Source organism: Podarcis melisellensis (assembly GCF_964234715.1).
Source record: "Podarcis melisellensis genome assembly, chromosome: 2".
In the NCBI taxonomy this organism is placed as follows: Eukaryota; Metazoa; Chordata; class Lepidosauria; order Squamata; family Lacertidae; genus Podarcis; species Podarcis melisellensis.
The window spans coordinates 38,974,631-39,103,281 of NC_138529.1; the positions used below are offsets into that span (position 1 = coordinate 38,974,631).

A 128,651-nucleotide genomic window follows, 5' to 3' on the forward strand; every position below is an offset into this window, starting at 1 on the left:
TTAGATCCTAACGGAGGAACTACGCATATGGCATGTGTGCTGCAAAGAGAGGCTACTACGTCTTGTCCTTTATCCAGAAGAAATTGGCCAGGGCGAACTTCCTTTCTTCCCCTTATGCCAAACACAGCTTTTAAAGTGAGAAATATGCAAAACCTAAACACAAGTTCAGCGTAGCCTGGGGCTAAGGAAAACTCTTCTGGCACAATCTTATAGATTAGGAAATGAGAAGGAAATGCATACATGAGATCCCATCCCACCCGCTAGCCTGTCTCAGACAAAAGGTTTTTCTCTCTTTTTCTGCCTTGAAAAGCAAAGTGATCCAAGCAGACTGGGGCCCCTGGACATATTTATTACGCATGTGGTTTCCATTATAGCTCCAGGGATTTTAATACTGTGCTGCCTCCAAATATTTTTAATCATGTGAACAAGCCACAAGGAAAGCTATTCTGCCTGCCTTCAGCAATGAGAATGCATTAGGGGGCATGGCTGTTCCGATTTTACACTGGCAACAGAGACATGCTTACATACCCAGACACGTGGAAGAACCAATTTCTCTAGAATATGCATGCACTTTTCTAGAGGTTTCCCTTTTCCTTTGCTTTTCATTGTGCCCGCATAAAGGAATTGGCATCAAAATCCCAGCCCATATATGTCGCAGATGGGAGTTTGCTGGGGAAGCAGTCCTGGTTGTGCACACAGGTTTTTCACAGGATCCACAAGACATCATTGGCATCACAATGTCAGTCTGTACTTTCTCTTTGCATTTCATCCACATTTCCCCTCAGTGCAGAAAAATAACCTGTTACATAGTCACAGTTGCTGCCAGTGCAGAACCTGGTGAAAGGTTGCATGTATGTTTTTGGTGGGCAGTATGCCATGTGTATGGTGACGTTTTTGGTGGGTGGCAGATGCACTCACCAGCAACTAGGCATGGAGGAACTTTCTCCACACAGTCCACCAGAGGGATTATCCCAAAGACTGCAATTGCGGTACATATATTGATCCTTAAAAAGGTAAAGGGACCCCTGACCATTAGGTCCAGTCGTGACCGACTCTGGGGTTGCGGTGCTCATCTCGCTTTATTGGCTGAGGGAGCCAGCGTACCACTTCCGGGTCATGTGGCCAGCATGACTAAGCTGTTTCTGGCGAACCAGAGCAGCACACGGAAACGCCGTTTACCTTCCCGCTGGAGTGGAACCTATTTCTCTGCTTGCACTTTGACATGCTTTGGAACTGCTAGGTTGGCAGGAGCAGGGACTGAGCAACGGGAGCTCACCCCGTCATGGGGATTCAAACCGGGGACCTTCTGAACGCCAAGTCCTAGGCTCTGCAGTTTAACCCACAGTGCCACCCACGCCCCTATATTTATCCTTAGGAATAAATAAATGAATATATGCAGAGGCCTAGGACAAAACTGCTTTACCACTCTTGCAAAGGGACATGGGTGGCACTGTGGTTTGCCGATTGGAAGGTTGACAGTTTGAATCCCCGCAACAGGGTGAGCTCCTGTTGCTCTGTTCCAGCTCCTGCCAACCTAGCAGTTCAAAAGCATGCCAGCGCAAGTTGATAAATAGGTACCACTGCAGCAGGAAGGTAAACAGCGTTTCCATGAGCTCTGGTTTCCGTCAAGGTTGCACCAGAAGCAGTTTAGTCATGCTGGCCACATGACCTGGAAAGCTGTCTGTGGACAAACACTGGCTCACTCAGCCTGAAAGTGAGATGAGCACCACAATCCCATAGTCACCTTTGACTGGACTTAACCATCCAGGGGTCCTTTACCTTTTTACATCACTCTTGCACAAACCTTATACAAGTCAGACAAACATCTCCCTTGCACAATACCTCAGTTTATTTTTGATTTTTTAAAAAACCAAATGGAAATAAATTTCGCCTCTCTCTCTCTCTCTCTCTCTCTCTCTCTCTCTCTCTCTCACTCTCTCTCACTCTCTCACACACACACACAAAATCAGGAGCCTCAATTTTGCCCATTGAGAATATGATAGCTATCCAATGAAATTGCCATATAATGGTTAGTGCAAGGGCTTCCATCTGTGCAATGGGGCTTTTGCTCTGTCTCCTCTGCCTGGGTGCCCACTTCCATCTGCTCCAGAAGGTTGGGGAAATCCCCAAAACAGATGTGGGGGACACAGAGAAAAAGGAGACAGAGATGAAGTCTCATTGTACAAGTGGAAGTTTCTGCACTAACGGGACAATTTTGTTGGACACAACCCAAGGTTTGTTCTTGTACTCTTGCACATTTCCTGTGTGCCCCTGTGATCTATTCATAGACCCAGTTTAAGGACACCTGAATGACCTGAACTTGTGCAGATCCTTCAAGGATCTATCTCTACAGACAGAATGCAATGGCAGAAGAAGACTTAGCACAGGCCAGGGGCTGTCCTTTTAATCTAAAAGCAGGGTCCTTCCCATCCTACACCCCACCTTCATTAAGAAATATTATGTGTAGGGTGGTTTACCCCATAGGGTTTTCTTTCTGCTTACATGAAGAGTCCTGGCCATCCTTCAGTAAATGCCAAGAAGGAAGAATGCAATGTGGGAAGTGATCACCGATTGCTGCCTCTGTTATTCTAGTTGCTGCTATCCAGGGAATTGCCATAGGCTCTGTAATCTTACCCAGCTCACATGCCATTCTTCTCTGAATGGCAGAGCTTGTGCACCAAGAAGGTTGGGGCTTGTATACACTATATAAAGACGGAAACATTATCTCATGAAAACCCAGCTTGGATGCAAGGAAGGTGCTGGCCGAGGGCTATGGGAACATCCCGCACAGAAGCACTTGCACACATCTTCAAGGTGTGTGGAATGAATGCATCTGACCCCTAAATGTAGCCCAGAGGATTGGGTTTCATGCGTTCTGTGGAAAAATAAGTTTTAATGTAACAGCCTTGTTCAGCCACCAGAAACTTTGGAATGGTTTTCTCATTTCCTCTGCTGAGGATTAAAACCATGCAAAGCAGGGGGATGGGGAGGGGGATGGAATGTGCTTGAGGAAGGGGGGAGGGGGGGAGGCAGAAGTCTAGATTGAGGTCAGAAAACATGGAATTCATAAAGGGCTTGGAAAATGGGTGGATGTGAGTGGAGATGGAGAGCCTGCGGAAGTAGCTTTTGTTTAGATAGCTGGAAAGGCAGAAATGTACCGTATATTGCTGTACTGTGTTTTTGGATGTGAAATCCAAATGTTGATTAGCCTGTACTCTGGATTGTTGCAAAGTCTGTTTGGGAACTGACTCAATATCCCTGCGAGAGCTCCCCTCCCCTCTGTCTGAGATGGGATGCCTCCTCAGTCTCACCAGAGCAGAGGTGAGTCATTTGCTCAGCACCGGAGAGGTTCATAAAGTTTGCATATTGTTACGGAGATTTAGAAACTGTTAACACAATTCACTTTTTTTTTTGTTATTGGGCAGCATAGAAATGCAGTCTATCAATCAATATGAAAAGAAAAGCATTAATGTCCGACTGAGAAATTGTATACCCCCTCCTCCCCGCAAAGAAAACTAGAATCCTGCGTTAGGATAATTCACTTCTTATGCAAGCCTCATAAATTAGTACATGTGTTGTTGATTTTACATCTTTGAAATGTAAAGACAACTAAGAAGTTCTGCAAAGCTATGGCCATCATTGTCTGCTATCTAGTTGCTGAAAGAAAACTGGAGCTTGAGAAGATGGAAATAAGATCGTATGAATATTTAAACAAGGATCCCAAAAAGATTCATAAAATGGGACAGTAAGACATTCATTTGAAATGGTTTCGATATCTAAAGGTCTTGGAAAAGCAGTTTCCTCAATAGCTAAGTACAGTGGTACCTCAGGTTACAGACGCTTCAGGTTACAGATTCCACTAACCCAGAAATAGTGCATTGGGTTAAGAACTTTGCTTCAGGATGAGAACAGAAATCGTGTGGTGGCAGTGGGAGGCCCCATTAGCTAAAGTGGTGCTTCAGGTTAAGAACAGTTTCAGGTTAAGAATGGACCTCCAGAATGAATTAAGTTCTTAACCAGAGGTACCCCTGTAACAGATTTACTGAAGAGGAAATTCATTCCAGTCACTGACCTAATCTTAGCTTGGTGCCCACAAAGTAAGGACAGCCCCAAATGATGCTATTTATCGTTTGATTGAAAAGTCTCCCAGGTTCTGCCCTTTCCTTGAAGGGTGAAAACTCTGGTTGGAATCCTAGCAGTCCTCCTCCTCCTCTCTGACAAGCCCTTGCAGGCGAGTTGCCAGGCCAACACAGAGATGTGGGTCCCTTGTCAGGTTTTTTGGGGGTGGTGCAGGCTCTGAGGGCATGAATTTGTGAGGCCCTGATTCCCAGGTCTTCTGTTCAAGAACCCCCAAACTGATGGGCTTGGGCTCAAAGTTTGATCATGATTCTGCAGTCTGGGTTGGTTAGCAGTTACTTTGCCACTGGTACTGTTCTGATTGGCTCCTTTCAGACAGAGACAGAGACCAAGCTGCTGCTCAGTTTGGGGTGCCTGAAAACCACCTTGCACCTTGTTATATCTCATGCTTGACCAGCACAAAACTAATCATGATCTATTGAGTATTCTGCTGAAACACCAGTGAAGTAAACTGGATAGCTCAGTCAGTACATACCCTGCAACGTTTTTCTGATGAAAATTGGGATGTCGTATTCCATCATCATCATCATCATTACCTTCTCCATCTGACTGAGTTGCCCCAGCCACTTTGTGTGGCTTCCAACTTACATGAAAACACAATAAAACATTAAACATTAAATCTTCCCTATACAGGGCTGCCTTCAGATGTCTTCTAAAGGTTGTATAGTTACTTATCTCCTTATCTCAGGGGTCGCAGAACTCTATACCCTCCAACATTTCTCCGATGAAAATAGGGATCTCCTACGGAAATGCAGGGCATTCCAGGATCAAATCAGAAAGTGGGATGGCTTCTGCAAATCTGGGACTGTCCCTGGAAAATAGGGACACCTGGAGGTCTGTCAGTAGAGCATGAGAATCTTAATATCATAGTTGCGGGTTTGAACCCACGTTGGGCAAAAGACCCTCACAACCCCTTCTATAATTCTATGATTCTAAGGGAGATCACTGGCTCATTCTCTCCCTCCTCTGACATCTTGGATGCGCTGTTTGAGTTTTACAAGTGGTTTGGAATTGTTTGAGTCAAACAGGAAATTCTGTGCAATTTGGAAGGCCATGGAAATATACTGTGGCAAGATTATCTATTGTTGGTATGAAAGTGGGCTGGGTATTTTGGTTGCAGCTAGGATAATGAGGGTGATAATGACTCAGAATAATTTCTAATGTGGGTAGTCTTGCTATATATAGATATGGCAGGCTGCTGTACAAAGTGGGATTGCAGCAGCAGGAGTGGATATCCTTCAGTCTTGTGGGTTTTTTTTAAAATACCAAATTCAAGGGATGGAGATGGAATTCATTCAGTCTGCTTTCTGCAGCGGACTGTCCCAATCTGTCGCTCTCAGACTCGCTTGGGGATGTAAACACAACCAGGTCACCTGATGCTCTAGATTTTGTGATTTAGAACTTTGAGATTAAAATCATAGAATCATACAATTGTAAAGAGGAAAGGGAACATGAGAGTCATCTAATCCAGCCTTTTGCAATGCAGGAATCTTTTACCCAACATGGGGCTCGAACTCACAAGCCTGAGGTTAAGAGTCTCTTACTCTACTGACTGAGCTATCTTTTGACTTTGGCATACAGAAAGTGTGCATAAAACTGCACATTTTATAAACGAGAACAGAATGTATATTTTGTTGAAAATAGTGTACTTTATAGAAAAAATGCCTACAAAAATGTGCGCAAAATGCATGTGCATTTAAAATGCAGCAAAAAAAACAAACCCCTGCACAAAACAAGATAGAATGGACCTATGACTGATTGCCATCAAAACTGAAACATGACAGAATCAGGCTGCTCAGTTCATCCCCACCAGAATTGCCCATGGTCCTCTGTTGTGTTTTAAAGTTATAAATACACCGTGATCAACTCCCACATGGGAACCAATGTCCCCACTGTGGAAGAACGTGTGGGTCCAGAATTGGCCTCCACAGTCACTTACGGACTCATTGTTAAAATCCCTGTTTATGGAACACAGTCTTACTCGGCTATGAGTGATCGCCAAAGAAGAAGAAGAAAGTTATAAAGGAAAGTTATAAATCAGGATGATGATGATGATGATGATTTTTAAAACCTTCAATTTACAATGGTTTTGTGGCTTTGGGATTCTAGCCTGATAATGCTTATGCACAAGTCTGACAACTTTCAAATAGTTCCATTATCACAGGAATTTTCTTTACTCAAGTTACTATAATAACAAAAAAGAAAACAGCACAAGAATATACCCAAATGACAGACAAAATAAGCCAGCAGGAAGGGTGGGGATATGGTTCTGGGATAAAAGGGAATTTCCACAAACTAATTATATCAGCCTGGCTGGCTGTTGAGAAAGTTTGCTGTCCTGGTGGCAATAAAAACAGCCTGGGAATTCCAGGAATTGTGACAAGAAGCAGAACAGGAAAGCTTAAAGAAAGGAATTCTGAATGGAGAGGGAATGCAGAAGATTTGGAAAACTGAGCTAGATGTGCACAAGGATTTTTTTAAAAAGAGTTATTTGGGAACTAATCACAATAAGGAAATGCTGGCCAAAGAAACATGGCAGTAACTACTGAGAGGCTGGCACGGCTAGGCCCCCTGAGTGATAGGCTATAAGATCCCCATCTTTCCCCATTGTCCACTCTTTCTTTATTCATTTATTTCACTTATAGTCCATATTGTCCCTCCAAGGAGCTCAAGGCAGCATACATGATTCTCCCCCTCTTCACTTCATCCCCACAACGCCCTTGGGAGTTAGGCTGCTGTAAGGTATCTACCACACCTAGACAACTTTATTCCCCCCCCCCCCTTTTTATAAAATGAATTACCGGTAATCCCCTGTAATAAACATAATTTAAATTACAATAAACACCAACAATATCAGCTAGTCTGTCATTTCTTGGAAAAAGGATTTACAACAGCCTAACAACTCTTAATAGTGCAGGAGCCCCTGTCCTTTATTTCAACTTAGCTAACCTACTTTGGCCACCTCATGAGAAGAGAAGGCTCCCTGGGAAAGACCCTGATGTTGGGAAGATGGAGGGCACAAGGAGAAGGGGACGACAGAGGATGAGATGGTTGGACAGTGTTCTCGAAGCTACCAGCATGAGTTTGACCAAACTGTGGGAGGCAGTGGAAGACAGGAGTGCCTGGTCCATGGGGTCACGAAGAGTCAGACACGACTAAACGACTAAACAACACAAACCTACAGCATAGATTAATCAAATTTAGCTGGTTTCTTGGAAAGTGGGCTGCTGTTGCTTACTGAGAGGTAGAGGGGCGAGGTGATAGAGAGGCTGGTGTGGTGCAAACTCACTGGCAGGAGCACTGGATATTTGTTGTGTTCCCAACCTCCATCAGCCCCAGACAGCATGGTCAGTGGTCAGGGATGATGGGAGTTGGAGCTGAGCACTTTCTGGAGAACCCATCCCTGTTTTGCAGCACCATAGCTTTGAGCGGGCAGATGGTTATGTACATATTGACAACAACTTCTTGAGGGGTGGCTATGTTATTATGGTCTTAGAATCATATAATCATAGAGTTGTAGAGCTGGAAGGAACTCCACAGTTGTCTAATCAAATCCCATCCAATGCAGCAATCTCAGATAAAGTATTCATGACTGACGACTGTCCAACTTCTGCTTAAGAACCTCCCAAGAAGGAGGGCCCACCACCTTCTAAGGGAGTTCGTTCCACTGTTGGACAGCTCTTATCATCAGAAAGTTCTTCCTGATATTTATTTGGAATCTCCTTTTTTGTAACTTGAATCCATTGGCTCAGGTCCCACTCTCTAGGACAGGAGAAAACAATCTTTCTCCATCTTCCACGTGACCGCCCTTAAGATACTTGAAGATGGCTATCATATCTCCTCTCAGTCTCCTCTTTTCAAGGCTAAACATACTCAACTCCCTCAACCTCTTCTCATAAGGCTTGGCTTCCTTTATCATCTTGGTTGCTGAAATATACTTGAGGTCCTGTAGTGATTTCATGCTCTTTGTTGCAGCTTGTAAAACAGTGATTGAATTGCCCCCCAAACCTCAGGCTTTTATATACATTATTTACACAAAGAGTCCTGTTTGATTGGCTGATTCTGCTTCCCTCCTGGAGCCTTATTGGTCTTTTCCTGCAAGCTAGTCAGTTGTTGCATTCTAGGATCCTACTTGCCTATTGTTCTAGGATCCAACCTTAGTACATAACAGTTGCCCTCCTCTGCACATCTTTCAGCTTATCAATATCCTTCTTAAATTGTGGTGCCCAGAACTGGACACAGTCCTTGAGTTTTAGGAACAGGGGCAGGGGACCAGAAGAGTGACCCAGGAGATGGGACCTGTGATTTGTGGGATGCGACAACACCTGCAAGGCAAGAGCCAGAGGGATAGAAAAAGTCAGAGCAGTCTGAGGCATAGGAAGGCATGCAGGACGTGATGGAAGATGAAGGGAAAGTTCAGCCAGGGGAGGAGTTCATAGATTCCCCACTTTGCCCTGCCCCACTGTCTCCTAAACCAGGAGGGGCTTGAAGTGGGAAGTGTATATAAGATGACAGAGGGGTGGGGTCTCCCAGCTGCTGTAACTGTTTCAAAGGGTCTATACCTGTGGACAGCAGCCTAGAGGCTGTAAGTGTGCATGTGTGCGTGTGTGTATCTGGAGCACCATGGAAGCTGCTGTGTTTCTCTTGACTATAGTTAACTATCAGACGTGTGCCTTCCTTATCTGGGATGTGACTGCTGGTGTCAAAAATATGCTAGTGGCTTGGGTTCAAAATTCCCATTAGTAGAAAATCCCCACTGAAAACTCAGTTTCCTCCTTCCCCCAGAAGCCTGTTGTGCCCATAAAAAACCTCCTCAGGAGTGTTGTAGGGGAGCCTTCAAAACAATGTGGAAGATATCCCTGGGGGTTGTGGTGGGAGGACTGCCTTAGAAGGCGGCAGAGGACTTTCCATTGGATCCGAATTACCGTACTTCCACTGTACTTCCACGAATGGAAGGAGCACTCTTGCTCACAGAAGGTCAACTCAGGAGCCTAGCCTGGAAATCAACTGATCATTCACAATGTGGACTGTAGTCGGTTGCTCCTGCAATCATGCCACTGTTTGGTCACACAACCCACTTGAAACTTTACAGTAATTCAGGGGTGACAAACTGAAATTGCAGAGTTTTGAGAAACTAAAAGATAAAGTGCGAGATTGGTTTCATTATTATCAAATAGGGGAGGCTTACAACTTGGACAAAAAAATTGGTTTCCAGGTGGAAAAATCAAAATTGGAAACAGAACTGTTAGATCCCAAAACTAAGATATTATCAAGAATGTATAACTTGTTGTTGAAATGGAATACTGAGGATGAAACGGTTAAATCTGCTATGATAAAATGGGCACAAGATGTTGGACATAACATAATGTTTGCTGACTGGGAACAGTTGTGGACCACAGGTATGAAATTCACGGCATGTAATGCCTTAAGAGAGAATATTATGAAAATGATATACAGGTGGTACATGACACCAGTCAAGCTTTCTTTATGTATGGAACAACAGCAGCAAGAATTCTCATCGCAAAGTATTGGAAGACACAAGATCTACCCACCTTGGAAGAATGGCAGATGAAAGTGATAGACTATATGGAATTGGTGGAAATGACTGGCAGAATCCGAGACCAGGGAGAAGAGTTGGTGGGAGAAGATTGGAAGAAATTTAAAAACTATCTACAGAAACATTATAAAATTAATGAATGTTAAAATGATGTTGGATTGAAATGAAATGGCTTTAGCAACAAAGCTAAAAAGAATATGTAAAAATGGATTGATAATCAGATGAAGATACGAAGTTTTAATATGTTACGATATAGAATTAAGATAAAAACAAAGAGGGAAAGGATTTGCTGAATTAACTATGTGAACTGGAATACAAAAAAGGGAGGTGCGAGGAGGTCAGGAAACAAGTAATTGAAATATAAGACACGAAAAGATTGATCTGTTTTTAATTGTTTTTTTATTTTTCATGTATTTTGTATTTTTCTTTGTATTTTTGTATCTTTTTTCTTTTTCTTTTCTTATTCTGTAACTTTCTTTTGTCTGTAAAATTTCAATAAATATCATTTTTTAAAAAAGAAACTTTACAGTAATTCAGTAAATGGGCATGACATGTTGAAGCAAGACTGACGCCAGCTTACAGCAAGGTCAGCATGAAGTTTCACTGAAAGTATGAATGCAAGGAAAAAGTAAAAACTAGACGGTTATGGTTTATTCTTTAAGGGAATGGCTAGTGATAGAGGAAGAGACTCTGGTTGGAAAGAATGTGGAATTCCCCAAGGAATAGGTGGATTTTTATAATGGATGAAGCATCTGCTGGAGAAAGGAGGCAGGGCATACTTTGCTGAAGCATCGGAGAGGTTGCCAAAAAAGAAAAGAAAAAAGCAGAAGTGAATTTGAAAACAGTTGTTTAAACAAGCATGGTGGACAAATGCTGCCATATTGAAAATGCCAAACAGGCTGACATTCCAAGTTGAGAACAGGGACAGGGCATTCTGGTAGTAGTACCATCAAATTTTTATCTACCTCTCCATCCTATCCCCATGCTACAATCAGTGTTTTGTTTTTTCCAGGGGGCACTTGTTATGTACTAAGCTTGGATCCTAGAATGCAACAACTGATTGGCCTGCAGGAAAAAACCAATCAGGCTCCAGGAGGGAAGCAGAATCAGCCAATCAGATGGGACTCATTGTGTAAATAATGTATATATTAGCCTGAGGTTTGGGGGCAATTCATTCAGTTTTACAAGCTGCAATAAGGAGCATGAAATCACTACAGGACTCCGAGTATATTTGGGTACTCCAGAGTACACAGCACCGGAACCTCTTTTTCTTTTTGTTAAAAAGCTTTGCTACTTACTGTAACAACTTCATGGTGAGTCCCAGAACCTATTTTTCTAGAAAAAAGCACTGGCTACCATGAATGCCTAGCAGCTCTCCTTCATATTAAACAGGAGCCATACCAAGCTGTACCCAGAGAGTTCAGGGAATGAACCTGGGAACTTCTGCCTTCTGAGCATGTGTCTTACTACTGAGCTATGGCTCTCCCTTGAACATGTTTTCCAGAGAAAGAGATCTTGCTGTTGTTGTGCACCCCCTTTCCAGAGTGCTGGTGAGACTTGTAGGGTCAGTTTCCTTTGAAGATGTAGGGCTTTGCGAAACAAGATGGTTCTCCACAGATTTAAAATTGATACAGATAAATTAAGATATGAGAGATTAGGAACCGCATAGGGTTGGAAGGAAGTCATCAAATAAATCAAGGCAACAAACCAGAAATCAGTTACAGAAAAGGAAGTGAGAGTACTGAGGATAAAAAAGATAAGAAGACAAAATGAGTTCTTACTGGAAGTAAGTGTTTATAAAATTATCGATAATGGTTTGTATTCCTTAAATAACTGTATGTACTGGAGAAGATTGTTCATGTATTTTTCTTTTTTTTTCTTTTTTCTTTTTGTTATGGCTTTTCTTTTTTTGGCTCTTTTTTCTTGTATTAAGAACAATGTGGTTTTTTTATGTGTATTCTTCAATTTGCAAATAAATAAATAAATAAATAAATAAATAAATAAATAAATAATAAACTAGTCCCAGAGAAATTCAGCGAAGATCTTCAAATAAAAATGATGGTCTTTGCCATCTGTTTGTGTTTACAGCTGCTCAGTCAGATTGAGCAGCAGTTCTCAGCCCTGACATCCTCCTCTCACCTTGTGAGGAACTGCTTGCTTCTTAAACTGCAATTGTCCCTAGAAATTAGAACAAGCTGGGGAACCTTTTGCTTCGTTTCCTTATGGGTAAGTACTGGAGTGGGAGGTATGCTGGATGAAGGCAGGGCCAGAGCCACCACTCCTTCTCTCTCTCTCTCTCTCTCTCTCCTGATTCATTCCTTCCTTCCCTCCTTCCCTCTCTCTTTCTCAAATTTCCTTTCTTGTTCTCTCACTCCTCCCCAAGTCTTTAAGATAGCCAGAAGCAAATGAGGACAAGTTTTCTGTGCCATTTATAGCTGAATAATAACAGCACTTCCAGGCTGTCACTGTTTTCAGGTGGGATTCAATCACACACCAGCAAGTTCAGGTTGCACAACTGCAGTTGACTGGGAGGCTTTGGGCAACAAACCTGAATCCCCAAACTATCAGGCTGTTCTGATAAGGGAATCAATAGAAAGAATGCAGTAGAAAAGTGTGGGACAACACTTGCTTTGACCTAAGTTCTGTCTAGCCTCCTTGTCAGAATGAATGCTCATTAAATAGCCAACATCACCCAAACCCTCTGAAATCAAATAGGATGAATACTCAATAAACAAGTCATCTGGAACTGCCCTAAGAGGGAATTTCATCCGATTATACCTGCTGATGTTCCCTCTTCTAAATAATTACAGGAGCCCCATCCTTCTTTTCAGATGGCTTTCTTACATATCTTTCTGCTGCCCACAAGAATGGAAACATTTAGCAACTTGGCCCATGCTAAATTTGGGAGCCCTAGTCCCCAAAGCAGTAGCAATGCCTGAAATTCCTGGGCTTAGGAAATGTCAATTAAAAAAACACATCCCTGTCCGAAACAAACAAACAAAAAGGAACACTGCCACATATTGCTTCCATAATATCAGTTACCAGGAAAGTTAAAGGTCTAAATGGATTAGAGTGGTCTTAGATTTATTTCTGTGTAGGCAAGAGATTCTAAAAGGACAAGCAAAGGCTGAATACACACCATACATTTAAAGCACATCCCTTCAAAAAAACAAAAAATAATAATCCTGGGTACTGAAGTTTACCTGTCATGGGACCACAATTCCTAGCGCCCTTAAACACCACAGTTTCCCAGGATTCATTGTGGGTGAGGGGAGAGAGGCGCACTTTAAATGTGTTTTAAATGTATGGTGTGTGTGTAGACAAAGAGATAGTAGGAAGATCTTAATCCAAAGAAGGACATGGAATATTGGGCCAGACAGCCTTAAAGAGAAAAATCTGCCTTCAATATGAACAAGCCCTGAAGTTATGTATAAAACAGAGGGAGGCTATATTTAGTCAACAGGAGATCCAACTGCTGGTGCAAAAGGTCGCCAAGAATAATTACTTCCTGTTTGGACCTGCTGTCCCGATAGGATACTCTGCCAAAATGCAAAAATTGTGGGACAGGATCTTGCCAAGGGCAGTGCTTTGGCATGGCGCCAGAGGGACAACAAGAGGCAATAAACAACAGAGGCGTCTTCAGACTAGACAACTAAATAAACATTTGTGGCTGTTCTAGGGTTTGAGCTTGGTAATCCCATTGAAAAGGAAAACCACCTGAGATTTCAGCCAAGAAGTGGAAATGCAGAAATGTGTTTACTCAATGTAGTGGGCAATGGAAACCCAACTGCTCCATCCTTGGCCCCAAGTCACTTATAGATAGCTAAGACAGATACAGGACTTTTTATTCCAGTCAGAACTCATTGGAACTCAGTTCCAGCACCTCTCAGGTAGTCATCATGGTCATTATAAGAGAACATGGGAGGCATTCATAGTGAGCTCTGGCACCCCTTTTTCTAGAAAAATAACACTAGATAGACATGTTGTTGGACATATTGTGGCAAGTGGTGCTCACAGAATAGAGCCCAGTATATGCAGGTGTAACAACATGTGAGCTGTTTGAATTGTCTCAGCAAGGAAGAACCGACTTATTGAGAACCCAACAGAACCTAGCTACTTTGCATGACAGCAGTCTTCAGAATGCTATACTCATTATAGGCCCATTTGGGAATCGAGGGATTTGTTGGCGATTTCTAATTACAGAGGGTGGATTTATAAGTGTAAGCCTTTAAGTTTCAAATGTATCTATCCAAATCCACCAAAATAACTCTGGCTGCACTCTCCAAACGAGCTGGGCTTGTAAGCTCATATGGAAAGGGCTTACTGTTTTTAAAATAGGACCGGCCAGTCTGTTATATCTTCAGCTCCCTTCTGAGATGCCTCATTGTTTATGCCAACATAGTAAGTGCAAAATGTTTCCATGAGGAACCAAGCTGATGTTTTGCTAAATTTACCTTGGTGCCCATGCTGATGAGCTGCCAGGTATCATCAGCCACTGAAGCACATGCTTCTGCTGTGTGGTGGTGCACAGACAGTGTTATAACAATACTACGCCACACATGCAGAAATTTCCTTAGAGTGAGGAAAATGATGAAGATAAACATAGACATAAAAGTCTGATAGCTTAGGACGGTATATATTGGGAAGTTTCTTTATTTGATGCCACATCATTCATGTTTATTGTTCCATGTACCTAAAAATACAAAATGAATATCAGCACCTAATGACACTAATTGCTAAAAAATTTCAGACAGCTTTGTGCCATCCACCCCATTCAAATAAAACAAAGGAATGTTGCAATTTGAGATGCCTAAAAATTTAGGCTGAGATGACAAGAATAAGATCTGGCTCTGTGTGGTCCAGGAGCTTGAGCTGCACAAACACAAAAAATAATCAGATAATCAGTATTCAGAATCCATCATTTGCTTGGGTGGAGGGAAGGGGGCACATAAGGCTGGATTCAGTCTCCCTTCCTCAGTCCATTCCATGAACAGACAATTGGCAGTCCTGAATACTAACAGACTAGCTTCAGGATCAAGCTCTCAACTCAAGGAAAAAGGCACACAGTTGCCCTTCTGCACACACTTTTCTTTGTATTCGATCAGGGCATTAGACACAATCCTATGCTCAAGCTTCACTGAACTCATTGGGACTTACTTCCAAGTAAAAACATGCATTGGATTGAACTGCATGACATAGGCTGCCCACAATAAACATTGTGTGCATGCAGATCCCATAAAGGAGAGAATATCAGTATAAAAAACAGGGAAGACACATCAAATAGAAGATAGCTAAATTCATGTGCAGAGCATGCTTTAATAAATGAAAATATAGTCATATCTTCAAAAATAAACACCTCAAAATTTCATAAAAGTGCAACAGAGCAAACCTCCCCTAGGCATACTTCTTTAGTAATTCCCCATCCCCCCACGCAATGTCTTGAGGGTTAGCTCCAGCCTATGTATATCCCACCAGCCTCAGTGTGTTGGGGAAGGTCTTCCTCATCCCCATGCATTTCTCCTGGTCAATGAAGAGCGTATTTGCTTTGACAGCCAGGTCATGTTCTAGAGTGGCTTTGGTGTGAACCAGTGCCTGGAGCGTATCTTCTGCATCTCTTAGCCTCTGCTGAAGGTCCTGGATGGTGTCATCAATTTCATACACTTCGTTCACAAGGCTGCATGGAACATAAGAAAGAATGTTAGCAAGTTCTCCACTTTCCATTTTTCTAGGGAGTCCTCCTTCCATGTTTCTAGCCACACTGGTACCCTCCAGATGTTGTTGGACTCCAAATCCCCAGTCAGCATGGCCAGTGGTCAGGGGTGATGGGAGCTGTAATTCAACAACCCCTGGAGGGGTTGGCTAGTGAATCTTCCACCTGCTTCTTGGTGGCATTCAATACAAAATAAAATAGTTGTGATCTCCTTGCTCAGGATAGTGCTCAGCAGGCTCTCTTTCCATTAGGGAGCGAGCACAGTACTTTTTAGCAAAGTCGTAAATAGTCCTTTCCCCCATGAAATGAGCAAGACAAAACTTTAGAGTGAATTACGGAATAAGTCCATGCGACAGGCTGTACCACTTAGGGGGGAAAGAGAAAAAAAAGAAAGAATGGAAAGCTGTGGTTTCCTGTTCTCATTTTGGCATTCTGGTTTGTCAGTGTGTGTGTGTTTTTTTTATGGGGTTCACATTCCTCTGACAACTAATGTGAGTAGGCAAAACCCAGCAGAATTCACAAATTAAAGAGTGGTGAATAAATGAAAGGTAAATAAAAGCACTCAATGTGCCAAGGGGGCACTCTAAGGTGAGGCCCATTTGTTTCCAGTTAGTGAACCTTAGAATACCAATGTTGGTTTAGACGAACAATCCATTTAGCCCTGTTTCCTGTCTCCAGCTGTGGCCGGTCCAAGGAGGTCAGAGGAAATGTGCAAGAAGAAACAGTCGTTCTTTGTTACTGCTATATAAGATGGAACCAGCTGATCTAGAATTCATTCACAATACCTAACCAGTCAGAAAGTCAGGATAACCTGAATATGCGCTTGCATCTTCTGGCTCTGGGTTAGATCCAGAATAAGTTAGATGCTCACAGGCCTCACTTAAATCAACTAAGGAAGTTAACATAAATCTTTGTAACTAGAAGAGCAACTCTAGGAAGGGTTAGGGAAGTGCAGAAATGTTAAGGTGGGGCGCCCCCCCTTTTTGCTGCATCAGCTCCAACAGTGTTGTTCCATTTGGAGCTGTGCTTTTATCCAGCTGGTAGAGGGGTAACTGCACTGCATCCTAACCACCACTACCTAGCCATCAAAATAGGGGAAAGAAGGTGGAATTGCAGCCTTAGACAGGATCTAACCCTACGTGTCTCCCTACATCAATTGCAGAGTATGGGTCCGATTAATGTCTTCCTGGTCTGTGCATGCACACACACACAAATGTGATGAAATAGACCAGGCATAGGCAAACTCGGCCCTCCAGACGTTTTGGGAATACAAGTCCCATCATCCCTGACCACTGGTCCTGTTAGCTAGGGGTCGTGGGAGTTGTAGCCCCAAAACATCTGGAGGGCCAAGTTTGCCTATGCCTGAAATAGACAAGTAAGTTCAGAGGACTAGTCGTCTTTGCTGGCTGAATTAATGGCAAGTGAAGATATAAGGGTTACTTTAGAGACATACAAGTGCATATAACAAAAAGGAAAGTTGCAAAATCACTGGTTTGGAAAAGCGTAAGCACCCCTCTCAGTCTCTTACCACTGATCCAGTCCAATCATGTCTCTCCCCAGAAGCAGCATTTACTGTTTAAAGCAAGTGTTGTTGGGGTAACACTGCATGAAATTACGTGCATTACATCTTGTTTGGCCCAGGACCAAACTGGACTTCTGCAGGAAAATATGCTGGCTTTCACAGATGATGTGAGTAAATATACTCCTTCATCATCTGTCCAAGAGGATTCGTTGTTTCCAGAAAACAAACACAAAACAATCTAGCATTTTAATTCTTAGCAATAGGACCCATCTCATGCGAAGAGATGTGTGATTGAAGTTCCTGTGGATATTGGTGAGCATTGATGATACCTTCAACATTGCACAGCAGGGGACAGTCATAATGGCCCAAGACCACACCAGAGCAGATGGAGAATTTGTTTCACTGCTTTGTTTCCAGCAGAGGAAGAAGGAAACTATTCCAACAAGTTTCCTGAGAAGGTACAAAGGCCTTGTGGAAGGTCATTGCACTATTAACATAAGCCCAGGGAGCTAATTCATCTACAGATGATTTATGAATGCGCTTCATCCAAATGTGTGGCTGGACCCTTGATGCCTCTAGGTGTAAAAGACTGTAGACATCAAAGGAGAGCTGGTAGGGCTGGTTACTTAAGGGAGGGACTGCAGCTCAGTGGCAGAGCACATGTTCTGCATGCAGGATTGCCACAAGTTTAGTCTCTGGTGCCTGCAGTTAAAAGGATGAAGTGATGGGAAAGATCTCTTGGAGTGCCACTGTCTGTCAGAAGATATAATACTGGGTAAGATGAACAATTTTCCTGTACTGTAGTATGTGGCCGATTCCTATGTTCCTATTTTCAAAGGGTATGGAAGGCTGTAGCAATTTATGAGACTCATCAAACAGCATCACATTCCTGCCTTCCCCACAAGGAAGCAAGATGGCTGCCTTTGCTTACCGTAATTGGGCAGAGTCCCGGCAGAGTTCTATGTTGGGTCTACGCAAGCGCTCATCCAGACGTGTTTGGGCAACCTTCAAGGAACACCCTTTGTCCTTGATGGCCTTACGAAGTGCTTCTATGGTCATCTCTGTCTCAAAGATTTCTTGTAGAGTCTGCAAGTTGGAGGAATAAGGGGGTTGAAAACCCAACAACAAATGTCTTCCTGTCTTAAATACAGAATGCACATTAGTAGAGATTTCCCCCACTGCATGTTTTATTATTATTGCACTTCTGTAATAAAACCTGAATCCATCCAGAAGCTGGTGTGTTGACTCAATAGAGTTGCCAGACTTAGTGCAGTGACTCATTGACTCAATGGTCTTCCATCTGAAAGCCCCTTGAATAACTCTCTAAAAGCAGTGGATCCCCAAGAATAATGAGGATACTCATCTCAAGAAAGATACAGCATGGAACAGTCTGCCCCAATCTGTTTTCTCAATACAAATCTGAGGTTCTGCACCCACTAACAAAAATCCTGGCTATGCCCATAGCTTGGAGAAGAGTTCTTTTGAGGACCGAGTGAAAGAATATGGCATGTTTAGCTGACCAGAAAGAAGACTGGGGAACAAGAAAAAACAAATATTGTGCTTCTCAGGAAAGGATGAAAGAGAAGATTTATGTTGAACATTCAAGAAGAACTTTTTAATTGCAATAACAGATTTACTATGGAAAAAGTTGCCTGGAGAGACTATGGATTCTTCAACATTGGAGGTTTAAAAATATGTGGGGTTTTTTTCTTCTTCCACTCTCCCACAACCCCCATGTTGTGGGGGAGGAGTCCTTCTTCAAGGCATGAACTCTCTATGGACTCTTTCCAGCTCTATGTTTCTGAGATTAAACAATGTAATTACTGTAGAAAAGCCACATCAATTCATTATCTCACTTTGCTCACTCAGGGGAAAAAGGGAGGACCTTCACCAAGTGTTGCTGTCTCCCTTTAAATATATTTTCAGCATGTAGCTGTCAAAGTCCGTCTGGATCAGGCCAATGGCCCATCTAGTCCAGCATCCTGTTCTTACAGTAGCCAAAAACATGCATGTGGGAAGCCCACAAGCAAGACTCCTGCTGTTGTTAATCAGCAACTGGGATACTGCTTCCAACAGTGGAGATAAACCATAGACATAGTGACGATCAGCCATTGATAGCCTTATCCTCCTGCAATTTGTCCGAGGCCCTTTCAAAGCCATTTAAGTTGGTGGTCATCCCTATTTATTGTGGGAGCAAGATCCATAATTTAACAAGAAGAATGTACCATTTGGCTGCCCCTGCTAATACAGAGAACCAGAAGATTACAGAACCCCTCAACAGACTGGACAGTACTCCTTTCTATTCCGGAAAAAGGTTGTTTTTTATAGTGAAATTCAAGTAATAAAAAATGCAATCCTGTGCATGTCTAAGCCCCACTGAGTTTAATGGGACTTGCTCCCAGGTAAGTGTACCATACATTTAACCAAGCAGCACATATCCCCCCCTCTCCGGACAACAATTTTATTCCCAGCACAACCCTGTGAGATATGTTAGTCTGACAACTAGGGAATGACTAAACAGCACCCATTGAGTTTCGTGGCTGAGTTGGAATTTTAACCCAGATCTTCCCAATTCTACACTCTAACGACAACGCCACACTCAAATGCTGCCTTAATCCATAAAATAGGACACAAAACATAAATCCATTTGAAAAGTGCCTTGTAAAATAAGCAGGAATCATGTTGATATTTTGGAGGAGTAGTGGAGGAAAGGCTGGATTTAGTCTTCTTACTCCCCACCCAAAATTGCTCAGTACAATGATAGCTTATTGTTCAGGGCTATGCATCTGCAGCCCTAGCTGCTGTGTGTATACACTTTTGCACAGGTGTGGGGGATGCCTTGTGAAGGCATCATGCAATTCCTATGCAATTTATTGTGCTTTCAGTGCTGGGCACATAGAATCAAGGATTTGTAGCAGATCTGCAGGAGGTTGGAGAAGGCTGTGGTGTGTGCTACAAGCAACAGTAGCCAATCAGGTGCAGTCTTGGTGTCGGATTTGGACTCCCACCAACCCCAGCCAGCCTGGCCGACAGTTTTGGATGTCTTGAGTTGTAGTCCAGCCACATCTGGGGGCGCAACATTGGCTTAAAGGCAAAGGTAAAGGGACCCCTGACCATTAGGTCCAGTCGTGACCCACTCTGGGGTTGCACGCTCATCTCGTTCTACAGGCCGAGGGAGCCGGCGTACAGTCATGTGGCCAGCATGACTAAGCCGCTTCTGGCAAACCAGAGCAGCACATGGAAACGCCGCTTACCCTCCCGCAGGAGCGGTCCCTATTTGTCTACTTGCACTTTGACGTGCTTTCGAACTGCTAGGTTGGCAGGAGCAGGGAACTCACCCCGTCGTGGGGATTCGAACCGCTGACCTTCTGATCGGCAAGTCCTAGGCTCTGTGGTTTAACCCACAGTGCCACCCGCATCCCTAACATTGGCTTAGCTCCAGGCAATTCATGCAAGCAGGCAGGGGAAGGCAGTTAACCCCAAACCGAAAGTTTGGAAATGAATCCCACCTTAGCCAGATGGGCCTGGATCTTGTTTTTGGCATCAGCCGTTTCAGAGATGCGGTTGGTAAAGGCGACATTCACTTTGTTGAATTGGTTCCACATCTCATTGGCAGTCGTCACGAGCAGCGTTTCAATATCATCCCTGAGTTTGCCGGAGGCAGCCCGCTCGCTCTGGGAGCGCATAATGTTATCATCAGTAAACTTGGCCCAGGATTCTGGCACAGAAATCCTGGGAAAGCACAAAAAGAGACAAACAAAAGAGTTTGTACACATCGTTTGCATGGGACTTCCTGAAATAATAAAGCCTGGAGGATGCAGAAGGAATACCAGCTACATTGGCAATATATTGCATGTTTTAACATTTCCACGAGTACTAGTTGGACTTTTGGTGTGTTTTTTAAACAAGTGTAACTGCTTTTAAATAGATTTTCTGGATGCTAATTCTGGAGCATCTTTTTAGATTACTTCTGGAATTCGGGATGGGAAATAGGGAGGGAAAGGGGTTTAAATGAAAAAGAAGCAGAAGCCAGAAACACTAACGTTGCATTTGTGTCTCCATTCCATTTCCCCTCCCACCCACTATTTGCCTCCACACCCGCAACAGCCAGCCAGCATTCTGTGGCTACTGAGCAGGCTCAGTTTTTACTGGGCTGCTTGAGGTTTTCTTCACCTCACCTTAGCTTCCACCCCACCCTTCTGCAAACCTGGGGCTATCCCAAGCCTACTGATACCTCCCCTCTTGTGCATGGATTGTGCCATATGCAACAGCACTTACAGCCTAATCTTTGGAAATAGAGTGAATAACAGATGATTGCTTAAGACAGCTCAGTTGGTTAGAGCATGGTTGCTGATAACACCAAGGTTGCAGGTTCAATCCCTGTAAGGGACAGCTGCATATTCCTGGGTCGAACCAGATCATCCTCAGGGTCCCTTCCAACTCTACAGTTCTATGCTCCCAAACTAGTTTGGGGCTCAAACACACATGTGTTATCATCTGTATCAGGTGATGGTCTTCATGGATGAGGCATCAGAGGAAACCTGACATCGCCCAATGTCAGCTGTAGCACAATCCTTGTTTCTGTTGGCATGCCTTCTGCGGCTAGATCTGGTGCTTGTACGCCAAGCTCCAGGTGATACTTACGTGGCATCAACTCGCTCGACGCCTCGATAAAAGGAAATGCCATCCGATGTGTTCCTGAGATGGTGGCACTTGTCATCGATTCGTTGAGCTGCCTGCTTGTCACTCAGGTCTTTCTCCAGTTCATGCTGGGCTGCTCTATTGGCTCTGTAATAAAATGGGTCAAAAGATGCTCAAGGGAAAAGAACCTGAGTATTTACAACATAAATAGCCACACACCCACACCCCGAGACCACCTTCTCAACCTTCTATTTCACTTTCATGACAATGGTAAGATGTTCAGTTTTAAATCCTTACTTCATGTTTATGGCATTCCTATGATAAAGAACTCCAGTATTGTATTGGCAGAACTGACTGCGTACATCATCAACATGTGTACTAGGGCAGAAGCCAGAGGTTATAATCCTGGCCTTATACCATGCATTCATCTCCTGTAGAGACAGCACATTTTGCACTTGGAACATAGACATGGTTTCTCTATAGACAGTAAATCTTCTGTAAAGAAGTTAACATCTCATGCAGTGTCTGAATGGTCACTGACACTGACCATTCAGGAAGAAGAACTGAAGACGATTCCATACATTATTACTAGGGCTGAGCCAAAGAAGCTCGCTTTGAAGTGGCTTTATGGCAAGGGTGTGGAACGTTCTTGAGACTGAGGACCACTTTCCCTTCGGGGGGCCACATGCCCATGGGTGGGTGGGGCCAAAGGTTGAGAGAGCAATGAGTGTAAATGTTAGCTTTGTGCAGTAGGCTGGTATCTTTACACTCGGCCTTATCTGTCCTCCATCCAGGGAAGCATTATCAGAGAGCAAGGATACATACAAGCCAGGAAGAAGTGCTCCAGGTGGGTGCAGTAGGGGTGGGCGGCTGAGGAGTGGGGGGGGGGACTGGGGGGGGACTCCAGAAGGCAAGATAGAGAGGCTTGGAGGTCTGCATTCACCCTCATAGACCCAAGGCTCCCCTCTCCCCCCTTTTACATCATCATAAAGCCAAACATTTCAATTCCACCGAAGTGCCAGTTTCATACCAAAGTTGCATGTGGGTGGATATTTGGCACAGATGAAATTGCAAATGCTGCAGCAAGCACAAGCACACATGTGATGCGCATACACACATGTACCCACTGTGTACGCACATCTAGCAACCCTGGCCTAATCAGCTTTTCAGCATAAGTGTGTGTGGTGTCTGCATAATATGTGTTTGTTGTGAAAACCACTAATCCAACACTCCAGAATGTGAATTTTTGAATTAGAAAATGTTGTACTTTGTAGGGTAGATACAGTGGATAGTTAAAACTTGTTGACTAATTTTATGGTATCTATATCATTTTTAAAAAATATGGGCCTGATGAAGGAGAACATCAGCTGCTTTATATTGAACTAAAACAAGCTTCAGTAATCTGGATGGGAGACCACTGGGAGTCCCATCTAGGAGCAGGATATGAATATTTTAAAAAATCTGTATTTTTGCACTTCACTTTTTTCAACAGTAACCATGATTGGGAATGTTGAAAAGCAGTTCACTTTAGCAACGAGAGGCAGATGTCTCTTGTAAAACTTAACAAGTTCAGTATATGTGCAGAGACATCTGGATCAAATCTGTGCGCTGCTATCGGGGTAGCTCTTTGGGCTGTTGGAGATTATTTATTGTCCTGATTTCCCTTGCCTTTCTCTCTGCTATATCTATCCCTTCTGACTGGCTGGATTCAGACATCATGCAAAACTAAGCTTAGTGTGATGAGTACAAGCCCGTGAGCCCTGGGTTTGTGCAACCCCTCTGGCACAGCTACATGGAAGAGATGAAAAGCTTCTGCTTCCATTAAACAGTTAAGTGTTATGTCTGAACCCTAAAACTGTGGTTAATCTTCACTATGGTTAATGGAACCAAGCCAGCTTTGTAAACCATAGTTTCACATTCTTTTAGGTCCCTGTTTCTATAAGGTGGCATGCACACTGGATTTGGCAAGCTGTTGTCCCATAGGGAATTTCCATTATCCCCCTAGGTAAAAAGCTAACTTCCAGGGTCATCTTTAATCTTGCACATCTGCCTTTTAGTATGTATGTTTAGAAGGCAATTTTGTAACTCTCCTAGACATTTGGTTTCTTTCTGGTCTTGTTGAATGAAAAGGCCAAGAAGCATATTGGAGACTTTTCTCCCCCTCGAGTTGCACTACAGGGAAAATGGATGAGGCGCTTGCATCAAAATTTGTTTTTAAAGATCTTTTGAGAAAGGTGGAGATTAAAATTTTCCTTACGCAAGTTGGGCCGCTGTCTTACCCAGGTATCTTCTCATTCTCTCTTGGCATGATAGGATGACGTCAACCTCCTGATCAAGTTACAATAGCAAAAAATCCTGTCAATATTTCCCTTGATTAATGAAGGATAATGTGAATTACAGTTTTAAAATCCACTCCTTTATGGCCTCCTCAAGCATCGGAAGAAAATGCAATACAAGATGGTTAGTAGTTTGCCATTCTATTAGCACAGGAGTAATCAATGTTGTGCCCTCCAGGTGTTGCTGGAATACAAAACTGTATCATCACTGACCATTGGACATACTAGCTGAGCAACTGGGAGCTGAAGTCCAGCAACATCTGCAGGGCATCACATTGGCTATCCCTGTTCCAGTAAAAGAGTAAGTGTCCTCTCTTTTAAGATTGTTTGGAAAGGACCAACGAAAATTCCTTTCTATTTGTTGGGTCAGATTGGTAGGTGGGCACTGCAGGGATTCATATTTTCGAATTCCCTTCCGCAAAAGCCTCAATTTGCAGACTGGCAATACAAGGCCTTCTTAAGACCACTGCACGCTCAGAATAACTTGAGTCATCAGAAGTATTCTTTTGGACTGGAGAGCCGTTCCCCCCTTGATATTTGCAATAACTGACTAGGTAAAGGTAAAGGGACCCCTGACAGTTAAGTCCAGTTGTGAACAACTCTGGGGTTGCGGCGCTCATCTCGCTTTACAGGCCAAGGGAGCCGGCGTTTGTCTGCTCCGCAGTTTTCCCGGCTCATGTGGCCAGCATGACAAAGCCGCTTCTGGTGAAACTAGAGCAGCACACAGAAATGCAGTTTACCTTCCCGCCGGAGTGGTACCTATTAATTTACTTGCACTTTTTGGCATGCTTTCAAACTGCTAGTTTGGCAGGATCAGGGACCAAGCAATGGGAGCTCACTCCATCGTGGGGATTTGAACTGCTGACCTTTTGATCGGCAAGCCCAAGGCTCAATGGGTTAGACCACAATACCACCCGCGTCCCTTATAATAACTGACTAGAGCTTTCTAATTTTAACTCTTGCCATGTTTAATTTCTTTTCACCCTTTACATTGTATAATAATTGCATTTCATGATATTTTATATCCCTGAGCATACATGTTGTAAGTTGCTTTGAGAAGCTTGCCAGAAATTCAACATATAAATTAAGGCTAGTAATTTTAACGCTAATGTGACAAGACAGATGGGCCATTTGCTATCTGTTCATACAGAAGGCTTGGTCCCCAAAACAGGAGTGATGAAAGTGATTCTGCTTCTCATTTTTAATTCATTGGGCATGGCCAATTTCTTGACTGTGCAAAGAAATCCAAACTTTAACCAATCCAGGGTTTGTTACAAAAGGTGAATGAGCAAACTAGCCTATAGATCTGTCCTGAGCAGTGGTGGTTAGTACAGGGTAGAGAACCTTGCACACATGCTTCTTCCTTTTCTATCCACTTAAGAACATAAGAACAGTCCTTATGTAGGATCAGGCTATTGGTCCATCTAGTCCAGCATCCTATTTTTACAGCAGTCAACCAGATGCTCCCAGGAAACCTGCAAGCAGGACCTGAGTGCAGCAGTACTCTCCCCTTCTGTGGTTTCTAGCACCTGGTATTTAGAAGCATACTGCTTGCAACATTGGGAATAGAACCATCATCATGGTTAGTAGCCTTTGGCAGCCTTATTGTCTATGAATTTGTCTAATTGTCTGTGATACATTCTCAGCAAACCAGAGTCAATTTTGCTTGACTTTGGTTTCCAGAAACACATTTAATGTCTGAAGCTCTCCTGATACCCACATGCCTTGGCTCTGGCAAATGAAGAAACAGGCAGCTCCCAAGGACTGGATTTTTCCATGTGGCGCTCCCTATTGGAAACTCCTTATTTCCTTTGGATGACAGCATCCTCCAGATAGCTTGTGGCATCCAGCTGTGCTGTAGGTTGCTTGCTTTCATGAGCTAATAAGCACCTTGGAACAAATGACAGTAGGGCTTGGCCGGTGCTATTTCTAAGGGAACAAAATTTGTGCTCTGGACAGAGTGGCAGGAACATTGATGGCTTGGAAATGGACATTGGAATGGGCTGGTGCTGCTGTTATTGACGTCAGTGTGAAATCTTCCATTGATGATCATGGGAGGTGACGCAGGATTTTAAAATAACATTGTGAGAAGGGACTCTGCATTGCCCAATTACCTTTCTTGCAGGGAAATGTTGTGATGAAGCGAACACCATGCAGAAGACCTGAAGCACCTCAATAGTCAGCAGGGGTGGGCCAGAACTGAGCTACATTGAGAAGTTCCTGATCCAGAATCTGAGCTCAGTGGGACGCGGGTGGCGCTGTGGGTTAAAGCCTCAGCGCCTAGGGCTTGCCGATCGAAAGGTCAGTGGTTCGAATCCCCGCGGCGGGGTGCGCTCCCGTTGCTCGGTCCCAGCGCCTGCCAACCTAGCAGTTCGAAAGCACCCCCAGGTGCAAGTAGATAAATAGGGACCGCTTACTGGCGGGAAGGTAAACGGCGTTTCCGTGTGCTGCGCTGGCTCACCAGATGCAGCTTTGTCACACTGGCCACATGACCCGGAAGTGTCTCCGGACAGCGCTGGCCCCTGGCCTATAGAGTGAGATGGGCGCACAACCCCAGAGTCTGTCAAGACTGGCCCGTACGGGCAGGGGTACCTTTACCTTTACCTTACCTCAATAGTCAGCAGGGGTGGGCCAGAACTGAGCTACATTGAGAAGTTCCTGATCCAGAATCTGAGCTCAGTGCTCTTAAGCAGGGCTAGCACTGTATGCATGTATGTTTGAGGGGAATCAGTAATTATAGGACAAATCACAGGGGAAACATGTCACAGTCTTTACATATGAGGAAGAAAATGCAAGATAAGCAGACAGTTCATGTGGCAAGGAACACTAGTGGTAGTGGATGAAGAAGCAAACACTGGAGAGAAGGCAGCGCAAATACAGGAAGACAAAGAGGCAGGATGTACCATGGAAAGCAAGGCTGGGAGGCACATCCAGGTTAGCATTGATAAATACAAAACTGTTCTTGGGAAACTTCCTGCCTGATATGGCTCCAGCGAGGTTCCTAAATACTATCCAGGAACTAATGGAAGAACAAAAATAAATCACAGGCAGGCTGCTGCTGAACTGATTCAGATGGTGGACTGCCAAGGCAGTACTTTGCTGTCCTCCATTTCCAGACTAGTTGCCTTTCTACTAAAAATATATTTCAACATGCAGCACTATAGCAATATACTCGCTGTGCATTTATTCCTTGTAATAGGATGTTACACTTATTTCTCATATGCCCCCACTTCTCAACTTTCAATGGCTGAGGTCAATGTGTATCAGTTTGAAGTTACCTCTGTGTAGCCAGCAAAGGCTTGATGTGGATATTCCTGGATTTTTTATTCTGTACCTGCTCCTGACCCTGAAGACAAGCACTTACGTGAAGTACACTGAAATGCTCCTCCTCTCTGCCACAGTATTGTTTACAGCTGCAGAAAGAGATGACAAGGACAGCACCGTGCAGACCCAGTGCCGGATTTACGTATAAGCTAAACAAGCTATAGCTTAGGGCCCCACTCTCTTGGGGCCCCCAAAAGAATTTAAAGGAAAAAAATCTAGATGTACATTTCCAAAATATAAGATAAAAACAAATAAAATGGATTTAGATACCTATTAGGTCCATAAATTACCATATAGCATATATTCAACACAAAAAACAGTGACAATTTGTTGTTGACGAAGGACAGCTGGACATTTAAAAGGGCACCATTACCTTCAATAGCTTAGGGCCTCATCAAACCTAAATCTGGCCTTGTGCAGACCACATTTAAGACTCCGAGACCTCCCCTGTTTTAAAGGTCAGGGTACAAACTGGGAGTGGGGAACCTGCAGTTCTCTAGAGATGCTGCTGGACCACAACTCTCATCATATGTGACCACTAGCCATGGTGGCCGGAGCTGATGGGAATTGGAGGTCCAATGGCATCTCACAGAACAAAGGCTTCCCAACCCTGCTATAAACAAACACTTGCATATATGTTCAAAGCTACTTACTATACAACATACCACTAGCCCACAGTTAAAAACTACAAATTTCATGTTATGTACTAAACGGGCAACTCACTGTCATTAGTTGTTTTTCCACATCATCATGAACAAGGTCAATGCCCATCCTCTTCTCTCGGTGAAGCAGACATTCCTGGGCTACCTGTTTGACATTACAGGGAAAAATGGTGAAAGTTATCTTTCTCTGTTTTTAACATGTAAAGTGGTATAAAGTAGTATATTATGGAATAAAACAAGAACAGTAACTTATCACTGTTACAAGAACACCTTGCCCATCTGGCTAGGTTGCCCCAGCCTCTCTGGACGGCTTCCAACAAAATATAAAGGAAAAATACATAAAACATTAAAAGCTTCCAGAAACAGGGCTGCCTTCAGATGTCTATGAAATGCACGGCTTGAACTTCAGCCGCGAAGCCCAGCCATAGATGCAGTAGGAGTACCGGTGTTTGAAAGGCAGGCTTCTTAAGCTCTGGTGTGCTCATTTGCCAAAAGAGAGAGCATATACTGATGATTTGGATCGTTGCCTAATAACCTCAAATGGGTTCAGGTGAACCCTAAGCAGAGTTTTGCATGGCTGTGTTTACATGGCCCCTAGTAGTCTGAAAGTAAAGGTAAAGGGACCCCTGACCATTAGGTTCAGTCATGGATGACTCTGGGGTTGTGGCGCTCATCTCGCTTTACTGGCCGAGGAAGCAGGCATACAGCTTCCAGGTCATGTGGCTAGCATGACTAAGCCACTTCTGGTGAACCAGAGCAGCGCACAGAAACGCCTGCTGGAAGGTATTTATCTACTTGCACTTTGAAGTGCTTTCAAACTGCTAGGTTGGCAGGAGCAGGGACTGAGCAATGGGAGCTCACCCTGTTGTGGGGATTTGAACCGCCGACCTTCTGATCGGCAAGCCCTAGGCTCTGTGGTTTAACCCACAGCACCACCTGCACATTACTGCAACCCAGCCAGGTGGGTGGGGTATTAATATAATAATCATCACCATCTGCCTGTTTACCTGGAGTTGCCCTTCTGTTTCTAATATGGCTCTTTCAAGTCGTTTCTTCATATCTGAAAGAGCATTTGTCTCCCCAATCATTCCATCAATCTCGTGGTTGAGCTCTGATTTCCAAAATATGATGTCATTGACTCGTTCTCCTAGATTTCTTGTTGATTCCGTTTGGGTTTTCCTTATCTGCTGGTCCTTGTCTTGAATCATCCGGGAAGTGTCCACCCTCAATCTCTCGGCATTGTGGCGTGATGCCTCTGATTCCTTGAAATTTGTTAGGTTAGCTCTATACCAGTCTTCGGGAGTGTACCTAGTGAAGAGTGCTGTTCTGTTGGAAACATAGGGGAGCATGTTGCATGGCGTGAGCCCTTGAGAACTCTTGGAGAAGGGGGCCAAAGTTGGAGTGATAGCAGCGACTTTGTAATAGGCACTAGGTCTCCAAGGAAGGCTCAAGCTGTGGGTCAGGGCATAGTGAGGGAATCTGTTCTTATAGCTCGATGCCATGGTGCTGATGGCCGGCAGAAAATTTGAGGGCGTTGGTCTTGGATGGGCATATGTTGCCGTCAAGGTAGAGCCTACAAGCTCCATGATTGAAAATGTCTATCCAATCAAGTTTCCTATATCAAAGAAGAGCTAGAAAAATAAAACACATTTAATGAACACTTGTGCAGGTAGTCTAGAGAGGGTTCATGTCTATGAGTGTCTAAGCAACCATGACCCCCATATATTGCTTTTCTTACCACTATGCACCCAACTATAGCAGCATTTTGCTTGGTATAACAGAAAGTGGTACATTTCATACAAACAACTTCTCCAAAGAGGACAATCACACCTCTGGTCCAGTTCCATTGCAACAAGGTGGTCAGTCCCATGATGAACCCAATTTTAATGCAAATTCATAGGAAATGAATGGGTTAATCTGGAGAGAGAGAGAGCACCTCTTTTGCTTTTGGACACTGAATTAACAAGCCTATTCTACTAGTCTCATTAGTGGGGTTTACACCTGCCATCTTACAGACCCCACTGTAGCATGTTATTAGACTTGTTTGTGGGAAACCCAGGTTCAAATCCCCGTTCAGCTATGAAGTTCACAAGGTGTTATTGAATGAGTCACTTTCTTACCTAGTTATCTCACTGCATCAATGGCAATGACAATAGATGCAGCAATGACAAAGCGTAAGTATTGCAGATGAGGGAATTGTGGGCAATGGGGTGGGATAAGAGAGTGCAGTTGTCAGGGACTAGGCAGAGAAGGAATGGTGGAGACCACCTCCCCATCCTGACCCTTTCAGGGAGGAGGAAGAGGAAGACATTATAGATTTACAAGAGGGGCTTAAGGGAGGTCGCAGCTCAGAGACAGATGAGAGGGGAGGTTGGGAAATCATGGGAGAGCCAGAGCAACACCTGGCTGACACGTTGTCATTAGAAAGCATTCCAGATCCTCCATCTTCCAGAACCCGGAGAGCCTTAAAAGTAGGAGAGCAGAGAGCTCAAAGACAGAGGGCACTTAGCAGCACCCATAGAGGAGATGATGAGGATGACGAATGAGGAAATGGGAGAGATGGTAGGTGGGGATTCACTCATGCCAACACCATTATCCAAGAGGCTGGGTTCTATAGCCTCTCTCTGTAAAGATTGAAATAAAAAAGGACTGTAAGAAACTTTTCCTTGTCTTTATACTTTCCTGGGCAACCAGCTGGGAGCTGCTGACAGCATCCTGACAGCAATATAAGTAAGGGGAGATGGGGAAGTTTCAGGCATGTGGGATTTTCTTTATTTCCCACCCTGGAATGCTGAGGTGCAGCAACTGGAGCCAGAGCTGCTTCTCAATTCAGAATGCTGAAGGAGATGGGCCTTGTTCTTAAGGATGTCCACACATAGTTTGCTGTATTTTGGGCTAATTCCAAGGGCTAATTGGTACAAAATGTATTCTCTCTCCCACATCTACTATGCACAATCCATGTCCTAGAATCATAATAGAAGAGAAGAGTTGGAAGGAATCCTGAGGGTCATCTGGTCCCACCACCTGCAATGAAGGAATCCAGCCCACAGCCATCCCTGGGTGAGCTCAAACCACCAACCTTCCAGTTAACAGCCAGTTGCACTGGCCCATTGTGTCAAAGTGCATGTGCAGTTGTTTTCACAATCCAATAAGTGAGACGTTTGCAAGCAAATCCCAATACAGGCGCTCTTTCTGAGTAGTCTGCCTATATATCTAGCAGGGGAAACCCACTATTTATATACATATAAATCATATGTACACCACAAATATAAATCAAGCTCTGCAATGTTGGCCCTGACTGATGGTGATGACATAGTAAAGGAAAGTCAACATAGCATAGCCAACTGTAATCTTGACCAGGTGGATATATATATATATATATATATATATGCGGGTTTTGGTGTCCTCGGGTGTCTTCCCGTGTAAAAGTTGGGGTGTCTATGCGACGTTTCGACGAGGTCTCACTCGTCATCTTCAGGCAGGTGCTTTCGGCTTCTTGTTACTGGAACAGAGCAGGATCTCAGTGTTTTAGTTCCTATAAATACTGTTGAGGGGGTGTGGTGTATAGCCTCCAATGTTCTGGGCAGAGAGGAAGTTCCCAGGCTAGTGTGCCTTTTCTTCTTTTGTTCCTTAATTACTTGAGGGATATCTTGAGTGATTTCTTGAGTGATATCCTGAGTACCACTTAGGTGGGTCATTAGGTGTGGATTAGTTGCTAAAGTCTTTGTGTCTTGACCTCTTGAACTTTGTGAAGAGTTTTTCTGAGAAGATGGCTGTACTGCACAAAATTAATTTCGGTCTATGAAATACCCTGCAAAGTCTGCCCAGCCACGTACATTGGACAAACAAACAGACGAATAAATGCACGTATCGCAGAACACAAGAATGCCGTCAAAAAAGAAGAAAAAACTTCCTCTCTTTTCCAACACATGAAAGAAACAGGACACGAAATTAATTTTGCAGATTCCAAATTGCTCTTTAACATGGAACATCACCACAAGAGAATAATCATGGAAGCCATCGAGATAGAGAAACACCCTCACAACATGAACAAGCGTGACGACACATCCCGCTTGCCAGACATCTGGAAATTAGCCCTCCCCACAAAAACTGACACCAGATCCAGAGGCACACAGAACGCCATCACCAATCAACCACACCAGACCCAAACCCAGACCCTCTCCACAGATAAATTACAGACACCATCCAGTAGCCAAACCATGGAGGCACCTCCGGATGCTGCACCCCCCTGCAATCCCTACACAGATCTGGCTGACACAAGCCACAAAACCACAGCTCGCCCCTATACACGAAGCCAAGCCAGAGCACAACTAAGTGCAGTACAGCCATCTTCTCAGAAAAACTCTTCACAAAGTTCAAGAGGTCAAGACACAAAGACTTTAGCAACTAATCCACACCTAATGACCCACCTAAGTGGTACTCAGGATATCACTCAAGAAATCACTCAGGATATCCCTCAAGTAATTAAGGAACAAAAGAAGAAAAGGCACACTAGCCTGGGAACTTCCTCTCTGCCCAGAACATTGGAGGCTATACACCACACCCCCTCAACAGTATTTATAGGAACTCAAACACTGAGATCCTGCTCTGTTCCAGTAACAAGAAGCCGAAAGCACCAGCCTGAAGATGACGAGTGAGACCTCGTCGAAACGTCGCCTAGACACCCCAACTTTTACACGGGAAGACACCCGAGGACACCAAAACCTGCATATATATATATATATATATATATATATGAAATTATATGGAAGTCACTGGTTTGCAACAAATATACTTAGCAAAAGAGATCACCCAAGGAGAGCTTTCTGACAGTGTCTTTTGAAAAAAGCATAATAACATTTCTGAAGTTATCTTCAAAGCTCACCTTGGAGAATGTAACCACACAGAGAGATTATTGGCTCAAGTGACCGCAAGCTGACTTGCAGTCTATTGTCCTTTTCACTTACCTAATTGTATGCTAGTGGAAATCTAATATGCATTGCTATCTAATGTAAATACTTCAGCGTACATAATACACAATCCAGTAACAAACACAGAATAATCCATTCAGCGGAGGTAACCTTCACTTTGGTTACAAGAGTGGATTGTGGATATAGCAATGCCTCTCTAAGTTCATCAGGCAGGGTGATGGTTATTTAAAAACACCTTCATTTTCAACCTAAATATTTCCTTCATCAGCTTTTTCTTGGTTGTCTTCCAAGCCCATAGAGGACAAATGGTTCTAACATACTCATAGTGGATGAGTTCTTTATGAGAACTCTTATCACATTCCATTCTGTGCTGGCTCCTTACTGCTTCACAAAACTTATTGTGCAGTTGTGGCCCCTTTGCATTTTTCTCACGTTTACTTGAGGGCTTTCCACCACACAGTTCCCTCTGCAATAGCCCTCTCATACCACCTGCTAATAAGCTAACTCCATCCTTTAAACTGGGAATGTGGAACCTGTGGCCCTTCAGTTGCTGCTGGACTCCAACACGCATCAGCCTCAGCCAACATGACCAATGGTCAGAAATGATGAAAACTGGAGACTCTCCCAATACATTTCATCCACTGTAATTTTCCTGTTGTACCTGTTCTGTGTTATCTGCTGCCCTTTAACCTTCATTAATATTACTTCTCTTTCTCCAACATGCATTTTTTCCCCACTGGGCACGGACTGAGGATGTGTTCTTACACTGATAAAGAGTTTGTCTTTTATTTTTTACATTATTATTTTATTACAGTATTTGGGAACAGAATGGGCTTAAGACATCTAAATAACAATAACTATACTGCTACAACTACAACTATTATTACTAAGCATGAGAGCACAATGCTACCCACTGTGCAATGGATTAATGTCTGCACTTATATTGTGCTTTTGCTGAGGTGTGATTCTTCTTTAAAAAATGAACTCTGCTACTCTATTCCAGGCAAACCACTAAGATCTATTCATTGTCACATCCAGCGCATATTCAGGTCTTGGAAACAGAATAACGTGGAGAAAGTGGTGAAGATGTTCACATAGCAGCAAATCCTCCTCCCACCTAAGCAAATTATATTCCTTCTGTTACTTAAATCCCACACCTCTACATTTATTCATGACCTAAACTTGACAATAAAGGTAATGAAAAGCTGTTTCCCAGCACTCCCTGTTCCCAATTAATATTACATATGTCTATATCCTATTTTCCCTCCCATTACTTTCCACACCTCTGCCCTCCCCTTTTCACAGCATCCTTACCACCTATTGACACTAAGTGGCTCTTTTGTGGTCTGTGCAGTGGATTATTATTAATTTTGGGGTGGCTCAAGAATACATTCTTTTGACTGCTTCTCCTGACCAGCTTCTCCATCCCTTTCCCTCATTTCCCACAGGCAGATGCAACCCCCTGTCTCCAAGGAAGCCATCCTTCCTTGGAGGATAACTGGCCCTGCACCTAAAGTGAGGTAAGCATCTTCGGACTACAGGTACTTCTTTGCTCAGTGTGCAACAGCCAGGGAGCAGTGGGGCAAAGTGTCCTGCCCAGGCAGTTTGTGTGTTCTGGGAAGCTGGTGGCTCCTTAGTAGACTTCTTCTTCTTCTTTGCCCTACTGCTTCCAGACCTGCTACTCACCTGTCTGCAGGTTAGCTCTGAGGAAGAGAAGAGGACGGGCTGGAGGGGAGGGAGCCTCCAGTATACCCAGGCTGCTGCTCCCCAATGCCCAGGAGAAACATCTTCCTGCTCTTCCCTCCCACACAAGGCTTCTATCCCGCCTTCGCCCTTTGTGACACGCATCCTTCCAACACTTCCCATTGGTCCAAACGAGGGTGGAAGGGAAAGGAGGGGGAGAAGCGGGGACGGGCGTCGCTAAGGACTCAATAGCTGCCTAGTAACTCTATTCCCTCTCGGGGCGGGGCGGGGCAGGGGGGCAAGGTGGAAAGGGAAGAGAGAAAGGAAGGAGGGAGGGTTTCTCTTGAACCTGCAGCTCTTGTCACCCGCGCATGGGGACTCGTCTCGTCCCGCAGCAACGAGGCTTTGTGAACAACTGTCGCGCCCCAATGGCCATCCCTACTGCCCATTTTAAATGGAGAAAGAAAAGATCGTGTGTCACCTATGCCAACAGTGTCGTCCTCCAGATATGATAGAGATCTGAGGATATACAGTGGGGGCGGGGCAGAGGTTAGAACATCGGCAAGTTAAAAGCGCCTGTTGTATCTTGCTGTGTTCTGCCACGGTGTATACCCGCAAAGTACTAAAAGTGTGCAGAAGGACGCCCTCGCAAGCGTGTATTGTGAGTGCCTGTTGTTGTTGTTTTATGCGCTGTCTTTACGCTAACAGCGACTCAAAGCAGTTTACAGATAAAATAACAGCTAAAAACATGTGCGCCGGGGAGGGGGGGAACCAATCATTAAACAATCAATTGGACATCAGAATTAAAACTAAATCTATATAAGATCTATTGAAAATGTGCAGACAATCACAACAAAAACAGCACGGCACTAGCCCCCTCATTGAAAACAGTTAGTTCAGCAAAGCTGAAGTTCAGCAAAGCAGGTTGGAACCTGCCAGCAGAAGAACAATAAGGAGAGAGGCCAGTCTAACTTCTCTAGGGAAGGAGTTCCAAAATGTGGGAGCAGCAGCCACCAAGTTTGAGCTGGTCCATCACTTTAACACTAAAAAATAATAATAGTTGTTTCCTGTGACTGCTCTGATTTTATTGTGTTTTGATTCTGTTTGTAAGCTTTAAGCCTTTACAAAAACAGAGCTATTGATTCCTGTCCAAAGTTCCAATACCTTGGAGAAGGAGCATAATTTCATATGCAGGGCTGGGGAAAAGCTCCTTCCTCCTTTAAATGCACAACCAATAATCCATCCATTTTAATGTCCTGATCCTATGCATGTTTAGGGAAAGGGGAAAAGATACATTGCAATCCCAGAGAGGCTAGTCCAGGGGTCAGCAAACTTTTTCAACAGGGGGCTGGTCCACTGTCCCTCAGACTTTGTGGGGGGCCGGACTATATATTTTTTTTGGGGGGGGGGGATGAACAAATTCCTATGCCCCACAAATAACCCAGAAATGCATTTTAAATAAAAGCACACATTCTACCCATGTGAAAACATCAGGCAGGCCTCATAAATAACCCAGAGATGCATTTTAAATAAAAGGACACAGTATACTCATGTAAAAACATGCTGATTTCCGGACCATCCGTGGGCCGGATTTAGAAGGTGATTGGGCCAGATCCGGTCCATGGGCCTTATTTTGCCTACCCATGGGCTAGTCCATTAGGGCAAATGGGGCAGCGCCCCACCAACCTCAACCTGCCCTCAGCCAGCCCCCACTTGCTTGCCTTCTTAGTTAGAACCACAGCAGGGGCTGTTGCTGCCTGCCAGTTTCCTCCTCTAGTCTTGCTGTTGCCCCTTGGGAAACTCAGCAGGGAAGGGGCATAACATAGAATTAGCCAGCTCTGCCTGCCATTGGCATTGACTCCACTTGCCGTTGGTTTCTCTGCCTTACACCCTACCAGCCCAAACTGTCACCAGTTGCCACCGAGGTAATTGAAGTGACCACCCATACCTCTGGGTTTGGTCAGTGCTCAGATGGGGGACCACACGTACACTACTTTGGGTCCCATGATGGCGGGATCTAAATATAAGAAAAGCAATAAAATCAATTTATTTATCGGTCTCCCTCGGGAGGTGGTGGACTCTCCTTCGTTGGAGGTGTTTAAGCAGAGGTTAGATGGCCATCTGTCATGGATGCTTTAGCTGAGATTCCTGCATTGCAGGGTGTTGGACTAGATGACCCTTGGGGTCCCCTCCAACTCTACAATTCTATGATTCCTTGAAGGCTTACTAAAAAGTAAGCCCCGTTGCATTCAGTAGGACTTACTCCCTAGCAAGCAAGTTTAGGATTGCATCCTAAATGTATCCATGTGGTACCCCAGGAATATAAGAGAGGCAGTGTGGTGTAGTGGTCAGAGTGTCCAACCAGAGAGACCAGGGTTCAAATCCCCACTTGGCCATGAAGCACACTGGGTGAGCTTAGACTAGTAAGTGCCTAACCTACCTCACAGGGCTCTTGTGGGGATTAAATGAGGAAGGGGAGAACCAGGTACATCACCTTGAGAAAAATGGTGGGGTATAATAGTGTGTTTTTAATATTCGATTGAGAACTGCTCAGAGTGGCTGGGGAAACCCAGCCAGATGGGCAGGGTATAAATATTATTATTATTATTATTGTTGTTGTTGTTGTTGTTGTTGTTGTTGTTGTTGTTGTTCTTCTTCTTCTTCTTCTTCTTCTTCTTCTTCTTCTTCTTCTTCTTCTTCTTCTTCTTCTTCTTATGTGATACAGATTTGGGGCTTTGCTCATAAGCGCTGAATGTATGGGGTATACATTTAAAACATATCAAGGTTATTTCATCCCCAAAGTGCAAACAGAAACTAAACTAAACAAAAAATGTCACCCAAATTTGAGGCCAAACTTCAAAGCGTTGCCAGGCAGCATTCCTTCTCGCTCGAGGCCTACCTCTGTGGTCTTGGTACACAAACAGATGGGAGCAACAGCATTTTGAACTCCTGCTGCTGCTGCTGCTGCTGCTGTGCAAGAACTTTGAGAGAGCAGAGATGTGCAGCTCCTTGTTTCAGGACTGCTCTATTATTAATAATGAGCTTCAGGGTTTTTATTTATTTATGTTATTCAGGGATGAAATCAAAGCTAACGTTCAGGGACGAGCCAGACGTGCAGCCCCAGCACACAGAGAGTGTCCCAGACAAGGCTTTGACTGGCAAATCTACGAGACTTTTCCTAAGGTTTACTTTGCTTAAGTGAGATTTTATTGAGAGATTATAAAACTTCTATGGCTGGGCCTCTTAAACATGTGTGCTTGGGGAGACACTTGCTCTGATATGAGACTTCCGGGTACAGGGAGGTGCATAAATAATAATAATAATAATAATAATAATAATAATAATAATAATAGACTTGAGAGCTGATTTGCCCACTGCTACCCATGCATCCACTGTCATTAGAATCCCCTTGCAAATTTTGTGTACAACATTGTAATGGGTAGGTAGCCGTGTTGGTCTGTCGTAGTCGAAACAAAATAAAAAAATTCCTTCCAGACAAAGTCTCTAAGGTGCTACTGGAAGGAATTTTTAAAAAATTGTTTCAGCATTGTAATGGTGTGTTAATAGGGCTTCAGATTCAGCAGAGAGCTGCTCTGCCACATGGTAGGATCCGTTATCTTCACTGGACCACCACTGCACTAAAGCAATGGATACAGCTGTAGATAACTCATCAGGATAACTTTTTGGTATATAGATCAACCTACCAGTGACTAAGCATCTTCTCTGAAGTCTGGTCCAGAAGCCAAAGGGTCAAAGGACTATTCTGTAGTCTCTGACTGACTAGAGTACACACCTGAGTGCATTGAGGGAGATGGGAGTAAAGTAACTTGCACATCCTTTGCTAGTTTTATTCATTTACATTACATCCCACCTTTTCTCCAAAGAGCTCAAAGAGGCTTACTGGGTTTTGCTCCTCCCCGTTTTTATCCTCACAACAACCATGTGAAGTAGGTTGGCTAAAAGTTAGTAGGTTGGCTGGAAGGTCACACAGTGGAGATTCAAACCCTGGTCTCCCAGGTCTTTTTTTTAAATAAATTTTTATTAATTTTCATCCAGTTATACATTTTATACATTTTAACCCAAATACAACAAATTGTGTCTGTTTTGAACTTCCTTCAGCGTCTCTGAAAGTCATCCATTTTTGTATCTTTAATACGCATTCCCTTAGTCCAGTACTCTAACCACGACACCATACTGGCTATGTTCAGCTTGTGAAATCAGTTTGGACACAGGTGTAGGTCAGTCTCAGACACAGCTCCCTGTTATTGGCAACTTTCCAGAGAACCAGATAGCAGCCTCCTTTCTATACCACCCTGCAGAGCCTCTCCTGTCTCCGGCATAGCAGCAGCACAGCAGCAAATCTCACTGTGCTGCATCTGAACATTAAAAACCATCATTTCCTCACATTAATTCACCACTGGATAAAAACCAGCAAGCTGCTCAGTTTCATCCGCAATACAGAAACCACCCAGGCAGCTGCTGCAGGAGACAAAGCAAATACCTTTGTCTCATTATTGCACTCAGTGTAACTCTGCTATAGGTTTTGCCACATGATCCATCAAAAGCTGATCGCACTCCAGCCAGGGCTGTAGAGGAGGTGGGAGGGCAGCTGTCTCTTTTCAGTAACCCACATGCACTGTAGATTTGTACAGCTCAATCCTTTGGTGGTAAATCCCATTGAGTTTGATGAGGCTTACTTCCCTAGTTTGCTTGCATAGGATCACAGCTGCTGGCTCCCTGGGTGCCCTAGCACCCACAAGATTCCCCATGAAGAGGCCAGGCACCCACAAATTTCAGGACCAGGGCCATGCACACTGCATGGCACCCAGGACCCCAGGCACCCAGAGTCGCAGAACCAAGCTGGCACTTCTGCATAGGATTGAGGCTTAGATTGGGCAAACAACAACAACAACAATTTATTATTTATACCCAGCCCATTTGGCTGGGCTTCCCCAGCCACTCTGGGCAGCTTCCAACAAAATATTAAAATACAGTAATGCATCAAACATTAAAAGCTTCCCTAAACAGGACTGCCTTCAGATGTCTTCTAAAAGTCTGGTAGTTGTTTGACATCTGGTGGGAAGGTGTTCCACAGGGCGGGTGCCACTATTGAGAAGGTCCTCTGCCTGGTTCCCTGTAAATTGGCTTCTCGCAGTGAGGGAACCACCAGAAGGCCCTTGGAGCTGTACCTCAGTGTCCAGGCAGAACGATGGGGGTGGAGACACTCCTTCAAATTCTACACCCCCAGCATCATTATTGTTGGTATTATATTGCAGGTGACAGTCTTTGATAGGAGGCTTCCTGCTTTGGGCAATTAACTCCGCCCATGATGCCCCACCCCTTACTGGCCCCACCCATCACAATCAGGATTCTAAATCACACAGTGAGCTTTCCTGCATAGATCAGGCTCCCTCCTTCAGACCTTCCCCTGAATGTGCAGACTGTGTGTGGGGTGACTTGAGTAGCACTGGTAGAGGAAGGGGTGTGTGGTGGGTGCAGCCGACCCTGGGTGTCATCCCTGAGGGGGGTGACATCACTGCAGTGCCCCCCCAGGAAGCTCACCCCACCCCTGTGGGCAGCTAGCCCCACCCCCACGGGTGGCTAGCCCCATGCCCCCAGGTGCACAGCATGTGTGCCACTCCAGGTGCCGGAGCAACTAGCTCCGTCACTGTTGAGCAGGGCTGGGCAATATCTGCTTTTCAGCATGTTGATATATCACCAGCTAAACATCGCAATATGCAGATATATCACAATGTCTGAATAAGGATGGAGCTAGGTAGAGGCACTGGCTGGCTTCGCAGTTTTCCCCACATCATGATTTTGGCTGGCATCTGCTCTTGTGATTCGCTGCTCCCCTGCAGAAGACAGGGAGTCTCTGAGCCGGCAGAGTTAACAGGGGCTGCAGGAACTGAGAGAAGCATTGGCTGGCTTCATGGTTTTCCCCACATTGTGATTTTTGCATAGCACATGATATATTGCCAGGTCATGATGAAACCAATATCACAATATGGACTTCAGACTGGTTTTGGACAATATATCATCCAGCCCTAGACTTGAGCAGGGCATAATGCAGCACTGCCTGCCTCTGGTGTGGATCATGGCCAGAGGGTGGGCCCCTGCTCTCCTGCATTGCATGATGTTAACTCAGGCATAGGCAAACTCGGCCCTCCAGATGTTTTGGGACTACAACTCCCATTATCCCTAGCTAACAGGACCACTGGTCAGGGATGATAGGAATTGTAGTCCCAAAACATATTGAGGGCCGAGTTTGCCTATGCCTGTGTTAACTGCATGGAGCAAAGTGTCCAAAGAGGTTTCCTATGAGGCTTACACTAGGACAGGGTTTGTCAGTGTAATGCCCTCTACATCACTCCAGCTCCCATCAGCCCCAGCCAGCATGGCTCACAGTGGTGGATGGTGGGAAGCCCAGCACTCTTTGGTGGGCATCCTGCAGCAGTAGCATAGGGGGGCTGGGTTTGTTTGTGCCAAAAAGCATCGAAGAAAAGGTATGCTAAGATGCACAGGCCTTGATTGTCTGGTAGGCTTGAGTCCTAGCATGTTTTGTGTTAGAAAAGTAAGCAGAGCAGATCTCAAGGAGCAGGACAGGAAGCAAGTGGAACAAAAGAAATCCAGATGGCCCAAGTTAGTAGCAGTGTTAAGGTGGTGATGGGGGCTTAGGGTTACACTTGGGGGCACTGTGGGTCAGTGCAAAACAACAAAAACCTAAATCAAATCTGTTAAAAGTTATATGATTTAAATAAATCTATAATAACATAAAAAATAAGTGCCAGATGCTTAAGCGCTTATCAGTTGTCCAGAAACGTTGCATTCTTTGGCCAGAATACAGGAAAGCAGGAGCTAATTTATTTCTTGCTGAGCTACTGAGCTATCTGAATATATTCCCCTTAGCATAACTGAATATTGGCTTGAAATTGCCTCCTTTCCAGAAAACACAATACAGGGGCCTTCATTTCAACTAGCCTTGCATTGTAATCTCCATTGCAACTAACAATTCAGAGCCAATCAACCATCAATCAAATAATTTAGTATATATATATTATTATTATTTGTAGATTGGATAAGAGACTATTTATGTAAGTATTCATTCATTATTATAAAATGCATTCGTGCCCCACCCTTCCACAACTATCATAGCACTCAGGGCAAGCATGAATCAATCCTTTCTTGGTGAACCAACTTTGATAGCACACAAGCTTTTAAATCACACAAAGCTGTTCAGCAGATTGAATGAAATGCTAGCAATAACATATTACCTATAAAGAGAGCAGATACAAACATACAACCAGATGTATAGTAAATGAAGCAAAAAGTAAGAACTGGAATCTCAAAATGCAGGCTTGTTGATGGCCAAAGTTTATATGTATAAATGTATTTTTTATTTTTGGAAACCTGAAATACATGTGCGCGCGTGCACACACACACCAAAAGCAGGCAAAAATTGGCAAAAATGATTACACTGTATTCAACTTCATTTTTGTCTATGACATCTTCATTGGGAAATGGTTGAAACCTTAAAATCCCCATATCCTTGTGGTGATGGTGAGCCCTAGAGAGCAGGAAGGGAGAAGAGGAGGAGGTTTATAGCATACAAATGCCTCTAAAAAAATAATAATCACAAAATAAACAGATTTTTTGAAACATGTATTTGTTTCTAATAGGTGAATGAAAGATATTTCTCCATTAACAGTCACCTCGATTAGCACAGATCAGCCCCCACCATCCTTCTGCATGGCTATAACTCTTTTCAGGAACTAAGCACGTTAGCTAGCCAAAGGCGCAGCCGCAAGCTCGCCCCAGCAGTGTAGAATTTTACAGCGGATTTTATAAAAGACACTTTGCTTTGCATAAACATTTCCATTTTCCAGCATCAGCCCCTTTTGCTTCTTGCATATGTTTCCACTAAAAACACTTCTATAGCTGAAACCCTCAACTGGATTTCTCCAGCATAACATCTGCATGTTCCAACCAGCCCTCCTGTGGGATGCTCAGTGGATTCAAAGGTTACTTTCTGCCTTGGGGCCTCTTCCTTTCACCTCTCCTCTCCTCCAACAAGCTCAGGGAAGTGTTAGTGTGGGCAGGCCAGGCTAGCCTCCCACAAAACTGAGGCCAATGTCTCTCGCTCTGTTTCCTGCCACCTTGGATAAGAAAGAGTCAACAGACACAGGGCCCTAATTAGAAAAAAAGCACAGCTGTGTTGCATTTTCAAACATGTACATTAATAACACACTCGGAAAGAGCTCTTGAACCGAGGCACTCTTAAAAAGTTCTGGTTTCCACAGAGCTGGATGCTATGCGCTTGCTTTTTTGTTTAAATCTTAATGAGCCAAGGAAACCCTACTTTCCAGGAAAGCCAGACGGTTGAAAATAAATTAGCTGGGGACCTACAGCCACCCGCTGTACCAAATGGTTTGACATTCCGACTGGTGTGGCAGGAAGTAGGAAACTGTCTGCAGAAATTGCCGCAGGATTCCAATGCCCTTCAAAGGGTGTCATGCACTCTCTCTGAGGAAGCCAGTGCTGATGCAGTGGCCAATATGCCATGGCAAGTCCAAAATATGAGACAGTGCAAGCTACTGTATATATGGAGCTAATAGGGCTGGCCTGCCCGTGAGGCTAGGTGAGGCAGGTTCCAGACAGCTGCGTTCCAGCAGCAGATCCGACCTCTGTGAAGCACACCCTACACTCCTCCTCCGATGTGGGCCCAGCGGGACCCACCACCAGCCACCGCTGATGGGTTCTGATGGGCGAGCTATGGGTGCACAGCAGAGGGGGAGGCGGGCTGCAATATCTTCTGTATTGCCTCTAGTGGCAAAAACATCCTGGACTGGCCCTGGGAGCCAAACTATGGAAGTTCTATTTCTTTCACCAGGTGTTGTGTCTGTTCTACCCAGTGGTAGCTGGTTTGTCTTCCCCACTCAGCCCCTTCTGCTCTAAGCGCTATGGTTTACCTAGCGAAAATGACCTCTCATTTCTCTCACAGAACCTGTGCTGTTTGTCAGCATTCCGCTACGTGCAGCCTCCCTCATAGCGTCTCATGACAACACAAAAACTCAGCCAACAGCTGGCGGGTGGGAAGGTTGGTTTGACTTCAATGCATTTAATACATTGTCTTATTGAAGTGTGCATGCCTGTCTATAATATCCACACAGAGAGTTTGATTCTGTGAAGACCAGTGTCCTCAGTGCAGTGCTATGGTCACCATGGCAACCTCAGACACTTCATTTGATACCCCTGACCCACCCCTTTCCTCCCAGGGATGCCTATTTTGGGGAGGGAGGGGGTGTTCCTGCCTTTTTTCTGTTTTATTTCTTTGGAGGTGTTGCTTATATAGGTGTTGTGCCCTGGAGTGGGGGCAGGTTCTCAGCATCTCCAGTATTTTGTAGTGTCCACAACAATTTCTTAGATTTCCCCAAAGAACCCCCCGCTTAAAGGAATTGTGGGGTGACTTGTCATGGTTTCTCAATGAGAAGCAGGCAGTGCCAAGATGTGATTATACATTTCACTTATTTATTTTATATATGTTGCAAATGTATATCTTTCCTTTCAAACAAATACTCAAGGCACCTTATGTTCAAGTAATGAAGACAAAGTCCTAAAAATAAAACAAATAGTACAGAACTCCAAAGGAGCCATAACTGCATTGAAACAAACAGCAACAGAGGGAAAAAGCAAGATCTCTGTATACAAACACTAGAGCATCAGTCAGCACCAAGAGCCATATTATGTCCATATGCCTTGCAAAATAAATATGCTCTTCAGCACTCTCCTAAACCCAGAAAGTGGTGGCCTCCAACAGATTTCTCTTGGTAAAGCAATTCATAATTTAGGGAGACAACAACAGGCATAAGAATGTCAGACCATAACACAGATGGGACTGCGCTGCACATACGGACAAATTCACTATTCAGTGAATAATACAGCTTGTGGAGAAGAATATCTGCCATTGCAATTCACAGAGAAGGATTTGAGTGGTGGGACAAACTTGTTTGGATCTCCACTGTGATAGTGTGGGGTGAGAACTCCTTGCAGTGAGGATCTGACGTTTCTACATTCACATGGTGGAATTCATCATAGCAATGGTAATGAAATGGCATTTTTGTTGCAGTGAGAGTATGTGCAATTGACTATGGGAGAGAGGGAGAAGATGCTTAAAGTCTCCTGTGGGTGCTGTGGAGGAGGCCCCTGGCAAAATGTGGAAATGACTCTGCATTTGGCTTATGGTGCTGCTCCATAACTTCCAAAGCCATCCTTAATCCCCAGCTTCAAAGACCACTCTCAGGCTTATCCTCACTTCCTCCTGTCTTACTGTCTTCCCCTGGGGAAAATCGCTCTTTAGCACTCAATTGGAGCAAATGGCAATTCAAGTTTTTTCTAGATTGAGGTTTGCTCCAATTTAGAGTGAAAGAGCAGGCTTCCCTGGAAAAGGAGTTGGGCAAGTAGAAACTGCAGAAAACTGCTCTGACGCCTGCTTTCTAGGCATGGGACAAGCAGAAGTCTGGATGAGCCCCCAGTGAGAAATGCCAAGTATGGTGCTTACCAGAGCCAGGGTGCCATGGAGTCCTCAGTGCACCTCTATATTGGGAGGGGCAAAGACCTACCCACAGCACCAACCTGTAAGTAGTGCTGCCACCAACCTGCTTATAGATGCTTCAATGTTAGTGGGCTGCAGAGACACCCACATCACTCAGATGCTTATCTTGGAAATGGGGAAACCACCAGAAGACTCTCACAAGTCGCTGCTGGAAGTCAGCCCATCCTTTCCCAGCTTCCTTGTTATCCCAAACTTTGGAGTGTGATGCTAGAGGCTTGTGGAAGATAAACAGTCGTGATCTAAAGCAACCAGGACTCCAAAATGATGAAGAGATTCTTTTAATAAGTAGGGAAGTGGGGTGGGGGAGAGATAAGTGGAGTACTAGATAAAATAAAACATAAACTTGGCATCAAGTTAGCTTAGAGCAAGTTATGAGGTTCAGTTTACATGCCTGGAGGATGGACGGTTCTCAAAGATGTTCCAGTGAAGTGAGAGACTAATAAAACAAACCACGTCACCTACATCAACAAAACTGAAGAACTTGGGCCTATGATACCAGCTTTTCAAAGTCATTTACACCTCCAGCAACCTTCTGCCAACCCTTTGCCTCTTGGCATCCCTCTAGGTACCCTCCACCCCTTTTGGGAACCACTTTCTTAAGATATCTGGAGCCCTGTGTAGTTATTTCTTTGATTCTGAGGGATGGATAAGTTCTCTATTTTTTATGGCAGATCTTTCCACTTCTATCTCTCTTTTGCTGAGAAATGGGTGAAGCATGGGGAGTGGACCAGATAAGGAAGTGGAAACGTAAATATGCTATCTCCTTCACAATTCAGTGGAGATGCTCCATTTCTGCCCTCCATATGAACCTGTTTTTAGTCAAAGGTGCCATGCAAATTCAGCACAGAAGAGGAGAGTGGAAGAAGAGTGCAAGTGGTTGTCGCAAATCAGAATTCCCTGTCTACAAGCCAATGCATGAAACCACAGTGCCACATCACACTTCAAGCGCAAGAAGGAGAGGAGAAGCATGTGTACACTCATCTAACAGGCCAAAACGTATTACCTCCTGGGTAAGTGCCTGATGGTGCCAGACTACTACTGTGTGACAGGACCTTACCAATTGCAGCCATTGATAGGAACAATTTGTGAGGATCCCAACATCTCATTTTTGAAGCAAGCATCTTTCTTGCTGGCCCAAGACATTTTGTTGCTTGAGGTGACAGCCACCTGCTGCATCCTTCGTAACAGAAACCAACTGAACTGGCAATTGTCTTGGGCTGACATATTTGAGCAACTGCTGAGGGTCCACATCCTAAGCAGGGACCCATTGGAACCAGCTCCTCCTCATCCCTATTGCAACCTTCTTGTTTGGGCATAGTGGGTTGAGCAAGGAAACATCTACAGTGGTGCTACAAATGAGGAAGAGCTTCCTCTGCCTGCTTGCTCATTGGCTTTGGCAAGCAAGAAGGTGGTAGCAATGTTAATGAGGCAGAGGAGTGGGAACAGTTGCCAACAATAGAAGTGAGGTGGTAGGCTCACTGAGTGAAGGGAACCCATTGAAGGTGTCTTGCCCAAGTTCTCCTGACTCCCCCACCCCTGCCCAATCCCTGGAGCCTCCATAGGGCAGTTGAATCTTACTTCAACACTGGTAATGGTGGGGAAGCATCTTCTACCACACCCAAGAACAGAAGGGTGTTTAGGGGGTGCAGGCTAGGCCACATGACACACATAGTCCTGACTTCCAAGACTTTGCCTCCAAGTATCTGCCACCTGAGGCAGTTTCCACACTCTGCCAGATGGTAGGACCGGCCATGTCTGTTTGTTAAGAAAATCACTGACTCTGCTGTCTGCTTAGGCTAGCAGGAGCCTGAGTGATTACACACATGTGCTTGGATAACAGCCAGCGCCAAAGTTGTCCCCTCTTCAGAGTTGATGTTTCCCTGATAAAGGGAGAAGCTTTTCAAAGGCTAGAGAAAGCTCTCAGAGACAGGGCAACTCTTACTACTCCCGCTGGGACTATGAACTCTCAATAAATTACCCTCAGAATGTTTTTTGATGTCAGCTTTACCTCAAGGCCCTACCACGGCTGTGGCTAGCTTATAATAAAGTAACTTTGTAAGGAGTTGGATCTCCTGAGATGCTGCCGGGGGTGGGGTGGGGGTGTCTACTGAAACCATGCAGTACAATGGACAGGAAGCAGGGCCTGTTTTGCTGACTGTGCAAGTCCCTGGTTCTTAGGGAGTTATGGTTGAAACAGACATGTTTCAATATTATTATTACTGTTATTAAATTAAATTTCTATACCGCCCTTCATCTGAAGATCACAGGTCAGTTTACAATATAAAAACACAAAAATACATACAGGCAACTTCCCATTTACACAGGGGTGATGTTCTGAGGTACCACACATTTAAGTGAAATCGTGTATGTTGGGAACACCATTGAAAAAGCATGCAAACATCCTCTAAACATCTGGAAAGCCTTGCGAAACCCTTAAAAAAATCCATCAAACTCCACCACAACCACTCCCTCCAAACCTCTATGCTCAAACTCCCAACTCTCCACAGGCCTCAAAGATCAGTGCAAAGGCTCCTAGGTTGGCACTTGCAAAGGCTCATGGGACAGCTAGATGCTAATTTTACATAATTTTTGCCATTTTCATGCTCTTTTAGGGCCATTTTTGCTCTTTTTTGTGCCACTTCCAGGTTCCTGGCAATACGTGCGCCGTTGTGTGTGCCTTGAGCGTGCGTAAATGGGGAATTTCCTGTACCATAATAACAAATATAAACAATAACTCTATCCACAGTTTAAAAGGACATAGATTGTTTAAGTTGTCAAAGGCCTGGGAGAAGAGAAATGTTTTTGTCTGGTGACTAAAGATATGTAATGAGGGCATCAGGCAAGTATCTGTGGGGACTCTACAATCATCTTTAACTTGTGCTATTTTATAATTATACAAAAAGCTCATTATAATTTCGGGCTAGTCTCTATAAACATAATGGGCAATAATACCCTATCTTCGATGACTTTTTTATTTAAAAAAACCACAATTAGTGTGAGCATGTGTACGTGCATGTGTACACCTTTGCCTGTTTTAGAAGCTGGCTATGAAAATAATGGAGCACGCCTTTCATTACCTAACTGAAACTTCAGACATTTGTTAAAAGCCAGACATCCCCTAGACTTTCCTGGAGCGTGCCACAGTCACCAAGTGTAGCTGAGGTGTTCATGAAATAAAGTCTCCCCAGTGCACTGCTCTTGGTTTTTTGTATCCCCAAACATGATGAAACAATACTGACAGATTACCGATTTATTTAGGGTTTGTAGATCCAGCTGTTTTATTGCTTTCTTCCTTATCTCTCTGGAAGCTCTGCATCAACAGCAGAACAAGCTAACAAATGGCTCAGTGCTTCCAGCTGTGATGATCATATTCTTTGCCCAGTCAGCACACAGAGACCTTGGAAAGAGCCAAGGACCAACCCCAGTTCTTTTTAAAACCACCAAATGTGCTTTTAAATTTGATGGATCTTAGAGACGCCTGCATTATTAGCCCCTTGTTAGTACACACAGAGTGGTGGGAAACCCAGGACTCAGGAGTTTTTTTGCCAAGGGTCATATAAACCTTTGTTTCACTTTTGGTTCATGTAACTTTGCTCTGCATGCCCACCTCGAATTTTGCTAGAGTGTATCCCAACATGCAACATAAAATGAGAAATCTAAATTCAGCCAGATTTGCCTGGCTTTGGGCCAGACATCTTATAAACGGCAACATTGTAAGAAAGGAGGAGAGAGTTGAAACATATTTTTAAGGTCTACAATGGAAGGAGACTGCATAGATTTGTAGATTTTCACCCACTAGGGTCCAGAAGACAGTCTGATGTGATGCCTAATTCTGACATAAACTCAGAACTCTGTATCTAAGGGTCAGGTCTAGACAAATGTCTTTTTTCAGAGCTTTTAGAATGAGCACATTTCCAATGGGCCAAACTATAATCAAAGTTGCAGTGTATTTAAATTTTGCAACTACTTTGTGAAGTTATACAAACCTATTACATATGAACAGCAGGCCTGGGAGACTACTGGAGAAAGAACTAAAAGTAACAGTTCTGTGAATTCACTTATCATCTCACTATCCCATGGCCCTGTGGAAAACTATTGCCAGCTCTCAGCAGCACTTTGTGATGCAAAGGGTTAACTTCAGCAAAAAGACTTTCAGCAAGGGGCATTGCTTATTGCCATCACACAATCCCTTGACTATATATATATATATATATATATATATATATATATATATATATTAGAGATCATCAATGCTAATAATAAAGTATGACAACAATATCAAATATTAAAACAAAGCATGAAATTGAAAGAGATGGAAGAAATTTAAAGCATATCTTAAGAATTGCTACAACTTTGAGGAGTGTTAAAGTGTTAAGGGAGAGGAAGATGTATAATTACAGCTATATTTATCTTCTTTTTTCTTTTTTGATTTAAAGTGAAATTGAAATGAGAATAAGTTAAATTTTGATTGATTAAAAGGGTTGCTGAAAAACTGGAAAACTAGGATGCAAAAAGGGGAAGGTATGGGGAAGTCCGAGAAAAGAGGCTTATGAAAATGAGGTTAAGAAAGCAAAATTTATGTTTTGTTTGTGTTTGTTGTTGTGTGTTTTGTTTGGTGTGGTTTTGATGTAAAAATTGGAAAATTAATAAAAATTATTATAAAAAAAAATGAAATTGAAAGAGATGAGATGAGTTGGCTCTCGGTTGTTGTAATGTCCGAAGCTAGATTTCTACAAGCCCAGACTCCGAGGCTAGTCCCCATCAGGAATTCAGAGTGGCTGTTGCCTCCTTCAGGATGCTGAATTTATTGGGATGTGGGTTCTGTCTCAAAGGTGGGCGTGTCTTGTTCAGGCTATAGGAGAGAGAAGAGCTCCCTGTTTCACTTGTGGAACCAGGCACCTGGTTAGGTTTACATAGGGCTCATTAAACATTCAAAATGTGTGATCAGCTCCTGGCCACCCCGATTGTTGTTGACAGGTGTTTCCCTGGAGACAGTTTTATTCTTCTTGGACACAAGCTTGGTGTGTGTAGCTGGAAGAGATAGGCGAACAAGAAGAACAAGTCACATGCTTATCAGGCTTTTCATTTCTCAACGCTTTTCATTGTTGCATTGCTTTACTAAATCTTCATTCCCTGTGCACATGGAAATGTTCCCCTTTCCTCCAGTGGGAATTGGAGGAGCTCAGAAAATGCTGGGAATTTGCAATAAGCGAGGATAAGATAAGAATTCCTTACAGAGGTTGCATAGAGGCTGAGGAATGTGATGTACGGCATAAATGTTTATGTTAAGTCAACTGTATAAACCAACCTTTATAGAGGCATCTGCCCAGGAGAGGAAAGGTTATATAATGGAGTAAGTTTAGTAAAATATTCAAACCTTCTCCTCCCAAGTAGCCTGCTGGTCAATTTCATGGTGATTCTGCATCTCCTGACTGGCTTGCTGTTGCCTCTGATCCTGTAGATGTGGGGAAGATGAGAAGGGCTCTGAAGGCCAACCAGGAACTCAGGTAGCATCCAGTCCCAGAGTAGAGACACCTATATACAGTTGGGTCTTCAGAGTCATTGTCACTGTGGAGTTCTACTGGATGGTCCTGTTCCCTTTGCTCTACCTCCTCTAGGTTCAAGATCTGGGCAGGGCTAAATGCTGACACCACTCACTCATGACCAGTGCTGGATTTATGTATAGGCTAAGTAGGCTGAAGCCTAGGGCCTCTAAATCTAAGGGGCCTCACCAGCCTACCTGCTCCTCAGCAGGCAACCTCCCCTCTCCCAAAATTGCAAACCCAAGACTTCATGAAAGGGCAGGGCAAGTCAGGCCTCTAAATCTAGGGGGCCTCACCAGCCTGTCATCTCCCAGTGACGCAGTCTCCTGTCTCCCAAAACCTGCAGACCCAAGACTTCATGCAAGGGCAGGGCAACTCAGGCCCAGCAACTATGAGACTCAGAGCTAGCCAGTGAGGCCCAATTTGAAGAAGTGGGGCCAAACTTGAGGGTTGTTGTTTTTTGGGTAGGGCCCCAGTTCACAGCCAAATTCTGCAAAATCTTATAGATATAAATAAAATTCATCTAGATTGCCCTGGTGTGAGGGCCGCCTTAGGAGAGGCCCATGGGGCCCAATTTATAACAAACTATAATGACCAGTATTCTGGAGGGAAAGCCATGACTGTTGAAAGTGGTATGATACTGCTTTAAATGTATAGTGCAGAACTCCATGGCATGTTCAAACATGCCTTAAAACAGGGTTGGGGAACCTGTGCCCATCCAACAGTCAAGGATAGTGGGAGGCATGGTAGTCCATTAACACTGGAAGGGCCACAGGTTCCCCAATCCCTGCCTTAAAATGACAACAGGAACTGGTTCTGTGTAACTCTTTTTCTGACTGAGAAACTGAGGAAGGAGCTTGGTTACTTATAGGCTCAAACCTTGACTGGTTCTCTGCTCTCCAGTGTGCAAGCCATCAACTCACACACCATATAGATAGGCTCCCTTACACTGGATGTTGGCACTTGGAGGCCCCTTGTTGGAGGATTAGGGTTAAAACCATCTATAAATTAGCCACTGGCTAATGGAGCTCATACTTGTGGCTTTCCTGAACTCTTTTTTTCTCCAGGCAACATCCTGAACCAGGTTATAACCTATATTTAGAGCCGATTTTGGTCAGGAGATTGGAATTAATAACTTTCCTTCCTGTAAAGAAAACAATCATGGGGATATTTAGAAATTTCCCCCTTCCGTGGCCTCTGCTGGAAAGGCATTTATTCTGACCATGAAATAATACAAATTAACTTGTTAGCACAATATTTACCAAACAGGCCCTACACCCTGTGAGGTCTGACAAGAGGTTCAAACAAGTTCCCCTAAAATTTACGAAACTCAAGGGACATTTATTTTAATGCTTTGAGTAAGTGCCTGCAATTGGCGTGTGTGCCTGCCTTCCATATTATCCGCGTCTCCTGGTTCCATTCACCTATTTTTAAAGACTAAGAGCAGCTCTCAAGTATTGTTCATTTTCTTTCTTTCTCCACAGAAGAAGTGGAGTCATCATCTTGAAGATACAGTGAAGCTAACAGGCTACATGTCTTGATATGCAAGAGCAAAATAATTTATTTCCTGCTGTCAACTGTTGGATACATTCATTATTCCCCCACCCAACCCGAATATGCTTGTTTAAATGTGGAGCCACAAACATCAGTCCTCCCCACCTACCTACCAGTCTCTTAAAGCAATATGCAGCCTGAGAGATAAGGGGCTTCATATATATAGGCTGCCCTTTATGACTTGTCCCTGGTTCATCAACAAACAACCACTTCCTCCTTGGGATACCGCTTCCTGCCATTATAGGGCAGGGTGTGCCCTTCCATCCACCTGCCTGACTCCTGCTCCCAGACCAAACACAAACATCTGACTAGAGACTGGACAATGGAAGGCATTTTCCAGGAACAGCTTTGCAAAGACATGCATTTAATGTCTTCTGTCCTCCCTTTTTGAGGGCTGTGCTGCACCGTTCTCTTCAGAACCTTTTGCTCATTTGACATTCTCCCGTTGATCTACAGCAGCCTTTCTCAACCTGTGGGTCCCCAGATGTTGTTGGACTACAACTCCCATCATCCCTAGCTAGCACGGCCAGAGCTCAGGGATGATGGGAGTTGTAGTCCAACAACATCTGGGGATCCACAGGTTGAGAACCCACAGGTTGAGAACTGCTGATCTACAGTGATTCTGCCAAGACTCCATGACCTGGTTCAGTCTGCATATGTGGACATCTTGTAACACATGCATGTACATTATTAGAAACTGAATGTATTTGCCCCAGAAAGTTCTTTGGCTCACAATGTTAAAGGAGATTGTGAATGTGCATGGTCAGCCTTCATTAGACCAGATATCCCAACACCGGCTTGCTCTCAATGACATTCTTATTGATAACAGTGGAGCTACGGGAACTATATTGACAGTCACTTGGTAGTTTCCGTTATTTTAAATGGAAACACATATTGATTGCTGTAACCTGCATGATTAGACCTTTTGTTTTCTATTTGGGTCAATGATTCCTTGAAAGAGTTTACATTTCTGTAACTTCCCCATCCATATTTAAAGCCCACTCTAGTTTCCAGGTGTGTTTTTTTTCTTTGTTTAGTTGACAGGGAGGACATTGAAATTCAAAGTAGTTCTCCACCCTGGGTGGTTGGGTGCAGGTCAAGTGAAACAAAAGTACACTTCCCAGGGGGCAATACGATGCACACACAAAGCCCATCAAGACACACACAATTAGATCTGACTGGATAGGGCTGCAGATGTTTATAAAGAAAGGTTGACATCAGTGTGTCTGTGAGTGTTAACATTCAGGGAGGCCCACTGTAAACAAGCAAGACTGAACTGCACTGTAGCTGTTAAGAATCCCCTAATTTTCTGCAGATGTACATTAACAGTACCCATTATGTTCATCTTCTGTCTACACAGCATTCCCTGAATGAACAGCTCAAGAGATGAGACAGATGTTACTGTAAGCGGGGAGGGAAGAGAATATATTGGGTGTGATTATGTCAGGCCTTGGGTGGGGGGAGAACATGTTGAATGTTCTTTGAACTATTGGTTCCTTCTGCTATTGACCTTAAAGGTAAAGGTAAAGGTAAAGGGACCCCTGACCATTAGGTCCAGTCGTGGCCGACTCTGGGGTTGCAGCGCTCATCTCGCTTTATTGGCCGAGGGAGCCGGCATACAGCTTCCGGGTCATGTGGCCAGCATGACTAAGCTGCTTCTGGCGAACCAGAGCAGCGCACGGAAACGCCGTTTACTTTCCCGCCGGAGTGGTACCTATTTATCTACTTGCACTTTGACGTGCCTTCAAACTGCTAGGTTGGCAGGAGCTGGGACTGAGCAATGGGAGCTCACCCCGTCGCAGGGATTCGAACCGCCAACCTTCTGATTGGCAAGTCCTAGGCTCTGTGGTTTAACCCACAGCGCCACCCGTGTCCCTGCTATTGACCTTAGATCTGTCCAAAAAAGGCACTCCAAGTCCATATTTATTCTAAGAGGGTTTCATTTGTTACAGCACAGAAGCCTTAGAGACTGCTTCCCTCTCTCAGTCTTAGATCAGGATCACAGAAAGTTCAGGTTAAGTCAAATGTCCACCACTGTCAAGCTGTCCCGTTCCCCCACCCACCTGGTTGTTGTTAAGATGCTTAATGCTTTTTCTGTCAGTTCAGATTTTGCCTTTTTCACACAAGTCCTTACTGCATCAGCACCCTGACTGGAAGTATCTAGTTAGGGGTTGACAAACAGGAGCTCAGGTTCTCATAGGTTGGATCCCTCCAGCAGTAGAAATGAGGCTCCTTGGTAGGTAAAAGCATGGGTGGCGGAACGGGGGGTGGGGTGGGCAGGGGAGCACACCCCCCCAGCACTATCAGGGAGGCGAGTACCACTGCAGTGCACCCCAGACATGCGCCGCACCCCCCCCACCGCGCAGGGCACCACGCCCCCGCAGGTGGCACACCACGTCCCCAATGCGCCATGTCCCCGGGATGCACACCACTCTCACGGAATGCACGCCAGCCACGCCACCACCTGCTCTCCACCCCCGGTGCCAGAGCATGCAGCTTCACCATTGGGTAAAAGGTAATGGTAAAGGACCCCTGGATGGTTAAGTTCAGTCAAAGGGGACTATGGGGTTGCAGCGCTCATCTCACTTTCAGGCCGAGGGAGCCAGTGTTTGTCCACAAACAGCTTTCCGGGTCATGTGGCCAGCATGACTAAACTGCTTCTGGCATAACAGAACACTATGACAGAAGCCAGTGTGCACAGAAATGCCGTTTACCTTCCCGCCACAGTGGTACCTATTTATCTGCTCACACTGGTGTGCTTTCAAACTGCTAGGTTGGCAGAAGCTGGGCAAGAACAACGGGAGCCCACCCCCGTCACAGGGATTTGAACTGCTGACCTTCCAATTGGCAAGCCCAAGAGGCTCAGTGTTTTATATCACAGAACCACTCACGTCTCCTTGGTATTCACCTCCTCTGGTATTTGTGGAGCCCTGTCTCCATAGGTTTACAGGATTTGGCCACAGATGGCTCTTGTGGTAAAGGTCGATAGACAACTATGGGTTTTTTTGGGGGGGGGAGGAGGCTGAATTAATTGGCCAGTGCTCCTGGGTACCCAGCACAAACCTCTCTCAATGGGCTAGTCCATAAGAAAGACTGACAACTCTTATTGTTGGGTGGGGGTCTCTTGCCCATATCCCAAGGATATAGCTATGTGTGAAGCCCATTTCCCATAATCCAGTTTTCTACCAGATCCTTAATATCATCCAAAGAAACCCAGATTCCTCATACTTTTTCACAGGACTAACCTTCTACAGGAATTCCACGGAGAAGGACAAGTTCAGGCACAAAGTCTTCAGCCACATAAATAGGAATCTACAAGAGAAGCCAATATTAATGCAGGCAATAAATATGTTGCCACATGCCCATTGGCAGAGTCTGGTAGGTGAAAAATAACTTCTTTATACCCCCAAAGCAAAAAGGCTTGATTGGACAAAAATGGGGAAACCAAGCTATTTCTGTGATCGATGTTATTTAAAGGCGCAAACGAGTGAAAATGCCCAGTGTTTTCCACGCAGTGGCACGGGGCCATGTGGCTCCAGAGGAGCACAAGTAGCCTGTTTTGTTCCAGGAACAATTAGTGCATTCCATCTGAGCCACTGGGCAGGGTGCAGAAGGAGAGAAGAGGCTTCCTCATAATAGCTTTGGTCAGAAAGCTCCAAGTTGGTGGGAGTTCCTCCAGACACTGTCCAGAAAGCAGGCCGCTAAGCTGAGAAGTCCTGGATTTCCCTCCCCTCCCCATGCCAGCCAAACTATGCTGAGAATGCATAGGCTTCAGATGAAGCTGAAGCAGATACTTCACAACCAAGGAGGAGTAATGTTCCCAGCGGAGGACAAGGAACACTCAAGAAGGGAGGGCTGTCTGGAGCTCAGAGAACAATCCCTATGTGTGAAGCTGAGAGATATTTGGAATGGATTACATAGAAAGGGGGAGGGATGCTGCACACGAGGAAGGAGGGGAAGGGGTGGCTGTGTGTGCTGCAAGTTTATTTACTGCTGCTGTCTAATAAGAGAGTATGGCATATCAGCTAGAGTGTTGGTTGGAGGTGGAGAAGCCAGCTTCAGATCTTGCTCCCTGGGTGGTTTTGAGCAAGAGACTGTCTCCATGGTTAACTTATCTCACTTCTTGTGACCTGAGTTCTCCCAGTAGGAAGGGCTCAGAATACCAATAAAATAATAAGGGTACTTAGGATTGCAATTCTTCAAGACATTTATTAGCGAGTAAGGATAGGGAAACGGCGTTTCCGTGCGCTGCTCTGGTTTGCCAGAAGCAGCTTAGTCCTGCTGGCCACATGACCCGGAAGCTGTACGCCGGCTCCCTCGGTCAATAAAGTGAGATGAGCGCCGCAACCCCACAGTCGGCCACGACTGGACCTAATGGTCATGGGTCCCTTTACCTTACCTTTGAGGATAGGGCAGACATTTTGTACAGTACACAAAGCTACCTAATTCACCCCTCCCAAAATATACAGGCAAAAAATGCAGCTAAGCTTCAAAATTCCCACCTCTAGGAATTTTTCAATACAGTGCAACCATAAAATGTGCACAAAACTTGTATATTAGAGGAATGTGTGCATGGAAAAGGTACATGTTAATAAAAACAACCAAGATGCATTATATTATAGAAAGTTGTTTACAAAGTGTGTGTAATAGGCAGAACTACATAAAAATCTGTACATAAGGAGAAAAGCACACTAAACTGTTGGCAAACTTGCATGAGAACTTTTTTCTTAACTCACAAACAGATGCAGAAATGTGGCAGGTTGGTAAAATGAGAAAGGGAGAGAAACTAAAACCGATAGATTTGTCTATGACTACTAGGGAGCAGGGTTAAACCACAAAGCCTAGGACTTGCCAATCAGAAGGTCGGTGGTTCGAATCCCCGCAACAAGGTGAGCTCCCATTGTTCGGTCCCTCCTCCTCCCAACCTAGCAGTTCGAAAGCACGTCAAAGTGCAAGTAGATAAATAGGTACCGCTCCCGTGGGAAGGTAAACGGTGTTTCCTTGTGCTGCTCTGGTTCACCAGAAGTGGCTTAGTCATGCTGGCCACATGACCTGGAAGCTGTACGATGGCTCACTCGGCCAATAAAGTGAGATGAGCGCTACAACCCCAGAGTCGGTCACGACTGGTCAGGGGTTCCTTTACCTTTACCTTACTAGGGAGTAAGCCTCATTGAATCTACCTGAGCTTGCTTCTGAGTAAAGCTGAGCAAATGTGCATTCCCTTTGCTACCTTTGTTCCATCCATAGGATTCTTTGGCAAAATGGCCATGATTTACCTGGCTGGAATCTATTCAAATGTATTTGGATATGGAAAAGCTTCATCATTCTAGACAACAGATATGCATCTTAGTTTTAATAGCTTTTTCCAGTTGTCCAACAGCGGTGCAAATCAGAGGTTAATTGGCAGATTTTTTGTAGTGTTTTGCTGGCTGCTACCCAGTCAAGCATGAGCTGCTTTCACAGGACAAATGCATGGGCACCGAACGAGTGGACAGGGGAGCAGGAATATATCCACTTTCTCTGCATCTAGTGAACTGTGAACAGAGCTTGCAGGAATATACAAGTATGAACATAACCAGGGTTCCCAATCCCACAGAGAACAAGCAGTGATCCCGCTTCTCCATGCATGTGTGAAAAGAACAATCGATACTTTGCTAGCAGAAATGCATGCACTATGCTGTGCTTGTGCATTAATAGGAGGTTGGATTAGCTGTTCTTTGAGATCCCTTCCAACTCTCTGTCTTTAAATAGGTCAATTTTGTGAAGGTGAAATACATACTGCATTACCATGGCATATATGCCATCTATACTGCTCAATATTAATTCTCTTACATCTCAACTTTCAAATACTATTTAACATTGACTACTACTGCATTATCATCACGAAATGCAGCTAAACAGGATACAACCTATGATATATTGTCTGGGGAATTTTGGGTTGTTTGAAAGCTTAGCAGGTTCCATAGGAAGAACAACTGAGAGACTATTATTCATCCACCAGTTCCCATATTCCTTTGCTAAGTGATGTACCATTGCACACTAGACGTTAGTACTGCATTGCATGCCAACAGCCAAAATAAGCCAAAATATTAACTGTCAGATATCAAATTCTGAACCTGCATATCTGTGGGTGTCAAACGCAAGCATCTGGAGAATATCCAGAAAGAATATCCAGCTCCAAAGATCTTTGCCAAGTTGGCTCGAAAGTGAACTGGCTTCACATCCTGATACTGGACACTTACAGGCTGGAGCAATAACATAAAAACTGTGGCAATTGTGTTATTTGGTGGTTGTGAAACTTCACCTGTTGATTACTCCCCAGAACACAGTTCATGAGAGCAAAGAACCACTTTGTCGGTTAATTTATGAATGACAAAGAGAATGGACACTGTACTTTCTTCCCTTAAGTATGGTCCAGTCTCTTCCCTTAGACGAGGGGCAACCCTGCTGTAGCACTGTATTTAGATTTCCTACTTGGGAGCATACATAGATCCTGAGTCACATGTCAACTTAGGCTCTCAGTTGCACACTTCATCATGGGCGTGTGGCCTGGCCTGGAGTTATTAGACACCCATATCCTTGAAGCCTGAGGTGATTTGCTTGACTTCTTCCCTTGAGTCTATGGGGCTCATCCACTGGCACTGGAACCCATTCCAAAGGCCCCTCTAGAAGATTTTTCAAAAGCAGCTCTGAAGAGGCTGCTCCTGAGTTTTAGGAATCCCCAAGGTAGGCAAAGGAAATCCTTACCTCCTCTCAGTCATCAGTCAATAGAAGGTCAGTTCTTCGTTCAAGAGGTCAGTGTCTGGTTCTGAGTCAGAGCATGGCAGTTACCAACACCTGTGTGAAGCCCAAATTCAGTAGTCATGGTTCAATAGAGAACACAGCTATTCCCCACTAACTGTCTCCCCAATTCCCCAACTAAATCAGTTGATTTATGGGTCATTACAAAAAAAAAAAGAAAAATTCCAAAGTCCCACCCCTTATAGTGCATCTCTGTGTTTCTCCCACTGAGAGCAGGGCTTCTTGCTCTCCAGCCACTAGAACTCAAATTTGTTTTGTAATTTGTGGAGTGAGGCTATTTCAAACCCATAATGAGGAGCTGCTGCTTGTAGCCCTCTGTCTCAGAACTGCAGGCCTGAATCCAAAGTCTTGAATGTAATGGGAATCTAATTGTGCCTTCCACTTGATTAGATTATGCTGCTGCATTTCCTAATTCATTTATGTTCAGTTTGCAATCCATCATGAACCCGGTGCCTCCACTGATATACTGCCAATTGCTAGCATGAGGGCCATTAATGTCTGAAATGTTGTTTTTGAGAGGCCGGTTGTGGGTAAATGCATCAGGGTTTGTTCACCAATTAGCGGGTTTTCAGGAACCAAGCTCTAAGCTGAGTGATGAAACACTAGCTTGTGCTAGGATGGATTTAGGAGCTGGGACATGGGCCTGTTTAAAGTGCTCCTGTAACTACCATCATTCTAAGAACAGAATATCACTAGCTTTAAGGCCATAGTTAAAGATAAGGGACAAGGCTCTCATTCCCAATAAAGAGAATGATGGATTGCTACAATTCTAGTGATTTAATCTTATGGAAAAGACTGTTGCTAGGAGAGATGCTTCTTCATCCTAAACAGAATAGCTGTGTTCAGAGAGGGAACTCATATTTTTTCAAAGATAGGGCACTCTCTCTCTATTAATACCTGGCCAAGAGCTACCAGAACTTTAACCTCACCTGGCCAGCTTTTAATAGAGCTAGCATTGAGAATCAGATCCCAATGTGATTGCTGTCTGCATACCAAAAGGTCTACTCCACTGATTTCAGTAGAAGATTGTGCATGCAAGGCAGCCTCCTCCCATCTGCATTAATATGGAAAAGTTTGTATCTGGGGGAGCTTCATCTGAACCAATTAGAAATAAGTCTTGAAAGAACAAGTTAATTTGTCTGAAGTTGAATAAGCTTGGAGTCCTTATTACCAGCCATTTTTGTATGTGTTAAAACATGACTAGCTTGCAATGAGAAAGAAATTGTTTCTTCTAGCAACACTGAAACTTCTTGCCATTATCTTTCAAAGCTACACTAGTGTTGGATAAAGTTCTGTTATCTCAGTAGCTGGGTAACTGACTCTGGCCTGCACATTGGCCATGTAAAATCTTCTTGTATTTTTCCGGATTGAAGTGAGCATTCATGCCAGGTTGACTAAAGGGGTTAGCAAGCATGAAATGGCCCAAAGTGGAGAGACCTAAGATTTGGGTGTAGACTGTTTAATCACGGCCCATTACACGTTTAACCTCCATCTGAGTCACTGTAGTGGGATAACCAAAGTCTGGATTCTCTGGCAAATTAACTCTGACTCTTCAAGCCCACACATCTTAGATATACTTTCCATAGATACTGGACTTTCAAGTGCTTGTATCAAAACTTCCATGCCTACAATGGAGCTGTTTGTGCCTCTATGCCTGCGTCATCACTGATTTATGATTACCTGGGTGACTCTCAGAAGAAACCTACCTTGGTGAGTTGCATATATGTTGCAAAATGTGGAGAGAAAGCAATTCTGCTCACAGGCCTGGCTTCCCCAGAGAAAGACTTGTTTGCATTAGAGGGAGATTGCTCTAATCCATTATGTGGAAAGAAAATACTGTAAACATGAGGCTGGGATATATTGTGCTGAAGCAGAAGGCTCAAAAGTGGTGCTTGAGCACTATGCTCTTTGCGACTGGGTGGGTTTTGAACCAATGGATTTGTGCTGTGATCAGTAATGAAAGCATTCAGACTACTCCCCACCCACTGCCCAGGGAGGGGCCCATCATTATCTAAAAAAAGAAACCGGATATACTGCAGAATATAAATATTCACTCTGCAGGGGGCTTGTGATGTCATCGCAGGGTTACCTGAAATTCATGTTAGCGATTTTGTTTCACCTGTGAAAATATTCTTTGTAACTCCCTGTACTGTAGCTTTGCAGTCGAAGAGCAGACTAAATGTAAACAGGCATTGAAAGTAAATAAGAGCATCTTTTCTTCTACGGTATAAGGCTGACACATAGCCAAAACAGAAAGAAGTAAAGCAGAGGGGATCTAATGGATGCATAATGACATCTTGGTGCAGAGAAGGAGGATACCACATCAAATAATTATACATTCTGCCTTTATAGTATTTGAGTGGCTGCAGTAAATGCTGTAGGACAGAGCACTTAGCGTAAATGCATAATATGGGTACCAGATTTCTCAGGGTAACACAGCCTGGAATGCTTGCAAATTCTATTTTGAAAAAGCAATTATCAGCTGTGGAGTTGTGAAGTCACAGATGCCATTACCATTAGTAGCACAGCACCCCCTAGCAAAAAGCCAGAGAACTTGCTCTGCTAATGACTCAAAGGCAGACAACCATATGCCACAAGGGCTTCCCAAAGTGTGAAATGGGGCTTCTAGGGTGGCTTGTTCTCCTTTTCTGAATTCTTCCAGACCTTTTTCACAGGCAGCTTAATTGGGTCTGGTGTCATTGTATAATTTCCCCCCCTCCCTGTTTTAACCACTTGTGTTTGTAGGTTTCTGGGGAGGTGGGGTTGCAAATGGCTGCATGACTCCCAGTTTGTATGCTCCTGTCCTGGAAACATAATGTGTGCAACCTGCTCTCTCTGTTTTTTTAATCCGCCTGACTTGAAGATGAGAACATTGCACCCCTGACTGAGTCTGGCTTCTGTCAGGTTAATTATCTGTAAGAAAGGCCGAACAACTACTCATTGACACTCATCCCAGGACAAAGATTAAGCATTCTGAGCACTGGGAAGGGTCTGTTGATTTCTGAAGTATGTTGAGATATCTTTGGGGAAATCCCACATGTGCGTCTGTACGCAAAGCTCAGCATCGCTCATGGCAGCAGCTAATATTTCAAGAGAAGACATCAGCACTTTCCCTTCGCCTGCCCTGGAAATATAAAAAAGGGTGGGGGTGAAAGGGAGCAGCTCAGTTTCAACAGTGTGGTAGCAGGAAGTCACCCCCTCCCAGTTAGTTCACCAAGGAAACCGGCGGCAAGGTTGCTCGCGAGTCTTAACGGCTTTTGCGGTTCCCCTCTCAGTTTCCCGGCCCTTCTTTTTCATAACCTGAAAAGCATTAAAAGGGGGCTGTTTTCATTGGTCCTGGCCCCAGAAGAGTATAGAATGTGTCTGAGGCCCAAGTGGGGGAGAAATGTAAATGCAGGAAGCATGAAGCTGCAGAGATATATTCCTTCAGGACCAGCGGCATTTTTATCTGCTGATTCATTGCTTCCTTTTTTTGCATCTGGCTTCCTCTCCAGCCCTATACCTTAATTTGTTGACTAATTAATTTGCTATTTACAGCTCTGTTTGCTTGTGAAAACCGCCAGCCCACCTCCGTTTGCTCTATGTCTCAGAATTGCACTCTGTCGCCATTGATAGTACGCTGCGTCCTTTTCCCATTCTTATTTATGTGTCAGATCTGGAACAGCTCACTCCCCAAGACTATTGCTGTTGCAAGTAAGGTGTATAACATGCTCTGCATTTTACAGTTTTTTGGGTTTTTCCAGCTGTCCAAGGGTGGGGAAGGTATGTCTGTCTGCATGACTGGCCTCTGCAGAAGAAAGAAGGTCTCCCTTCAGATAGATTTTTATCTGAGCTTGGTGCAGAGTTAAGCTCAGAAATGCTGTTCATGTGGTATTCTCCTCTAGTCCCATATAGCCTGAAATGTGTACCTGCTGATGTGTACTACCAAGCCCAGTGCTTTTTTTCTGGGGGGATGCATACCCCCAGTGGCATATCGTGGGTTGTCAGCACCTGGGGCAAGGCAAGTAATTTGCACCCACTAACCCGTGGATTTTAGCACTCGAGTCTCTTCTGCGCCCCCCCAGATGTTGTGCCCGGTGCAGCCGGGCCCCCCTGCACCCTCCACGCTATGCCACTGCATACCCCTAAACATTTTCTGAATCTATCAGGAGAAGAAACTAAAAATTGTAAAAAAAAAGTTCCTTCTCTAGCACAGTAAATTGTCAGTTCTGTTCCTTATCCCTGATGACAGCCTCATTTCCTGTCACGGTGTATCCTGAATATCAAACGGAAGTGAGCATTTAATGTGTCAAGTTGGAGTTGGAATTTAGCACGGTGATTGGTCAGTTTCATTGTTACCACCTCCGATGGTGGCTTTGTTTCCTTTCGCAGTGTAATGCATGCTCTTTGTACTTTTGTCCATTTACTGTATTTATTTTTCCTTATTTGAACTATAAAATGATGGTTTTCTTGAGTCAAAATGAGAGTACCCCTAAACATTTTATTTTTTTTTGGGGGGGGGGAGCACTGACCAAGCCCATTTCAAAGTTTTAGTGTTGTTCTACAAAGCCCTGAGCACAAGACTCGTCATTGTTTTTAGGGCAGGGGAAGACTTGTCTGCATGACACAGGAAACATGAAAGCATGCAAAGTCCACCCAAAATGAAAAACCTCCAAAATAATAAGCAAAATGCCAAGATCTGGAGAAGTTGCATTGGTGGGTGGAGGAAAGGATGCTCAGCAGCAGCTCTGAAAGGCACTTTTGAGGGTGTGCTTTCTGCTGCTGTGAAATGCAGCAAGGCAATCTGAAATATGCTCAGAGTTGAGAGTGGATTTCATGCTCTTTATTCAGCTCATAGTGGTGAGGAGGAATGGAAGTTCCCCCGGAATGTCTGCTTTATATACATTATTTATACAATGGGCCCCATGTGATTGGCTAATTCCGGGATTCTCCTTTAGGCCAATCAGGTTGCGGATTCACTTCCACCTGGAGCTGGATTGGGTGGCTCCTGTGGACCAATCAGACTGCTGCATTTTGGATCCTATTCAACTCAGTACAGAACACAATCCATAGGAAATCTGCCAAGGGAAGGGCCATAGCTGAACACATGCGTTGCAGGCCAAAAGTTCTGGGTTCAATATCTGGCACGTCTGACATGGCTGGGAAAGATGGCATGAAACTATAGAGAGCCACTGCCAGTCAATGCAAATACAAAACTGAGCTACATGGGTCAATGATCTGCCTCTGCTGCATAAGGCAGCTTCTATGGAATCTCTTCCTCCAGGCTCTGCTCTCACATAGCACAATATGGAGGCAATATCATTTCTGCAGGGACTTGTGTGGTCTTTCCATTTAATGTATTGAATCAGTTGTCTGAGTGGGTGGGGGCTGGGCTGGCTTTAGGCTCTGTTGATGGGTGGGGAAAGACTCCTCAGATCTGGCATTGATCAGTCGGTGGGATGTTTGTTTAATTGTTAGGCTGTGTAAATAAAGACAGGATAACATTCCCCGTAGGGCGGAGGCCCACAAGAAGGCCAGACAACACTTATACTATCCCCAATGGGATAAGGGTGGAGTAGAAGTTGAGATGAAATAAACTAAACAGAGGTTTCCAGATGGCCAGGGCTGTCCTGGACAGTGGAACCATGCTGCTTACAATCGCATTAGATTTAATGCATGAGCAAGTTTATCACAGTTGTCTGACTGTTATAATGTGCTCCTGTTGTGGAATTTAAGGTTTTTAGTTTAGGATTCCAGCGCATGCAGTCCTGATCCAGCTTCACATAGTAACACATAACGGACTGATATGCCAATGCACAGTATAGCACCATTGGCACTCAAATCAGTTCCATAGGGTTCAAATGAGAACCACAGGACAGGTGTGGATGTGCCTTGGAATGAAGATCTGTACCTGCAACATTCGCAGAAGTGGCCCAGAATTCTCTCCTGCTGGATCAGGGTCATTGACATAAAGAATATAATGGCAATATTAGGTGAAAGTCCAACACCTCTCTTCTTCCTAGAGGAAACAGGCACCCAAGGAGGCTGTGTCCATGCAAGCAAATGATATTTGTGCCCATGCAAGCTGCTAGATATTCCTACACTGGGGCTGGGTTCAAAAATGGTGAATCCAGTGCTTCCACTTCCTTGCTTGGCCTCCCTTTAGTGCTGGCAGGGAACAAGGGTGACACTGAACCTCAGCAACAATCACAGTGCCCAGCCCTTGAAAATTAAAAGCCCTGCTTCAGGCTATCCATATGCTAGCAATCCGGTGTGAGAATAAGGCGGAGCACCGAAATACATTCAATACAAAGTGGGACCACACCTGACAACCATTTTGCGACATTTATTTCTGAGTCACTCATATGTGGCTTCAAGAAGCAGTTGTGCTGACTCACACTTTGTTGAGAGATGCTGCCAATCTGTTGTCAAGGAACTGTGGGGTAATTCTTATCCCATGATATCTCGTGATATTTCTGTCCCCTACACATCTCCCCAGAGATGTCAACAAAATGGGCAAACCTTAGGATGCTTGGGCCACCTCTCCCTCGTCTCCCCACCCAAAACTCTGAAGCAGAATATGTCTTCTGCTTTTCTTTCAGACTCTGGCCGCCACCACTAGGGTCAATGTAGGCACTGGAGCTTCACCTCGCCTTACATAAAAGGCTAATTCCCATGCTCAAACCTTTTCTCAAGTCTTCTCGTTCCTCTGTTAGATACAGACAGTGCCAGATTTACGTATAAGCTAAACAAGTTATAGCTTAGGGGCCCCACTCTCTTGGGGGCCCCCAAAAAAAATTAAAGAAAAAAAACTGGATGTAAATTTCCAAAATATAAAATAAAAAATAAAATAAAACCTACATACAACTACAGTGTTTTGTGTTGTGTAGGCTCCTATGATGTAAGTAATGGCCCCTGCCTGCTAGCCTGCTCCCTAAAATATCACATATTTTGTTATGTGCAAATGGCTTTAGATACCCATTAGGTCCATAAATTACCATATAGCATATATCCAACACAAAAAACCAGTGACAATTTGTTGTTGACAAAGGACAGCTGGACATATAAGGGGCCCCATTACCTTCAGTAGCTTAGGGCCTCATCAAACCTAAATCCAGCTCTGGATACAGACATAGCATCTCCAAAGTGAACCTGCCCATGCACTTCCTCTAGCAACAACAGCAGCCCTGGGACCCACAGCGGCAAATTCCTTAAACAGGAGCTATGTCTCATGGGAGGAAGGGACACCCCCAACCCTTGGCGACGGCTGCTCTCTGCAACCGATGGCATTTTTTTATTAAAGCTTTTCTATCCCTTAATCAGAGAAAATGGTAGGAAGCAATAACTCCACAGGCCTATCTATTCCTCATTCAATATAAAGTGCTACAGGAGAGCATCAATAGAATATTGTGATTACATTCTAGTCTTCTTGCAACCACCAGCACACATTTGTACTGCCAAAATGCATATACCTCTTGGGGATGCAAATGGTGCTATCTTCTCCAGGAGTTGATTTGGCTAGGGATGTCTGTGGTACCCATTCCTTATGTATCCATTAGCGAGTGACTCAGCAAATGTCCAACTCACTTATGATGTATCGGCTTCCTTTTGAAAACCAAAGTCTACAATTATGCTCACTGCGTGTTGTCAGGGTGGGAAACAGCAAAGGGCCAAGGGGGGCTGTTTGGACAGCTCTTTCCAGCCACAGAAAGGTTGGGCCTTTTGGGTGTGTGTTTTCTGCCCGGCCAGCTAACTTACAATGGTGATATGTGCACCAACAGAGGTGTGGAGGAAGCATCCTTTTCAGGCAATCAATAGCAATTGGATTCATTATGGTGCCAGGAAGGGGCACATGCATCTGCAGAGCAGCTTCAGCCACTCCTGAACTAGTTCCCAGGGGGTGGGGTGGGGAGTACAAAGTGGCATGAAATAGCCCTTTGCTGTTTCCCAGAAAATAAATGCATCCATCCTTCCTACATATCTTGTGTCACATTGCATCTCAGATGTATTCTATCCGAGATAAACATTTAGTCCTCTACCCATTACTACTTCCATAATATTGTAATATTTAAGAACCACCCCCAACATATTTAATGTCTCCTCTTTAATCATTCTTAATTGACATGAGACTCTTAATCTCAGGGTTGTGTGCTCAAGTCCCAGGTTGAGCAAAAGATTCCTGCATTGCAGGGGGTTGGACTAAATGACCCCCGTGATCCCTTTGAACTCCAGAATTCTTCATTCTTTGACACGTGATTCCTCCTTGTTTCTCATGGGCATGTACATCAGTGGGTAGGCTCTCTCTCTCTCTCTCTCTCTCTCTCTCTCTCTCACACACACACACACACACACAGAGAGAGAGAGAGAGAGAGAGAGAGAGAGAGAGAGAGAGAGAGAGAGAGAGAAAGTGAGAGTGCTCCTGTTAAAATTGACATATTTAGGTACAAACTTTGTCAGTTTCACAGAGTTCAGAATCTGGATTTCCGGTGAAACTAGCAAGCTTGGTCTGAAACCTTTTATATCCTCATAGGAGAAAAATAAACATTCAGAAAGGACTTCAATCAAAACACCCTGATCCAGTTCATATGGGGAGCCTTCAGTGCTATCATGGGAAATGTTGAAGCGCAGCCTTGAATCACGATGGACTTCACAGCTACACACCCAAGGAGACTTGAAAAATGCAGGCAGCTGTGTTACTTCTACACACATAAACACCAAAGAGCTTCAGTGCATGGCACAATATCAGCACCAGCAGGATGTAAACACTACTGAGTTTGGTGGTGCTTACTTCTGAGTGCATGGGCTCAATTGGTAAATTTATATAATAATTATTATAAAAATAATTTTTTAAAAGCAGACAGCTCAAATGCAACCCTTAGCTTTCCATGAGAAATGCAAAGAAGTGTTCCCATTTAAATGGCAAGTGTAAATTAGAAACTCCAACACAGAAGAAAAGAGCAGTATCTGCTTGATTATTTTCCTCATTCTTTGAGTACCTCTATGTGAATATGTCACAAACAAACTCAGAAGTCTCATTATCACCTCATTCATTTGCCAGACCAAGTTGGGTCCATCAATTGCCCTGGTGCTCAGTCCATAGCTCCTGCTCTGAAAAGAAACCCCCGAGTTCCATTGCCCTGCATCCCTCCCCCCGCTCCACTACTGGGAGATCCTCGTGTGATATACAGCCTTTTTGCCCAATTGTGTTGCCTATATGAAGGAGCAGTCAAACAAGGGACTCCTTGTTTGACTGCTCCTTCATATAAAACTCTCCATCTGGAAAACTTGCACATTTGGGGAACAGACTAAGGAAGAGGAGAGCCAAGATAGAGAGCTTCTTTTTCATGCATATTCATTCCACACACAGAGATTTCCTCTCTCTTTTTCTTCTTCTTTTTTTACAATCCTGCAAAATTTCTCCACAACCTGAGGACAATTTGAGCATGAGGGCAGCTCCACACAAGCAACTGTGCATTCCCATGATATCAGCCTTGAGCTTTAAAACCAAGTCATCAATAATTTGAATCTGGGACCTAATACAATCTCCTTAACTAAGCAGAAAACAAATAGAAACAAACAAACAACAAGCATTTGCTTTCATTCCTTGGAAATGGCAGAGAACAAATAAGGTTCTGCTTTTTTTTTTTTTAAACAGAGACTGAAAAACGAATGTCCAACAGAAGGAAGACCATTTCTCCATCCACTTGGATTGTCTTCAGAATCCAATAATTGTGTCCATTTTCTGTTAACTGTGTGTTAGGGCAGTTCATCTGACTTGAGAAAAAAATATATGCCAGCGCTTCTGGTGGATTGTTCTACAAGACAGAGCGATATGCACCAATGTAACATGCAGCATTTTATGGCCGAGAGTGTAGGATGCAATAGCATCTAGTATAGAATTTATTTATTCACCGCCCAAGCTGTTTTTAGCTGGTGGATTAGCTAAATGTGGGATGCTGGTATGCCATCCATCTCCTGACATTGCTAAAATCCAACCCAGGTTTCCAGCCTAGAGGGTGGCATTCTTTGGATGGCAGCAGAAGCTTAGATCAGCTTGGCATTCCATTCCCTTTGCTTAAGTGACCAGCATGAGCTTTTGGGTGACAAAACTGGGTACCACTCAAGCCTTCTCCCCTGCATGCTATACAAACACATACACACCCTTCTCAGGGTTACAGTTCCCAGCAACCCTTAGCAAACTACAGGGCCCAGAAATCTTTGAGAGGAAGAGCAGGCTTCAAATGTATGTTAAAGGTACAGTATGCACACAGCATACCTAATGTGGGTTGCTTGTCTCAATTGTCTTAGCTGGTAAACAGGCTTTGTGGAAATTTGCAGTGCTTCAAAAACCTGCACGCTTGGTCTGGCTACACCTAACAACAGGGCAGGAGAAACAACCATGTCCCACATGGGCAATGATGTCCATCATTAAACTCTCTTTTCCAGTTCCAGATGCAGCTTATGGCTAGATTGAAGTACATGTGGTTTCCTTCTTTGACTAGATACCATAGGAGAAGCACCGGAAATAGGGAACTGGTATCTGTTCCATGACAGATCATGGGTGGAGGGAGACCCAGGATGTGTGATGGCATTAAATAATTCTCACAAGTGTAACTTGTACTCATGCCTTTCTTTCTTTCCTTTTCAAAATAAATTTTATTTATATAGTTTTCATAATCATATAAACAAAATAAAGCATTACGTTGAACATTGACTTCCCTTCCCCTCTTCCATGTATTACCCCTTACTGCTGCATATACTAATTACTCCACATTTCCCTTTCTCCATTTTTCTCAACATATTTTTTACTGCTGAATTTACTCTAATCCAGCTCAAAACAAAAAAAAATCTTTCCAGTAGCACCTTAAAGACCAACTAAGTTAGTTCTTGGTATGAGCTTTCATGTGCATGCACACTTCTTCAGATACACTGAAACAGAAGTTTCCAGACTCTTCTATATAGTGAGAAGGTGGGGAGGGGTATTACTCAGGAGGGTGGTGGGAATGGGTGATTGGCAGATAGCTGTGATGAGCCTGTTAATGACTCTTAACGACTGCAATAGGTCTTACAGGAAAAAGCAAGGGGTGAGAAGGTGAAAAATGGCTTTGTCATGTATAGTGAGATAAGAATCCAAGGTCTTTGTTCAGACCAGGACTCTCCATGGTTTTAAGTTTGGTGATAAGTTGCAATTCAGCAGCTTCTCTTTCCAGTCTATTTCTGAAATTCCTTTGTAGTAAAACAGCTACTTTGAGATCTTGTATAGAATGTCCTGGGAGATTGAAGTGTTCTCCTACTGGTTTCTCTGTCTTGTGATTCCTGATGTCCGATTTATGTCCGTTTATTCTCTGGCCTGTTTGTCCAATATAGAGAGCTGAAGGACACTGTTGGCATTTGACGGCATACACAATGTTAGACGATGATCAATTAAATAGTCCCGAGATGGTATGTGTGATGTTGTTGGGGCCAGTAATGGTGTTGTCCGTGTGTATGTGGCAGCAAAGTTGGCATCTGGGTTTATTGCAGGCTCTGGTGCCAGTGTCCGTGTTAGGTCTGGTTGTAGTATTATTGTGGGTTAGGAGTTGCTTAAGATTGGGTGGCTGTCTGTAGGCAATGAAAGGTCTTCCTCCCAGAGCTTGAGAAAGAGAATTGTCCAGGAGAGGTTGTAGATCTCTGATGATGCGTTGTACTGTTTTAACTTGGGAGCTGTATGTGATGACTAGAGGTGTTCTGTTATTTTCTTTTTTGGGTCTCAGTCTGGGTATCAGTCTGGCTCTGTTGATCTGTTGTCTAACTTCATCTGCTGGGTATTTTAGTTCTAAAAAGGTTTGCTGTAGATCTCTTAGGTGAGAGTCTCTGTCTGTAGAATTGGAACAGATGCGGCTGTAACGTAGTGCCTGGCTATATACAATGGACTGTTTGGCATGTTTGGGATACAATCTTCCTTAAATGCCCTTTCTTCTTGATCTGTGTGTGTGATGCTGAAAGAGAGAGTTATGAATTTGGGAAGAGACAAAGTAAGATAGCTGTGAGTTCAGCAGTACTAGGAGCATCTCATCTGAGCTTTAGGAGGCTGAGACCCCAACAATGGGCCCATCCTGATTTATCGCTCCTCAGTGCTCCTCCTCAGTGCTGCTGCTGACTGCCAGAATGACCACCTGCTGCCACCAGCCACCTCCTTTTACTCTCCAGGCTGACTCAGGCAGAGTTCATGCATGTGCGTCTGTGGCATTTTCAGTATTGCTAAGGGCAGAAAATGTCCTGGGCTGGCCCTGACAGGCAACAATCACACAAGAGGTTGGGTTGAGCTGGGGTTTGAATTCTGCACTTTAGTTGTACAGCTGGTGGACAGGACCTTGTTAGTGGTTGGCCCTTATCTCTGGAACTCTTCCTTGCAGGAAGCATGTATGACTCCCTCTTTGTTAACTTGAATAGGGCCTTAAAAACCTTTTAATTTCGGTCTGTGGAGTCTTGTGCTGCACTTTTAAGCAGCTGCTGTTTTCAGGTTTGTAAGTAAATGTTTTGGTATGTCTTTTTTATTAAATTGTTCTTAATTATGTTTGTACACCTCCTTGGAAGGGTTTTGCCCTGAACAGCAGCACACACATTTCTTAAAGAAATTGGGGGGGGGGGGGAGAGAGAGAGCTGTAAGCAAGCCATGCATCACCATACCATGGCCAGCAAGCTGGCCCAAAACATTTTCCTGTCTGATTCCATGTACAGAAGCCAACTGGACCGGCTGTTGAATCACCCTTCAACACTGGTGAGATGATAGGATCCTCTGTTGCACCTGAGGCAGCAGGCCAGTTGCCTCGCTTTACCCAATGATAGGGACGGCCCTGCTTCCAGAGACCACTTGCATCTCTGTGTGCCGCATTACCGCAGCACTTGAAGTGAAGGGAGAAAAACCAGACACCTGGGCCTTGCTAGAATCTGTAGAGAAAGAAACAGAACACGAGAGCACCAAAGAGGCAGACGCAATGTGAAAACCATGAACCTTAAGCCAGTTCGCAAAGCACCTCACTGCTGGCAGGCTGGAGAAACCCTCAAGACCGCAAACTCTGCAAAATTCCATGGCACCTCTTAACATTCAGGAGCTGCCACTTTGCTGGGATCCTGCTATTGTTTTGCACAGCTCCCAGCCACAGCCCTGATTCCATGCAGCTCGCCTCTATTCCTCTCCCTCTGTGGGATGCTGCCAATCCCAAATTCCTGCAGCCCGAGAACAGAGTTCGGCTGCAGGACAGGACAGCACGTGCGGCTTCTCCTCTCTCTCCCCTGTTCAGGAGGCCAAGGCATGCCAGGCATCTCCCTGTCTGCCTCTTCTTCTTCTCCCCCCCCCCTTCCCCTCTGCTACTGTGTCTGCTGTAATGGAAGCTTTGACATTCAGGCAATCTGCAGAAGCCCTGGCCGGGCAGCTACAGCCGCCTTTATTTGGGCGTGCAGCGCTTTGACCTCAGAGCGACACACATCTTTTGACCAAAACAGTCTTGTCATTCCAGCTTTGCCACTACAGAGGATCCTCCGGGTGGATCAGATGATACAACCATAGTAAACAGAGGAGAAGGAGGGAGGAGGGAGCAGGCCAGCCGGCCCTTTTTTAGCTGTGCCTTGGGAAGCGGCATCAAATGGACTCATCCAAACAAGGCAAGGCTTACCTCCCGGTGCTGGCTAAGCCCGCCCAGGGATCTGCAGCCCACTTCCCCTGTAGGCCACTCAGATCTTGCAGGTTTGTCTCTGAACTCTGCCCACAGGTTGCTCAGTGGGACTTGTTGCCTTCTCAGAGCACCAGCAGCAAAATTCTCCTGCAGGCAAATCCAGGCCTGCACAATGACTTCTGTGTCTGCTGCATGGATCTCCTCAGCACGTCAGTGCACTTCTGGGGTCCCTCTCCATGAGCTCATATTTCAGAAACGGGCAGGCAGCTTTTTCCAGGGATACGATGCAAAGTCTGGAGGTTTAACGATGGAGTTGTGTGCAGTATTGTCAGTTGCCCTGGTAAAAGAATTGTCACCAACTAGGTTGGAAAACAGTAAACGGAGAAGTCCCGCTCCAGCCTAAAACGTGGCTAGGTTGTTCTTTTTCTCGGTTCAGATTGAATCTGGTTTGGGGGGAAAAACACATCAAACGGCAGCATTTCACAAGAATGGATACGAATTGTGTGGGATGTTGTGTGTGCACTGCTTTGCAAACCAGTGGTGGGAGCACCCTGGATGCAGAGTAAGCTGGGAGCGTGCACACAGCCTGAATGTGAAACATGAAGCTAAGCCATGAAGCATCGAAGCTAAGGGAAGTTCTACCGCATCAGAATTGGAGGTTATGTCATAAAAAACAAAGCATAGTGTAAAGGCCAAATGACTTTTCCCAGGATTGGTCCCTTGTACATGTTTGTGCAAATACCAGAATATCACAGTAGCCTGTTTGTAGTCATTGGTCTATTGGTAGGTAAAGGGACCCCTGACCATTAAGTCCAGTCACGAACGACTCTGGGGTTGTGGCACTCATCTCGCTTTACAGGCCGAGGGTTTGTCCACAGACAGCTTCTGGGTCATGTGGCCAGCATGACTAAGCCACTTGTGGCGAAACCAGAGCAGCACACAGAAACACTGTTTACCTTCCTGCCGGAGCAGTACCTATTTATCTACTTGCACTTTGATGCGCTATCGAACTGCCAGGTTGGCAGGAGCAGGGTCTGAGCAATGGGAGCTCACCCCATTGCGGGGATTCGAACCTCCAACCTTCTGATTGGCAAGCCCTAGGGTCAGTGGTTTAGACCACAGCGCCATCCATGTCCTAGGTCTATTGGTACTTTGTAATAAAAGAAGTTCCCCCCTTTATCCATTTTGCCCAGTGTTCCAAACTTATGCAGCGATGAGGACCTGGTTTCATTAGTTTTTAGGAAAAGTGACAAAGCTCTCGGAGGCCAGAGTGGTGTTTAGAGTCATGGTAGCAGAACATACACATGGCTATGGAAGAAATAATTGGTCTTTTGGTTCCTGTGACAAGAGGAGTAAATGTTTCAGAGGAAGAAAGACAGTGAATGATCCACCTGTTGGCCTGTGGTGTGCTCTTGGGCTTGCTTTGAGAGCCTTTTTGAACAATTCACAAGAATGGTTACAAACGATGGAGAACAAGCTCTTTCCTCATTCATTTGACAGCAAATGCAACCCCATGGGGTGCAAGTGCCACAGAATGTCCCATTTCGGATCTCATAATCTACAGTCTAAGATTTTTGTTTGTTGAGCTTTTTGTAAAATAAAAAAGTGAATTTTTTGAGCTATTTTTAAGGGAATTTGCAAAAAAAAGCTACACTTCCAACATGGGTTGCCATATGTCTTGTTTTTTTTCTGGACATTTCTGCATTTTCTGCCCAAACAATGTTTCCAATGGCCAAATTCTGGTGATGTCTGGGAATTTCCAGACTTATGCCCCCCCCCCCCCAAGTTGGGAGGAATGTTGGTGGAGATGCTTTACTACAGAAAGTGAAGTGCGCCAAAATGGTAACCACAAACTGCATATGGCAATGACTACAGCTCTTGAACAGACTGCTTCCTAATGTGAGAGATGGATAAAGTACTAGCAATAGCTTGGGCAGCCTAAGTGTATGGAGTAAGAGAAATGTGTTGTTCTTTGAAGCCCCAGTTTTTCCTGGGCTGAAAATTCAGAGTGCTTTGAGGTTTGTTTGAGATAGGGAGCAACATTAAAATAACAATACATTAAAAGTATAGTTGTTTGAAGTCAGCACCATTTGACAGGCTAACATTCTAAAGCGGAGTAGACAAAAGATGTTGTTCAGCTACAACTCCCATCATCCCTGACTGCTGGCTGGGGCTGATGGGAGTTGTCATTCAACATCTGGAGGGCACCACATTGGCTACCCCTGTCCTAAATGAACATTGACTCCACTTCCTAAGGACTGTTCTCTGACCAGGACAAGTCACAAAGACCATCATCGTCAACAGAATGATCAAGGAGCAAATGACTTGATATGGCACTGAACACCCTACCCCAAAATTGGTCTTTCTGACTGTCTGTTTAATAGCAGTATTTCTAACCAAGTGGCCATTATGCATCCTTTCCTCTCCAGCAGTGAAATCCTCTTTCTGACTCAAAGTCACACACAGTTGCTGTATCCTGGAGAAAAGGAGCAACAGCTTCCGCAACTGCGGCTGAGAGACATGCCTTGCAGTCATATTTATAAACTCTGCAGCTTGTCCTTCCTGGTTAGACTGAAGTCACAAGGGTTGAGGCTCTTCAGACAATAGTGCTTGCTCTTGCGTAAATTACTGACAGAAATAGAACCTTGGTCAGCAAATTCAGATTTTGGATTAACCTCAATCTAGCCCCAAATCACTTTCTTTGGGGTCCCAGCTATTCATTTGCACAAGCCTTTCCGGATCAAAAGTAGGCAAGGTAATAGGTGTCAACAGCAGTTCTGCTTCATGGGTCAATTAAACCTGCTTGGCAATATTTTGAGGCTATGCAACCATCCTTGAGCATGACTCTCTCTGGGCATGTGCTAGTCACACAGTTCTGAGACACCAAAAGCCCTTCAGATACCATATTGCAGAAAATATGCGGCTGACTCACGGTGGAAACACAGGAAATTCTATTTTGCGCTAATCATGTGTAAAAAGCCTGAGAGGTAGGCAGCAAAGATGTGGGAACTTACAGCAGTGAGTAAGAGCAAGGGAAGCCCCATTTAAGCAAGGACAGATCTGAGCTCAAAAAAGTTTATGTGTGTGCTTGGGAGGGGGTGATTTTAGTGGGGAAACAGCCTGTGGGGGACAGTTAAGTTCTCCTGTACTGGCTTTCTACTTTGGTTTGCAACATCTGTGTTTGCATTTTGGAAATGCAGGGGGGCATGCGCAGATTGGCTCAGGTGGCAAACTACAGGCAGACTGAGCACAATAACCTTTTCTTCTCTTCTCATTTTCAACCTTAAGGCCAAACTACACCAGGGGTGGGTAGCCTCAGACCTGGGGGCTGGATGCAGACCTCCAGGCCTGCAAGGGCACCCACCTAAGAGGTGCCAGAACTGCTTTCCGGTGCATTCCTGCTGAAAAGAAGCCCTGCCTCTACCAGCCCTACTCTGCACCCTCCTTGAGTGCTTTTGCCTGGCTGGAATGTGTCCTTGAACTGTGGCAATGCATCTTGCCTGTCTGGAAGGAGAGATGTGCAGCTAGAAACCTCCCGCCTTAGCATGGCTGGAATGTAGCCTGCTGCACAAAAGCCAGGGCTGATACGCATTTCCATTTGTCCCATGATTTCCAGGCATGGGCGTGAGAGGTTTTCCTTTTTCATCCCGCCACTTTCCCCACAGGGAACCCAATCGGCATTGTTCTGATTCAGCGATAAAGCATGGGATTTCCCAGGGAAGGCAGTAGGACTGAAGGCAAAACTTTCACATGGGATGAAGGCATGTGTGGATGAGCCCTAAGAATCATATCTGTTACTCTGCCCACTTTCCCCCTGTTCCCATCTACCACTGGCATCCAGCTCCTGGGAAAACGTTCGCCACTGAACTACACAGTGTATTAAATATCGTCATGTGTTTAACATACCGTATTTTTTGCTCTATAGGACGCACTTTTTCCCCTCCAGAAATGAAGGGGAAATGTCTGTGCGTCCTATAGAGCGAATGCAGGCTTTCGCTGAAGCCTGGAGAGCAAGAGGGGTCGATGTGCAGCTATCCGCAAGCCTTCGGAGCGCTCCAAAGGCATGTGGATAGCAGCCTGAAGCCTGAAGCCCGGGGAGCACAGCTCCCCAGGCTTCAGGTAGCTACCTGCAAGGCTTCAGAGCATGGCAGGAGTTCCCGCCGGGCTCCGAAGGCTTGCGGGAAGCAGCCTGTTGTCCACAAGCCTTCTGAGTGCGGCGGGAGTTCACGCCGGGCTCTGAAGGCTTGCGGATAGCTGCCTGTTCTCCGCAAGCTTTCTGAGCATGGCAGGAGTTCCCGCCGGGCTCCAAATGTGTGCGGATAGCAGCCTGTTCTGGGGGCTGGGGTCGGGGGAAGCTTGGGCTTCCCCCATCCCAGCCCCACGGCTAAAAGCCCCAGGAGTGGCGGCAAGGTTGCTCGGGCTTCCCCCATCCCAGCCCTGCAGCTAAAAACAAAGCCGCGCACAGCTTCTCCCTTTATCTCCCAAGTCAGTTCTCAGAGTGATGGGCATGTCCAGAAACAGGCTGCTTTGAGTGCTATTGCTGAAACACACACACAAACACACACAATGCCATCAGCGCTGGGCATACACAAAGCACTTGTGTGTATGCAAAGAGCCATAAACACTCCCTTTCACACTTGCAGAGCTGGGGAAATGTATAAAAGACTTATTTCTGCCTCCTCCACCTCGCCCACTCCAAGCATTGACATCATACCAATCTCCTACAGAGGCAACACTGCCCCTGAAATGTGGAACTGTGGCAGACCAGTAGGGAGTGTGAGGAAAAGAACGGACATGGCCTTGTTGCAGCCATTTGTGATTTGTATGTGCGAGTGTGTGCTTTTTCATTTTAAGCACCTGGAACCCCTGGAATCTTGCACTGCTCGGAGATTGGGGTGGCATGCAACAATATGGATCTAAAGCCCCACCTTAACAGCACTGTCACTGCTGAGAATTAGAATTAGATGCATGGCCGCTGCATGTGAGGTTTGCTCCGCAAAGACAGACAGACTTTTGTTTCTGAAAGGGTGTCTCCTCTCAGAGGTACATGAGACTGGCAAGCGTGGAAGCATTGCAAAGTGGCAATTGGAATGGATCTTAGAACTTTTTATACTCCTAAAAATTAATGTCTGAAATTGCTGCCAGCCTGGAAAAGGGGAGAGCCACTGGCATTCAGTGAGGCACAAAAACTAGAAATGGTGACTTCTCTGACTGCCACTTGGGCTTCTGGGCAGCACCAGAAAATGATGGAATATCTGGGTAACATTTCAAGTCTGCAATACCTGAGTAACAACAAAGCCTACAGCATAGATGGCTTCACATGCACTTGAAGTTGGGATCCCCAGAGCAATCAAAGTAGGAGAAACAGCAGCTATGGATCATTTTTCTATAAATAAAAACTGTTGTGCTTGGAATGTGTTTGGAATCCATTCCCATAGGCGTAGGGACCAGTGCCGGATTTACATATAAGCTAAACAAGCTATAGCTTAGGGCCCTACTCTCTTGGGGACCCCAAAAAAATTTAAAGGGGAAAAAACCTGGATGTACATTTCCAAAATATAGGATAAAAAAACAAATAAAATAAAACCTACATACAGAAACAGTGTTTTGTGTTGTGTAGGCTCCTATGACGTAAGTAATGGGCCCCGCTTGCTAGCCTGCTCCCTAAAATATCACTGGTTTCCTCATTTCTCTATACAGTGGTACCTCGGGTTACATACACTTCAGGTTACATACGCTTCAGGTTACAGACTCCGCTAACCCAGAAATAGTACCTCGGGTTAAGAACTTTGCTTCAGGATGAGAACAGAAATCATGCACGGCAGCAGCAGGAGGCCCCATTAGCTAAAGTGGTGCTTCAGGTTAAGAACTGTTTCAGGTTAAGAATGGACCCCTGGAATGAATTCAGTACTTAACCCGAGGTACCACTGTATAGGGTGCCTACATTCTGCATGTGCAAATGGCTTTAGATACCTATTAGGTCCATAAATTTCCATACAGCATATATTCAACACAAAAAACAGTGGCAATTTGTTGCTGACAAAGGACAGCTGGACATATAAAGTGCCCTATTATCTTCAGTAGCTTTGGGCCTCATCAAACCTAAATCCAGCCCTGGTAGGGACAAGCCCTCCAGAAAGGCAATGTGCACATGCTCAGAGACTCTCTATTACCAGACATTTACATTCTGCACTGACTCTGCCCTTCATCCAAAGAGTTCAGGGCAGCATCCATCCCCTGGACCAGTCTCATTATCTCAACAGCACTATGTGGCCAGGTGTTTGACTGATCCAGGCCTACCCATGAAATGCTATAAACCTGGCTCTGTCCACCGTAAACCACCACATCAATAAGATGTCCTTAGAAAAATCCCTCCTCTCTCTTCTTGGCTGTTTCTTTATCCAGGACAAATGTGCCCATCCCTGTTCAATAAGTGTTACCCGTGAACCTTCCAACACCATGCAGGGCTTAATGTTGGACCAGATCCATCCATAACTAGACCAGATCCATCCATAAATTACTTGGCAAAGCAAACCCTTGGCCCTTAATTGCCACCAAAGTTATTGCTGTTCTGAGCAAGGAAGTTATAAACCATGCTAATTTGGCTCTCATGTACAATATCCATCTGCTCTAACTGCACAATATTAAATTCTCAAATTGGCTGCTTAAAAATACAGACTTTTCGCCCTTTCCTGCAGGCCGTTTTCGTTTGCCTCTGTATGTGTGCATGTGTAAATCTGACCACGTTGTCATTGGTGTGAGGTTAGTCGATATATCACTTATACAAGGCAGACAGCACCTGGATTCTGTTGGTACACCAACAGGAACACCTGGATTCAATCTACCCAGACATAGCACAACAAAGCCCCTTTAGAGCAGAGCAGGGGCAGGGCAGGACCGGACGGGGGTGGGGAGTCAGTGTTTCATGTTATAGTAATCAGTGGGGTCTGCTACTTTTGTACATAGTGTCAGTCAGGAGTGCTGACTTACTTTTTTTGGGTCTTTCCTTATAAACCCTTTGCTCACCTTTCACTGTTCATTTAGCATAACCACCAGACACGGTTGGACAACAATGAAAGTGCTACATTCTGCCTTTCTCTTGGCCGGTGGCAGATCAACCAAAAGCCACCCCCAAAATACTGGGATCTGGGGGTGAGGTGGGGAAAAATTAATAAAATAATAATAATAATTTATTACTGTATTTATACCCCGCCCATCTAGCTGAGTTTCCCCAGCCACTCTGGGCGGCTCCCAATCGAGTGTTAAAAAACAATACAGCGTTAAATATTAAATATTAAAAACTTCCCTAAACAGGGCTGCCTTCAGATATCTTTTAAATAATAATAATTTATTAAAGCGAATGTATACAGACATTATTTAGGAAAGTTAGGAAGATATTTCTCATATAAGAAATGGCAGAAAACAGGAAGAGACTTATTGTGACGTCTTCCCTTCTTTATCAGGTTTGTCCTTTATTTGTTTTGAAACATTATCTTTATTCAGTTTTGGGAAATGGCAACATGCATTAAACATAGCCAGCTCAAGGGCTGTTATCATAATACAAAGAATGAATTAAGTAACCAGCACACAAGACTGAAAACATCGTCAGTATAAGCGTGGTCATTTCATTTGATCTGGGCACAACCCCTCTCACCCTGCTGTCCTCAGGAGAGTCCATAAAAGAGAAAGAGGAAACTGGGTTATGAGGGAACTGTTGGAAGCACAGCAAATGTTCAGTTTGCAACTTTGTGTGTGTGTGTGTGGGGGGGGGGAGTTACTTTTGTAACTGGCAAGTGTGACAGCAGACTGATGAAGTGGAGACTCAAGTCAGTTGGAAGTTGGCTGGGAGTGAGGAAGACTGCTGAGATTTGGCCATTTGAGGAGCTGGAGGGAAAAGCGGTTCTGGAGGAGTTATTCCTCTGTGTAGACCTGGCCTAAGGAAGACGAACCTCTGTGTTCATTTCCCCTCAAGTTATACCCTGTTTTTCACTTAGTAAAGTAACAATGGCTAACAACCGCTACGAGCCACTTTGGCTATATTCCACCTCCACAGTCAGAAGCAGTATGCTGGGAATCGCAAGTGGGCACCAAATGAACAGAATGCTGGACCAGATGGGCCTTGAACTGATCTTACAGGGTTGTTTGTGCATTCTTAAATGCCCTCACAATAAATGTGCAACTCTGCTTATAGCATCTTACATTCATATGCTTAATAACACGTGAACCTCAAAATCAAGGGTGCAGGCAATTGCATGCACTCAGTATAGGCAGTATAATTCTATGTACATAATAGGGGCTGTGTCCCTACTTACTTCAGTCGCCAACCTCACCAACCCTGTCCCCCTGCCTTTACAGCTCACCCAAAGAATGTCTCAGGTCTTGCCATACCTCTGAGGGTCTCATGGACTACTCTCCTGGGCCACCCACCTGCCTGCATCTCTGTCCTTGGGTTCCCACCTCCTCACCTCACTTGGTTCTCTTGCCTGGGCCTCCTGCTTATCATAGAATGTAGAGTTGGAAGTGATCCTGAGGTTCATCTAGTCCAACTCTACAGTGCAATGCAGGAATATTTTGCCCCATGCGGGGCTTGAACTTATGACCCTTTTAAGAGTCTCATGCTCTACTGACTGAGCTATTCCAGCATTTTTATGTCTCCCTTCTCCAGTTCCCTCTTCCTCCTCACCTCACCTAGGCCTGTATCTCTACCCTCTGGATCACTCCTCTTCTCCTCACCTGGGCCGCCTACCTGCCCACCAGTTTGCCAAACTGTAGTTTATAGCGCCAACTGGCTGCAGCCAAGCAAACTGCAGTGTGACAATATCCTTAACCATTTTTTATATCAGCAAGATACGTCACTTAGAAATTGTGTCAAACACTTGAAGGCAAAGCATTACTGGGGCAAGGGTGGGCAGGCAGGAGCTGGCATGATCAGGCACAGACCTGTGGCCCCATAACCTATTGGGCTCAGCCACTTCTGTGAGTGTGTGAAAATGCCTCTAATGTTTGACATCTGGTTTCATATGCTCTCCTTCTGGCCAGTCTTTTCTTCTGCACAAGATATCCCACATAAATGAACCCTCCTGTCTGGATTTCTAAAGAAAATGGCCCAAATATAAATATTAGTTGCCGAAGGATTTTAATGTGGACCAATCCGAGGAGGCTATTTGCATCTTCTTGCCTTTTCTGATACTGGAGGCATCTAGTGGCTTCATTGGTAACACACGGAAAGGGACTCTTTTTTTGGCAAAAATGACAAAGTTACCTGGAGCTGAGGCTCCCTCTGGGAAAAAGCTGCTTATGGGGACCAGGCCACCATCAAAGAATTCCCTACTAACATAAAGGGGACTAGTTGCTATGCTGAATCGTGACACTGCTGGACTTGGTTCAGCAGCCACACCTACATCTTGAGACCCGCGGCTGCGCTTCTGCTGGGGGATGTGAGCAAGGCTGTTCTCCCTGCTGCTCAGTCCTTGATAGCTTATCCGAGGTGCTGACAGCAACTTGGAAATTCTTAATTTGTCTTGCTCTGCAAGCTTCTTGACCACAGGAGATGTGTGACTAGTGTAGGCTGGATACTGGATGCGGTGGATCAGATGTGGTGGGATGCCAATATTGCTTGATACCAAAGCCCGATCTAAAACCCAAAAGATAGAGAATATATATTAGTTTTCGGATTTTCGGTTTCAAGGATTTTGATTCCAGAAAACAAATCCTTGCCTATCTTGTGCATAATGCTAAGCTGTGCTTTGTTTAAGCCATAGTTTGTTTAAGCACAAGTTGTCTCACAGATGATTGACCAAACCACATCTTGTTTCTCTAAAGCTTGCTTTGTTTTCTAGCTGTTCTTGCCCTGTGGCCTTTGTAGTTTGATGAGTGCCTTTCTGGAGTGGGATAGTCAAACAAACTATAATTAAAGATGAGTGCTGGGTTCGCATGTAAAGCTAAGCCATAGCTGAAACAAACCAAGATTTGTATACCAACAACAAACTATGGCTTCTGGCTGTGGTTTGTTGACAGTAAACAATCCATAGTTAAGCTGCTGGAAAGGGTTAACATATAGCTCTATGTCATGTTTTAACAAAATATTGTTTAATAACCCATGGAAAGAGAAATTCCCTTAAGCCTAGCCTGGAAAGAGGACAGAGAAGTTCACAGAAATAAGACACAAAGTTAAAGAACCACGAAGAAGGTCCTTGGAAATCCTGGAGCACTTTTGTAGTGCTGGATCTAAAAAATAAATAAATCATAAACCAGTAGCTTCTTGACCAAGACATACAAACATTTATTTCAGAAGGCTCTTTCCCAACCTGCATGACATTGTTTTGTTGGAAGCCCTCAATAAATAAAACTACTGCTATCATCACACACTGGCAGTTAAGTATCTACAGGGCAAAAATGCTCTCAATTCAAGATTCAGCAATTCGTATTGGGTGCAGTGGTCCATAAAAGGCACACTGCAAGGCCAAGAAAAATTCATGCACCAGTAGCTGCATTTCACAACCTCAAGCTGTGCCTGAATCCACTTTGGCAGACATTGGAGAAAACTGGCCAGGCAGTTTTGTGTTTTGCATGACACCTCACTGTAACAGCCTAACAATTATGCCTGCTGCCTTTGGACTCTTTGACTCAGCTGCTGTGAAACTACCACTGACATCTTGCTTCACATGGGGTGCAAAGCCCTCTTGGATTTCTCTCCGTTGTAAATTGCACATGCACCTTCGCTGAAAGAACATGTGGAAGTACAACCCCCCACGCCAATGTTCTTGGATGAGCTATTTTGTAGTCCTTTTGTAATTTCTTTTCTCTTTCTTTCCCCTGCATTGGACCTCTCAGAACTGGCTGACAGTCCCACTCTGACTCTGGCAAGAAACCAAATTGGCCCTCATTCACGTTATTGGATCAAAATCTAGAAGGAGCTTTAGTTACGATGCAAAAAGGTGCAGCCATGGTTTTTTGTTTTTGTTTCTTGCACCACCTGACACATTAAGCCACCTAAGCTACACTACACTTAGTGGAAAGAGAACAACAATCCCCTCCAGGTGACTGTGCAAGAGATTCAAATGAGGGAAATAAAATAAAAGGTATTGGCTTACAGTAGGTGAATGGTAAATGCACAAAACAAATGGATGGAGAGAATCGAAAGATGGAAACTGGTGTTTGAGATGGAAATTGGTGTCTGAGCAGAAGATGAGTACTTGAATTCCAGCACAAACCTGGTTCCATTTGATCTAGGATATTCTACTTTGGTCTGATATTTGGGGAATTTCAATTCAGGATAAAACTAAGAAATAAAAATATGAGCTTTCAAATGGGTGAAAGTGGGTAATTTTTACATGACTGAAAAATTCCCTGTAGATTTGAGTGGGAAGGGATGGGTCAAAATTATCCTATATTCAGTGAACAGTTCATGGATGTTTAAGAATCACGATTTGACATAAATGACATCCAGGTTGGGGAAACTAAGCCTCACTGGATGTTGTTGGAAGCCAACTCCCGTCACCCCCAGCCAACATGGTCAATGCTAAGGGTGATAGGAGTTTGAGTCCAGAAACATCTGGAGGGCCACAGGTTCCCAACCACTGTATTGCAACATCCACAGAAGCTCATGGAATCTTGTGCTGAGTGAAAGTAATAGCCAACCCTCCCCTTGATCTCAAGATGGAGGGCTGCATGTTGAAGTAGAAGAAGCATTTCTGTGTTCTACTCAATCCTTCTGAATGACAGCATTCAAAATGCAGGATCTTCCCCACCTCCTCTCCAGGCAAGAAAGACATGACCATAGAAGGAAACCCAGTGAAGTTGCCAGTGCCTTTCTGCAGAGAACACCTTTCTTCCCCATAACCTGCCTGCATCTTTGATGGCAAAGCATCAGTCAGCTTTTGTACCCATGTGGCTCTGTCGTTTCCATATTTCCCCTTCCCTTTCCGGTTGCTTTTCTTTTGCCTCTGCTGATATTTCGCTGAACAAAGTCCCATCCTGCCTTGAGACCTTTAACACTGTGCCTATAAAATCCTAACACTTGGCTAGTTCTCTGCATGCCTTTTCTCTTCTCCATGGTTACCCCAGCCGAGAAACACTTTGTTTTTGTGTCACTTCCATTAGGCTGATTGAGTTTACAGGGGACGGCAGGAAACCATTTGATGGGAATATAAATTCCACGAAACAAAACTCAACAGATAAAAATGTTCCTCTTGGAAGAGTTTTCCCTAGCACTGGGCAGCCTTTGTCAAGGAGTTTGCCACAGAGGAGTCAGCACAAATAGGTCCACTTGTAGCTTTCCTATGACATGCCAAGAGATTTTGTGACCCAACACTGGATAAGGGGGGTGTGTGTTTCCAGATTCCCCCAACTGAAGAACATTGCTTTTTATGAAAGAGGGCAGGGACATATTACTATAATGCAACTTATCCAGCAGTACATGTTAAAATGGATAATTGCTTCTAGTTCTGACGAGAAACTGGCATGGAGGCAATTTCCACACTCTTCTATTTAAAGACCATTTGCCTGTGGTAGGGAGAAAGAGATGGGAAATAAAGTTAAACCCTGCTGGCTGTAACTCAGCATGTTCTGGCAGTGTATAGAATGATTAGCAAAAGCAAACGAGGGGAAATGAAATTATACACTGAAGATGGGAACTTCGCAAATGGGTGGGCTTTTTATTTGAGAAGGGGGCTGCAGAGTTACAATGTCTTTTGCTCTTTCTTGTTTCAAAGCTGTGTGTTTTTAGCCCTTCCTCGCCACACACGCATAAAGGTTGTAGGGCCCCAGAGCTTGTCTCCTATTTATTTTGCCATGTGGTTTCCATATACGCTCACTCTGGGGCCTCCAATCGGAAGGCGCTCCTACCTCAAGACACTAGCGAGGGTAGGGAGAGGTGTGGCAAATGCTTTTGTTTGCTTTGTAATGGAGAACCAGACTAATGCAAAACACTTGTCTTGGAGTGGGCATAATAGCTACCCCTACACGCAAGTATTTGAATTTCAGTCTTTGGCTAAGTACAGTCTGGCCTAAAGCAAGTGAGTATGTTGTAGCTCAACTGGTTGTCATCATCACGGTACTCTTAAATGAGGGAGGGGGAGAGATAAAGCAGTCCACAAAGGGGGGGGGGATATAATAAAGACTCTGTAAGAAAACAAAAAGTAGGAGTTCATGTTCTCACTAGAATTAGCAGAGGTTCAGATATACAAAGTCAGGCAGTTCAGGGATGCTAGGCTCATTCTCATAGTATTCATGGCTTTCTGTGCCCAGAAATTGTCATCATTGTCAGTTTATGATGTTATTATTGGAGTTTTATGACTGGCACGCGCTTTTTGAAATACTGCTTGATGTTTTTGGGGTGGGAGTAGCCACTTTTGCAGGGGTTTTTTGTTTTTAGAAATGAGGATAATAAGTTTTAAAAATGCAGATACATACATACAAATATAAATACATACATACTGAAACTCATCTCCAGGGGATGCTGTTGAGGACATAGGCAGGAAAAGATGAAAAGAGGGATTTTTTAGTAGTCAATGCTACTATAAAAAAGGGGTTTTTTTAGAAGAAGTTATTTTTTTCTGAAGGGAGATGGAACCTCATTATTAGGATTTCCAGTACATTACTTTGAAAGACATGTGAAAACAAGGTAGGCAATGTTCCAGCTTCCAGATGTCATGATAAGCCCCATTAAATAATGCAGAATTATATCTTCTAGTAGAGTTGCATTAAAGTTGTCAAGTATTTTCAGTTTTATAATACTTTCTGTTGCAATTTCAGAACATCAGAATGCACAGAACCCAAGAGGTGCCTCATATTCCATTTTCATTTCAAAATTTTAGATGCTACTACTTACTTTGGAGCCTGCCTTCTCAGGAGTCCTCAGAGCCATTTATTTTCAACCCTTGCTTCTGTTTGCCAGCCCAGACTGAGTACTTGTATGGTGAAGTTCTCATTCATGTGCTCCCTCATACAAACACAACCAGTGCAACCTGAGCCATTGAGAAGAATCCCTAAAGAGCGTTTGCATTGGAATTTCAGCTTTGGTGTCACTGTAGATTCAGGTCCACAAAAACTAGCATACATTACCAGCAGTCACACATTAAGTGCAGCCTAGAATCCAACTCATGGGAAGGGATTTAGCCAGGCAGAGTCCCCTCCCCCCTCCAAGAAAGAAAGAAAGAAAGAAAGAAAGAAAGAAAGAAAGAAAGAAAGAAAGAAAGAAAGAAAGACAGGCTAGAATGAGGGAGGAATAGGAAGGAAACTGGAGGGAACCAGAGAGCCATCTAAATACAGCTGCTCTGTTCAGGAGGTGGAGTTGCTGATGGTGTTTCCTGCTTGGCAGGGGGTTGGACTCGATGGCCCTTGTGGTCTCTTCCAACTCTATGATTCTATGAAAACCATATTCAGTGCTACCTCAGTTTTCGAGAGTCTTGGAAGTCAAACGTTTCGGCTTTTGAACACCAAAAACCTGGAAGTAACTGCTTCAGTTTTCGAATGCTTTTTGGAAGTCGAATGTGCCACACGGCTTCTGTTTTGAGTTTTCCAGAAGTAAACGCTTTGTTTTTTGAATGTTTAAGAATGGTCTTCCGGAATGGATTACCTTCAAAAACCAAGGTACCACTGTATAGATAGCAGGAGGTAACCGAGAACCAGCCATAGACCTCCTATTACATTTAACTTAAAGAATCCCCCTTTTTTCCTTATGATGTTATTGTCTTATAGATTGGTTTCTCATCCTTTCCTCCCATTTATGCATGCCTGAATCTTGTATCTCTATCTTAGTCAGGTGGTCAGGTTTGTTTGTTTTTTGTAAAAAAAAGGGCAAGACATCTGACACCTTTAATAGCTGTATAGAAGAGGTAGCTTCAGCAGGTGAATAACCCCTTAACACTTGATCATCTATCTATATCTATCTATCATCTATCTATCTATCTATCTATCTATCTATCTATCTATCTATCATCTATCCATCCATCCATCCATCCATCTATCTATCATCGGAAGTCTAATTCCAAAGAACTAGTCCTTAAGTTAATCTAGCTAGAAAGCTAGAACAGTTCCTAGAGATGTATTTTCTTGGGAGAAGATGCCATCTCCATCACAATTATCAATCTTTTTTTCTTTGAAGACTCCCCGCCCCCCTTTTTTTTCCTGCAAAGGAATACACTGAGTTTTGGCTGCCGCTGCTGTACACAGAAACAGCCCCCTGTGCCTCCTGCAATGAGGCTATATTTTCCGTTGTGTTTGTACAATGATCGTGCTCATATTGCAGGAATGACTCGGCTGCTACTGTTGCACTAACAGTAAAATGGCTGGGGTGGAGCAGGGTGGGTGGGGAGTGATTCTGCAAACTCTTAAGGCAAGCTCGGGAATGCATCGAGTAAGAGAGCTGGGAAACTTTTCCTGGACCAGTTTTTTGCTTTTGTTTTAACTGGGAAGGCCTATCCAGGTCAGTGACCCTGGCCTCAATTCCAGTGTTTTCACATATGCCTTTTCCCCCGTGCGGGTGAGAAAGCTTTGCTATATGAATGGACCCTTCTGCCTGGTGCCGACTGCACCACGCTATGGAGGAGCAAAGTTAAATATGGCCCCTTGGCAGGAAGGCACAGCTCACAGATATTTGGGGGTGGAGGAGAGAGCTTGCTAATGTGAAATGCCAAGGCAACAAATAGTTGACATTAGAATTGCATGCAGGCTGTGGGACTAGGCTATTCCTTTCAGGCACTCACACAAAGGGCCCCTTTTTTGTCTCGCTGCTAAAGACAAGCAACAGAACGAGAAATACAGAAACGATATTGATAGCTAGGGGAAAGGCCTGTGGAATTTCTGGGGAGGGTTTGCTATCCCAAAAGCACAATGGCCTGTGCTTTGAAATGCACAGACCACGTAGGACGCAAAAGGCCACTGGGGTCTCACGTGACCATGGATTTGCCTTCCCCGCCTACCCCGGCCGATTCCCCCTCACCCAGAACTTGGTGAGAGTTCTTGCTGCTCTCCAACGTCTACGGCAACAATCCTGCCACACATTCAGGCAGCCTTACTGCATGCCCTCCAGCATTTCTCCAGTGAAAGTAGGGATGCCCTATTCCATCATCATCATCATCATCATTTTATTATTGATACCCCACCCATCTGACTGGCCCAGCCACTATGGGAGGCTTCCAACGTATATAAAAACATAATAAAACATTAAACATAAAAACTCCGCTTCCCCATACAGGGCTGTCTTCAGAGGTTTTCTAAAGGTTGTATAGTTACTTAGCTCCTTGGCTTGGAGGTTACATAACTCCATACTTTCCATACATTTCTCTGATTAAATTGGGGTGTCTTAAGGAAGAGCGGGACATTTCGGGATCAAATCAGAAACCAAGATGGCTTCTGTAAATCCGGGACTGTCCTTGGAAAATAGGGACATTTGCAGGGTCTGTGACTGCACAGCATGGCGGCTCAGATTGCCTTCCACTGATTCATAGAACCAAAGAATCATAGAGTTGTAGAGTTGGAAGTGACCGCAAAGGGTCATCCAGTCCCAACCCCCTGCAATGCAGGAATTTCAGCTAAAGCATCCATAGCAGATGGCCATCCACAGGCAAATCTTTAGCATATGCGCCGCCGGGGTGCAAAGATCTGCCCAGTGTCCCGAAATTTAGTTTAGCTCCCCCAATTAACTTTTGCATCACCGTTGTGAGCGCTGTCGTTGAGTCTGATGAGCGGCACCATTGTGAATGAAAAGCACCACCGCTGGCGCGGTGTGTCTTTGGTAAATGAGTGTGCAAACAGTAGGTATACATCTTATATACCTAGTTACAGGTGGGTAGATGTGTTGGTCTGCCGTAGTTGAAACAAAATAAATAAATAAAATTCAGTCCAGTAGCACCTTAGAGACCAACTAAATTTCTTATTGGCATGAGCTTTCGTGCGCATGCATCTGAAGAAGTGTGGTAGATAGTTAAGAGCTTAAGCGGCTTCAGTGGTGGGTGCCTGGTGCCCTCCAGAATCCGCGCCCAGGTGCCCTGCACCCCTTGCACCCCAGGTAAAGATGGCCCTGGCCATCCAACCTCTGCTTAAAAACCTCCAAGGAAGGAGTTGTTCAGAACTGTTGACAGGTGCCAGGCCAGAGAAGCTTAGGTCTGGAGCAACACATGGGGTGTCCAAGTCAGGTTTGCAGACTTCAGGTGTTGCTTCTTTGCTGCAAAGCAGAATCCAGTGAGGGATATTTATAAAAGGAGCAGTTGGAGGAGGTCACATAGTTGTAGAATTGTCTGTGCCTGCCTCCTCCTTCCATTTTGCCCCAACCTACAGTTCCAGACCCATAGTTCTGTCACAGTGAAGCAGTTTGGAAATGTAACTTGGATAAATAAAGTGTGTTTCTACTCTAAGGGCCTTCTCTCGGATGATAATAGGCCCACAGTCGTTGCTCATTTTGGGGGAGGATCCAGATGGTTTCATTCGGTGGCAGGGATAGAGCATTTTCCAAGGACTTGGGAGGAAATATAGCTCAATGCTTGTGCTGGGTACAGATGAGCACGAAAGGAGCGCAAAGCAGGAAGATGACTTTTTTTCTTTTCTTTTCTTTTCAAAAAGGCAGCTAGAAAGGCCTCAGCAATTTAGCATTTTATCTATAGCTAACGGGGGAAGAGGAAGCTTTGCTGCACAGCAAATGAACCATATTAAACGTTGGCTATTTGTGGCACTGCCAGCCAAAGGAACAATCCTAACACCTAAGATTCATCAAGCTAGACCTTACAACTTCATTGTTTCCCTAGCTACTAGGACCCTAAAATGTCCTATTCCCAGAATGTAATCTAAACTGGAATCTAGAAACATATAAAAAATGCTGTGAAAATTGTTTTTTTTTTAAAAAAAAGCGTTTTGAATAATATATTAAATTTGCCATAAGCTCACCATAGCCATCTAGTGTCACATTTGTATAATGCACTTAAAACATTATATTTGCAGCTGTACAGCTGAGTCCTAAGGTTAGCCAGTAACCAATTACTTGAACTGGAGTGGGGGGGGGGGGCACACTGTTCTGATTCATTAGATGCAACTTGTGAACCCTGTACCATGTGCAACTTCAAAATCTGGAATTACACAATATGGGCAGCTGGGTTTAGACCACCAACAAGGAGTTCTGCCCCCTCCCACCTTGTGTAGGAGGAATTGAAGACATCATTTTTAAAGCCCCTTTGAACATTGCCACCATTTCCATGGCAAATACATGCATACTGGGAGATAATATCAGGGTCATTTAAGACAAGGCCGTGCATTTGAATGGGCTGCATGGCACATCACTCTGGCGCCAAGGGAGTTAGCAATGCAGCTTGAGCACGGCCCACAGTGGGATTGTAGATAGTGCAAACAATCCTGGACATTGTGGATAGAGATGAAGGAGGCACATAATAGCATGAACGTATTCCAGGGGGTGGTCACGTAGCCAGTTGACCACCATCAACACCCTGTGCTTTTTCACCTTTAACACCTGCATGATGCAGACATTTTAAAAGTAAATGTCATTTTCATTTGAGACCTTTGATTACTACAGCTGCTAGTCAGAGCAGACAACAAAGGCTGAGCTGCTCTGTGCTTTGATGCTGAAACCAGCCCTGCCAAAGAGCCCCGCCTTTCACAAATCCTCGCCACTTTCAGCAGTGATCTGCCCCTAAAGCATCATTCAACAGCTGTTTTGCTCGTTTCCCCCTGAAGTGGTATTCTGTTGCTGTTGCTGCACAGACACTCCTCCATGCCCATCAGACAGTGAAACCTTGGATATAAGTGACTGCCCAATTTCCAAACAGTCAGAGAAAGAGAGGAAGTGCTGTAGCAGCCCGAACAAAGGCCGCCTTTGTGAGCTTGGAGAACAAGCCAGGAAAACACAACACGGCATTAAAAATTACATGCTAGGCTGGCAGGATCGTTCAGAAGGGGATCAACCAATACAGACGGCGTTTCCCCGGGACTCCAGTGAGAAATTCCGGTACCGCCGTTTCAGAGCAGAGCTAAGTCTGAAGACATTTGAGTTCTTCTCAAACTGTTCTAAGAAAAGCACCGCAAATTCTGGAGCGGACACACGGCTGTCATTCCCGGCTTGCGTGTCCTAATAATACATGCCAGGTTTGAAAAGTCCATGGAATCTGGTTGTCATTAACTCTCTGCTGATGTTATTGAGGAGGAGTGAATGGTGAGCCTGCAAAGGGCACAGGATTGAAAGACCCAACGGTCTTCCTGCTACAAAAATTAGGCGGCTGCTAATTTTATTTGCCCTGAAATTACCCGTGAGCAAATGCCAATTCCATGTGGCGGCAGATATCACTAGGTGGCACTGTTGTGAAACTTGCCTTTTAAGGCTTATTTGACCCAGGAAGTTGACCATGTGCATTGATTTAGGGCACCGCTGGATGGTGAGTATTGGGATTCAAGAGCATGCCAGAAAATTGAGGTTTGCGCAATTAAAGTGGATTAAAGCGCTATGTCGCCTAGTGCAACAAATCCACTTTTACAAAAGAAACAGATTTCTTTGCAGTTCAGAAAGTGATGGGGAAATGGACAGAAAATGTGGAATAAATGAATGAATCATTCATGGGAATGCATGCCAACAACCTGCAAACAAATTAGGAGAAATGCAAAAGGAATGTTCATCATCGTATAACCTCCTTGCAAGCAAATCACAATAAATGCTCAGTACAGTGGTACCTCAGGTTACAGACGCTTCAGGTTACAAACTCCGCTAACCCATAAATAGTACCTTGGGTTAAGAACTTTGCTTCAGGATGAGAACAGAAATTGCGCGGCAGTGGCTCAGTGGCAGTGGGAGGCCCCATTAGCCAAAGTGGTACCTCAGGTTAAGAACAGTTTCAGGTTAAGAATGGACCTCCAGAACGAATTAAGTTCTTAACCCGAGGTACCACTGTAAAGATTCTGTATAATCAAACTGTGTGATCTTTGTGCAAGAAAATCAGAATGAATGCTCACAACATAGGTTAAAGCCTTTCTTCATTATTGCAGTTTAGATTCCACCTTCATTCAAGGTAGGTAATAACCACAAACCCCAGCAGACACCTTTTCTTTTTAAAAAACTAAATCGGGTATCCGGGCTGCAAAGCCCACTGAGAGATTGATGCATGCTGCAGGACTTGGCCCTTTCCACACTACTGATTTTAAACCTCCAAACTGCCCCTCCCAGATGCTTACTCCCATGGGCCTTTGCCAGTGATACCCTGGAACCCAAATGCCTTGGCTCCCAAACAAATCGGCTCCCAAACGATCAAAACCTAGAAGTGAGTCTTCTGGTTTTCGAGCTATTTTTGGAAGCTGAACATCCGACAGGGCTTCTGTGGCTTCCTGCAGCAAATCAGAAGACACGCTTTGGTTTCCGAAAGTTTTGGAAGTTGAACAGACTTCCGGAACGGATTCTGTTCAACTTCCAAGGTACAGCTGTTGAGTACAAGTTGAGGGGGAAAGAACAGGCACTCATTCAGGTGGATCTGCTACCCCATATCTCCAAAAAAAAAAAAGGCCTGACAGTCCTCAGGTGATTTGAGCTAACTCATGGCTCATTTTTTCTCCCTCTCTCTTGCCTAAAGGTAAAGGTACCTCTAACTATTAGATCCAGTCGTGGACAACTCCGGGGTTGCATGCTCATCTCGCTCTACAGGCCAAGGAAGCCAGCGTTTGTCCACAGACAGCTTCCGGGTCATGTGGCCAGCATGACTAAGCCACTTCTAGCAAACCATAGCAGTGCACGAAAACACTGTTTACCTTCCCACTAGAGTGGTACCTATTTATCTACTTACACTTTGACATGCTTTCAAACTGCTAGGTTGGCAGGAGCAGGGATCGAGCAACGGGAGCTCACCCCATCATGGGGATTCGAACCGCCGACCTTCTGATTGGCAAGCCCTAGGCTCTGTGGCTTAGACCACAGCGCCACCCGTGTCCATTCTCTCTCTCTCTTGCCTACCTCTGCCCATTTCTTCCAAAATGCATCACCTGATGTTTCTATGCAAACACATCTACTACACCCGCCCACAAACCTATCTGTGTGTGCATGTGTCCTTCTACAAGCTGTAATGATGGCTGAGTGCTTCTCAACGCTCAAGAGATGCCCCCACTTATCAGGAGACCATCTTCTAACCTCAGTTAGCTGATATCTTATCAACGGGAGCTCACTATTACAGCCAGCAATATTCCTAAGAAAAGCAACACTCACCCAGCGGCTAATAATAATAGGAATCAAATCCTTATGAAGCCCCCTGAGGATGTAGCAGTGCCTGAGAGTACAATTTTGCTATGTGAAGAAATACCCTTGGGCTGAAAAAAAATCCCTGAAGGTATGATCGGCACTGCAATACCATTTACTTGGGCCTAATTCTCAAGGAATGTGCTTCTGAGCAAATGTGATTAGAGGTGTGCTGCACATCACATATGAAACCATGAAATATAAGACATGCTTGTAAAGAAGGAAGTGGGTGTTGGCTTTTCCTAAGATACTCAGCCACTTGCACAGCACTCTGTTGTTAAAATTTCACCCCTCAAGGGGACTATCCTTGGAGCTCTCTAAGCTGATCAACTCAGGACCATTGCAGACTAGGCAAAAATGCTACCAAAGGACTGAAGTTCTAAAGAAGAAGGCTTAATACATCCCAGATCCTATTTTTCCTGAAATTATTAGGAAAGGAATGGGATACCAGGTCCTGGTATCAGGAGGCCAGACTATTTGTCCTCCTAGGACGGCATTTTCTACTATTGCCTGCTGACCGATTTCCAGCATTGGTTCTCCAGCCTCACTTGATACCTGATTAAATTTTATTATTATATGCTGAGATTCCTTCATTGCAGGGGGTTGGACTAGATGACCCATGCGGTCCCTTCAGACTCTACAATTCTATGATTCTATATGAGATCTCACAGATTGCTGCATACACAGTATTTTTTGCTGCTTCCTAGCTAGCCTATAGCCCCCCATCCCTGACAACATTACATAATGGGATAGCAGATACTAAATAACCATTGAAATCACTTTTCCTACTCTAAGGGACAACTTTAAAATCTGGCCCAAATAACGTGTTTGGTGTAAAGAGGTGTGCACACAATAAGGTATATAAGGAGTCACTGGGCTCCTTGTATTTTTTTATTTTATTTTTTGCTAAAATGGATTGATAATATGGCTGTATTTTCCAACTGCGCTCTCAATGGATCATGCATTCCTGCACCTCCCAACTCAGTATCCATGCATTAAGTCCTTGAATAAACTGAAAGCATATTTCCCTGGTCCCTAGAAAAACAAAAACAAAAGCCAGGCATCACTTCCTCTCCAAAGAAGCCTCAGGCTTATTTCATATCTGCCATCATCTTAAAATAACTGAGCTTTGCAAGCTGGACATGATGCCATCCGTGATTGGGCTCATGCTATGCATCACCAATAGGTCACTCTCTGGCTCAGTTACAGTATAAAAGTAGGATTGTGCACCAAACCCTCAACGGCCACTCCAGGACAGGAAACGCAGGTTCATGAGAGGGCAATTTGAAGCAGAAAAGTGGTAGGGGGAGAGTGTGCTTAACCCTTCCTTCATTAGTGTTTCCACTGAAAACTCTCCCTTCAAACTACAATATGCACGCGCGCGCGCACACACACACACACACACAGCTGCTTTTCACACCAAGAAGCTCCTCCAAATGTACATTTACTCCATTCCAAACCAGAAATGTGGACCTCCCTGTCTTTTTAATAAAGACAGTTCCATTTTTAAAAGAATTAGTAAGAAGACGCCTGTGAAACCTGCAAGTTCTGATGTGAGAAAGGAGAATTTCCCAGAAAGGGAAGGAAACAAACACACAAATAAATGGCTGCACCCTGCGAAATAGTTTCACCGGGCAGCGCTGATCAGGCTGGCTCCTCTACTACGAAAGCCCACTGCTGTCTTTGGCGCTCTGCTTGTTTTCACTGTTTAATGAAACAATAATTCTGTTTTAAGCATTGGCAGCTGTCTTATGCACTGAGGTTTTGTGTAAATTTGTTATCCTTCATGGTGAAAACCATATAAATAAACACAGCAGCTTTTCCTTCCTGCCTGGACTCCCCACAAGAACCAGGCTAGTGGCTCTGGGCTCCCCTTCTCTGTCTCTCTCGCTTGCTCGGCTTGATAGCCTCAGACGCCAGCAATCACAACCCTGCCTCCCACTGAGCGAGCAGCCAGCTTTGGTTTAAATCAGCTTCTCCCTGGAACTCGTAATAAACACAGCGCAAAGTTTTGGAGCCATCAATGAATGGGATTGGCCAGGCTGGTCCAGCGTTCCCAGTGTTAATACTGCGGTGGCTTCAGCCCAAAGTCCAGCTTGGCTTGATAAGGTTGTCAAAGCTTCCTGTTCTGGCTGACTACATTCAAATAGAACCTGCTTACATGAGCTCAAATCCCAACATGTGCTGAATGCTTCAGTGCCCCCTGAAAAACTGTCCCAGCAAAGCTCAACTTGTTTCTTTCAGGTCTGCAAATTGGGAGAGACCGATTGGAACAAGTGGGTCTTTCAGAGGCCCAGATTCAAGAACAGAATAGCCCTTTCAATTCCTTTGACTTTTCCAATTTAAAACCGCCCTCTTCAAATCCTGCCCCAGTGAACCTTGACTAGCTTTAATGGGGGAAATTGCTTAGTTTGAAATGTCTCAAAATTCTAAGTGCCTGGCTCTTGGATTTTGGAATAATTTAGAAAATATATATATATACTGTTTGTTGTTTGTCGGCTAATTCAATTCAAAATTGCCAACAATTTACTAAGCTAGTTGTAAATGATGAATAACAACAACAATAATAAAATTGACTATCAACGTAGCATCAAAGTTCCTGCTTTGATGAGAATTCAAATTTTGCCAAGTGTGAGGAATCTATTGCATTGACTGCTATTCCAATTCATTTTGCTCTTACTGTTGAAGGCCACCCCACTCAACCATGGCAATGTTAGAGAGGGTTGAGGGTTGCCCACCATGACATACAGGATGAAAGTGTGTGTGTGTGTGTGAACACACACAAAAGAATTTGGGGCTGACTACATTACAGTGGTACCTCGGGTTACATATGCTTCAGGTTACATACACTTCAGGTTACAGACTCCGCTAACCCAGAAATAGTACCTCGGGTTAAGAACTTTACTTCAGGATGAGAACAGAAATCGTGCTCCGGCAGCACAGCAGCAGCAGGAGGCCCCATTAGCTAAAGTGGTGCTTCAGGTTAAGAACAGTTTCAGGTTAACAACGGACCTCCGGAACAAATTAAGTACTTAACCCAAGGTACCACTGTAATGTGAGTGATTAAGTGTGCCTATTTCAAATTGCTGCACACTGAGGGCAGGTTCATTTATTTAGAAGATAAACCAACCTTTTAACATTATTTTTAATAGGGAGGTTTTGCACAAGTTGGCTCTTGCACAAAACTGCTCTATTAAAAAAAATATAGAAACAGGTATCGACAGATAAACAGGAACTGGGAGTGAAGGGTTCTTATGCCCCTCCCTCCCTGCTTCCTCCATTGCACCTAGGCCCCATAAAACTCATATTTTGGAGTATCATCCTTCACTCACTGTCTGAAGGATGTAATGTATGTGGTTCATCTTAGGGCTGCATGTTGCTTTTTAGCCTTCATGTGGCAAGTCAGCATGAGAAGAAACATGAGCCATTTTTGAAATTGTCACCATGTGACTACTTACTCTATTGCTTCCTTAAATACAGAGGCAAAGCAGATGCCCGAAAAATGTGATTTAGCATGTCTGAACCGTTCCCTAGATGATAAAGTTCAAGTAAACATAGCTGCAAATATTGAAGTGCTCTTCTTCTGCACATGTAATGGGATAGAGCTCAGTCCAAAGAGCATGAGACTCTCTATCTCAAGGTCATGCGTTCGAGCCCCACGTTGGGCAGAAGATTCTTGCATGGCAGGGGGTTGGACTAGGTGACCCTCAGGGTCTCTTCCAACTCTGCAATTCTATGTTTCTATGTCACTTCCATTATTATGCTTATGCCAGCATCCCCATTCAAAGGCTCTTTTCTTGTGGATTCCTAAAAAAAGCTCTTAGAAACCTTGTGTTAAATTATTCTGCAGCTATCCCTCAATCCCAGTGAAGGCCTGTAGCTGGAGCAAAAAGAAAAAACTGTAAGCCTTTCCATAGAGAGAACCTTTTGTCAAGATTGCCTTCAGCTACATTTCAGGCTCACATAATATGTGGTATATTCTTGTCATCTTCGGGGTGGGGGTGGGGAGACCTCCCCCCAAAGAGACCCTTGGAATTCTGCTATGGAAGCCAGGAATGCTGAGTGTTCTGTTCCTTAATCACCAGCCTATAACTTCTCTGTTTCATCAGCTCTGTTTTCAGTTTAAAAATTATAGCACAGAGCAGTGGCGTAGCGTGGGTTGTCAGCACCCGGGGCAAGGCAAGTAATCCCTAACCCGTGGATTTGCGCCCCCTAACCCTAACCCCCAGATGTTGCGCCCGGTGCGGCCGGGCCCCCCCTGCACCCCCACACTACGCCACTGGCACAGAGCGATGTGATTTTTGTAAATACTGTGAACACAGGATGGAATGGCAAGCTGGTAGATTTACAAGCCCTTAATAACTTGGGCATAGCTGTCAACTTTTCCTTTTTCTTGTGAGGAATCCTATTCGGAATAAGGGAATTTCCCTTTAAAAAAGGGAAACGTTGACAGCTATGAACTTGGGTCCAGGATACCTTAAGAATTGCCTTACAAATTAGGTTGCACTTCAGCTTCCATCAGCCCCAGCCAGCATGGCAAAAGGTCAGGGATGTTGGGAGTTGGAGTCGAACGACTATTTTGGTGTTAAGCGGTATAAAAATTAAAGAATAAAAAGAATAAAACATCTGGAGGGCCAGAGCTTCCCTATCCCCGACATACAGCAAGGAACTGCACACTCTGGGGTGTAGAAGGCACATACAAAACTGTTGTTTTAACTGAGGATTTGAGCTATCCATTCATCCTCTGAATATGCCAGATTTTCAAAGCTTAGTGCACTCTGCTGCTCATTTCTAATAGACAACTGCTGAATGATCATCCATTTGTTTTTGACAGTAATGACTAACCCTGCTCTTTATACTGCTCCTCTCTTATAGAAGTCCAAATGAGCTCATGCTTCCATGTCAATTTGAGGATATATTGAATTTGTTTCCAGGAAGACAATATAGAATTTCCAATCCAAAGTTCATGGGAGTGTTTAAAATGTGAAATGTCCTGATCTCATATTTGGATGACATTTCTACCTTCCTTTCACTTCTTGGTAGGAAAAAAAAAGCCACAGCTGAATTTAGAGGTTACTCTGATTTGTTTTGACCTTAAGATAATAGTGGAGAATTGAATCCAGAAGCTTTGTTTTTAAAGAACCAATTTTCTTCTTCCAGAAATAGCTCCCCCCCACAAATAGGATCCACTAATTATCATTCAAACAAGATTGCATCTGCCTACACCAGGGTAAATCTCCTGGTTCCCTATGACATATATTAGAGGAGGCCTAGTCTTCATTATCTCTTCATGATATGCCCCCTTTCCTTATCTCTCATCCTCTTCCTTGTCCGCAACGCAAGAGAGAGATTCTCATCTTCTATAAAAGCAACAAATGGGGAAACTGCTGCAGTACAAATTCCCCCTCCAGATGTTGATAACCTGCAACTCCCATCCCCCCTTGACCATTGGCCATGCTGGAGTCCAACAACATCTGGAGAGCCATAGGTTCCGCAGCCCTTTCTAGATAAGTTATTCACTTCCCTGTGAGAACTGTTCCAGTGGGTGAACCAGATAAACAAGGACAAAATGAAGTGGGATAATTACAGACATTCCTAGAGCCTGGAAGTGTCCTGTAAGGCCTTTTGGCAAGAGGACTGTCAGCTGGCTTACAAGTGAAATGGTGATGCCCTTCATCCTCCTGCTTTGCTCAGAAAATCACTCTGCCTCAGGAAAAACCTGGTCTGCTGGGCTACAACAATTAAGAAAGTAAGACAAACCCATCCTGCTGCTTCCCACAATGGCCAACCATTGTTGGAGATGCAGAAAGCCCACAAGACACCAAGGCAATAGCCCCACCCTGCTATTTGCCACAAAGCAAGTGGTAATCAAGGGCATGCTACTTCTGAACAAAGGAGTTCCACCCAGCCACCATGCCTGATAGATAGCTTTATCTGCCATAAATTTGCCTAATCTACTTTTAGGAACAGAGAGAGGCTGTCTTACACCAAGTGAAGGTATTTATAAGTCAAGTGCATTTTTGTTTATTCTGACTGGCAGCAACTATCTAGGTTTTCCGGCAGAGCTCTCCCACACTACAGCAGTGTGTAGTGTAGCGGTTAGAGTGTTGGCCTAAGACCTGGGAGACCAGGGTTCAAATCCCCACTCGGCCACAAAGTTCACTGGGTGGCATTGAACCAGTCACAGTCTCTCAGCAGTCTCTCGTGCCACTTTAGGCGCCAATTAATATCAGCGACTAGGGCTTAAAATGCCTACCACAACAGCGCAATCCTACACCTGTCTCCTAGTCAATTCCACCCAGTTCAACAAGGCTTATTCCCAGGTAAGTGGATATTAGATTACAGTCTAAATTCCGAAATGCAAGGACTGCCACCTCCCGCTTCTGCAATTGCAGCACGGATTCAGAAACCTGAAAGATTTTAATGCCTAGTAGATTCAGACACAGATCACAGTGTTCAAAGTAAACACTTCAACCCCTCATTCATCACCCAGGAATGCTAATCCAGCATGGCCTTGAACTCAGCAACTCTTGCTGAGATGGGTGTGTGTGGCCCAGATTCCTCTTAAGGCCTGCGTCAGGGATGAATAAATGGAGGGACCATGTTTCAGAGTTTATTGCTCCACTTCCACTCTATCATACAGAAAAGCTGTCTGCTTGCCATGATAGAGTGATGCTCTTTCCTCCAAGATTGTTCCTATCTGTGTTTCCTCCGAGGCAAAGGACCAGCAGCCTCCAGCCAGCATGCTTGAGGGGTGGCTTTTGTAAGATTTTCTCTCCCTTCCAGGCTAATTAGAAACAGGTGCTTGTTTCCTGGGAATGACAGCAACCGGTTCTATAGGCTCACACCCTTAATTGTGAGCTATGCCAAATAACCTGTTTATTGAGTGCCTGGCTTGTACTTTACATTACGGTGAAGGAACACATGTCATTATCATCTTTATTAAATATTGTGAGAGCAGTAGGGCAGCTCTAGAGGCACTCTCGCCAAATCCAGTCCAAATGCGCCTTTCTCAAGCCCTTGGGGAGAAATGCGCCTGTCAGTTCAAAGCAGGAGCCCAGGCACTGAGTTCAAAGGAGAATTCCACCCTGCCCCTGTTTCCCATGATATCACCCAGAAACCTCCTGCTCATACTGGGCAAAATTCTGCAGTTTTTAAAAGCAAGTTTCCTTCTTTTAATTGGCAATGAATGGATAAGTGCACAAACCTTTCTGTGAGACTCTGTTAAAGATACATGAGGGCGATTTGCTGCCTGAAGCATATTGGGAGGAGAAGACTGATGTCTGAAATAGTGGCCTGATTCAGACATAATGCTAAGACAACCTATGGATTAGTGTGAATGAGCAAGCATGTGGCAATGTAGAGAAAAAATCTGGCATTGCTGCTACCACATTACCAACAGCAAAACCAGTGCTTTTTTTCTGGGGAGACGCAGGGGGACACATGCCCCTAAACATTTTGTGAATCTTTGTACTTTTGTCCATTTACTGTGTTTATTTTTCCTGATTTGGACTATAAAATGGTGATGTTCTTGAGTCAAAATGAGAGTACCCCTAAACATTTTTTTAGAAAAAAAAGCACTGAGCAAAACTATGTTTTATATAATCTGTAAGCCACCCAGAGTGGCTGGGGAAACCCAGCCAGATGGGTGGGGAATTATTATTATTATTATTATTATTATTATTATTATTATTATTATTATTATGTTTGGCTTAGCATTACGTGCAAACCTGGTCTCATGGTATGTCTTGCTCCAAACAAACAAACAAACAAACAAACAAACAAACAAACAAACAAACAGGGTTTTGCTGAGCATACTCTGCCATACACACTTTTGCCTGGTCTGAAATCTATGCTGACTGAAAGTGGCTCTTTGGGGGTTTCCAACAGGAGCCATTCCCAGTCCAAACTGGAGATGCTGGGGATGGATGGATGGAACCTGGGACCTTCTGCATGCAAAGCAGATGCTCCAACACAGTCCTTCCCAGAGCAAGTGGGAGCTGCTCAGCTTTCGCAGCCTCCACTGCAGGCTGAGAGCCAAATGCCTCAGACCCTGAGGAGTGAGAAGGAAGCTGACATCAGAGCTGGCAGCATGCGTACATACAGCTTATCCATTGGATCGCCATCGGAGCAACATCTGTTTTCTGTGTCTTCTTGGGCAGGGTGCCAAGCTTCTAACAATATGCAGCCTCATAGACCCATCTGTGCCCGGGATATCTTATTTGCCCGCTGAAGCTCTCAGATGGCAACAGCTCCATGTGGGGACCCTGCAAGCAGCAGCATCTGTCACCAGCGCCATCCTGCCCTGCCCGCTTTTGAAGGAGCCCCTCGCAAGAAAGATCATGAAAAGGAGGCCGCTCTGAGCGAAAGCTAATGATCTTTCTGGCTCGAAGAGCATTCTCTCCCCGAGGCAGAGGCGGCGCTTCCGCAGCCCACAGCCGCCAAGCCCAATCGCTGCAGACAGTGTTTTCGTAACCCCCACCACCTGGGTGGCAACCAGCACATCTGCTGCCTGGATGAACTAAAGCAGAGCTTGACCTTCCTGTTCTCCAGAAGGCAGCTCAGTCGGCTGCTAAAAAGAGGAGGGAGAGAAGAACTGAAAATGCAATTCAGATTTCTCAGCTATCTGCTCCTCGAACTTTAAAGAAGTTCCAGGTTTCACCTCGAAAGAAGTTCGCGCACCCACAGCTATGTCAGTCATGGAAGAGGTAGTCTCTTTCCTTCCACCAGGCACAGGCTCTGGAATCTGCTCCCTTCATCCCGATGCTGTCTGACAGCTGTCGGCAGCTGAGCAAGGTGAGCCAGGAGTTGAGTCAGAGCTGAGGAATCAAGCCAGGAAGGCTTTGCTACTCAGGCAGGATCCCAGCCCAAATGGCAAGCCTTTTACAGGTCTTCCTGTCCAAGATGACCCAATGGGGTGGAGCCAATCCAAAATGACCCAATGGGGCGGAGCCAATACATAGCCAACTTTGCTGCCAGGAACTATACTTCTCATAGGTCACAACGTGGGGCAGCTAGACACAGATTTCTGGTCCTAGCCCTCACCTAGAAGTTATTCCGGCCAATGTGGCACCCTCTAGATGTTGTGTACTACAACTCACAGCAGCATAGTCAATGATCAGGGATGATGTGGGGCATAGGTTCCCCATCCCTGTTCTAAAGGCAGGATTCACATTTTCTAGGTCCCAAACCCCTCGGAACTCAGGACAACTTCACCTCACTTGCTTCAGATCAGAGAAGCTGGGTTCATCCTGGGAAGGGGGAAATAGACAACACATTTTGCCAATCCCCACCAGTTCCTTCCATAGGAGGCCATTTCAGGCTGGTTCTCCCCCTCTTTTTCATAGTTCTTTCTGAGGCTTATATGCCATCAGGAGAAATCTGAGAGCTTGCAGCCTCTCATCAGCTCCACCCTTACCCATCTGGGCTGATGGGTCTAGTGCAGATATGCAGAACCAATGGCCTGCCACATATAATTGGACTCAAAAGTTTGGTCAGCATCATTAAGCATGGGAAAATATCAGGGATGATTGGGAGCTGGAGTCCAGCAACACCTGAGAGGGTCACAGGTTCCTCATGACTGTTCTACTGGCTTTTTCTCCATCACTGGGAACAGCTTCCTTTCTGAAGCTGCTATCAGTGAACCAATCCAGGGTAGCTAGGTCACATAGAATGGCAACCTTCATTACTACAACACACTAAGGCCCAAGCCTAGGCATTTTGGGGGGAAGCAAATAATGCAGAAGCCAAGAGAAAGCAGAGCAACTTAAAGGTTGCTTGTGAGAAAGAGGAGTGGCAGAAGCGATGCACCTCTAATGGATCCTTTAAGTTCCCCAGTAAGACATCTGGCTGGCCACTGTGAGAACAGGATGCTGGAGTAGGTTGGCCTTTGGTCTGATCCAGCAGAACTCTCTTGTGTTAAGGCAGACAAAGGTGAGAAGAATATCAGTGAATTGTGGTTACATTCCCATCCCATGACCCTTGCACGTTAGCCATCACTCACTGTGCTGAGTAAGGAGGCTAATGGAGAGAGTTAACATTATGGAGCCACAGACCTGGTTAAGCCATGAAGGACTGTTGGTCATGGGTTTATTTCATGTTTTTAGAGGAGACTTGGATGACTCTGGTCCCATAACCCCAATTTCTCTGGGCAGCTTCCACAGGAGGCTTTTGAAGCCACTCAAAGAGAGCTACAAATCCCTAAGAAGCAAGCCTGCAGAGGATGGGGTGGACCAGTGGCAGAGCTTCATGCTCCGGCACTGGGGGGCAGAGAGCAGGTGGGGGCATGGTGCGCCGTCTGCAGGGGCGTGGCACCCACGCAGGCAGGGGCAGTCATAATGGCACCCCACTGGGATTGTGCTGCTGGGGGTGGTGTGTTCCCCCTGCTCCCCTCTTCCTCCACCAGTGGGGTGGACTCCCCTATTTGGCACCCAGGTAACTTTGGCACCCAGGTAACTATCAATCACTGGGATGTGGGTGATGCTGTGGGTTAAACCACAGAGCTTAGGACTTGCTGATCAGAAGGTTGGCAGTTCGAATCCCTGCGATGGGGTGAGCTCCCATTGCTCGGTCCCTGTTCCTGCCAACCTAGCAGTTCGAAAGCACGTCAAAGTGCAAGTAGATAAAAAGGTACTGCTCCGGCAGGAAAGTAAACGGCATTTCCATGCACTGCTCTGGTTCGCCAGAAGTGGCTTTTGTCATGCTGTCCACATGACCCGGAAGCTGTACGCTGGCTCCCTTGGCCAATAAAGTGAGATGAGTGCCGCAACCCCAGAGTCAGTCACGACTGGACCTAATGGTCAGGGGTCCCTTTACCTTTTTAACTATCAATCGGGCTGAAATTCTGAACATTTTCATTGCCTACTCAAACCAAAATGTAACACTTAGAAACCACTGAGATAAAAATAAATAAACATCAAAAGTAATATGAGTTAGCCCAAACCTCTTCAAGTGAAAGCATTGCCAGAAACTTTATCCAAAAAACACACCGAGCTTTCTTCTGGTTTTGTCCTTCAGACCTCAGTGAAAAGGAAAACATTGCTCTAACATGTGGAAGGGTTTGCTTTTGTGCTTCAGCAACTTTTGCAGTAATAACAGTGAACTCTCTCTTCTAAAACAAACCATTGTGCTTTCCAATATATAAAGAAAGAAGGAAATTAATTCTGGCTGCAAGGATAGTGGTTGATTAAGAAATACAAACCAGGGTTGCCAGATTATCAGGTTGGAACTGTCAACACAGAACCTTCAAATTATTGGATTTTGCTTCAAAATTCTCATGCCCAGTGGTGGGGCCTAGGAACTGGGAGAAAATTAAATTCAGTTTGCATTTGAAGATGAACAACATAATTTGCACTTTCCAAAACAATACGTGAACTGAAACACAGCAGTGCTTCAAAATTTGTGCTCTCCATATTTCACAATGCATATTTCCAACCTATGGCTCACGCACACTTCCACTTGTCCCACCACTTTCCCTTGGGAAAAGCTGCTATTTGCTGCTGAATTGGGACAAATGTCTATGGCAATTTTTCATGTGATCTGCTGAGTATAATCATGCAAGGAAGTGGAGCTGCCTGCACTACACATTCTATGGTCATTCAGTGGTCATTCTCCACTTTCTTGTTTTCTCGAACGCCACAAAAAATAGGTGCAAAACATTTTTGTTTAGTTTGGATAGGAGCCATCTTCCTAGCTGTAGTTCTATTCCTTCTTCAGTATGAAAGTCTTTCAATGAAAGTGAATTTATGTCTTTGCAACCATGACCACCCCCTTGCCTCCGAGAATATGGTAACTTCTATTAATTTCTTTTGGCATAAGCTAAACACAGGTGCTATATAGTCCAATCTCAAGGATCACTCTCTTCCCCAAACCCACCTTTAAAAAATAACAACAACACTTCATTCAATATATTGGAATATGCAGGGTTGCAACTGTGCAAATTCACCATGTACCAAGAAAACTTTAAACATGTAATTCAATGAAGATGTATCATCAATACCAGTAATATAACACCACTTGGATGCTCCTTTTGGTTAAGCAGTGGCGCTGTGGGTTAAATCACAGGGCCTAGGGCTTGTCAGTGGTTCAAATCCCCGCGATGGGGTCAGCTCCCGTTGTTCAGTCTCTGCTCCTGCCAACCTAGCAGTTCGAAAGCACCAAGTGCAAGTAATAAATAAGTACGCTTTAGTGGGAAGGTAAATGGTGTTTCCGTGTGCTGCTCTGATTCGCCAGAAGCAGCTTAGTCATGTTGGCCACATGACCCGGAAGCTGTACACCGGCTCCCTCAGCCAGTAAAGCGAGATGAGCGCCGCAACCCCAGAGTTGTCTGCAACTGGACCTAATGGTCAGGGGTCCCTTTACCTTTTTAAGCTTTCCTAACAAAATAGAGGACAGTACCCCAACTCTTCAGTAATTTTGTTCAGATTGGGATTTGGCCACAACAGATGATTGGCTCTCTGATGGTGATGTAGCAAGTCAACCCAGAATGCCTTACCTTTCAGTGCGCTCTTAAAAGGGACTGCCATGATTGTTTTCGTCCGTGTCAAGTGATTGAAGATGTCCCTCTGAGAAGGCTCTAAGAGATCCTTTAAGAAAATATCCATTTGTCAGGCTTAATAAGATACAGGTTGGCACACAGCAAACAGGATGCATTTCTGTTTCTTTTGCTCTCCCAGAAGGTAGGTGCAGTTTAGTAAGTTGCAAATGCCTGCCAGTAAACAGGGCGGTTGCCATAGAGCTGCTATATTGAAGTCCTGCTCAAGGAAATAAAGGCTCACGAGGGACATTGCTAAGTTCACAGACCATCTAAAATGAAGAGGTGTTTTATCATTCACTTCCATAATTATGAGGCACTTTGGTGCAAAAGTTTGTTTCACACAACACAAGGCAGTGCGATAACCTTGAGCGTCTTTTCTATTAACAGTTGTAGACAATGCCTCATGCAAAAACTATGATTACAGAATGGAAGTTTATGCAAATTGCCATAATTAATCAAGCTGCCCTTCGAGGACCAATGCTTTTTCGGCATTACTCATGGACCAGTACTAAACAGACTGTTCTTTACCTTCCCTGTGTCTCTTTTTCCATGCCATTTACCACCTCTTTTTAGTTCAGTTCCCATGTTGGCTAATGGAGCAATGCAAATTAAGACTGAGCAAAACAGAGCAATATAGCATGAAGCCCTTGGCCAGGCAGAGAGCCTTCTTGGTAGTGGCGCCCGCCCTGTGGAATGCCCTCCCATCAGATGTCAAGGAAATAAACAACTATCTGACGTTTAGAAGACAGGCAGCCCTGTTTAGGGAAGTTTTTAATGCCTGATGTTTTATCATGTTTTTAATGTTCTGTTGGGAGCCGCCCAGAGTGACTGGGGAAACCCAGCCAGGTGGGTGGGGTATAAATAATAAATTATCATCATCATCATCATCGACTGCTAGTGTCATCTGGCTCCGTACCGTCAACACCAGGGTTTCCCAAACTTGGGTCTCCATCTGTTTTTTGGACTATAATTCCCATCATCCTGATAGCTAGGGATGATGGGAGTTGTAGTCCAACAACAACTGGAGATCCAAGTTTGGGAAACCCTGGTCTACATGGACTGACACTGGATTTCCAAAGTTTGAGGCAGAGGCCTTTCCCAGCCCTGCTTAGAGATTTCAAGGCTTGAACCTGGAACCTTCTGCATGCAAATCATGGGTTCTACCATTGAGCTACAACCCTTCCTGGTGTCATGAATACTGTATATGGTACCTAAGGAAGGCTCTCTCTTCTTTCCTGACTATCAGGTGCAATGGGAAGTTCAAGTCCCTCTGGAAGAAACCCTCTCATGTGTTATCGTGCTAGTAGGAGTGGTTTTCTCCTGCAAATAGAATTAGGAATCAATACTCATGCAGCTGTTGTTCTGCTCTGCTCCTTGAGGCTCCTTTGGTGTAAATCATTGTGGCAGCCTCATACCACTCTCCAACATACCATTGTAGATTATTGCTAGGAGCTGGGATTATGACATAGTTGGCACAGTAATCCAGTTATATTATTCCTCCATTTTAGGGATCTTGCATCCTGCAGCTCTGCTAGCTAAGTTGCCTTCAAGCCTTGGTGGAATTAAAAGATTTACAACTGAGAACATGTTGTGTCAGCTACCAGGCAACTGCAGGGCAAATACATAGAAGAGTTGGGCACATGGGAGCCTAAGTGAGAGTTTGATTATGCTTTCTAAGGATGTGCCTTCATGGAAGCTTCCTGCACTGGTAGTCTGTGGTAAGTTAACGTGTACAAAGCATCATTTGAACAATCATGCCCTGCTGAGAAGATTTTGCAGAATTCCATCAGTGTAAATGCTGCAAATGTCCCCTTTCTCTTGGGTTGATGAATGGGGATCAGCCCTGTTGTTCTGCAGATTGAGGTGGTGGTGGGGTCCAGCCCTATGAGCTCAACAAAAACTTAATAACACTATGACTTATGTAAAACAGCTGGCAATTTCTTCCAAGTTTGGTCGGCATTGACAGAAAGTGAAGATGAGGAAAGGAGAGGAACAGAGATGGGAAGGAGGCAGAGAGCAGTGAAAAGGAGATTAGGTGCATAAGAATTAGACAGATGGTGTGGTGGGAAATTGCTGATGAATAGCCCCAGAGGAGCAGGCAAAAGCAGGTGAAGAGAGAGTGCCCCAAACAGGCAAGAGGACACAGAGAGAAAGTTGGTGTATACCCAGTCAAGCCACTAGTCCATCCAGTTCAATATTGACTGTATACTGACAGTCAGTGGCTCTCCAGGGGTTCAGACAGGGGCCTCTCCCAGCTTTATCTGGAGATCCTGGGCATTCAACTTGGGACCCTTTTCATACAATGGATATGGTTTTTTATGGCACACCACAGAGTTATGGCCCTCTCCCTTAAGGAAATTGACAAAGCTCTGTGGAAAGGTGGGGGAGGCAAAAGGACAAAAGGTTGAGAGCTAAAAGAACCATAGAGAATGGGGCAGGGAAGGAAGCAGGAACAGAGAAGTAAGTTCCCAGTTGGCCAAGATGATGGAACAAGAAGGCAGTCTGTGACTGAGCATGGCAACCTATATGGCAAGAGGTTCTGTGGGGCCCAAAAGAGGCCTTGACCAAGGAAGATTTATACCTAGTGTTGGGGTTGTCCAACAGGGGCTTATAGAAGAGCGTAGCCCAACTGTACTACAAATTCCAGCAAACTTATTTGTTGAATTGGTAACCTGGCCTTAGAGTGTTGTTATAGCCCACAGGGGACATTGTGAAGTGGGTAGTCCCAAAGTGCTACTCCCTATCAAGGTAGTGGTACCCATGAGCCTCTGCAGGAATTATCCCAGAGAGGTAAAACACTGAAAGGGGAGGAGCAGGCTAGTTTCACACACACAAAAAGATAGGAGAATACCGCCTGTACATTTTGCTTCATATCTGAGGTTCTAAAAATGTTAGAAACTTACTTTTTTTTTGTAAAATGATAGGAATCTGGGGGTTATGGGTCATGGGCGAGGAGCACCTGTCCACTTTATCTCCTAACCCACAGATGCCCATGACAGTACTCTAACCTCACCAGCATTTCAATGCTACTATAAATCCTCCTCAAACCCCTGTTGGACTGAGCATTGTAAATGGTATGTTTCTGCAGGAGATATTTCTGTTCCTGTTGCTGCCAGGTTGGAAGCAATCTGAGATAAATGATTTTCTAACAGGAATACTGGAAGAGTCACTGTGGGGGAAGCTTCCCTGAGGTAAAATCAAGACTGTCAAAGCAAAGAATGATGCACTTTTTTGGCATCCTCAGAAGAAAGAGAGAGAGAGAGAGATGCCTCTTGTAGATCTAGATTAAGTCATCCTCCTGGCAGGCTCACAGCTCACACTGGAACTGTGCATGTGATGCTGTACAGTGTGGGAGTCACAAACAACTGGCAGGGAGTCAACTAGGGAAAAGACAATGCAAGAAACCACAAAGGCCAGGGCTACTTGGACTGGCTTGAAATCCAAGGCTCCAAGTCAACATCTCTCCTTGTGTCAGGAGTCCACTGGAAGGCTGCCACTCCAAGTGGCTGGACACTCTGTAACAACATCCTCTCTCCTTTGAGTTCCTGCAGCCTCTTCCTCACTTTCATTTCCTCTCTGCATCCGCCTCAGGGGCATGGTGCAACCCAGAGATACAGGCATTGGTTCTTTGTTACCTGCTAGGCATTACCTGCACCACTGCTACTAATATTGTTGAAGTATTGTGACTTCTCCACATGGTAGAAAGCTCCTGAGGCAAAGCAGTTACGCAAGTTTGGTTCCCTTTGGAAGGTGGTCAGTGGAGTCTTGATAGCATTTTGTATAATTTATTTGCAGATACATAGATTGAGTAGAACTGGAGCCCCAGTTTGCACATGACAGCAGATAGCCAAACCGTTGTCCACTTCAGATCTCCAAAGAGGTGTGTCCCAAAGCTGCTTACAGAACCCAAACTCACCTTTCTGCCCTCTTGGTTTTCTCAGTCTTTCTTCTTCCCGACTTCAACCACAGCTTCTGTCAGGAGAAGAAAGGCATGTCACTTTTCATGACCTTCCAGGTATTTCCCTTTCAGAACAATGCAAGGTGGTCTTGTATTAAGAAGCAATCATCTAACAATTATCTCCCATGGAGACACATCACCTGAATACCCTGAGCTATTAACATTCCGATCCTAGGTGTCCAGGTGCTGCTTTAAGGCAGGGGTGGGAATTGGATCTAGCAGATGAGCCAGATCCCAACCTCCCGCAAGTCCCGTGGGCTATTTTGACAGGTGGGTGGGGCCACCACATGTCAATCACTTAATGTCACCATGTCAAGTAAAGTGTTTAACTTTGCTTATGTGGCATGAAATCCAGCCACGCAGGGAAAGACTATGGGGTTTGCAGGTGACACTAGTCACGATGACCACCTCAGGTGGCAGGACCCACAGGGGCAGCAGAACCTGATGTCTTTATCTCTCCCCCCCCCATTCCTGGCAAGGAAAGGGGGTGCCATTTTGTGGTTCACCTCAGGTGCCCAAATGTATTGGACCAGCCTTGGCTCAGATCATAATGGCCATTATTTAATCGGGCCACAACTAGCAGTTTCACAATTCTTTATTTAACATCAGGCAAGCTGTAACTTTCATCTTCGGAGAAGAACCCAAGAGGAACCATGTGCTGCTGATGCATAGATGTGTATGAGCACAGAGTGAGGGTGGGTCGGGAGCATGTGGGTGGATGAAGGGATGAGTGTGAATGGAAGGTATATGTGTGAATGGAAGGTATATGGAGCTCTGGCCCCACCCTCTGTTGGCATGTCAACTCTGGAAGGTAACGTATGGCAGGAATGCAGTCCTCAGGCTGAAGAAGTCTCCCCACCCCTCATTTAGAGGATTTTGTATCGGGGATTAACTTAGTCAAAGGGTACTGATTATTTCTGGGAACAGAACCATCTGAAGCATCCGCCCGCTGTAAATAAAGCAACATTGCTCTCCCATCTATTTGTTGGGATGTGAAGTGCATGGTCTCATGGAGAGAGGCAGTGTCATCAACTGAAGTGCTGCCAAGTGCTCCCTTGACTTCCAGCATTCCTGGAAGTGAATAAGTTTTTCCTTCTCTTTACTGCCATCGTGAGCCGCAAAGACATTTGTTCTTTCCTTTGTTCTGGGTTAAGGGGGGGAACTAGCAGGAGACAATGCAACAGCACGTTGCTATGAACCACTGGGCGGAGATACAACCAGTACATGTGCGTTTGACTACTGTTCCAAGGAAGGGATATTTGGCAAAGCCCCGTTTGTATCTTTGAAGGATATGCTAGTGAATGATTTGTTCTGAGATCACCACCTACACAGCCAGGATTTCTGTCTGTACACACAGGCGTGACTGGTTGGCCGTACAGCCCTGGAGCCTTGCCTCTTTTTCCTTCCTTCCCTGGGCAGTCTCCCTTCCTCTCCACACAAATGCCTCCAGGCTGTATGTCATTGACAAGCAGCAGTTACCTCATGAATCAGACAACCCCCTGTTCAGACCTTGGGCTCTTCCAAAGGAAATTCCTTAATGTGGAGCACAGGGGGGATGTCTGACTCACATCTTAACTCAGGGTGATCCTGTGGGGTTTGGAATGGACTATGGGAAAGTATCCCAGAGCACCTGCCATGTTAAGCCAATCCTATTTTCACCCAAGTTATGACAAACACCTAACAAAAATGGCTTTTTTTTTACTGAGAAAAAAGCCACAAAAGAAACCCCACCTCACAACCAATAGACAATGGTGACTGAGAGTAAAATTCTCCTTTGGCCCAGAAAACCAGCCGCCATTTGAAGCTTCAGTGAAGAGACTCTAAACTGAGAGAGGGTGAGTTGGGGAAGCTTGATGAAGGGAAAGACCATGACGAGCCCTTTTGAAAAGGCCAGCATTCCACCCACAAGGCCACACAAGTGCAGGGCAAGGCCTTGTGAGATGACACAAAAGACCAGGAGGGCCCCTTGCAATTGGAGCTAGCAGCACCGTCCCACAAATTGGTCCCCGGTGCGCAAAAGAACACAGAACCATGAGTTAAAAGTATGATGTGGAGGTGACCATAGAGTCAGAAGGGGGCCTTGTAGGCCACCAAGTTCATCTCCCTGCTTGATACAGAACTGGATCCTCTCCAACAGATGACTGTCCAGCCTCTGCTTGAAGATCAGCTTGCATTAAGGAAGCAGGATTTCAAGTTTTGCAGAATTTTGATCCAGTTACATACATGAGGATGGGAAAAGACTGGAGTAAACATGGATATAAAAATGAGAATTTTCTTTAAGGTGATTGCAGATATCTTGAGGTGGTTGGAGACTGCAGGCTATTAGTTGACAAGGACCATTAAAGACTGGGATTTCCCAGGATCAAGGATGTCAGACTACCTATTTCCTCCTAAGATGTTTCCTGCATTCTTGAGTGCTTTGGCCAGAGTAGAAACTTGGAAAGTGGCCTACCGGGCATGCCCTAAATATCTGAGATTCACCACCACCACCCCTCCATTAAAAAGGTGAAAATAGAACAAATGGATTCACCATATAATCGTAATCAGTATTTTAAAATATGTAATACTGTCCAATATGTAAAACTAGTTGTACAAATGTGCACACATGTAAGCCAGCAATTAAAATCTGGCTAAAATTTCTGAAAGTTGTATTATCTTTTTCTGTCACAGTAGGAATCAGTATGTGGGGTTCACCTGACTCCTTCTCATGCAGTGAGACTTGTACCCTTTTCTTCACCCCATGTACTCACTGATATTGGCTCTGGGCAGGTCAGGAGAACCCCCAAAACAAAGTGTGAAAGGGGAGAGAAGATTTCCCTGTAAGCTGAAATGCTTGAGCTGTCAGAACGATCAACTTAATACAGAAGTGAATCTTAATACAATGCTGAGTTCCTCCCAGTGACTATTGAAAGTTGCCCAAAGAAGGTATTTGCTGCACAATGAACTGTTTTCGCCATAATTATTGTTCAGCATCTGGGACTGGCTCTGATGTGCAGGTGCTAATTTGAGGGATAGTCCCGGTTCTCTCTCAGTCATCTTCTTGCGACTAACCAGAAAAGGGGTGTTCTTTTTCACATGAAGCATCTACAGCGTTTGAGGAATGGTAAGGCTGTGAGAAGGTCCTAAGCAGCCAGGAAAGCTGATAACCACTGGTTACGCTAATCATCCAAATGTCACCTTGGTCACATTTCAAAGTGGAGACTGGGCCAAAAATACAAGAGGCAGAAGAGCATTTTGAGGCTCAGTTCCAAAATAGAGGAGGAGGCGTGTTTGTGGGTGTGTGGAAGAGGAAGGTGTCTTTGTTGCCTTGGGTATCATGGTAATCTGAGTTTGTGGGAGTCAGGTTTGTGATAGTCTTGGCTGTGCCAAAAAAATAATTTAATCTACGTACTTAGGAAAATATTTTTTCATACGAATAGGGACATCTGAGGCTCGTTTCTTTCCTCATTCCACTTTGATTGTTTTGGATAGCTATACTGTACAGAGGTCTTTGCCGTTGAGGGTGCCCACTCTGATACACAGAAGGTCAGTCAGTCAGGGTATAAATAGCCAAGCCTACCTCACAGGGATGCTGTGAGGATGAAATCAGGGTGGAGAACCATTTATGCTATCTTGAGCTCCTTGGTGGTGGGACACAAATGGCATAAGTATTTAAGACGGTCTCTAGTTCTATCAAAGCATCAGATTTTTGCCTTACAAAGACCTTTTGAATCCACACACCATCAGAATCTGAATTTTCAAAACTGGGAGTTCATCACATTTGACCCTCCCCACCCCAGTTCAGCTGTAGTCCAATTTGTTGGTGGGAAATGTGGACAGAGTAGAATCCACTGGCAATATAAAACCCCTGTATAATACCTGAATAGCCATTTAATCTCCATAATGTGTTTGTGATGCGGATTGTAGGGCCATAACTTGTAGCTACTATGTAGCTACTGACCTCTGAGCATATCTGTGAGGATGAAGATTTGATAAATATATGTGTACACTTGCAAATATACACACACATACACAATGGAGGGACAATGTCAATTGCCAAAAACAGGTGGCTTGAAAGTAAACAGCAAATGCAACTCCAAAACGATGAGTTGACATGTTATTCCCTGAACATACGCGAACTCCAGTGGAATGCAAGCTCAGTCATAACTGAATCCAGTATAAACAGCTTTGTATAATCCCACTGGGGAAAGCTTTGGCTTGATAGGAGACATAAGCAACTAGACTGTGACTGCTTACCTGGTGTGTTTTAGTCATCCCTCCCACCAAAGGCTCCATAAGGAATTGTCTCTGTGGCTGAAGTTTTGGAATAAGGCATCAAGCTTAGGCAGTAATGTGATACTCTGTCAACAGAGGAGAAGGCCATGGTTTGAATTCCCAGTGAAGATTTGTACTCATGATCTAAGCTCCATCCTGGATACTTGAAAACTGAACTTTGCACTTTCAGGAAAGGAGCAGCCAAACTAACCCAAAGAGCTATCATATGAATTGAACCCACCTGTTAACAGGGCAACCTCAAGTTTCTGCAGTTTCCTCTGTGATAAGGTAAGAAGACAACATGTTGCAGTTGGGTTGATTCCGACATCATGGCGCTAAGGTTGGTTATGCACAAACCTGTTTGTTGCACGGAAAATGTAGTTTTTCCTCAATCAGGAATCATTCATGCTCAACATGCTGTTTTCCATCTAGATTGATTCTAGACAGGGGTGGAGGAAGGGGGTGTGGTGGGGGCGGGCCGATCTGGGTGTCACTACTAAGGGGGGTGACAAAATGCCAGGCGGCACTCACCGTGAGGCCTGCTGTGCGCCTGAGCCACGCATCTCTCCTGGGAGTGAGGTGGAGGCTTGGCGCCCACATTATGGAAATTAAATGGCTATTCAGGTATTATACAGAGGTTGTATATTGCCAGTGGATTCTACTCTGTCCACATTTCCCACCAACAGATTAGACTACAGCTGAACTGGGGTGGGGAGGGTCAAATGTGATGAACTCCCAGTTTTGAAAATTCAGATTCTGATGGTGTGTGGATTCAAAAGGTCTTTGTAAGGTGCCCAATCGGCTTGCTCCACCACTGATTCTAGATCCTGCGCTCCATAAGGCTATTAGGGCTGAGTGATGTCCAGTTTTCAACATCATGATATATCACCAGCTAAACATCATGATATACCAATATATGACAATGTCAGAAATCAGGATGGAATTGTGTGGAAGCGAATGGGGCAATGTCCTGACAACTGCAACTACTTAGGAGTCTAAAACAGAGATATTTTTACTTACCTTTAATGTATTGTTACAACTGTTATTTTATAGTATAGAGCAACAGGGATGGCAGGAATCATGAGGGAATCCTGATTTTCCCCCACGTCATGATTTTTTACATAGCACACACACACATCATGATTTGCGATATATTGCCATGCCAAATATTATTAAACTGTTACCATGATGTGGACTTCAAACCAATTTTGGATGATATATCACCCAGCCCTAAATGTTAGTTTTTCTCAATTTGGGATCACTCATGCTTGGTACAGAAGGACCACCCTCCCTGTTTTTTCAGGATGTATAAGAAGCTTCTGCGAAAGAGTCCAGGTGTCAGACAGGAAGTAAGGACTATGGTCACATCTGCACCTCCCCCCCAAAAAAAACCCAGACTCCTGGTGATGTCAATGATGATAATTTTATTATTTATACCCTACCCATCTGTCTGTAGTTTGTTAAGGTGGCTGGGAATCGTAGTTCTGTTAAGGATAAACTACAGTTCCCAGGATTCTTTGAGAGAAACCATGTGCTTTAAATATATTGTGTGGCTGTGTTGGGAACCTTCCAGTGGGAAAAATGGGTACAGGGTCTGCAAAAACAGATTTCCCCACCCATGTCCTCATTACATAAAAAGGAAACTCTGCTTATTTTGAGGGAAGGGAATAATATTCTGTGTTTGTGTAAGTTGAAGAATTAATTGGATAATTGCATTTTTTTAAAAAACCTCTCCCACTATGAAATGCTGGGTCACCATGTCTCCCGTGAGTATCAAAGATGTCTGGAAAGCTACTCTAGGGATGCACAATTCCTGTCTGCATTTGTAGGAAGCCTCTCTCTCAGCCACGGATGAAGTCGATGAAGTCCTTCATTCAATACAGATATATTTTTAGAATTGTGAGCAAAGAAGAGGGTCATGCTGTTGACAGATGCAACCTTGCCTCAGCTCCGAAGCATGATGTCAATTTTATTGCATTCCCTGATAATCCCTCACTCCAACCAGCACATCAGCATTAGCAGCAAGTCAGCACTCACTAAAAGCAATGATGCACTTTATGCTGGGGCTCTGAGATTCCTCTGGCATTTGCTCTGCAATCTAGATTCTTGCCAGCGCTTCTCTTTCCATGAGCTCACACTATAAACATTTTCACACACCCTTCCCCTAATGCAATGTTCAGTACAATCAGGCAGAAGGGGGCTCTTTTTCATTGACTGATGCTGAAAGGTGGTGGACGGAGAAGGCAAGGTTGGAGCAGGGCAGGAATAGTATTTCCTGCTCAGCTAACTTGCCAATCAACACTGGAGGCCAGCAGAGCAGGGACATGTCTTTCTAACTAGCTGTGCTTGCCCCCTGAGTGTGAATGAATGCAACCTTCAGCCATCCAAGCGGTTCTCTGAAAGACAGCAGCAGTGAGGGACCTGGACAGCCCCCTGTTACTTAATGCAGCCAGGGGGTGACTTAAGAGAAAGAAGAGAATTTGCTTGCTTAATATGGAATAATTCAACACTGGTTGAATAGCAGAGCAAAAGAAAAGCGTAATAGCTCAGATGGAATGGGGTGGAAGATGGAGAAACCTACTAAATTTTGGGCATGCTGTTTGATGTGCAAACACAATGAGCAGTTTAACCCAGATTATTCAGCTAATAGTTTGTCTCTCAAAGGGAACTGGATCAAGCAACACACATATTGCTACAAGTTATAAAGGAGAAATCATATGATGAATTTAGCAGCAAGAGGTCTAGCTGCATGGAGAGTTGGGCTGTTTCCATGCTAGAGTCCTTCTTCTTACCTGGATCAAGCAAAATTAAAAGAGATCACACAAACTCGCCTACAAAAGAAGACTCAGAAATATGTCCTATTGAATTCAGTGGTGTTTCCTCTCAGGAAAACAGGAGCAGAATCTGCAGCCTTAACTTATAGCCATTTTATCCATCAATGACCCTTTCCCATAGTAAAATATCCTGATATAATGCTTACTCAGTAAACTCCATTCAGCAAAGTTCCCCAGCAATGTTAGTTAACAGTTTCTTCTTTGCAGGATCAACCCACTTTATTGCTTCCCTCAGTTGAGGGCTAAACTAGATTTGTGTGATGAGCATTTTTCTTCTTCAAATGAATAGTTGAGCTCTTCAAGATGGCCTGGTTTTGGAGCATTCATCCTGATTTGTTTTCAAGGAGGTTAGATGACATTGCTTCAGAACCAATTTTATCCCACACTTTCCAGCACATTTTCCCATCAGTTTCCTTATCATAAAAGGTCTGATCCTCTTGAGAAGTGGGTTAACCCTTATTGCACAGCCTGGATTTGCTGTGAAGTGATTGAATAGCAGCAGTTTGGAAACAGCCCTGCTCACTAGGTAGGCCCAATGTCAGCTAGTAGAGTTCTGAAGTGGTTCTGGTCATAACTCCAGGGATGGTTCCAGAAGGTAGGTAGCACTGGTTGGCTAGGATCATGTGGGCATCAGGATGAATTCTTTTTAAAGATATGCCCCCCCCCAAGCATATGCTACCTGTGGAAGTAAAAAGGGCGTAAGCTGGCACCAAAATAAAAGGAAACGTATTTTGCTCTCCAAGTCCCCCTTTTGCACCAAAACTGTTCACCGGCAAAACAATTTGGCATGGCATGAATTGAAATAACCACTCACAACTTGGGCAGATTACATATAAAAACAGTTGTAGCTTTGGAAACCATCCAGTCAAGAACCAAAGAATGGAGAGAGAATCCTTTCCTTTTGGTGCTGGGTGCCCTCTCTGCTAGACATTGGCACTGGGGCTTGGGAGATAATGTACACAGAGTCAGACAAAGGGGATTTAGAGAGCAGGCAGCAGAGCTGTTAAGCTTTGGGATCATTCTCCCTGTGTCATCTCTGGGACCCATGTTGGTCCAGTTTAAGCACTAGCATGATGATTTCATTCCTGAAGCTTTTCCAATTTCTGTTTGTTTATGAAAAGAATTATCTTGACAACACTGTTTCCAAATGAGTGTTCAAGGCTGGGAGGACTTGCTGGACTTCCATCACATATGATGACAGCAGCTAGGTGTGTCCCCGTGTGTGAGCCTAGGATTTGTGTGACGGAGTCTGAGATTCAGGAAACTCAGTGAGGAAACCAGAAGGACTGGTATGTGCTCTCTGGGAAAGGCAAAGTTTGCACTTTGCAAGGCCTCCAGGATTTTTGTTCCTGGAGAGGATGAGATAAGCTCATCTCCAGGAAGCATGATTCACCTCAGCAGTGGAAATGTATTTAAAGAGTTTATCTTGATAAATAATGGCTGGTATAAAAATACCTTCCTCCTTAGCCATCTCCAAGCACCAGCATGGCTAGCCAAGGAGCAGCAGTCAAGCATCTCTTTCGCTTGTCCAGATCTTTTGCTGAGCAGTTTCCAAGTTGCAATTCTCTGCTTTTCAGGGCCTCAGGGCAACTGTTGGGTGGCACATCTTCTTGAATTGAATGTATTGACACAGAGACGATGTCACTGGTTTCGTTAGGGCACTGAAACAAGATAGAAGTCCCAGGAATCTAATAATCAGCCCTCAAAGTTTCCATGCATGGACTTTAAAATAGCCATTGAACTTCTCTCACACATTCATTATGTGGGCTTGTGCTGTCAGACTGGAAGGCAACTGGTCACTCAGATGAACATTCCGGCCAATGTAGATTTGACATTCATCTGCAAAGAGATGTAGGCAAAAAGGAATCCGCTGGAAGGTTCGCATGTGTAAAAAGCACCACTAGAGTCATGTGGCTCTTGAGACCTAACTGTCCTCGTAAGTGCGCCATTCATAGGAAATGGCTGCAAAACACATGTGGAAGGTTGGAGATAGCTGAACAGCTCTGTTTACATCTGGAATGTCAGAGAGTTCACATGGCTAGAAGGGCTTTTGTGTGGCTTTTGTGGTTCCCCAAACAGAAAGAGAGGAGGGCTGGCTGTTGGCGAAGAACCACCACCTTGCTCTTTTTCCAAAAAAAAAAAAAATGTACACAATCCCTTTTGCCGGGTTGCTGCCTGCAGAGGAGATGCTGGATTTCTTCAGCCAAAGGATGTGTCATTGATGAGAAATGCTTCTAGCAACTTTGAAACCTGACGCCAAACAGAAAGCAATGACCACACCAACCCGGCATAATCCAGAAGTTGTGCAGCCTTAGGAAGCTGCCTTATCCTATGCCACACTATAAGCCCATCAAGCTCAAGATTGTTTACATCATGTGTCTCTCTGTGTGTGTTTGTGTAATCTGTGGCCCTCCAGAGGTTGTTAAACTACAACTCCTATCACTCCTGAGCATTGGCCCTGCTTGCTTGAGGCTGAGAGGAGTTGCCAGGCATGGGCCCTGGGCCCTCTTGAAAAGAAGGCAGGTGCTCTACCACTAACTTACAGCCCCTTCCTAGAAGGCAAGGGCTAACTACTTAGGCAGCTGGGCAAATGGTTTTTATAATGAATATATCAGGGATGAGGTCTTCTTGCAGTGCAGCTCCCATCATCCTTGAACACTAGTCCTGGTAGCTGGGATTGGTGGAAGCTGGAGCCCAAGAACATTTCATAGAAGCACAGAACTGCAAACTTGGAAGGGACCACAAGGGTCATCTAATCCAACGCCCTGCAATGCAGGAATCTTTTGTCCAACAAGGGACTCAAACCCCCAGCCCTGAAATTAAGAGACTCATGCTCTACTGGCTGAGCTATCTTCTACTATATTGACGAAGCTCAGGTTCCCCATCCTTTAAACATGTACATTATAGCTCTTCCCAGAAAACAGTGTAAGATTCAAAATAACTCAAGTGAAATGCTCCACCACTGTTTCCTCCTCCTCCTCCTCCTCCTCCTCCTCCTTCAATTGGCCTTGTTTGAGTAAGAGGCTCCATCCTGAGGCTTCCTTTGATCCTTGCAGCTGTTTCAACTCACTGGGGATATACTGACAGACCACATTCTAAAGCTTGTCTGCTGTTCAAGAATATGGCATGATTTGATCCCCCCAGTGATTGGAGGAGGGAAATTATTGCAGAGAACATCTGGGCATGCCTGCCTTGCATATGTAGACAGGATTACCATCGCACTCCCCAAAAAGGCCACCAGGGATTGTAAGGGGGTAAAAATGGTCGGAGAGGGAAGCAACAGGAACCATACTGTGGGTGTCTGTTATAGACCTCAAAGCCAGACCAAAGACCTGAATGATGCCTTCCTAGAGCAATTACCAAACATTCAAAAAGGAGAGATATAGTAGTGATGGGAGACTTCAGCTATCCGGATGTGTGTTGGAACTGAAACTCTGCCAATAATGCAAGCTCCAACAAATTCCTCCATTGCCTCGCTGAGGATTTCATTTCCCTGAAGGTGGAAGAAGTGACAAGGGGATGAACTATCTTGGACCTGGTTCTCACCAACAGGGAGGAACTGATCAACAAACTGGAAGTACTGGGAAACCTGGGAGGAAGTGATCATGTCCTCTTGGGTTTCATCACACAGAGGCAAGGAAAAGCTGAATGTAGTCTGACATGCACACTGGACATTCAGGAGGCTGATTTCAAAAAGCTTAAGGATCTACTGGGTGAGATCCCATGGTCTAAAATACTCAAAGAGAAGGGAGTCCAAGATGGATGGAAGTTTCTTAAGGGTGGAATGTAGAGGGCACAAAGGCAGACACACCTGACAAGAAATTAAAGTGGGAGGCATCTAAAGAAACCAGAGTGGCCACATAAGCAGCTTACAGATGAGCTGAGATGTAAGAAATGAATGTACAGCGGTACCTCAGGTTAAGAACTTAATTCCTTCTGGAGGTCTGCTCTTAACCTGAAACTGTTCTTAACCTGAAGCACCACTTTAGCTAATGGGGCCTCCTGCTGCTGCACCACCACTGCACAATTTCTGTTCTCATCCTGAAGCAAAGTTCTTAACCTGAGGTAATATTTCTGGGTTTGCAGAGTCTGTAACCTGAAGTGTATGTAACCTGAAGCGTATGTAGCCCGAGGTACCACTGTATAAGAAATGGAAGAAAGGAGAAATCAGAAAGGAGCGCGCGCGCACCCCCCCCCCCAACTTAATGGGCATTGCCATTCAAGTGGGGGGGTGCCATGTCATGTGATCGATTACGTGGAGCAGGGCTTACCCCCCCAATATTTTATTCAAGTTAGCACCTCTGGCTATACATAGGAATGCCGTGCAAGGCACTTATATTTTCTTGACAGCCAGCAGGTTTCCATCTGTTTCTGCTGAGCTAAGATGTATTTTATGGAACAGCCACTGGAAGGAAACCAAGCATCACTTGGAAATCGAGTGGAGTTCAGGTGGGGGTCTGATTTCCAACTTGATTTGTGATGATGAGGGAGGGCTGTGAAATCAGGGCAAACAGGACTGCAGCCTGAAATGCTTAATAAGAGGCGTTCAGTGGGGAGCAAGCCCCGTTTCCCGAAACTGGAGCCTGCGAGTCTAAATGGAGCTCAAAACGCCTCCTAAGTGGAGCCAGGCTGTGGGTCTTGGTCTTGCACTCCTGCACACTCCTCCTTCACACTCCTCCTTCACACAACTGCCTGGTTCCAATTTGCTTCTTCCCACTTGGCTCTTTGCTCCAAGAAAGCTCAGCGAAATCATCTTCCTCCCCCCAATCCCCCATCACTGCACCGATGACCCAAAGGGAGCAGTGAGCGGGATATGAGAAAGGGTGGAAACAGCGACTCTTGCTCTGTTTTGTCATGGATTTCCTGTCAAGAACTTCTGCTGCAGCAGCCAAGGAATGTAGGCACAGGCCAAGAGTGACCCCGTATTGTGGCTCCACCCGGCTCCGCATCTACTTGTACTCTCGTCTCCCCGCTCTGTTCCCTCCTCTTTCCGGGCAAGTGAAGCTCTGGCAGGGAAGGGCTGCCTTATTCTTTTCCACTTCTCGCACTTAAATTGATTCCTGGAGCCATTTCAAAGGAGTTCTTCCAAAAAGGACTCTGTGCCAAAAGTAGCCATTTTCTAGCCTGCTCCTCCTGCTTTGCAAAGGAAAGAAGGGTTGTGGCTCCCTCTGCTGGTAAGACAAGAACTTGCAGCATAAGATTCTGAAAACAAAAGTCTATAGAGTACCACTGATAGGAAAAGAGGAGCAAAAAGTCCCCTTGACCTGGCTCGCTTGGACCACTAAATACACCTTCTCTATCCCCTTTTCTCATTACAACCCATTTTCCTCTTCTACTGTCTGTTCATTAAAAAAACAAAACCCGAAGTAGCTAAATACAGAAATTATTAACTATAAAAAAGCTCTGTGTGAAATTTGTATTGACGCAAGTATGCATTTACCTGCATACATCCTCATTTTCTAGGCTTTCCTTACTTTTTCTCCTGCTGTGTCTCAACTCGGATACTGCGCAATCTGTGACAACTGGAACATTTTACTTCTTACTATCTATCTGCTTTATGTGATCCCCAAGCTAAGGAGATAAGTAACTAAACAACCTTTAGAAGACCTCTGAAGGCAGCCCTGCATAGGGAAGATTTTTAATGTTTCATTTTTTATTATGTTCTTATATATGTTGAAATCTACCCAGAGCGGTTGGGGCAGAGAGAGAAAGAGAGGGAAATGGGTAAATGTTTATTTTCTGTACAAAAAGAGTCAATTGCCTGTGGCCCCCAGGAAAGTTCCAGCTCAGCAAGCCGCTAGAAATGGCCTGCTACCCCTGAAAGCTTTGTCTTTTAAAACCATCTTCCCACTAGATAAGAGTAACAGGTAGCATTTCTGCTCATCCCAGTATTGGACAGTGTACCTGCACAGACTGTATTTCTGAAGTGCCTATATAAATTTGGGGGTGCGGTTGCCTTAAATTGTTTTTCAATGTTAAATGTTAATTTGGATGTTTGCATTTGTATCTGTGGGCTGTTTAGGGGCCTTTATTGGGGAGTGTATTTTTAATTAGTTTGTATACATTAGTATCGTTAATTATTTTAATTATTTTTATTATGTATTTTGTGCTTTTATATTGTGTTGTGAACCACCCTGATACCTTCGGGTATAGGGTGGCATACAAATAATAATAATAATAATAATAATAATAATAATAATAATAATAATAATTTATTATTTCTACCCCGCCCATCTGGCTGGGTTTCCCCAGCCACTCTGGGCGGCTTCCAACAAAATATTAAAATACAATCATTCATCAAATATTAAAAGCTTCCCTAAACAAATATTAAAAGCATCCCTAAAATAATGATGTTGATGATGTAGATACCGCTGCCAAAATCAAAGATTATTTGTTGGGTGTAAGGAAAGCAGAACTAGGAATAAGACTTGCACCCACTTAAAACTGGAAGTGTGTCAAGGTTTCCCTTCTATTTTTGACCCGTGAGCCACTTTGTGAACCCTGACCCACCCTATTGTTCCTCTAAGAAGAGTAGCGTGAAGGACACGAGGCGAGGCTCCCTCATCACCTTCCTGTCAAACCATGACGGCTTCTATTTCTATTATTACACAGGAAAACCCGTCCAAGCTTTATTTATTTTTTATTTTTAAGTTCCCACAGCAGCCCAAGTGGAAATGAGATAAAGGCTATTTAGTTCCGACCCCCTCATAGCATCACAATGGGAAAGTGTGGCTTCTCAACAGCCGGGAGCCTAGATACACAGCAAAGGGTATAAAAAGCTGCAGAGGGTGCTATATTTATCTGAGCTTATTAATAGACTTTTTCTGGTCTTGAGGAAATTAATTGCATTTCCAAGAAACAGTAAATGACTTTCAGGAAATAATTCAAACCAGCAAGCAAGCAAGCGGAAGAAGAATTCTCCACACCCAATAGGGCTTTGGTCGGCCAAAATTGGGTGGCTTTAAAAGAAAGAAGCAATGTATTTACTATGTGGTAAAGCCAACTCTCTCCAACAGCACACTACACATTGTAACGAAGGCAGGCATTTTGCCCCCTCAGTATTTGTTGAAAGGGGGCTGGGCCCTCTCAATGTTGAGGGGGTGGAGGAGGCCGAACATGGAGCCGAGCACAGCTTAGCTTCAGTGGCTGGCTTCTCCTGAGTGTTCAGCCTCCTCCAGACATCGTCACATCATGCATGTGCAATGTGCACTGGGCCCCCTCAATCTTGGGGGCAATTTTGTGCCTCTGCTCCTTGATGCATGGTTGGTAATCAATATTCCCTAGATGGTACTATGCCAGCCACATGACGCCCAATTCCTTTAACTGTGCTTGTGAAGCCATCACAATTAAATTGCTATGAAACTAAAACAAGTACAGTGGTACCTTGGTTCTCAAATTTAATCCATTCCGGAAGTCTGTTCCAAAACCAAAGCATTCCAAACCAAGGCACGCTTTCTCATAGAAAGTAATGCAAAATGGATTAATTCATTCCAGATTCCCACTAAAAGGGAAATCTGACATGGATTTTACTATCTAACGAGACCATTGATCCATAAAATGAAAGCAATAAACAATGTACTGCAGTCACACAATCAATCAATCAATCAATCAATCAATCAGTGGCTGAACAAAAAAAAAAAAGAGCAGCAAAAATGCAAAATAAATAGCAAAAACAGACAGACCTCAGCATAACACTCAAAACGGAAGTGTGGCATTCAAATTGGAAGCGTAACACCCAAAACGGAGCACGTCCGGCTTCCGAAGAAAGTTCGCAAACCGGGACACTTTGCAGTGTTTGGGTTCCAAGTTGTTTGAGTACCAAGTACCAAGTACAGTGGTACCTTGGTTTTCGAATGTCTCCATTGCCGAACATTTCGGTTTCCGAACACTGTAAACCCAGAAGTAAATGCTTTGGTTTTTGAACACACCTCAGAAACTGAACATGCAATGAGGCTTCTGCACTGAGTTTTCCGTATTGAAGCTTCCGTATTGGGTTTTTGAACATTTAGGAACTTGAACAGTCTTCTGGAATGGATTACATTCGAAAACTGAGGTGCCACTGTATATAGACAGGTAAAAGGGAAAGAGAATAAAAGGGGGAATGGGGACACTGAGGCTTCCATCACTGTTTGAAGCAAGTTGGGAAGCAGCATGAGCACGTGATACGAAAGAAGCAGAGAAAGCTACCCACAATTAGTGAAAGGTGTGAGAAACCGCAGGGAGGAAGGAAACAAGGCAGTGGGTGGGAAGCGAGTGTGAAGAAATTGCTCATCCTGCAAAGAACAAGCTGTGCAGTGAGGCAACAATTGCAACCGAAAGGAAAGGAATCTTGGAACGTGACCTCTGCTTCCTGACAGGAAACGAGGAAGCCCACAGTACGCAGGGAGTGCCCTGTTACAACATGTACTCGCATCACACCACCAAATGGAAGGTGCTTATAACCACACCAAGGCCACTGCAGCGGAAATTTATAGGATATATTCTGCTATGTAGCCTGCATGTGAAGAGATGTAGAAACCGTAAAAGAGAGTGTGAAAGCATGTTAGGAGAATTTGCTTACTCAGGCTGTATTAAGAATGGGTCAATAATGTTTGTGCAGGAGGAACTTGGCCTTGAGCTAGACTGATAGAAAGTAGGCACCCTGTCCTTCTCTCTGAATGAGAGAACACAGGCATGTTTTTCCTCCAAGAATGTGACTTACCGTATTTTTCGCTCTATAGGACGCACCTTGTTTTAGAGGGGGAGAACAAGAAAAAAAATATCCCCCTCTCTGTGCAGCGCCCCTTCAGCGAAGCGGCAGGAGAAATGGAGCCCTTTCAATTTCTCCTCCCGCTTAGCTGAAGGGGCACTGCGCCTTAGCTGAAGGGGCACCTACCCTTCAGCGAAAGGAACACGAAGCCTCCAGAGCGCAGTGGGAGCTCCCGCTGCGCTCCGGAAACTTCAGGCAGCTATCTGGAGAGCGAGAGAGGGCGGTGCGGAAGGAGAGAGACTGTCCTGGCTTCAGCAAAAGGAACCCGAAGCCAACCCCTCTCGCTCTCCAGATAGCCACCTGAAGCCTCCGGAGTGCAGCGGGAGTTTCTGCTGCGCTCTGGAGGCTTCGGGTGCCCACTGCGCTTCAGAGGCTTCGTGTTGCTATTGCTGAAGCCAAGGAGCCTGCATTCGCTCCATAAGACGCACACACATTTCCCCTTAATTTTTGGAGGGGGAAATGTGCGTCTTATAGAGCGAAAAATACAGTGCATGTGTCAAGCTAAGGCGAGGGAATGCCTCTATATAAGCCTGTGTAACTTTAAGGCCTGGACATTCCACTTTTGTGGGTTCCACAGTGGCTGCTGCTATGACCAAGTTTCCTTAAACACCACAGTGGGATGTTTATTGAAGAAATCCACTAAACAACAAAGGCTTTTTAAATTTGAGGGAGATTTTATCAGGCCTCTCATCGATCCTACGCACAAGCACCTATACTTACGTGGAAATGTACATCAGAAGAGACCGTTCTGCAATAGGACAAGGCTTCACAACAGCAAAGCTGTTTACTGTTGTTGTAGCTAGATCCCAGGCTGGTGTCAAATCAGACCTAATTGTCTGCCCCCTCACCTTCAAAATTACTACTGCTTTGTAAGAGTTTTATTTTTTAAAAGTTTACCCTAAGCTGAGATTTCAGGTTTTGTTACAATTTAAAAATTAAAAGCATCACAACATACACTATAAAGCATCAACAATACTTCACAACCCCCCTCCCCAAGTCTAACAAGATTAAATCTCCCAAACAACCTTGGGACCCACTTGGCATTGGAGCCCACCCTCAACAACCAGTAAGTATTGGGTGGCACAAAACTGTGGGCAATTTGCTCAGAGAACCCCCCCCCCCAGGCTAGGCTTCTCATCTACCCCATTTTTCACTGAGATTACCAAATATCCTTTGAAGCGCTATCTCCTTTCTCTTAAGACACTTTCTAAGTGATCCAATATATTTTTAAATTGTATTTTGGTATTTCGTTCACTGACTAAAAGGGCCTCAGAACTCTATATGAATAAATGAATAAAAGATGCCTAGCTCGGAACAGGATGAGCAAAACCAAATTTCCAAGTGTTTAAAAAGTCAAATGCTTTTCAGTGCGGTGCACTTGTAACCACACACTGCCACCTAGTGGGTTTTCTGATAACTCTACTGTACAGTGGTACCTCAGGTTACATACACTTCAGGTTACAGACTCCGCTAACCCAGAAATATTACCTCGGGTTAAGACCTTTGCTTCAGGATGAGAACAGAAATTGTGCTCTGGCGGCATGGCAGCAGCAGGAGGCCCCATTAGCTAAAGTGGTGCTTCAGGTTAAGAACAGTTTCAGGTTAAGAACGGACCTCTGGAACGAATTAAGTACTCAGCCTGAGGTACCACTGTATTCATTGCACATTTGTTTAGAATTCATTCCTGCTTGCTAAAGAATCCAATACAGTACTATATTTGCTCACAGTCTGCTCAGAAATAAGTCAAACCAAGAGTTTCTAATGAAGATATTAATCTGCTCTTCCACAGAGTATTTGCTTATGACTCAACTACCTAGTACAGTGTTTTAGGTTCCACAATAACATGAAGATATTACAAAGTGTGCTTCAAGATTAGGGCTTCATATCGCAATTGGGTTGCTCCAGTCCGACTTTCCTGTGTGTGCAACTGACACAGTCACTACCACACATTTTGGCCCCAACCCACCTTGACCCCAGTCATGGCTATTTGTTGCTCTTCCACAGCTTGTGGAACTCTACAAAATGGCCCCCTTAAAATAGCTTCACTGGTTGCCAATATGTTTCCAGGTCTAATTCAAGGTGCTCACATTACTGTTCAAAGCCCTAAATAACTTGGGGGCCCAAACAACTGAAAGACCACCTCCTTTCCTATTGACCCTCTAAGGTGTTAAGATCAGCAAAGGGATCTTAGTTGAATTCCCTCGCTCCATTATGTAGTGAATAGAATGTCCCTATTTTCATGTGGAAGGTTGCAGAGCTATAGCTGTGGGGGCGCCGGCTAGGGTTTTTTGCCCTGGGTGAAGCCTCCAGAGGGGTGCCATTGAGGCTCCCAGCCTATGTGTGCCTGCAAATACACGTGTGTGCGTGTGCCAAACTGGGTCTTTGACCCGGGTGAAATAAAGCCTAGTTTTGCCCCTGAATGTTAGGAGGGTATGTGATCATATGAATTGCATTTGA

General features: G+C 44.6%; 2 protein-coding genes and 2 long non-coding RNA genes across 12 annotated transcripts; 1 reads left to right on the forward strand and 3 right to left on the reverse strand.

Annotated features, from left to right (window-relative positions):
* Positions 1-14,990: 14,990 nt before the first annotated feature.
* On the reverse strand, positions 14,991-35,113 carry TEKT3 (tektin 3). Of its 2 annotated transcripts, none has more exons than XM_081895367.1 (8): positions 34,985-35,113; positions 28,897-29,520; positions 27,951-28,034; positions 23,825-23,895; positions 21,571-21,714; positions 20,436-20,658; positions 17,858-18,012; positions 14,991-15,368 (listed from the first exon to the last, which is right to left on the reverse strand). In XM_081895367.1, the coding sequence occupies exons 2-8, from the start codon at positions 29,473-29,475 to the stop codon at positions 15,152-15,154; spliced, it is 1,473 nt and encodes a 490-aa protein (XP_081751493.1). In that variant the 5' UTR covers positions 29,476-29,520; positions 34,985-35,113; the 3' UTR covers positions 14,991-15,151. The 2 variants fall into 2 exon arrangements, with proteins under 2 accessions (XP_081751493.1, XP_081751492.1); XM_081895366.1 differs by lacking the exon at positions 34,985-35,113 and adding an exon at positions 34,507-34,665.
* Positions 35,114-58,964: 23,851 nt separating this feature from the next.
* On the reverse strand, positions 58,965-62,003 carry LOC309361055. Its single transcript, XR_014164340.1, has 3 exons — positions 61,959-62,003; positions 60,720-60,823; positions 58,965-59,049 (listed from the first exon to the last, which is right to left on the reverse strand). It is a non-coding gene; the product is annotated as an uncharacterized lncRNA (long non-coding RNA).
* A 19,748-nt stretch (positions 62,004-81,751) lies between these two features.
* On the reverse strand, positions 81,752-114,647 carry CDRT4 (CMT1A duplicated region transcript 4). Of its 8 annotated transcripts, none has more exons than XR_014164248.1 (4): positions 110,864-110,892; positions 110,316-110,371; positions 106,358-106,448; positions 81,767-82,281 (listed from the first exon to the last, which is right to left on the reverse strand). XR_014164248.1 is itself a non-coding variant. In XM_081895805.1 (3 exons), exons 1-3 carry the CDS (start codon positions 114,630-114,632, stop codon positions 81,767-81,769), a joined length of 645 nt encoding a protein of 214 aa, XP_081751931.1. In that variant the 5' UTR covers positions 114,633-114,647; the 3' UTR covers positions 81,752-81,766. The 8 variants fall into 8 exon arrangements, 1 of the variants encoding a protein (XP_081751931.1); XR_014164249.1 differs by lacking the exon at positions 110,864-110,892 and adding an exon at positions 110,498-110,837; XR_014164252.1 differs by lacking the exons at positions 110,316-110,371; positions 110,864-110,892 and adding exons at positions 105,065-105,156; positions 107,611-107,815.
* LOC309360994 lies at positions 110,945-114,834 on the forward strand. Its single transcript, XR_014164271.1, has 3 exons — positions 110,945-111,052; positions 113,777-113,882; positions 114,708-114,834. It is a non-coding gene; the product is annotated as an uncharacterized lncRNA (long non-coding RNA).
* The last annotated feature ends 13,817 nt before the right edge of the window (positions 114,835-128,651 follow it).

Bases quoted from the DNA above. Each gene is read 5' to 3' on its own strand.
- TEKT3 (XM_081895367.1), bottom strand. From the start codon at position 29,475: ATGGAGCTTGTAGGCTCTACCTTGACGGCAACATATGCCCATCCAAGA. The intron at 18,013-20,435 runs GTGGGATTCATT...TCCAACTTGCAG, and splicing joins TCCAGGCCCATCTGGCTAAG to ACTCTACAAGAAATCTTTGA. The intron at 15,369-17,857 runs GTAAGCAAAGGC...TGTTCCATGCAG, and splicing joins CGGGACTCTGCCCAATTACG to CCTTGTGAACGAAGTGTATG.
- CDRT4 (XM_081895805.1), bottom strand. From the start codon at position 114,632: ATGGAGCCTTTGGTGGGAGGGATGACTAAAACACACCAG. The intron at 106,449-114,593 runs GTAAGCAGTCAC...ATTTTCTTAAAG, and splicing joins GGATGACTAAAACACACCAG to GATCTCTTAGAGCCTTCTCA. The intron at 82,282-106,357 runs GTAAGGCATTCT...TTTGGGTTTTAG, and splicing joins TTTTAAGAGCGCACTGAAAG to ATCGGGCTTTGGTATCAAGC.